The 144,179-nt window shown below is 41.8% G+C and overlaps 4 protein-coding genes across 4 annotated transcripts; 2 read left to right on the top strand and 2 right to left on the bottom strand.

Moving 5' to 3' along the window:
- Positions 1 to 5,785: 5,785 nt before the first annotated feature.
- Positions 5,786 to 95,152, top strand: STK4 (serine/threonine kinase 4). The gene is made up of 11 exons (XM_036902179.2): positions 5,786 to 5,929; positions 10,871 to 10,951; positions 17,031 to 17,159; positions 19,489 to 19,603; positions 23,334 to 23,498; positions 28,117 to 28,284; positions 29,819 to 29,956; positions 42,552 to 42,680; positions 43,262 to 43,448; positions 61,080 to 61,237; positions 91,007 to 95,152. Exons 1-11 carry the CDS (start codon positions 5,895 to 5,897, stop codon positions 91,163 to 91,165), a joined length of 1,464 nt encoding a protein of 487 aa, XP_036758074.1. The 5' UTR covers positions 5,786 to 5,894; the 3' UTR covers positions 91,166 to 95,152.
- Positions 95,153 to 102,102: 6,950 nt separating this feature from the next.
- KCNS1 (potassium voltage-gated channel modifier subfamily S member 1) lies at positions 102,103 to 111,213 on the bottom strand. The gene is made up of 3 exons (XM_057503017.1): positions 110,808 to 111,213; positions 107,593 to 108,635; positions 102,103 to 105,275 (listed from the first exon to the last, which is right to left on the bottom strand). The coding sequence occupies exons 2-3, from the start codon at positions 108,616 to 108,618 to the stop codon at positions 104,805 to 104,807; spliced, it is 1,497 nt and encodes a 498-aa protein (XP_057359000.1). The 5' UTR covers positions 108,619 to 108,635; positions 110,808 to 111,213; the 3' UTR covers positions 102,103 to 104,804.
- A 5,107-nt stretch (positions 111,214 to 116,320) lies between these two features.
- Positions 116,321 to 122,237, bottom strand: WFDC5 (WAP four-disulfide core domain 5). Its single transcript, XM_036902177.2, has 4 exons — positions 121,995 to 122,237; positions 117,306 to 117,443; positions 117,077 to 117,217; positions 116,321 to 116,721 (listed from the first exon to the last, which is right to left on the bottom strand). Exons 1-4 carry the CDS (start codon positions 122,074 to 122,076, stop codon positions 116,717 to 116,719), a joined length of 366 nt encoding a protein of 121 aa, XP_036758072.1. The 5' UTR covers positions 122,077 to 122,237; the 3' UTR covers positions 116,321 to 116,716.
- A 5,335-nt stretch (positions 122,238 to 127,572) lies between these two features.
- Positions 127,573 to 129,215, top strand: PI3 (peptidase inhibitor 3). Its single transcript, XM_036902176.2, has 3 exons — positions 127,573 to 127,732; positions 128,552 to 128,821; positions 129,057 to 129,215. The coding sequence occupies exons 1-2, from the start codon at positions 127,645 to 127,647 to the stop codon at positions 128,818 to 128,820; spliced, it is 357 nt and encodes a 118-aa protein (XP_036758071.2). The 5' UTR covers positions 127,573 to 127,644; the 3' UTR covers position 128,821; positions 129,057 to 129,215.
- Positions 129,216 to 144,179: the final 14,964 nt, after the last annotated feature.

The following is a 144,179-nucleotide window of genomic DNA, read 5'->3' on the forward strand; positions in this document are numbered from 1 at the left end:
CTGATCATTGAGCTGAGACCTAAGGTTTAGGGAATACTGTTCCAGACAGCGGGATAACAAATGCAAAGGCACTGGGGGTGGCAAAAGGCACTTAGTGCTCTTTAGATATTGATTAAGTAAGTGAATGCAGTGATAGATTGATGAAGATCTTTCACTGAGGGCAACTTAAACATACCTTCAGCCTCATCAGATTCACTCTGTGTTCCAGGTAATACTTCTGTTTTTTAAAAAACTGCTTGTTGCTTCTGAGAGGGAGCAAAATAATATGACCTCCAAAATATGCCACTTTGACACGTGGATTATTTTGGACTGAAGGCTCTGAAGACCCCCAGACTCAAGAAAAACTTTGTCCACTCCTTAACTACCTAAAAGAATTTAGATAGGGGAGTATGGCCTGGAAAGAGAGCTATTCACAGAGATAATTTTTTTTTATGTGAAAGGCCTATCTGTGTGACAGGGCAAACATCTAATTATTAAATATCTGCTCTTCTTACTGTCCTGTGAATTAGCCTCCTCCCCTTTGAAGCACCAGGCTCCATCCCATTCCTTAGCTCAGGACAGCAAATAAGCCTCAATTGCCTGACTTGTCCTTGGGTTTCATGTTTTTTAAGGGCCTCTCATTCATATGTAATTAAATTTGTTTTCCTCCTATTAATTAGTCTTACATCAATTTGACCAGCCAAAAGAACTTAGAAGGGTAGAGGAAAGTGTTTTCTTCCCTTACACTACCTGCACACATTAAGCTGTTCCTCTTGCTTCCTAACCTTTTGCTTATGCTTTCCCCTACTGGAATTCTTTTCCGAACACTTTCTCTTGCCTAATCCTGGGGCAGCCTGTAATCAACTCAAAACATCTCCTCTGAAAGTCTTGACTTCTCCTCTACCATAACTCCTGTACTCCTGTTGCTCTCTTATCCTTAACTTACAACTTAGCACTCTGCGATTGTTTTCCTCAGACTATGAGGTCTTTAAAAGCAGAAAGTGGGTCTTATCTTTGTCTCCTCAAGACCTAATAGGATCTGGCACCCCATATGCACTGATAAATATTTGTTGACAAAAACCTGGCCTCTGCCCTCAGGAATTTAGTTATAATTATTTGTGTAAACTCTTAACCAGACTGTAAACTTTCTGGGTGGCTGCTTCATCTGAATCCCTTCAGTGAGACCCAGCACAGGCCCCACACAAGAGGAAAGAATGGACACCTAGTGCAGTGGGGAGGTCAGATGAGGCACCATACTGTAGTCATCTACTCAACCTCCTTTTTTTTCCCCACAAGTCTAAATTTTGCCTGAGATGCTTTTGGCCCAGAAAAATGAATCAGGATTTCTCTAAACCAATCACAGTAGTCTTTATTTTTGTTTGCCAGTGATTGGTCAAGGAGTGATATGACTCCGATCTGACCAATAAGATTATAGGATGCCTGCTAGGTGCTTATGGAAAAGTTTTTCCTCTGAGATGAGAGGTACAGGACTTTGAAATAACGTTTTTTGCTCTCTTTCTGCTTTGGGTACTGTTGGGTTGAAGATATGATACGTGGAGGTATGGTAGTCATTTTGCAACTGTGAGGCAATAAGCTTAAGTATGAAAAGCCAACATGCTGAGAGGGAGGAGAGTGGGGAAGATGAAATTGACAATGTTGAGCCACTGAATCGAGCCCAGAACTGCTGATTGCTAGACTTCTTATTCATAAGCAACAAACGCAATGGTGCCTTAAGCCATTAAGTGCTGACTGTTGAATATATCCTAAATGGTATGCCAGACAAGCACATTTGTGTCAAGTTGAATTTTCCAGAAATGGCCAAAACAATATTTCCAGTCCTCCATACTCATCCAGAACCCTGCCACTACCTCATCAAGAGATGGAGTCTGTGTTGGCTTTCCTTGAAACTGGGCAGGGTTGGTTCACCTCAACAGTGGAAATGGCATCTGTCTTCTAAAGCCAAGCAGTTGGAAGGCACTACAACCTCTTCCTGGCTCTCCTTCAGAAATATAATTTAGAATCCAGCCTTTATTCTGAGGAGGCTCAAAATCAGAGAAGCCTCCTACCCCCAACACGAAGTGACTTCCCATCCAACAGCCAGCACCAACTAGTCAGCCATGTGGGTGAGGCATTTTGGGTATGTATGCCAACTGTGACTTATGCCATGGAGTAGAGATGTGTCTTCCCTGTTGAGCCATGTTCAAATTGTAGATTTATGAGAGAGAAAAATAATACTGTGTTTTATGCCACTAGATTTTGTGGCTATTTCTTTCACAGCAATTGATACCTGGATATCCCATCCTACAGTGTTAACCCAAGGAAAGGGATTTGAAACAAGAATTTAATTCAGGGAATTGTTTTCACAGGTGGTAGAGGAGCCAAGACATCAATAAGGGAAAGTGAAGCAGCCCAAAGGATAACAATAGCAGGAAGTGACTACTATGGCCAGGACTTGAATATAAAAAGGAAATAGTGATAGGAACAAAGTTCAGAGGCTGAAGTAGAGTGGAAGCTGGAACCAAGTCAGGCCTGTGTAGAAGGAGCTGAAGACAAAGTCACTGTTGGATATTCACCAGAGGCAAAGCTGGAAAGAAACGTTGGCTTTGCTCCTACTCCCACTCCGTCTCCCATTAGTGATGGCCGTACCAGCCAAGGTCAGCTGACACGGGAACCTGGGAGGTGAGCCTGCAGGTCAGTCTCCCAGGATTTCTTAGGTATGACATCAAAGAATGATCCACAAAAGAAAAAAAATGATAAATTGGACTTAATAAAAGTTAGAAACTTCTGCTCTTCAAATGACACTGTTAAGAGAGTGAAGACAAACCCCAGAAAATGTTTGTAAATCTCATATCCGATAAAGAACATACATCCAGAGTATTAGAAAACTCTAAAAACTCAGTAATAAGAAAACAACCCACCCAATTTTAAAGCCACAAGACTTGAACAGAGACTTCAAAAAAGAAAATACACAGATAACAAGCACTCGAAAAGATGCTCAGCCTCATTAGTTATTAGGGAATTGCAAATTACAACCACAATGAGATACCATACATACCTATCAGATTGGCTAAAAGTATTAAGACTGATCATACCAAGTGTAGATGAGGATGTAGAGCAATTGGAAGTCTCATACACTTTGGTGGAAATGTAAAATGGTACAATTACCTTGGAAACAGCTTAATACAGTAAACATATATCTTCTATATGACCCAGCTATTTTCTCACCCATGTATTTACCCAAGAGAAATTTAATATATGTATGTATGTCCATACCAAGACTTGTACACAGACGATCCTAACATTTGTATTTTTAATAAACAAAAACAGGAAAATGGCTACTGTTTTAAACCACTGGGCTCTGGGGTGGTTTGTTACATAGTGATAGTTAACTGAAACACTCAACTAACTTCTAGTAATTTTTTGTATCTTTGCATAGCTCACACTCAACCTAGCTCTAGCCACTCATCTCCTACTTTTCCTTATTCAGTCTGCCCCAAACGTGCCAACTTTGCAGCAGCTCTTCCAACACGGACTTTGCCCTTGCTGTCCCTCTTGCTTTGTTTTTTCTTTAAATACTAGTGTGACTTTATTTCAGTCACATCTAGTTTTTGTTGTCTACTTGTTATTACTTCCCCACTTGAATGTAAGATCCAGGTGGGTAGAAACTTTATGTTTTGCTCACTTCCTGGCACCTAGAACTGAGCTTGGCCCACAGCAGATACTCAATATATGTTTACTGAGTGAATGAATGATTGTCTCAGCTTTCTAAGAGCTTTCCTGATCCTACTAGACTTGGTTAGGTTCTCATATTACAGTTTTCTATCTTCATGTATCACTAATTACCTAATAACTATCCCTTCTACACTGTAAACTGCAAAAAAGGTAGGATTCATATGTATCTTGAATATTGTTATGTACCCAGAGCCTAGCAGTGCTGGACACATGGAGCTCTGTAAGCTCTGAATGAATGAATCATGCGTAACCCTGATAATTGGTTCCTTGTCTTAAGTTATTATCATATTTTGGTTGGCTGAGATTTGCTAATTCAAAATTCAGTTTTTCAGTCACACTAGCCATATTTAAAGTGCTCAATAGCCACAACTGTTTTGCATGGCACATAAACAGATCATTTCTGCCATTGCAGAAATTTCTATGGAGCAGTGCTGGACTGGAGATTCTGTTGAAAAAGAGGGCAATCCTCATGTCAGTCTACCTTCTGGAAAAGTCCTAGGAGGGATATAAAGGAAGAATGACAATTGTGTATTGACAAATTGACATTTATTTTAAAAAACATTAAGTATCTACTGCTGAACATAGGGTAAAAAGCAGAGTGTGCTTTGGGAGTACAGAAAAAAAGTTAAAAGGATTTCAGAAGACAGAGGATTAACTGTTACAGGAGAGATTCATCATGGTTTCCTAACTCTGTAGAAACTTTTTTTTTAGTTTTACTTCCTCAGGGCTCTCACTGCCATTTGTATAGATTTGTAATAGAGCAAAGTGGCAAATACAACCTGAATTTTGTGGTGTCAAGATAGTCCTAGGTTAAAATCTTTGCTCTCACTAGTTGTGTATATATAGTAGAGTCTCAGCTTCCTCACCTGTAAATGGGGGATACTAATTCTTACTTCCTGGGGTTGTTTTGAGGATTAAGTCTAGTATTGTGCTTGCACATAGTAGATTCTCAGTAAATATTTTCCTCTTTTGTCAGTGGAATGGCTCCATTACCCAGTTTTGAGCATAAGGGTGCCATACTTAGGGGGCCTTGAAAAGTGGTTGCTCAGTTAAATTTCATAGATGTCATACCTTTGGGAAAAGCAGAACAATTAAAAACAGTGAGAGGTTGCTTTGCGTAAGTTTTCTCATGTAACTTTCTCCATGGGTAAATTGGGTGGAATGTGTCAATTTCTTAATGCTCACCGATGGTGGTGACAACTGAGGCTATCTGAATTGCCATTGCTGGAACTGGAGCTCTTAGTGGATAGGGGGCTCTCTGATGCCCAACCAGAGGGTACACATCTGTGGTTGTCCAGTGTGGTGCAGGCTCTGGAATCAGACTGCCCTGGATTTAAAACCCCAAGTGTATACTTTTGTAGCTATGTGATCTTCTCCTCACGGGCCTTATAAAAGCAGAGTAATAATAGTACTTACCTCACAGGGTTGTTAGGAGTATAAATGACCTAATATTAACAAAGTACTGAAACGGGTCAGCACTGTGTGTCAAATAATAAATACTTAAAATTGGGGATAACGTTACAGCTTGATAAGAGGGTTAAATAAGGATATATGACAGCAACTGCATGACAAGGGCGTAATAAATATTAGCTATTTTTATGCCTACAAATTGTCTCAAAGGTGAAGCTGTTAAGAGAGAGGGTGGGGTGGTTTGCAGGCTGATGCTCTGTGACATCCAAGGAGAGGGGATGCACGGCCCAGCCTCCGTCTGCAACAAGAATTCAACCAGGTAAGAACAGCGGACAACCACAAATAGCTCCAGGAGTCTCTGGAGCAGAACTTAGCTGTTTAAGAATTGACAGTTCTTATCAAGCCGGCGCTTGGCAAGAAACTTCAGTATCTCCGTCTGAGCCTGAGGGATGGGTTCCCGGCCTGGGGTCCCAGTGTCCTGGGCTTACAGAGTCGCAACGAGACAGCGGCCGGGACAGCCCAGAGCCCGGTTGAGGAACCCGCCTGGAGAAGCCTCCTCGGCTCCCGGGTCCGGATGCCTTGGTGCACCACGTGACGCAAGTCCCGTCCCACGTGACTCTGGCCCAGTGCTCGCGGCCCCGCCCCGTTCAGCGGCTCGCGCCGCTTCCGGTAGGGGCGGAAAGCGGAAGTGTGGGAGGGTCTTCGGGGCGGGCTCGGGGAGGTCCCGGGGGAGATGGGGCAGTGAGCGGGTCTGGGCGGCTGCCCGCAGCGACATGGATACGGTCCAGCTGAGGAACCCGCCTCGCCGGTGAGGGGCCACCGGCCGAGGGGAAGGGGGTTGGGCGGGAAAGGCGGGAATGGGAGGAGGGAAGACAGCCGTGTGCGAGCCCCCAGGGGGATGGACCAGCGGGGCGAGGCGACCAGGCTGACGGGGCACCTGCGAGTGCCCCCGCGCCTGGCGGGTGGGCGTCCGGCAGAGGGGAGCATGGGCCTGGGGGATAAACGTGGGGCTGGTTAGGGAGAGCCCGTGCCGTGGGGGGACATCCTGGCGGAAGGGGGGAACCGATGAACGGAGCAGCTGCTGAGGAACGTGGGGACAAGTTAGAAGAGCACCTGCTGAGACCGGGGGCCCTCCGGGGGAAGGCTCTCAAAGGGACTCACTGAGGTAGGCGGCACCCTGCAACGGGATGAGTCCCTGCGAGGAGTCTGTCCAAGGGGTAGGTGGGGAACAAGCAGAGAGGAAGGCTGGTGGACTTGAGGGAAGGGTTTCTCACCTGAGGGGTGCAGTGGGGAGAATCTCTTGAGTGGAAGAGCTTTGCCCCAAGGCTGAAGTTGTGCCAGGAAAGGTTGAAGGTTCAGCAGGAGAGGGCTTCGTGGAGGATGGCATGTACGAAGATGTTCTTGGTAGTGTCCCCACTCAAGGATGATGCTGGCGTCTTTCATTCCTGATGTGGAGTGCCTCCCTAATTTTCCTCATGTCCTTCTCTGCTCTTGAAAGCTGACATTGGAAGGTAGATAAGAAATGAAGATATTTTCAAGATGGGCAAACTGAGACCCAGAAGTTGAGATACGGTCTTGTGTGTTTCCTTCTTTGCTCTAGGTCTGGGTCACTGGACCCAGCTAAACTGTGACCTTTCCAGGCCTTTATTGTTTTGTTGAGCATCAGCTGCAGATCCTGCTGCTACCTGGAATGTTTTTTTTTTAAGTCTAGATCAAGGAGGTTGCTGATCGTAGGAGGTGTGGAACTGCTGGGCTGGTTGCAGTTGTATCACTGCTTTACTCTAGTGGTCTTATGTCACTCTGCCACATCTGGAAAAAAACAGACAGTAGAGAGAGTAATGCTTCTCTGAGATGCAGTGCAGTTAGCTTGTTTCACCCAGACCTCTGACTTCCTGCAGCAGAATGAGCTCTAAAGTAGGAAGTGTTCAGTGTGTGGGAGTGCAGGGTAATGGAGAGGGGAAGGGAAGGGATGGATAGCCTGGGTTGCACACTTGGAGTTTGTTTGAAGTGCACAGACATTGCAAAGGCAAATATCTGGTTAGGGTGGGTTCATAATTCATCCTACTATGGTGTGCTAAGACTGAAATAATGATTATTACACTTGTACAGCACTTCCTGGGTGCCAGACACTATTATCGGTGCTTTTCATGTCTCCTGTTGAGCTGTATGAAAGTGCTGGTATTTGACCATTTTTGACCTATAAAATGATAATTTTGAATGGCTCAAATGAATATTGACTCATTTGATCCAAACAGCAATTCTGTGAGGTGGTTATCTCTCTCTCTGTCTCTCTATTTTACAGGTGATAAAGTAAAGGCATAGAGAGGTTAGTGATTTGCTGGAGGTCCAACAGTAAGTGGCAGAGCTGAGATTTTAAATCCAGGCAGTTTGATCCAAAGTTCATGCTCTTAACTGCCTCCCTCTGATGCCTCTCTGGAAGTAACCCTGTTTCACAGGGCCTTGTGTATGTTAGAAGATTTTACTATAGCACCATAGTGATCCAGTTATAAGTGTACATTGGTTGGTTATATTTATTTATGAAATATGTTCATTTTTCTCTGGGGCTTTGTTTAATTGAAAAGGATTAGTAATCTGAGTTTTGTTTATTCCTTTGCCTTGTGTTGTATAATCTTGGGCAGAAGAGTAAGCTTTTTTTGCTCTTTGGCATACTTATTCCTGTACCTTTCGGATTTAAAAAAATGTATTAAATATGCAGGAGAGAAGCATTGCAGAGGTGAAATATTAAATGGCTGGTGCTTTCCTGCTCATCCTAACTAGGGACTGCCTGATTTGCTGCAGATTAAGTTTATTATCCTTTGTATTAGTTTGTTAGGACTGCCATGTCAATTTCAAAGACTGGGTCACTGAAACAATAAAAATTAATTTTCTCATGGTTCTGGATGCTGGAAGTCTGAGATCAAGGTGTCAGCGGCGCTATTTCTTCAGAGGCCTCTCTCCTTGGCGTGTAGATTGCTGTCTCCTTCCCAAGTCTTCACATGGTCTTCTCTCTGTACCTGTCTGTGTCCCATCTCGTCTTACAAGAACACCAGTCATATTGGATTAGGGCCACATGTAGGACTTCACGTTACTTTACCTCTTTAGAGGCCCTGTCTCCAAATGCAGTCACATTTGGAGGTACTGGGAATTAGGACTGCAACATAGGAATTTTAGCTGGACAGGGGCTGGGGGACACATTAATTTTATCATTTAAAAAACTTAATCAACTTATGTATTTGTTGTAACCCATGTCAAATTCTTTGTGGAAAGAGGGATAGGCATGCATAAATAAAATGAACCTTATAAGAATTCAAAGATGGGAGAAAGAGGTTTGAGAATTAGCCAAACCTGTGAGTAAATACATCATAAACACTAATTTGCATTTGGAAAGATCCAAGTGTTTCTTCAGAGATTCAGATGGCATGTGTTTACAGCAAGGAATAGCAATCCCAATGAAGGAAACGATCTCTCTGTTCATGAGTTTGACATTTGTGTGTGACTAAGTGAAGGATGATAGATTAAAGTCAATGGCTTAAGTAGGAATTCATGATTTAAAAAATGAGTTGCCATTAAGCAGTAGTGTGGTGGAAGATGTAGAGTACATTTCTGGAATGCTGGCCATCCACGTGGCCATCTGACTTAAGAGGGGACCATCCACCCCACGGAATAGGCCAGGCATATTCATTTATGAGCAAGCAATGAAACTACCTAGGACCTGGGGAACGTCCCCTCTGAGAGAGCTAAATTGTCAGAGTCAGCTGTTTCGGTTATAGTGCTGCTTCCAAGAAGACTCATGGTATAAAATGTTATTAAGTCATTCATCAAAAGCTTTTCCACTAGAAATCTTATTTGTTGATAATCCAGTAATACTTTTTATGGCGAAATTCTGTTTTATTTTGAAAACTTGCAGAGATCACTGGTAAAGGTTTATGATTCCCATCATTACATTCATTAATCCATTAGCAAATATTTATTGATCACCTCTGGATTATCAGGCACCAGAGATACAAAGGTCCCTTAATACCAGACCAAAACTAAAAAACCACTTGGATTCTTTTAAAGAAGCATCTGAGCAGTCATACAAAGTTTGTCTATTATCAGAGGCCTGCAGCTGTCTCTGACATGGCAATGGCAGTTTCCTTTGTTATGCTGGGGTCTCTGTAGTAATTGGAAAAGTGTTTTGCCTTTTGTGTAAACCACAGAGTCAACACACATTTGATCTTCCTTTATATAAACTGTTTATAGAACTTTAATTACACTTGAGAAGTGAGGTATTGTCCATTGTTTATAGTTATGAATTCAGTGCTTCTAACTTCTGAGTTCATAGAAATTTCACCTCTGAAATTTAAGGGGAGTTTCACTTCAGCCCTTTTTGTTTTGAAACTGGGAGTGTTTATGATGTCACTGGAATTTAATTTTTAGGACCTTTTCATTTTTAAAGGTCAGTGTGGTTATTTCATTAGTTTTCAAGTCATGGCAAGCAAGCATTGACGTGAAGCAGTTCTCCATTTCTCTAGCATGTAATTTGGTACATTTCTCTAATGTAGTACTGATAAAATTCTATATGATTGTCCTTTTGAGATCAGTGTTTATTGGTAGATACACTTGATGTGTTTGAGAGTTTTTTTTTTTGTCTTCTGGTTTTGCTATTTCCTCTAGAAAGGTACATATTTGTGCATGTGTCTTTATAAGTTCAAGTTTTTTATTGTAAAAATTGGCCTTGTTTTTAGTTTAAACCTTTTTCTTTACAAAGAAATCTCCAGTGTGACTACCGTATTTCACCATTTCCTGAGCTCTCTTTTCTTTGTTGTCCTTTTGTAGTTTCAGGAAGCCATGTGTGGAAGATACATACACACATATTTCTTTGCAAGCTCCTTCCTTAAGCCCATTGATTTTCAGAGGTCTCAATGTTTTAAAAAAATATTGTTATTTATAACCTCCCATGTTTGTTACGGTTGTTGAGCATAGTCAGAAAAATCTGAATTATCTGGAATTTGTAAGCAGCCATATATCTGATTTTAGGACTAGTCAAAGGTACATGACTGCTCATGGGAGAGGCTTCGTGAGACTGAAATTCCCAGCTGCCTAGTTATTTTTCACTTTCAATCATGTCTAAGTGTATACTTTATACTTTCTGTTTCTGTGTTACCTATAGAATCCATGTGTTTTCACAAAATTACCCAAATCTTGCTTTTGGGGAGCAAAATGTCGTCTATGTCTTCCTTGGCCTCCTTTCTTAAGACTGTGTTCCAATTCATAGTTAACCTTACATTAAACATCTTTTCTGAGGAGATTTTTATGCCATTTTAATTCTTGGAATCTCCAGATTTAAATGGATTTTAAAGGCTATATCTAATCTAATTCTTGAGTCCACTTTATAGCATTTCAGTCACATGATGATAGTCTGTTTAAATTCTCTGGTGATGGGGAGCTACGGACTTCTTAGGGCACTCTAAACCATTTTAGAATAACTTATGTTAGAAAATTCTTATACCTGTTGAACTGAAGTCTGTCTTGGTAGCAATTTACCCTGTGGTCCTGATTTTGCTCATCAAGGTGACCCAGGACCCCTATAATACTTCCATAGAACAGTCCTACAGCATCCCGTAAAAGTCTCCTAGCTTGCCATTGGTGTTGTTTACTAGTAAAGACTTTGTAGAGAAATTTCTAAGGTGCTAAATAAATAGTGTATTTTGTGGTCTAGTTGCTACCAAGCAAACAGTATTTCATGGTTTTATTTCTTCATTCACAGGCAGCTGAAAAAGTTGGATGAAGATAGTTTAACTAAGCAACCAGAAGAAGTGTTTGATGTCTTAGAGAAACTTGGAGAAGGGTGAGTGTACAGAATATAGAGGTAGACCAGTAGGATTCAGTCTTTTCTTTCCCACAAACCAGAAGGATATGAACCTTTGTCCTGGCAGTAATTCACAGACCTAAGGAGAAGAATGGCAAATGTTGCATGTTGGCACTATTCTGGGTGGGGTGGGAGGTAAATTTATAGCTTGATATGCCCTTTCCCTTTTCCCCCTAATAACTATTAGAGACAGATTTGGTGATTCCTGGTCTTTGTAACACCAAGGACATCTGTTGTTTTCTCTCTTGTAGAATCCATGGATTATATGATTTTATTTATTTAACAGATAGCACTAATTGGTTTATACTTCATTAAACATTTTTATTAATCAGCCATTTTTATGCACTGTCATAGTTTCTGATCAATAGGCAATAACTGTTGCTTCAATAAAAAAACAATACAATTCAACATTTTAATTAGTGCAGCTTTGTCTAATATAGGAAGTGAACCAAGGACTGTCACTACTTCCACAGTTTCCTAAGAGATCCCAAATCCTGGGCTGGGAACCAGGGGAGTTCTTGAGACACAGGAGTTGTGAATAAGTTTATAAAACACTGGTGAAATGGTATTTAACCATGGAGAGTGGCCGTCATTGATTTTCATGATACAGTAAAGGCTGCAGCATAACTTTTTGTACTTTTCCATATCCTTTTAATTTAAATCCTTTGTGTTTATTTCTTTTTCTGTAATGACCAGGGCATTAAAATATTAGGGATTTTGTTGTTAGTTTTTGAATAGGTAACCAATATGTATGACAGAGTTCAAAAAGCATTAAAGTGTCCATAATGAAAAAAATCTGCCCCTTACCTCTGTCTCTTAGCTACTCAGAAGCAACCAGTGTAGCAGTTTTTTGTGTATCCTTCAGAGTTGGCTTATGCATATGCAAGCAAATAAATTGTGTGTGTGTGTGTGTGTGTGTGTTTAGTCTCTTCGTAGTACTAGTTCAAGAGAAAACCTGAAACACTAACTTTTAAAAATGTCTATTGTCTAATTACTATATGTCTTTAAAATCAGGCTTCTGTGTTGTTGGATTACTGTGGGGTTTAGTGTTATTTATGTCTAATGTAGATCAACTATAATGTTAAACCCAATCCTGGATTATATGGAATAGATTTTCGTGGATCACCTCCCTTGTAAAAAACATTAGTCATCGTCTTTTTGTAAGTTGGAAAAGTACAGTTTGGAATCAAGCAAGAAATCAAGCAGAGAAGGGAAGTAAAAGATGACACCAGCTGTGCTGCTAAAGGACAAGTGTGAGATGAATCCGAGGCTGCAAGTTGGCTTGGCATCATCAAAGGTATGGAAAATAACAGTCCCTCTCCGTCTCTTGTCTGCCATTTTCAGCTTAGGCTTGGTATTCTTGCTATTTTCCTCAAGGAAATGAGCTTATGACCTTTAATCTAACAGTGCTCACAAGTTAGCTTTGAATAAGATAAAGAGTGGTAGGCATAGTTGGCTATGTAACTAACTGGTTTATTTCATTTTTAGTAAAAGTGTGTTATAGTAGTAAGAACAGACTCTGAAGTCAGATAGACATGCATTGAAATCCTTCTTCTACTGTTTATTAATGATAATAAGCAAGCAAGCTTGAGCAAATTGCTTAATATTTTGAAGCTTCACAAGCCTCAGCTATAAAGTGGGCATATTACTGTCCCCCGCATAGGATTATATCAAGTATCACATGAGATAATGGGAGAAAAGTACTTAGCACTTGTTACATAGTAGGTGCCCGGTAAATGTCAACTATTATTATATTTTTAAGTGTATCAGCTGAAGCATTTTTCAGACCTTATCATGTCAAATCAATGTTAAATATTAAGTCTTCAAGTAGGTGTTCTTGAAAGGAGCTCTGTTTGGGTTGGCCGGGTTTGGGGAATGTTGTAAGAAAACTAGACAGAGAATATATCAGGAATATAATGTAAGGAAAAACTAAGCTAATTATGATTATTTTAAATTGTGTTTTAGATCTACTGATGTCTCCATCAAGGAACTTGGAAATTTCCCTATAAAGATGTCACCAGGGAGAAAACAAAGCTTCAGATCTTTCTAATTATCACCATATTGTTCTTTTAAATGATACAGTAGATTTTTGGATTTCTATCATGGCTGAATGAACTGAGCTTCATTTAACAAGCAACATCCTGAAGGAAAACCTTCACTGCACTTACTTTCTAAACACAAGCTGCCGTGCCATCTTTAAATTATTTTGGAAAATGAATGGATTGTGAACTTTCACTGACTTATGCCTTGTGACATGAGCTCTTGCTGAGAGACTGTATTGGATTCTGGAAGTTGCAGTCATTCTGTGTTTTGCACAAATTTTTTGGATCTGTGGCAGAGTAGAACCAGAGCTCTAGACCAGGATGAGTGGCCCACACTTGGGAAGTGTTTTGAATTAGAGCCTGGCACCTTTTTTCCTTCTGTTATACTTAAAGTCTCACACATTGACTCATTTAAGTTTTTTATCAGTGCATAATGACAAAACATCTTGTCCATGGTTTCATAGCTAGTGACTAGTATCATTAAGACTTGTACCTGGTAAATATGGCTCCAGATACTGTCTTACTTTTATTTTGCTGCATTGATCCTTGCCTTGTATGCCTTGGATGAAACAACTACTTTCACTTTCTTTGTTCTCTGCCAGTTAAAATTCGAATCACTGCAGTATTCATTGTAGGGTATCAGGTCTTAAGGGGCTTGCCCATAATTGCTAAAACCTTCTAAATCCTCTTCAGACTACTGTAAGTGCCGTATGTAGAATCATGAATCTTAATTGTTCATATGAGCTAGTGGAGTTTTCTTTACTATCACGATAGCATAGGGAAACAGAGAGAGTGCTCTGGTCAAGATTGTCAAGATTTCTGAGTGAGTACATACAGAGACCTTTCCTTTCCATGCAAGTATATAAGAATAATGAATGAAAATTAATTTTTTAAATATAAGGACACATAGCCAGCTGTCAACTAGGAATAGAAAGGGTATCTGTAATAGTAAGAGGAGGGTAAAGCAGGCACTGTCCTTGTTGGGAGATCACAGGTGGCTTCCAACATGAAATTGTAAGCTGGGACGAGACTCCCCATCTGTGAACTAAGACTGAAGTAAATTTGCCTGATCTCTACTAGGAAGTATCATTTGCCTGTGGCCTGGGGAAAAAGCCAGAGGTACTATTATGACAATAAGAACTCGGCCTGCACTGCATTTGCATATGGTATCTTGAGGGGCAAAAACCCCAAACTCCTAATCCAAGACCTGATTAAATTGTACAGCTTAGATCATTGGGCTGAGGGAACCATGAAACCATCATGACATCACAAAATGCTTATTAAGTTGAGCATTGTATAGAGGAAAATCATTTATTATAAAAGGAAACACATAAAAGAATCCACTGGCTTGTGGTTATCAGCAGACCTAACAAATGGGAGAATCCACATCCAAGGAAATAGAATAATGGAGCAGTCCAAAAAGAGACTTAACGTGTTTGTCTATGATTTTCAAAAAGGTAAAAGGAGAGAATAACATCCTGAAAATAAGGTGACAAGCTTATTAACATGAACAGTTAGCCCCATGAAAAAAAAAGTTGAGAATCTTGACAGTGGAAATTGATTTTAAAAGCCCAGTAAATTGGATAAAGAGTAAACTATGCAAGCTGAAAATAATTTGTGAACTGAAAGATAGAAATGAGACCGATCGCAAAATGCAGGACAGAAAAAGTGTTAGAAACCAAGAAGACAACATGGATTGAGGAGGTCCAATAGGAATTCGAGGAGATATTAAAAGAAATAGAGGGGCAGTAAAGAGAATGCTGAGTATTTTCCACACTTGTGCCTTCAGATTGAAGAAGCTTATGAAGTGCCAAGTAGAGTGACTGCTACTTACAGTAAAATTGTACAGTGTTAAGGATAAAGAGGAAATCTTTAAAGCTACAAAAGGAGAAAGTACCTATGAAAAATTATAATCTGATGATAGCTGGCTTCTCAGCAACAATAGAAACTGGAAAACAGTAGAAGTGCTGAGGGAAAGCTATGGTCAAAGAATTCTATATCCCACAAAACGCACTCCAAAAGTAAAGGTGAAATAAAGACATTGTCACACATATAGGACTTAGTGTATCAGGAATAATTTTGGATGAAAGTAGCAGAATACCTAGCTAACATTTGTTAACCAATAAGGTTGTTTAATAACTAAATGATAATAAATCTGGGGGTGAAAGATTCTAGAGTGGTTAATTGGCTTGATAATGGTTTAGCATTTGTGTGATTCTCATAGTCGCAAGATGGCTGCATTAGTTTCAAGCGTGATGCCTTACATGACAGTAACCAAAGCAGGAAAGGAAGTGCAGGTGAAAATGGGCCTTCTTCTGTGCTTCTCTTATCAGGGAAGAGAGTCCCAGGAACCCTTCAGCAGAATTCTCCTCAAACATAATTGGCCAGAACTAGATCATATGTTTGCTGCTAGTTAAGTCGCTGACAAAGGGAATAGGAATACAGTGACTAGTGTGAACCACCATGATTTATTCCCTGGAATTAAGAATTTGTCACCTAACAAGTCAGGATTATTTTAGCAAGGAAGAAGGACAGTGGTTGGGTCTCCCATGTGGTCAGCAGTTGTCTTTCTCTGGCAAAGAAAAAAGTTGTATGTAACATTTAAGGATCATGATACTAGTTTTGCTAATATAAGGATGGGAGTTTTTTATGTGCTCTGTATAGACTTAAAAAAATTTTTTTTTGTTGCTTTCACATTGAAACAATTTTTTTACTTAAGGTATTATTGATATACTCTTATGAAGGTTTCACATGAAAAAACAATGTGGATACTACATTTACCCATATTATCAAGTCCCCACCCACACCCCATTGCAGTCACTGTCCATCAGCATAGTAAGATGCCACAGATTCACTATTTGCCTTTAAACTGAAACAATTTTTGAGCATCATTTTGGCAGCTAGAACACTGAGCTGCTTTGATATATTAGGTGGCACTGTTATTTTGATCTCTCTTCACCAAGAAAATATGAAGAAACAGGCATGTTTGGGAAAGAAGAAAGGCAGTTTACTTATTATTATTTCACTGACAGATATCCAGGTTTCCAGTGAAAATGTAAAATAATGATGATATCTCATTTGACCATCACTATTGTCTTGTAAACAATTGTACATTTTATGGATTGTCATTTTATTCATATTGTCATTTACAATATTACATATTGTCATTTTAGATGAGAAAATTGAGGCACAAGGTTAACAATATGTCTATAAAAGACAGCTAATATGTACTGATGGCAGGACTCAAATCCCAGGTCTAAATCTAATGTTCTTTTAGCTCCCAAATTGAATGGATCATAAGCTTCGTATTTATTTGATAATATGTTCTTAAGGAGAGCTGCAGTAAAAGGCAAAAAGGATTTGTATGTGTTCTGTTCATGTGACATTAGTATTTGAAGATTCTTAGATTTTTAGTTTCCATAATTTTTTAAGTATTGCAGTAAGAGGAACAAGGACAGAAAGAACTCATGTTACTAGAGTGAACACAGGAAAACAAAGACCTCTCCTTCCACAATATGCCCCAGGGTAGATGTGGAGAGACCATAGGCTTTGTATTCAGACATGCCTGGATTCAGATCCTAGACTGATCACTTATTTATCACTTATGTGACCTTGGGCAAGTCGTGTAACCTCTCTGAGCCTTTTCACATTTACCTGTAAAACAGGGATGATGACCTTGTCTTCATTGTTTTTTAGTAAGATGAACTGAGATGATACAGTTTCTAGCAGACATCAGGCATGCAATGCATGGTAGCTACTCTAATAATTATTATTTAATACTAATGCATTCAGTAAAGTTTTAATGTGAAGTTTTTAAGATGCCATTTTGTGGTAGTTGTCTTAATGACCAGTCTCTTTTCCAAAGTACCTTAGCTCTCTCAGGCTTGCCATTGTGGCTAGTATATATGTATTAAGCACTTAGGGATATAAATTAAAACTGAGTTGCTTGTGTTTTGCCACTTTTTATCTCTTGGTTTGCTTTGACTTTATAGCTGTTCTCCTTCCCCCAATTACAGGTCCTATGGCAGCGTATACAAAGCTATTCATAAAGAGACTGGTCAGATTGTTGCTATTAAACAAGTTCCTGTGGAATCAGACCTGCAGGAGATAATCAAAGAAATCTCCATCATGCAGCAATGTGACAGGTAAAGGCATGTGGTGTGTTTTCAAGAACATGGTTTTGGATTTGCTCTTATTATTTAGTTTGATACCTGGAGATCTAAGTTTACTTGGATATTTTGAAGAAGGGAGAGTTTACTGAAATGTCCTTTTCAGAAAAGAAAATATGTGAAAATGTGTGTGTTTTAGTAGCTGAACTTTTATGGTTTCTATGTTTGCATAGGGTTTTGTTTATTTTTCACTAAGTCTTTTTCAAAACTAGGAAGAAGAGCCAGAAAGGCAGAAGGTAATGCTAGCTTTTTTTTTTTTTCGCTGATAATGATCTCTTTTACTTGCTGATAAGACATTTCTGCAGAGACAACTATGAAGAAATCACTCAAATACTTTTAGTTCTAGAAACCTTAGAATATCAGATCTGTAAAGAAGATATTTATTTATGTTCTACTGTTCTTTCACATTTAAAAAGTATTATTCACTAAGTATAGTTAAGAATTTTATTTTTGAGGAACTAAGATTTGTCAAGTACTGTACGCAGGAAGTCAGGCCAACAGGCAACCGCAGAAAAGCACGTGGTTAGCTCTGAAATTCCGTGACAACGGGGTGGGTCCCTGTGACGAAGCAGGCGTCCTCAGTACCACTCAGATTTGAGAGAAACACAGCTCTAGAGAGCTGGAAGGAGAATGAAAAAGCGTTGCACTTGAGGCTGCATCCATTCCACTGAAGCTCTTGGTCAGCAGATCCATTTAGCACCTCCTCTTCATAAAGCTTCAACATTAAGGCAGGTGGGGCTGCCTACTCAGAAATATTCCCAGGAGCCCTGAAGTCTCAGGGGCTTGTCAATGCAGCCATTTCTCTTCTCCCTCCCTCCCTTTCTTATATTATTTATACTTTTGTGGTTACTTTCTACTAGACAAAACCCCCCATATTTCTCGAATGGATTGACCAGAATAAGGTAGTAGTTTTACTTTTTCTCCTCAGTAAGGTACATTATGGAAGCTCTTTCCAGTTGACAGATTGGGACCTTGCCACTTTTAAGAGACTATACAAAAGCTGTGTTCCAGGGTGTGCAAATTAGTGTGTCTCTAATTAAAAGGAGAGTTATTTTGAAGAGCCCACTCTGTGCTAAGCACTGTAAGGAATAAAAGAAATGGAGATCAGAGTTCTTGTCCTCTGGGCGTTTATAGACTGACTGGACAAGCCAAGCAGATACATGGACAGGGAAGTCTAGCTGACAGTATAAGATAAAATAGAATGCATTCCAACGGTAAGTACCTGACAGTAATTGCCTCAGAGAGACAGTAAATACTATAGGAATTTAGGTAAGGGCGAGCAGATGTGATAATCTATATCTTAAGAGGCTTATTCATACATTTCTTTATTGGTACTGTGTGGGGGTGGGGTGGGGGGTGGGGGTGGGTGGGTGCTGTGTGTGTGTTTTCCTGCTGTCCTTGTCATAAGCATGTTTCCCAAGGATGAAGGGGAATTTGAAATTCTGAGAGTTAATGAGGCTTAGTTGGTTTTACCATCTTTAGTTATTGTGTGACATTATTTAGCACTGATGACCATCTAGCCATTTAAAGCTGGTAGCTCTCAGAGGGCGAATTATTTCATTGTAATGGGATGTTTGATTTTTCTCTGAAATTTCTCGTTTGGTAATTCCAGGTCTGATCTTGAATTTATTTTCTTCACTGTAGGTTATAGTGTGATTTTTCTTCTCTTTTCTTATTACAAAGTACATGTGACTTCTTGGGAAAATGAAAATAAAAAGAAAATAAAATCACTTTCCCTTTGGAGAAGTAATCATTGTTAAAAACTGCTTGGTACATATATTGTTCCATATCTCTTTTTGGAGTTTTACTACACTTAGTGTTGTGTAACCTGTGCTTTTTTTTCTTCCTTTTCTTGGGGAGATAAACAACATACCTTCTCATGTTGTCAAATATTCTTCGTAACATTTTCCATGGAATCGTGGTTATTCCAGGATATAGATAAATCATTATTTCTAAACTCCCTACTGTTGGACATTTAGATGGTATCTAAATTTTCACTGTTACAAATAACACAATGAGGGTAACTACTACTTCCTTTTGAATATTTGTAGTTCTTCTTTTAGGTTGAACTGTAGACCGAGAAATGCTAGGTTAAAAACCCACACATGTTTTGTGCTTTTGTTATGTACTGCCCTCCAGAAAAGTTACATTATATTACTTTCTTATCAGGAAGGTGTTCATTTTAACCTTGAATATGCATAATTGATCTTTTGAGCTGTGAAATTAATTTTCATGCGTTTAACAGCATGAATTAATAGAGATGTTTGAAGGCTGTTCAACTAATTTGTATTGTCTCTCACTCTAGCCCTCATGTAGTCAAATATTATGGCAGTTATTTTAAGAACACAGACTTGTGGATTGTTATGGAGTACTGTGGGGCTGGTTCTGTGTCTGATATCATCCGGTTACGAAATAAAACGGTAAGTTTACCTTCTAGAACAATGCAGGTAGCTAGTTATTGTGTCTTCTTCTTTTCTCTGGCCTTTTTTCATTGTGCACTTTACTAAATATCTAGAGATATGACTGTCAGATTTCCCCTTTTCTATTGTTCTTTCCCCTCTCTGCTTTTTGATGTCTCCTAAAAATGACAGTTTTGACACCAACCTAATCCAGTGAAATCTGGCATGCTTTGCTTATTTCTTACTGGGAAAAAAAATGACTGCCAAAACTTGGTTAAACAATGAATTTTAACTGTTTAAATTTGGATTTTTTTCTTCTACCCACCATGTTCATAGACTATGCTCCTTTACATCCTATTAATCAGCGAATAATGTCTGAGAGATTCTTTGCTCTTCCTGTGATTGCTGCGATAAAAGCTTGGAGTCATGGGTTCTAATTCAGATTCAGTTGCTAAGACTCTTTGCTTACTTATTCAGCAAATATCTCTACAACACTGTTCTAGGCCCTAGGGATCCAGTGGTAAATAAAGCAGCTACAATGTTCTTATGGTAGGACATTTCCTAGCAGGGCAACAAAAAGCCAATTAGTGGTAACTAGAGAAGAAACCCAGATAGTGATTAATTACTATGAAGGAAATGAGTGAGGATCAGTGTAGAGAGTGCTGAGTGGGCTACCTGGGGATAGATGGTTGAGAAAGGTCACTCTGGGAGGTGACATTTGAAAGTTGAATGACGAGACTTTAAGACTTGTAAAAGAACATTCTAGGTAGGGGAATGGCCAGTGCAAAGACCCTGAGGCTAGAATGAATTTGGCATGTTTGAGTGCTAGAAAGAAGACCGCTGTGACTAGAGGGGACTAGGTAGGGGAAGGAGATGAGGTGAGATAGGTGCGCAGGGCTAGGTTGTGTTTGGTATCATAGGCCTGATAGTAAAGTTGAATTTATTCCAAGTACAATAGGAAATCATTGCTGGTTCTAAGCAAGTGAGTGAACAATCTGACTTATGTTTTAAAAACATAACTATGGTTTCTGCATGGACTGTGATTGGATGTGTAGAAGCAGGGGAGATCTTAGCATGTAGGTTTTTTTTGTGGTTTTGTTTTAATAAAAATAGGAATAGTAATACCTATATTAAGTATTTTCATGATCATGAAAATTAATTTAAATATGTGAAAGTGCTTTGTAAATAGTGAGGTGTTTTACAGATTGTAAGGTGGGACTATTTTAAAACTTAGTTATTACTCTTTTTATCCATACATACTAATATATCCTTTTCTTATTTCACATTGTTTAGAGTTCGTGTGTTTGTCTAGTCATACAGCAAGTTCTTAAGCTAGGAATAATGTCCTAACATAAGATATATTTAAAGAAGTCTCAAAACTTGAAAAATTTATTGAATTAAAAATTGGGTTCCAGGACTACTTATATGCAGCATTAAGTTATTTTATTTCAGGTTTTTTAAAATAACCAAAAATTAATTTTGGTGGTGCTTTTGATGTTTTTTTCTGTTTTAATATTAGTTTTTTTATATTTATGTCATTTAAAACCATTCAGTGCTAATCTTTAATTGTTACACATTATTTTACAAAGAACTGTCCAGCATGTTTAGTCACTAGCCACACGTGGTCATTGAAGACTTGGAATTTGGGTAGTCTGAATTGACATGTGCTTGTTATAAAATATCAGACTGTGGAGAATTATTACCAAAAAAGGGACATTAAAAATCTTCAGTTTTTTTGCATATTGATCACATGTTGGAATGATAATATTTTGGATAAATATGGTTAAATAAAATATATCATCAAAAATTAATTTTCCTTGTTTCTTTTTTCTTTTTAAATGTGGCTACTCGAAAATTAAGTGTTATATTTGTAGCTCACATTTTATTTGTCTCGGGGTATGCTACCTTAACTAATAATTAGCTCGGCTGATTAGAGTGAGGAGTCAGTAAGCAAGTCAGGAGCTTTGTTCTCTTTGGCCATAGAAAGTGCCCCACACTCTAGCTTGCAACCTTGCCAATAGTGTTTACTTAAACTTTAGAGGAAGCTCTATTCATTTATTAGCTCTGTGACCTTTGGCACAAATAACTTGTCTGTGCTTCAGCTTCCTTATCTGTAAAATGGTGATGGTAATAATAGTACCTGTCTCATTTGATTTTTACGAAGATTAAATAAGATTACAAAAATCGTGCCCAGCATAGATTAATTACTTAATAATTGTTAGTCATGTTTAATATGGTTAGCATAGTGCCTGGCTCATAATGGATGCTTATTACATATTTGTTGATTGATTGATAGTGTAGTAGTTATTAAACCATGTGTATTCTTACATGCTTTATGTCATTTGATTTTTATGACATTCTTGAAGAAAGATGATATTCCTATTTTATAGATTGAGAAACTGAAACTAGGAGAAGTTTGATAACTTGCTTAAGTCACACAGTTAGAAAGTAGACCCAAGTGTAAAACTAGGTCTTTCTAATCTCAAATCCATATTTTTTGCACCTTAGCACACTTCCTTCTAAATGTGAGTTGTTTGTCATAAGGGGACTGATGGAGAGTTTGTTGATTGATTGAGTTTGTTCAGGAGTGGGCTTGGATCTGCACAAAGTCAACACTGGACTGATCAGATATTTGATGTCAAGCTCCAGCATTCTTGCTTCCATTTATTCATGATTATTCAACAGATATTTTTTCAGGACCTATTATGTGCCAAGCGGCTTTTTTGGTGCCAGGGACACAATAGTAAACAAATCAAAGACATTTTTTAATGGAGCTTATGTTTCTAGTATGGAAGACATCACATAAATAGATATATAAATACTGTGTAATATGTCAGGTAGTGATAATGCCGCTTGACCAATAAGGTAAGATTAAGAGAGAGAGAATGATTTAGGGATGGAGGACCTAGGGAAGGTCTCTCTGATTTTCTGATGAGGTGACATTTAGGCAGACAGTGAAGTAAGGGACCCAAGTTGTACAGAAATCTGGATGAAGAGCATTGCAGAGAAAACATCAGATTGAAAGGCCCAGATGTGGTAATATGTTTAGTGTTCAAGGAACTGCAAAGAAGCCCACATGGCAGAAATAGAATGAACAAGGTGGAAAGTAGTAGAAGATGAAGGTAGCTTGGAGCCAGATCATGTAAGACCTTAATGAGGATTAGCTTTAATTTTGAGTGACTTAGGGAGCCTTTGGAGGGCTTTGAGCAGATCTGGCTTACATTTTAAAAGGTTCATTATGGCAGCTGTGTGGAAAATACATTTAGAGGGTCAAAGGAAGGATATACTGGCAGCTTGGACCGGGGTGATTACAGATATATTTGGGTATAGTAAAGATACAGAAGAGCCACAGGTGACCTCAAGATTTTTGGCTAGAGCAACTGGAAGAATGAAGTTCCCTTTTACTGGGAAGAGTGGAGTAGGTGGGCGGGTGGTAAGGAGAGGGGTAGGATGGCAGTAGAAATAAAGAATTTGATTTTGACATGTTAGGCTTATGATGCTTGCTAGGTATTCAGTTGGAGATGTTGTGTAGGCAGATATATATGAATCTAATATTTGGGGAGAGATCTGGGCTGGAGATAAAACTTCGGGAGTGGTCATCATAGCAATTGTATTTTAAGCTGTCAAATGCTATTCGCAGATTGATATCTCATATTTGTATTCTAGCCAAGGAGCTTGATCTAATTTTTTTTCCTTTTTCAAATGTGTTGATGTAAACTGATTGAATTTTACCTTCTCATTCTTTTTTCAGTTAACAGAAGATGAAATAGCTACAATATTGCAATCAACACTTAAGGGACTAGAATACCTTCATTTTATGAGAAAAATACACCGAGATATCAAGGCAGGAAATATTTTGCTAAATACAGAAGGACATGCAAAACTTGCAGATTTTGGGGTAGCAGGTCAGCTTACAGTAAGTAAAAACATTATGTCTTTCAGTGAGCTTCCAGCCTTGTCCTGAGAAGGAATTCCTTTTATTTATTTTTAAAAAATAATACTTGATTTAACTGTTATTAGTAGAAAGATTACAGAAGTATCAACAGGTTACAAAAGAGCTAGTAAGGTATTTTAGATTCTTGCCTGGGGTACAGGTCCCATAGTTTGGCTTTGCTTAACTTTAATAAAAATCAAAACAAAAACAAGAAGTGATAGAGCAGAAGTTCAAATTCTACTGGGCTTCATATTTATAAAAGGAAAAATTTAATCCAAACTGCTTTCCTTGAATAAGACAAAATGTCGTCTCATTCAACCTCCAGGTAGGTGGCAGTTAGTCTATTGAAAACACTCTCTTCTTCTGGTTCCAGAATGCAGTCTCTTGATTCTCCTACCTCACTGGTGCATGGCAATGAAAAACCCATGTTTTTAAAACAAAGTCTGGAAGTACCTGATTTTGTAAAATGCATAAGTATATATATGTAGGAAAATGGAAATGGTTCTAGACAGGTATATTCTAAAATTTGCTACAGCATTATAGATCAAACAGTTTTCTTGGGTGGTAGAATAAAATATGTAGTTTAGAATTGGTAGTATGTACAGTTTGTATTTTAAATCTGCCTGGAACATGTTAAGGAGTATCATAGGTATTACAATAGTACAAAAATGGCCTTGATGTTAAAAAAAATCAAACTTATTCCATATTGTGATTTCTTTGGGCCCTTCAAAAGATTTTGTTGTTAACATATAAATAACCAAAATGTTATCTAAATTAAAATCTTTTTTTGTTGACATATAGTTGATATACAATATTATGTTGGTTTTAAATATACAACACAGTGGTTCAGCAGTTATCATAGTATTAAATCATCAGCTCCCCTAGTGGAATTACTATCTGTCAGCATAGGAAGATGTTACAGAATCATTGACTATATTCTCCATACTGTACTACCATGATAGACTTATATTATGATTGAGATTTTTGTGCTTCTTTATCCCCCTCACCAGTCACTTCTCAGTGTTAATGAGTCTACTGCTGTTTTGTTCGTTTGGTTTTGTTTTTAGATTACACCAATAAGTGAAGTCATATGGTATTTGTCTTTCTCCACCTGGCTTATTTTACTTAGCATAATACCCTCTATCCATCCATATTGTTGAAAAAGGCTGGATTTCTTTCTTTTTCAAGGCCAAGTAATATTCCATCATATATATGTACCACATCTTCTTTATCCATTCATCTATTGGTGGACACTTTGGTTGCTTCCGTATCTTGGCTATTGTAAATAATGCAGCAATATAAATTACAATCGGAAAACCAAATTGAAAAAAATTATTTTAGATCCTTGCCTGTGGTTGTATATGTAAGATATAATATTGCAGTTAAGAATATCAATTGCATTTAGTAAGAATTTTATTAATTAATGTTTCCCACAGAAAAAAAAAATCCTAAAATTTATATGGAACCACAAAGACCTTGAATAGCCAAAGCAATCCTGAGAAAGAATAAAGCTGGAGGCATAACACTTCCTAATTTCAAATTATATTACAAAGCTCTGAAGTAATCAAAACAGTGTGGTACTGGCATAAAAACAGACACATAGACCAATGAAACAGAAATGAGAGCCCAGAAATACACCCATGCTTATATGGTCAACTAATATTTGATGAGGGAGCCAAAAATACTCAGTAGGGAAAGGATGGTCTCTCCAATAAATGATCTTGGGAAAACTAGAAATTCCTATGGAAAAGAAATTGGACCCCTATTTATACCACTCACAAAGATTAACTCAAAGTGGATTGGACACCAGAATGTAAGACTTGAGACTGAAAAATTCCTAGGAGAAAGTAGGGATAAAGACATTGGTCTTTGGCAATGATTTTTTGGATAAGACACTAAAAGCACAAGCAACAAAAGCAAAAACAAACAAGTGGGACTGTGTTATGATTTTAGTTGGAATTATGGTGAATCATAAATCAGTTTGGAAAATATTGCCATCTGAATGATAGTAAGTATTCTAGTACATGAAAACATAATGTCTTAACATTGATTTAGACCTTCTTAATTTCTCAGCAATTGTTTATAATTTCTAGCTTACAAGTCTTGCACTTACTTGGTTAAATTTATTCCTAAATAGTTTATTCTTTTTGATGCTATTTTAAATGAAATGGCTTTCTGTATTTTCAGGTTGCTCATTGCTAGTATATAGGATTATACTTGATTTTTGTATATTGTATCCTGAAACTTTGCTGAACCAATTTGCTTATTAGTTCTTTTTTTTAAAACAATGAACATGTGTTGTTTTGCTAGAGAAAGAAATGAGGGTTTTTCTTCTTCACTAGAATAAAGTGAAACTATCATGTAAGATATCTGGCTGGTTTGTTCTTTGGGGAAAACCTCCAGTACTACTAGGTTTAGATTCCTTTGGTGCTTCTAAATTTGGATTTCCTCTCTGGTCTTTTGCCGAGAGGCTATAGTCCTTGTCAGCCTTAAGGGAAAAGGTGGTCATGGTGGGCATTGTTTTAGCATTTACCATATACACGCTCACTTCGTGGTCCTGATTCACAGTCCTACCACCCACTGCTGTCTAGAGATCATGGGTTTCATTTTTCAGAGAATATATCTTCATTCTAATATCAGGGCAGGGCAAGGGAAACCCAGAAGTTGCTTGAAGGGAGAGGTGGGTCTAAGCTTCTAAGTGTTTCTTAAAGGGCTTTCAACCAAATCTTGCATTTTTAGTTCCAGTTTCATCCCTCTTCTAGATAGCTGATGCCATCAGTTTCTGAGCCTTTTGGAGAGGTGTTAAAATCAGATCTTTTCTTGGCTTTCCCAGCCAGCTGACTCAGGATTCCATTTTGACGATCTGTTCAGTCAGTTACCACTAATCCATCTACTTTCTAGCTTACAAAAGTTTATGGCTGTGGGTTTTTTTCCCCTTTATTTTTTGTTCTTGTGGATTTATTCCTTAAAAAAAAAAATCCTTCTGCTGTCTTCTTAGCAGATTTTAGAAGGGAGCAAAGTAAAGTGTATTTGTTCAATCTGTCATCTTTACCCAGAAATCTACAATATTATTTCTGATTATTACATGGGTATTTCATTGAATGACTGTACCATGATTTATTCAATTCATCCCCTCCAGTTGGATGTTGGGGGCCCATGTAGGTTGCTTATAGTCTTCCCACCATCATAAACATACACTCTGTAATAAACATCCTTGCAGCTAACCTTTTCAGCATTTCCTTGAGTATATATATCCTTAGGATAGTTCCTTAACATTGGAATCTGGCTCAGAAAAATATGAAATTTTAAGCCTTTTGATGTATATTGTTGAAATGCTTTTAGAAGGAAATAATTTATGCTTCCAACTGCAGTTATAAATCTGTCCATTTTTCCTCATATTTGCCAGTACTGAATGGGCAATAAGTGTGTCTTACCATTTTCATGACAAATAAATTTTTACATTTCATTATTGGCCATTTTTAATTTTGTAATTTTGTAAATTAACTGCTCATCTTATTCGTTAGTTTTTCTAGTCATGTTGGACCTTTTAAAAAAATCTGCTTGTTAGAAAAGATAAACCAAAACTAAAAAAATAAGTTAAAATTATTGATCATTTGTTATATGTATGTTGAAGCATCTTTTCCTAATTTGCTAATTATTTTTTTTAATACAGAAGTTTCCAAATTTTACATAGGGAAATCCATCTACCTTTTTAATGTTATGGTCTCTGCCTTTGATCTCATGGCTTAAAAGTGCTTTTCTGCTACAGCATTGTGTAACTGTTCATCTATATGTTTTTTTAGTAATTTTTGAATTTTGTGTTTTTGTATCTTAATTTTCAACTTATTTGAACTTATTTTGGTGAAAATATAAGGTAGGAATTTAACTGTACAGTTTTACAAATGAACAGCTGATGCCCAGTGCTTTTTCTTTTCATATAATCTGTCCTTTTCTTGCTGATTTGAATGACATTTTAATCATATCTTCAAATTATGTGTGTGTGTGTGTGTGTGTGTGTGTGTGTGTGTGTGTGTGTGTATCATAATGTTTTTCTGGACTTAATATTTTCTATTGCTATGCTGCTGTGCTAATATAACTTAGTAATACAGATCTAGCTGGGTTAGTATACACTCATTATTCTTAATTTTCAAAAAATTTCTAGCTATTCAAACATCTATTTCTAATTGAAATAATCCTTGAAAACAACTCGGACACTACCATTTGAAAACACCCCAGCAAATTTAAAGTTTCAAAGCATAGGAAATGAGTAAGCAGTAAGTTAGTTCCTGTGTTAATTTTTTACATAGGTCTGACAAAGTAAGGTTGATTTAAAAATACTACCTGTCATTTGCTTCTGACTGGCAGAACCCACCTTAAGCCACAGGCATTTCAGAAGGAACATGGATTATGAGGGGAAGTCCTGTTGCATATTTAGTTCTGTTTAAAATCCTTATCTTCCTAAAATGCAGGAACTCTAGGAAGGTTCTCTTTCATTGGAGCCATGCCATTCTGAGGAAGTATACAAGTAGTTATTTGCCCATGTGTGCTATATATCCATATATTATTCTTTATAACCCAGACTAAAATATTGCTATTTTAGGATACCATGGCCAAGCGAAATACAGTGATAGGAACACCATTTTGGATGGCTCCAGAAGTGATTCAAGAAATTGGATACAACTGTGTGGCAGACATCTGGTCTCTGGGAATAACTGCCATAGAAATGGCTGAAGGAAAGCCGCCATATGCCGATATCCATCCAATGAGGGTAAGGAAGTGGACAAAAATTAGTTGGGTGTTTAGTTACTGGTCATCATTAATGAGTTTGTTAAATGACTTCCTTGGTTAGGTACCAAATAATAAATGAATTAATTGTATATAATTGGTAAGTGTCAGTTTAGACTCCAGATGATACACGTAATACTAATTAATTGAAGTGTGATCCACCCTCTCCATTCCAGAGGTTGTGTACTGACAGCCCTCTGGCAGGAATGGGCCATGGGTGTGGTTTGACTTGTGCAGTGTATGTTTTTTAATAGTTTAGATGCTCACATTTTAGCATAGCAGCATGAACTGGAACTGATTAGTAGTCCTGTCCGTTTACAGAGCCTGAGATTTCTACTTTATCAGTCTGCATGATTCCTTATTCACCAAGTAGCACTTACTGTAGTGTTTTCTCTAATGTTTTTCTTACAGTTTTTCTTATAGAGGAAAGCAAACAATTTTTTTGTACCCATGTCACTAACACCCTGCCTGATTCATTTGTTGTCTTTTTCTCTTGCCTGGGCCTTATAGGTATTTACATTTCTAAGTTTTAGTTTGTAGATGCCCAGCCTCTGTTCATCTGGAGGCTCTCTGTAGTCCCCAGTCTCCATCCACTTCTAGAGTATGAAGGGCCCACAGATTCGGTCTCCTTCAAGTGTGACATCCTAAAGGGTTTCAAGGCATTATGCACCCCTGAAGCCCCTCATCACATGTTAGAAGACCTCAACCCTGCCTTCCTCAGGAGCTCCGTGGCCCCCTCCAAACCTCCCAGCCTAGCCCTCCCTCTACTCTTATTAGTTATTCTATTAAACAACTTAACAGTTTTTAAAAAATACTCATGTGCCCAAAGATAAGCTCCTCTCTTTTTTGAGGGGCAGAAGTAGGGAAGGGTTGGAGGATTTACTGGTTATATTTTCAGATTTAAAGAATGTAATTTAATGTGTGATTGTAGAATTTTTTTTTTTAACACTGGTCTTTCATTGGGAACACAGTAAATAATATATATATTTTAAAGCAGTATAATTTAACTGCAGTGTAGTGAGCCAGTTTTTTCTCAAGTGTGTTGAATTGGCTTGGCTTGGAGATTAATGAACCCTTTGATTTTGGGGATTCCTGGGTTTATGATCTCCTTGTAGTCACTGCTTACATCTGGTGATGGTAGGAACTTTCAGGGAGGAGGGAAATTTGACAACTGTGTGATATCCTCAGAAAGTTGATGATCTTCGGTCTTGCCTTTTCACTTTGAAAGGCAATGTGCTGTAGTTGGCAAAATGCAAAAAGAGTTTGGTGGATATTGTGAGTTTTAGGAGACAAGAGTACACTTCAAGGAGGGAGAGGGAAAGAAAAGGGAGTGGAAAAGAGAGAGAGCTGTATCAGGTTCTTTACTTGGCATACTTCCTATTTGAGATTCTTGGTCAATGGATTTCTGTTGCAATTTAAATGGGCTTATTGGCAGATAAGGAAAAAAACATTTTATCAAATGTCAAATTTATTTCTAGTCATATTTTATTGGAGCATCACTTCTTTTTTTTAACTAGGCAATCTTCATGATTCCTACCAACCCTCCTCCTACATTCCGAAGGCCAGAACTGTGGTCAGATAACTTCATGGACTTTGTGAAGCAGTGTCTTATAAAGAGCCCTGAGCAGAGAGCCACAGCCACTCAACTCCTGCAGGTAGGAATCGCCCTGAGAGGCGGCCTGTCTCCATTTCATTCACATGCTGCCCAAAGGATGCAGTTAACCCACTTGGAAATGGTAAAGAAGCATAAGACATTCCTGGCCTCTAGGGAGGTTTGAGTCCAGTTGAGTAGAAAAGACATAGAAAAGAACATTACATCATTGAACGAGATGACAATGTAACAAAATACAGGGCTCTAAGAGAACGGGAATTGACATTAGTGAGCGCCTACTGTGTGCTGGGTGCTTTGCACGTGATGCCATCTCATCATTGCATAAGGCCTGTGCAAGATGAGTATTATTTTAGTTTTACAAATGAGAGGATAGAGGCTTAGGTGAGCTCATTTAGAGTCACTCAGCTGGTAAGCAGCAGAGCTGAGATTAGAACCTAGGTTTTTTTTTATTCCAAAGGAGCTGTACCATCGAGGCTACCCAGTTTTGACAAGGGACTGATGTTAGTGGTAGGCGGTGGTGTAGCTCATGATGGCAGAAGCCCCTTTGGACTGGATACAGGGAATGCTTTCCTGGAGGAGAAAACCTCTGTGCCTGGACCTTGAAGGATGGGTTGGTGGGGTTTGACAGGCAGTGCTTAGTGGTTAGGACTTAGATTCTGGAGTCAGACTGCCCAGGTTTGAATCCTGGCTCCCTGCTGCTCTGGCCTTGGCCAAATACCATAATGTCTCTGTTACTTTAGTTTTCTTATCTATGAAATGGAGAAAAGTACCTGCATATGTTGTGAAGAATAAGTGAAATAGTATGTATAACTTTGAATAATGTATTGCTTTTCTTTTTGTGAGGGCATCTCTCATATTTATTGATTAAATGGTTGTTAACAACAATAAAATTCTGATAGGGGAGTCAATGCTCAATGCACAATCATTAATCCACCCCAAGCCTAATTTTCGTCAGTCTCCAATCTTCTGAAGCATAACGAACAAGTTCTTACATGGAGAACAAATTCTTACATAGTGAATAAGTTACATAGTGAACAGTACAAGGGCAGTCATCACAGAAACTTTCGGTTTTGCTCATGCATTATGAACTATAAACAGTCAGTTCAAATATGAATACTCATTTGATTTTTATACTTGATTTATATGTGGATACCACATTTCTCTCTATATTATTATTATTTTTAATGCTGAAGTGGTAGGTAGATACAAGATAAAGGTAGAAAACGTAGTTTAGTGTTGTAAGAGAGCAAATGTAGATGATCAGGTGTGTGCCTGTAGACTATGTGTTAATCCAAGCTAGACCAGGGCAATAAAACATCCACGTATGCAGAAGATTTATCTCAGAACAGGGGAGGTGAGGTTCTAAGCCTCACCTCTGTTGATTCCCAATTTCTCACCTGATGGCCCCCCTGCAACTGTGCCTGTCTTAGGTTGTTCCTCCCTTGAGGAATCTTACCCGTCTCTGGCTAACCAGTCATCTTCCGGGGCCATACAGGGAAATGTAAAGTTGGTAAGTGAGAGAGAAGCCTTATTGTTTGGAAAGGTTAGCTTTTTACTTCTTTGCATATTTATGCCCTGTGGCTTCTATGCCCAGCATTTGTCTTGAGGTATCTTTACCACTTGGAAGAATTATGATACTCAGTAAATTTGATATGAGGCACAAATTCTATTTAAGGGTTGTAATTAGGAGGGAAGAAGAAAATCTATAGACGTAGCAGGCGGAAAACATGGGAAGATTGATTATTTTTTTGACCTATCTTCTTGTAGAGTAACTTCAGCATGTATAGGTTTTAAACTACTAATTAAATTGCGCACACACATTAACATAATAGGAGTATAGTTACATAACCAAAGCATACCTGTAATTACCAGCCATCTCTAGTGAAACCAAGAAAACCAGTTAGGCACCTTAGGCATTTGTGAAAACTTATCTATGATATGGTGGATATTGTCCAACTGAACTTGAACAGTCTGAGAGAAATCAGACAAATTAAAACAACCCATTCCTGGGGACTGTTCACATCCCATATGTTCTTTTAACAGTAAATAGTCTGTAGTTGTAAGATTTTGGAGCACTACAATTTGCACTTCTCCTAATTCTTGATTGAGTTCCAGCAGTATAGATCCAGTCAAATTTGTTGTTCTACTGTATGCACAGGCCAGCTTAGATATCTCCTTCTTCATTCCCATGGCAAGTCCAGGAACTGGTGGGATGAGTGCATCTACAGCTGTAGCAGTGCGTGGATCTTTGTTGGGGTTTTTTGATGATCATCTTCTGTCATGAGTCTTCCAGAGAGTGCTGATGTTGGAAGTTCTTTTTCATATCGTATCTTAGTTCACTTTCAGGGTAGCCAAATTAGGCTTTGATCCTCTGTATAAACACAAAGAGACCCTTTGCCTACACTTTTATATGCCCTTTATACCCTTGTGTAGAACTCACTGGAGGTCACCACACAGGAACTGCCTTTTTTTTTTTTTTTTTTTTTTGGTATCATTAATCTACACTTACATGACGAATATTATGTTTACTAGGCTCTCCCCTATACCAGGTCCCCCCTATAAACCCCTTTACAGTCACTGTCCATCAGCATAGCAAAATGTTGTAGAATCACTACTTGCCTTTTCTGTGTTGTACAGCCCTCCCTTTTCTCCTACCCCCCCATGCATGCTAATCTTAATATCTGCCTTCTTCTTCCCCCACCTTATCCCTCCCTACCCACCCATCCTCCCCAGTCCCTTTCCCTTTGGTACCTGTTAGTCCATTCTTGAGTTCTGTGATTCTGCTGCTGTTTTGTTCCTTCAGTTTTTCCTTTGTTCTTATATTCCACAGATGAGTGAAATCATTTGGTATTTCTCTTTCTCTGCTTGGCTTGTTTCACTGAGCATAATACCCTCCAGCTCCATCCATGTTGCTACAAATGGTAGGATTTGCCCTTTTCTTATGGCTGAGTAGTATTCCATTGTGTATATGTACCACATCTTCTTTATCCATTCATCTATCAATGGACATTTAGGTTGCTTCCAATTCTTGGCTATTGTAAATAGTGCTGCGAAAAACATAGGGGTGCATCGGTCTTTCTCAAACATGATTGCTGCATTCTTAGGGTAAATTCCTAGGAGTGCAATTCCTGGGTCAAATGGTAAGTCTGTTTTGAGCATTTTGATGTACCTCCATACTGCTTTCCACAATGGTTGAACTAATTTATATTCCCACCAGCAGTGTAGGAGGGTTCCCCTTTCTCCACAGCCTCACCAACATTTGTTGTTGTTTGTCTTTTGGATGGCAGCCATCCTTACTGGTGTGAGGTGATACCTCATTGTAGTTTTAATTTGCATTTCTCTGATAATTAGCGATGTGGAGCATCTTTTCATGTGTCTGTTGGCCATCTGTATTTCTTTTTTGGAGAACTGTCTGTTCAGTTCCTCTGCCCATTTTTTAATTGGGTTATTTGTTTTTTGTTTGTTGAGGCGTGTGAGCTCTTTATATATTCTGGACATCAAGCCTTTATCGGATGTGTCTTTTTCAAATATATTCTCCCATACTGTAGGGTTCCTTTTTGTTCTATTGATGGTGTCTTTTGCTGTACAGAAGCTTTTCAGCTTAATATAGTCCCACTTACTCATTTTTGCTGTTGTTTTCCTTGCCCGGGGAGATATGTTCAAGAAGAGGTCACTCATGTTTATGTCTAAGAGGTTTTTGCCTATGTTTTCTTCCAAGAGTTTAATGATTTCATGACTTACATTCAGGTCTTTGATCCATTTTGAGTTTACTTTTGTATATGGGGTTAGACAATGGTCCAGTTTCATTCTCCTACATGTAGCTGTCCAGTTTTGCCAGCACCATCTGTTGAAGAGACTGTCATTTCGCCATTGTATGTCCATGGCTCCTTTATCGTATATTAATTGACCATATTATGTCTGGGTTAATGTCTGGATTCTCTAGTCTGTTCCATTGGTCTGTGGCTCTGTTCTTGTGCCAGTACCAAATTGTCTTGATTACTATGGCTTTATAGTAGAGCTTGAAGTTGGGGAGTGAGATCCCCCCTACTTTATTCTTCTTTCTCAGGATTGCTTTGGCTATTCGGGGTCTTTGGAGTTTCCATATGAATTTTTGAATTATTTGTTCCAGTTCATTGAAGAATGTTTCTGGTAGTTTCATAGGGATTGCATCAAATCTGTATATTGCTTTGGGCAGGATGACCATTTTGACGATATTAATTCTTCCTAGCCACGAGCATGGGATGCGTTTCCATCTGTTAGTGTCCCCTTTAATTTCTATTAAGATTGACTTGTAGTTTTCAGAGTATAAATCTTTCACTTCTTTGGTTAGGTTTCTTCCTAGGTATTTTATTTTTTTTGATGCAATTGTGAATGGAGTTGTTTTCCTGATTTCTCTTTCTGTTGGTTCATTGTTAGTGTATAGGAAAGCCACAGATTTCTGTGTGTTGATTTTGTATCCTGCAACTTTGCTGTATTCCACTCAGTTCTAGTAGTTTTGGGGTGGAGTCTTTAGGGTTTTTTATGTACAGTATCATGTCATCTGCAAATAGTGACAGCTTAACTTCTTCTTTACCAATCTGGATTCCTTGTATTTTTTTGTTTTGTCTGATTGCCGTGGCTAGGACCTCCAGTACTATGTTAAATAACAGTGGGGAGAGTGGGCATCCCTGTCTAGTTCCCGATCTCAGAGGAAATGCTTTCAGCTTCTCGCTGTTCAATATAATGTTGGCTGTGGGTTTATCATAGATGGCCTTCATTATGTTGAGGTACTTGCCCTCTATTTCCATTTTGCTGAGAGTTTTTATCATGAATGGATGTTGAACTTTGTCAAATGCTTTTTCAGCATCTATGGAGATGATCATGTGGTTTTTGTCTTTCTTTTTGTTGATGTGGTGGATGATGTTGATGGACTTTTGAATGTTGTACCATCCTTGCATCCCTGGGATGAATCCCACTTGGTCATGGTGTATGATCCTTTTGATGTATTTTTGAATTCGGTTTGCTAATATTTTGTTGAGTATTTTTGCATCTACGTTCATCAGGGATATTGGTCTGTAGTTTTCTTTTTTGGTGGGGTCTTTGCCTGGTTTTGGTATTAGGGTGATGTTAGCTTCATAGAATGAGTTTGGGAGTATCCCCTCCTCCTCTATTTTTTGGAAAACTTTAAGGAGAATGGGTATTATGTCTTCCCTGTGTGTCTGATAAAATTCCGAGGTAAATCCATCTCGCCCGGGGGTTTTGTTCTTGGGTAGTTTTTTGATTACTGCTTCAATTTCGTTGCTGGTAATTGGTCTGTTTAGATTTTCTGTTTCTTTCTGGGTCAGTCTTGGAAGGTTGTATTTTTCTAGGAAGTTGTCCATTTCTCCTAGGTTTCCCAGCTTGTTAGCATATAGGTTTTCATAGTATTCTCTAATAATTCTTTGTATTTCTGTGGGGTCCGTCGTGGTGTTTCCTTTCTCGTTTCTGATACTGTTGATTTGTGTTGACTCTCTTTTCTTCTTAATAAGTCTGTCTAGAGGCTTATCTATTTTTATTTTCTTGAAGAACCAGCTCTTGGTTTCATTGACTTTTGCTAGTGTTTTATTCTTCTCAATTTTATTTATTTCTTCTCTGATCTTTATTATGTCTCTCCTTCTGCTGACCTTAGGCCTCATTTGTTCTTCTTTTTCCAATTTCGATAATTGTGACATTAGACCATTCATTTGGGATTGTTCTTCCTTTTTTAAATATGCTTGGATTGCTATGTAGTTTCCTCTTAAGACTGCTTTTGCTGTGTCCCACAGAAGTTGGGGCTTAGTGTTGTTGTTGTTTTTTGTTTCCATATATTGCTGGATCTCCATTTTGATTTGGTCATTGATCCATTGATAATTTAGGAGCGTGTTGTTAAGCCTCCATGTGTTTGTGAGCCTTTTTGCTTTCTTTGTACAGTTTATTTCTAGTTTTATGCCTTTGTGGTCTGAAAAGTTGGTTGGTAGGATTTCAATCTTTTGGAATTTTCTGAGGCTCTTTTTGTGGCCTAGTATGTGGTCTATTCTGGAGAATGTTCCATGTGCACTTGAGAAGAATGTGTATCCTGTTGCTTTTGGATGTAGAGTTCTGTAGATGTCTATTAGGTCCATCTGCTGTACTGTGTTGTTCAGTGCTTCCATGTCCTTACTTATTTTCTGCCTGGTGGATCTATCTTTTGGGGTGAGTGGTGTGTTGAAGTCTCCTAGAATGAATGCATTGCAGTCTATTTCCCCCTTTAGTTCTGTTAGTATTTGTTTCACATATGCTGGTCCTCCTGTGTTGAGTGCATATATATTTAGAATGGTTATATCCTCTTGTTGGACTGAGCCCTTTATCATTATGCAGTGTCCTTCTTTGTCTCTTGTTACTTTCTTTGTTTTGAAGTCTATTTTGTCTGATATTAGTACTGCAACCCCTGCTTTCTTCTCGCTGTTGTTTGCCTGAAATATGTTTTTCCATCCCTTTACTTTTAGTCTGTACATGTCTTTGGGTTTGAGGTGAGTTTCTTGTAAGCAGCATATAGATGGGTCTTGCTTTTTTATCCATTCTATTACTCTGTGTCTTTTGATTGGTGCATTCAGTCCATTAACATTTAGGGTGACTATTGAAAGATATGTACTGATTGCTGTTGCAGGCTTTAAATTCGTGGTTACCAAAGGTTCAAGGTTACCCTCTTTAGTATCTTACTGCCTAACTTAGCTCGCTTATTGAGCTGTTATATACACTGTCTGGAGATTCTTTTCTTCTCTCCCTTCTTATTCCTCCTCCTCCATTCTTCCTATGCTGGGTGTTTTGTTCTGTGCTCTTTTTAGGAGTGCTCCCATCTAGAGCAGTCCCTGTAAGATGTCCTGTAGAGGTGGTTTGTGGGAAGCAAATTCCCTCAGCTTTTGTTTGTCTGGGAATTGTTTAATCCCACCATCATATTTAAATGATAGTCATGCTGGATACAGTATCCTTGGTTCAAGGCCCTTCTGTTTCATTGCATTAAATATATCATGCCATTCTCTTCTGGCCTGTAGGGTTTCTGTTGAGAAGTCTGACATTAGTCTGATGGGTTTTCCTTTATAGGGGACCTTTTTCTCTCTAGCTGCCTTTAAAACTCTTTCCTTGTCCTTGATCTTTGCCATTTTAATTGTTATGTGTCTTGGTGTTGTCCTCCTTGGATCCTTTCTGTTGGGGGTTCTGTGTATTTCCGTGGTCTGTTCGATTATTTCCTCCCCCAGTTTGGGGAAGTTTTCAGCAATTATTTCTTCCAAGATACTTTCCATCTCTTTTCCTCTCCCTTCTTCTTCTGGTACCCCTATAATACGGATATTGTTCCTTTTGGATTGGTCACACAGTTCTCTTAATATTGTTTCATTCCTGTAGATCCTTTTATCTCTCTGTATGTCAGCTTCTATGCGTTCCTGTTCTCTGGTTTCAATTCCATCAATGGCCTCTTGCATCCTATCCATTCTGCTTATAAACCCTTCCAGAGTTTGTTTCATTTCTGTAATCTCCTTTCTGGCATCTGTGATCTCCCTCCGGACTTCATCCCATTTCTCTTGCGTATTTCTCTGCATCTCTGTCAGCATGTTTATGATTCTTATTTTGAATTCTTTTTCAGGAAGACTGGTTAGGTCTGTCTCCTTCTCTGGTGTTGTCTCTGTGATCTTTGTCTGCCTGTAGCTTTGCCTTTTCATGGTGATAGGAATAGTTTGTAGAGCTGGGACGAGTGACGGCTGGAAGGACTTCCTTTCTTGTTGGTTTGTGGCCCTCCTCTCCTGGGAGAACAGCGACCTCTAGTGGCTTGTGCTGGGCAGCTGCGGGCAGACAGGGCTTCTGCTTCCTGCCCGGCTGCTATGGAGCTTATCTCCGCTGTTGCTGTGGGCGTGGCCTGGCTCCGGCAGCTGCTCCAAAGTGCTGGAGTCGGGTTGGAGGGGGAGCTGCCAGGAGGCTATTTATCTCCGTAAGGGACCCCCGTGCTCCCTGCAGTCCAGGGGATTAGGGTGCCCAGAGATCCCCGGATTCCCTACCTCTGGATTAAGTGTCCCGCCCTGCCCCTTTAAGACTTCCAAAAAGCACCCGCCGAAACAAAGCAACAACCACCCACACACACACAAAAAAATTAAATAAATTAAATAAATAAAAAATGGCCGCTTGTTTTTCTTTATTCTCCAGCGCCAGCCTCAGGCATCTGCTCGCCGGTCTTGCTGCCCTGTTTCCCTCGTATTGGGTTCCCTGTCCCTTTAAGACTTCCAAAAAGCGCTCGCCAGAACAAAACAGCAAAAAAAAAAAAAAAAAAATGGCCACTCGCTTTTCTTATGTCCTCTGGCGCCAGGCCTCCGGTACCCTCTCACCGTTCTTTCTGCCCTGTTTCCCTAGTATCCAGGGCCCCCCCGTGCACGCACTGTGTCTGCGCTCTGGTCTGGATGGCTGGGCTGGGTGTTCAGCAGTCCTGGGCTCCGTCTCCCTCCCGCTCTGCCTATTCTTCTCCCGCCGGGAGCTGGGGGGAGGGGCGCTCGGGTCCCGCGGGGCAGGGGCTTGTATCTTACCCCCTTTACGAGGCACTGGGTTCTCGCAGGTGTGGATGTGGTCTGGATGTTGTCCTGTGTCCTCTGGTCTTTATTCTAGGAAAAGTTGTCTTTGTTATATTTTCATAGATATATGTAGTTTTGGGAGGAGATTTCCGCTGCTCTATTCACGCTGCCATCTTGGCTCCACTGAATAATGTATTGTTATATATTAAAGGTGGTATGAAATGGATTTGACAAATGTCTGCTGCTGTTGGGCTAGGCCAGTGGTTCTCAACCATGTCAGAGCCAATGCCCCCTTTTTATAACCAACATAAATATTTTTTATACTCTCATTACTGTTGTAGAATGAACAGTAGTTTAGACATAGTTTTAAAAGAATATATAATGTGTGTGATATAATAAAGATGATAATTTATAATAAAACACGTGTCAGTGTAAGAATGTGCCTGCTTGACTCAGCCTGCAGCTGTAATGAAGTAGTTAAACACTGTACTGGGCATCATGAGGAGTTTAGATTTAAGAGCAGAAAGAACAGAAACCATTCCATTCAAGGAAATGAATGGGTGGACACTAGCATGAAACTGATGTTAAGTAATAGACCAGACTTATTTGTATATGATAAGAGGAGAGAAATGATCTCACAGGCTTTCCAAGCGGAGAGAACAGGAAATACGATATTCTTGCAAATGAGCTGCGTCTTATTTCTAAGTGTGGTAGCAGACATCTTTTCCTGTCTGGATGTGGTATTGGTGAAGGCTTTTTGTACTCTTTTAATTGAAGTATCATTGATATACAATCTTATATTGATTTCAAATATACAGCACTGTGGTTCAACAGTTACCCATAGTATTAAATCCTCACCCCTACTAGTGCATATACTATCTGTCGACATAGGAAGGTGTTATAGAACCATTGGCTATATTCTGCATGCTGTACTACCATCCCCATGATAAGTTTATATTATCATTGAGAATTGTTGTGCCCCTTTATACCCCTCCTTCTCTCCACTCCCCACCCCCAACCCTTCCCCCATGGTAACCACAAGTTACTTCTCAGGGTCTATGAGTCTTATGCTGTTTTGTTCGTTCTGTTTTGCTCATTCTGTTTTGCTTTGTTCTTAGATTCCACAAATAAGTGAAACCATATGGTATTTCTCTTTCTCCATCTGGCTTACTTCACTTAGCATAATACCCTTTAGATCTATCCATGTTGCAAATGGCAGGATTTTTTTTTTATGGCTGAGTAACATTCCGTTGTGTATATATACCACATCTTCTTTATGCATTCGATAGACACTTAGGTTGCTTCCATATCTTGGCTATTGTAAAAATGCAGCAGTAAACATAGGGGTGTATATATCTTTTTGAATCAGGAATTTTTCAAATTACTAGAAGCGGGATTACTGGGTTTTATGGTATTTCTATTTGTAGTTTCTTGAGGAACCTTCATACTGCTTTCCACAGTGCCTACACCAATTTACATTCCCACCAACAGTGTAGAAGCGTTTCCATTTCTCTGCATTCTCACCAACACTTGTTATTTCTTGCCTTTTGCATAGTGGCCATCTTAACTGGTGTGAGGTGATATCTCATTGTAGTTTGATTTGCATTTCCCTAATGGTGGTTAGTGATGTGGGGCATCCTTACATGTGACTGATGGCCATCTGTATTTCTTCTTTGGAGAAATATCTGTTCAGGTCCTCCACCCATTTTTTTTTTTTTTTTTTAAATTTTTTTTATTGAAGGGTAGTTGACAACAGTATTGCATTACATTAGTTTCAGGTGTACAACACAGTGATTCAACATTTATATACATGATAATTCTAGGTACCAGGTATCACCATACCAGGTAGTTACAATATTTTGACTATATTCCTTATGCTATACATTACATCCCGGTTACTTATTTATTTTACAATTGGAAGTGTGTTTATATATATATATATGTATATATATATTTTGTGAGGGCATCTCTCATATTTATTGATCAAATAGTTGTTAACCACAATAAATTTCTGTATAGGGGGGTCAATACTCAATGCACAATCATTAATCCACCCCAAGCCTAATTTTCGTCAGTCTCCAATCTTCTGATGCATAACGAACAAATTCTTACATAGTCAATAAGTTACATGGTGAACAGTGCAAGGGCAGTCATCACAGAAGCTTTCGGTTTTGTTCATGCATTATGAACTATACACAGTCAGTTCAAATATGACTATTCATTTGATTTTTAAACTTGATTTATATGTGGATACCACATTTCTCTATTATTATTATTTTTAATAAAATGCTGAAGTGGTAGGTAGATACGAGATAAAGGTAGAAAACAGAGTTTAGTGTTGTAAGAGAGCAAATGTAGATGATCAGGTGTGTGCCTGTAGACTATGTGTTAATCCGAGCTAGACGAGGGCAATAAACATCCATGTATGCAGAAGATTTCTCTCAGAACATGAGGGGGGAGGTTCTAAGCCTCACCTCTGCTGCTCCCCATTTTCTCACCAGATGGCCCCCTGCGACTGTGCCTGTCTTAGGTTGTTCCTCCCTTGAGGAATCTTACCCGTCTCTGGCTAACCAGTCATCTTCCGGGGCCATACAGGGAAATGTTAAGTTGGTAAGTGAGAGAGAAGCCTTATTGTTTGAAAAGGTTAGCTTTTTACTTCTTTGCATATTTATGCCCTGTGGCTTCTATGCCCAGCACTTGTCTTGAGGTGTCTTTACCACTTGGAAGAATTATGATACTCGGTAAGCTCCACCCATTTTTTTAATTGGGTTATTTGTTTTTTGGGTGTTGAGTTATATGAGTTCTTTATATATTTTGGAGGTTAACCCCTTAACGGATGAATCGTTTATGAATATATTCTCCTGTACTGGAGAGGTGCCTTTTTTGTTCTGTTGATGGTGTCCTTTGCTTTACAGAGGTTTTTAGTTTGATGCAGTCCCACTTGTTCATTTTATTTTGTTTTCCTTGCCTGAGGAGATGTGTCCAGGAAAAAATTGCTCCTGCTTATGTTGGTACTGGTGAAGTTTTATGGAAAAGTTGTCTCCTATATTGTAGTCCACCAGATGTTAAGGCATACTTTCAATCTCTTGAGTACTTACAAAGACCTTAAAAACAATGTCCTTTGATGGTTGGTGAAGAAAAGTAGCCTGCAAAGATAAACACTGGGGTTAATACAAGAATAAGGAAGGAAACAGCAGGCAATCCCCCCAAAAGAATTTCCATATGTAACTTTCACAGCATAGGTTTCTTATCATTGTGCTACACACACAATGAAGATGAAAGATGGTATAAATATTAAAAATGTCAAGGCAATTTTTTAAGTGAAATTCCATAATATCCTATCCTTATACTTCAAATGTCTTTGCTGATCGAATAGTATTTGGGGCCTACATCAGTTATACCTTTGAACTAAAATCCTTCTTACTTATTAATACATATTTAGGAAGTATGTATGTCATTGATGTATATGTATCATCATATGTACATGTATGTGTGTATATATATTGAATAGAAAGAATAAGCCGGATGAGTAAATTATTTGGTGATTTCTGAACAATATCTTTATTCCCTTTAAGCCCCCTCTCTAAAAATCACTGAACATTTTCCTTATCCCTTGAATACGTTTTTCAGTATTATTTAGTAAAGCATGTGTGTATATATGTATATACACTCTGAGACATTGAAAGATAGGCAGAATGGGCCACAGCTCATTGCTGTGCAGGATGGTTCCACTCTTTGCAGCATTGCTGGTAGCCCTGCCTTCTATCCTGTGTCAACTGTGTTCTCCAAACGTTGTGACAACTACAAGCTCCCAACACATTCACAAAACTTCCTCTAGGGGATGGTACCACCCTGCTGAGAATCCCTACATTTGGCAGAGAGAAATGGAGGAGACATTCAGCCAGGCTGAAAAGACAGACAGAGCCTGAACGTGCTTCTGCTCAGTTATAAAGTGAGTGTGGTTTAGCTACTGTCCAAAGCATAAAGAGGAAGATTAGATTAATTGATTGATTCAGCAAATGTTACCAGGTACCCACTGTGTACCTGGCACTATTTTGGCAGGGGTGCCATATAAACTGTCTCCAGTGTCTCCTACTTTTCTTGTTTCAGCACCCATTTGTCAAGAGTGCCAAAGGAGTGTCGATACTGAGGGACTTAATTAACGAAGCCATGGATGTGAAACTGAAACGCCAGGAAGCCCAGCAACGGGAGGTGGACCAGGATGATGACGAGAACTCGGTGAGTGGCAGCATTGCTGTGGCCTTTGGGCACTAATGCTTGTCATTTCACGGTGGCCATGCTGGGTCAGATGCGTAGGAGACACTGGATCAGCCTAGAGCAGAAGTCTCTTGCTCGATTATGTCCTGGCCAAAGCCTTGCTGAATCCATGCTTGTTCTTTTCACAGTGCTTCCTAAGACACTTCCAAGTTTTACTCTTTTGCCCCAATAACATTTATTCAGCTTAACCTCTTATTCAGGAAAGAGAATGCTCAGGTCTGAGACTTGGGTTTTCCATGCCTTTAAGTAGATTTCATACTTACCAGATTCCCTCAGAAACCTAAGATTCCAAGATTGCGCATCTCAGCTCCTTAGATCTGTGTTGCAAAATTATTAAGGAGAGAAGAAGGGGAGGGAGAGGTAGAGGGCCCTGTAGGGTTCTTTGTGCTACTCTCAATGTGGGTACTCTCAGTTCTGTAAGGTAGATTCAGGACCTGAATACATGTCAGACCCAGAAATATTTGCACCAAGATGAGTAATTCAGAAAACTCAAAAAATTTTGGATCATATTAGCCCTAATTTGAGATTTTGTCCATTTACAGGAAGAGGATGAAATGGACTCTGGCACAATGGTTCGAGCAGCAGGTGATGAGATGGGCACTGTCCGAGTAGCCAGCACCATGAGTGACGGAGCCAATACCATGATTGAGCACGATGACACATTGCCGTCACAGCTGGGCACCATGGTGATTAACGCAGAGGACGAGGGAGAGGAGGGGACGATGAAAAGTAAGACTGATTAAATACAGTAACTTCTCAGACAAACCATACACATTCCAGAGAAAACATGTTCTCATGGTCCACAACCAGAGGAGTAAAAACATTAGAGGGTGGTGACGTGGTGGGGGTTTTGGGGAGAAGGAATGCTGGCAAGTGGAGGTAGAAGCCAGAAAGCATCAACAATGAGAGGGACTTACTTTTGAACCCCAGCGGCTGTTCTCTCAGTTCTTTCAGTTCCCCCCTCACCTGTAGGGGCAAGCACTTAACGTTGTTTTGATGACTAATTCAAAGTGTAATGAACTTCTGAGCTGTTTATTGTACTTACCTTCCATCTGTTTTCATGCTACACTGTGTATCTAACCCAAGTTTACCAATACACAGTCAATCTGTTAAGGATGACTGTGCAGATTTAAAAGTCCTTTCAAATCCCTTCTAGTTTGAACCCATCTCTGCTGCTTTTCTTATCCTTTTTGCCTGTGACAAGGCCTAACGCCTGTGCTCAGCTCCTATGGCAGAGTGCCATCCTCTCCTCTCCTCTCCTCTTCAGTTGTCTCCCTTGCCCTTTCTCTGTGTGTTAACAGACAGACAGACTCACAGAGGAAAGAAATTTGGGGATACAAAATGGGAATAATTGAGTTGTACATGTACAATTTAGCCTGAACTTTGCGTAGGTTTAAAGCACCTAAATACATACGACCTTTTCATCATCTTTTTTTTCTCTTCCTTTTTTAGAATTAAAAGGTCCTCCCTTTAAACCAAGGGTTGGCAAACTATGGCCCCCAGGCCAAATCCAGCCACCACCTGTTTTTGGCAGTAAAGTTCTCTTGGAACACAGCCACGTGCATCTATTTACATACCGTCTAGCACTGTTCTTGTGCTGCAGAGGCATGGTTGAGCAGTTGTGACAGAGACCATATGGCCCCCAAAGCCTGAAAAGTTTGCTTCCTGGTCCTTTACAGACACAAAAGGTTCCCTAACCCCTGCTCTAGACCCTCTGCTTTTTTACTGATGAATTCATCTCAGGTACTTTGCTAGGTGCCGAGGATGCAGCAAGGAATGAAGAAACAGTCCTTGCCATGAAAGAACTCATTGTCTAGTGTGGGGGACAGATCATTAATTATAATTCAGTGTATGAAATGAATTCTAAAATAGAGGTAATCTAGGGTGTCGTCAAAGCAGAGTGGGAGAGGACTTAATCTAGGCTGGGGATTACTTAAGACTTCCTGGAGGGAAAAGGCAGGAAGGTTGGCAGTGAGCAGGGTAGGTGAAGATGTTCCAGCAGAGGGAGCAGTGTACGCCAAGTTCTAGGGGCAAGAGGAGGTAGATGAGTCCCGGGGAACTGCCTCCGAGTCTTGTGACCAGAACCAACAGTTCTGGGGCTCTGGCTCTCAGGCAGTTCCCTTTAATTGTTACCTTTCAGATCTGAGTATAATCAACCCTTTGTTTTTTAAAGGAAAAGTTTTGTTTTTTTCTTTTTTCTGTTTTGGGATCAAGTCTCATTATCTGTGTTTGGCTTCTGGTCAGAATTACACAGATGATGAAAGACTAGTAATACTGTTGATAGATGCGTGAATCAGCATAACTTCTCTGGAATGCAGTACGCATCAAGAGTTTAAAAAGTTGAAACCTAAATTCCACCTCAAGGAATCTGGTCCAAGAAAGTAATTGAAGATACAGACAAATTATATTCAGAGTTTTTCTAAACGTGCTGCTTATAATTGTAAAAAAAAAAAAAATCTGGACTAATTAAAATGTTTAGTAGCAGATTAATTGGTCAAATTTTGATACAGCCATAGAATGGAATACTATACAAAAATATTCAAAGTCCTGTTTTTAAAAAAGAAGGAATCAAAATTATAGCATGACCCCAGTTTTACAAAATTAAAGAGATAAACTAACATGTTACTATATGCATAGAAAAAAGACTGAAAAATAACAAGTAAGGCTGGAGGGAAATAAATACTAAAAGTAGTTATTGGTAATGGGATTATAGGTATTTAAAACTTTATTTTCCAAATTATTTTCTAGAGTTATTACCAAGAAAAAAAAAATCCCACCAAAAATATTGCTGATGTCCTAGGTGTCCTGCATATTAGACCTCTGAACTCTGAATTACCTTACAAATTCTTTTTTGCCTCCCTTTTGCCTCTTAACTGTTTTTTATGGTCTTAAAAGTGTATTATTTACAAAGAGTTTATAAAAACATTGTCACTTCCTGCTAGTCTCCTTAAATTCTTATCTTATTCAGTGTTCTTAGGGTGTTTCATCTCCTAAACTCAAGATGGAAACACCCTAGATATATTGTATTTGGTGTTACATAAATCCAGTGTTATACAGTGAATGCTATGTACTAAATTAAGTTTTCTTTGTTTCTTTTTTAAGTAGCCCAGTGTGATTTGTTTTGCAGTAAAGAGCTGCTGATGTGTAGTTCATTTCATTGACTGAGTGTTAATATCTTCTACTTGTTTTGAGGGCTTTAATTATGCAGATGATTATAATCACTGTGTAATATAACTAGGCTGACCCAATATTATGTGTTGTGCATACACATGTTATGGGAAAGCTGTTATTTTTTTATTTAAATAATTAATTTTATTCCAAATATAATTTTCATATTTAAAGCACTAATTAATTCAGTGGGTTGTTTGTTCAGTTTCTAAGCTTGGGTAGTTTTAGCATGTCTAATGAGAAACATGCATTTTTTATTACAGTCATGATGGAAAAAAACATTTAAAAGCCACAACAGTCACAGCTGAGTGACATTAAGTAAACCCAGTTCACCATCTGCTACAAGTCCTATAATTCAGTTTTTGGGCCACAAGTTTGACAGATTTTCCACTTATTTTGAGATCTTTATCCCTTATTGTTTTTTAGGAGTTATTTAAACTTTTCATTATAGAAACCTAAACATATACACAGTTTCACTGAATAATATAATGAACCCAAGGGACCTATCACCCAGGTTTAAATATGATTAACTCACTGCCTATTATATTTCAGGCCCCACAAAAGAAAATGACAAACTGAATTAATTTAAAGCAAATCTCAGACATAATATCATTTCTTCAGAATTTATTTTTAAACAATTGAGAGAGACTGTCTGACCAAACCTAGCTCAGATACTGTCTATTGTGTTGGCTAATTCACTTTCCTTGTATGGACCTCAGTACCCTGATCAGTGAAATTAAAGAATTCTTAAACGTATTTATTTTCCTTGTCCCTTAAAATTCTAATGGTCCACATATTTATAAAAATCATATAACTCATAACTAATACAGAACTGAAGTTTTAACAATGTCTTTATTTTACGGTATCTTTTAGATCAATGTATTATTTTGAATTCCTTTGGTCTAATTTCTGCTGTTTATTGTACCTGCTGTCCCTCATGATGATTTCTTCTTATGCTTTGTAATTTTTGTTTGTGAGCTTATCTTTTATGGGAGGTCTCTTGCTTTCCTTAGGTTGCATAGGTATCCTTGTGGGCCCTAAGGGGTATTTCTCTCCAGTGCAGCCTTTAGATTACTTCTCATTTCTGTAGTGTGCTTGTGGTACACCCAAGGGAATTATATTTCTACAAAGTGGCTCCATCCCTTACAAAGGCAGATGCCACTCTTAAGCCATTTCCTTGAGCTTGTGGGTAGAGTTTGTCTTGGCTTCTATGTTTGCTCTGGGAATTGAGTTCTAGCTCCCCCTTTATAGATGTGTCTTGGCCCTTGTCTTTATCCTGATTCCTGATCCTGTTCCCACATAAGCCTTAAAACTAGTCTCTATTGTTTGGGTTCCTTTCCTGCTTTTGCCATCTGCAGACTTCCCTGCCCTGGTTTTGAGAACTACAGTGTTTTTGTTTCACTTTGTTTTATTTTATAAGTCTTGAATTTCTGTGTGTTCAAAGCAGTGGGTGGGGAATCTCTAGTGCTTCAGCTCATTTAGTCATCTCGACTTGTCTACAGCAATGATGTATCCACATTTTATCTGTAAGGGAAACAGGTTCAGAGAGGTTGTTACTAGCTCATGGTCACATGGCCTAGTAAGTGCTGAAGCTGGGAAGTGAAAGAACTCTAGAGTCTATGCTCTTTCCTTTCTACTGAACTTCTGATTTGTTTTGGAAACCTACCTTTATGTTGATGAGCATTAAATCCACAATATGAAACTCATCAAAATTCACGTTAAGACTGGTGCTGGCCTCTGAGGAGATTCCAAAGATAGGTAACCTTTTATTTTTGATGAGCAATTATTTAATATATATAAATTATTTATTTATTATATTCAACAGTATAGACATTGTAACTGTTAATATATTCATTAATGATTAAGCCCTTAATATATATCAAGTACTATGCTTAATCCTTCAAAAGCATTTAATGTGTCTTAATCATTACAACCATACTGTGTAGTAAATATAGCCACTCCCCATTTTATAGCAGGAGAAACTGAATTGCAAAGAGGTTAAGTAACTTCTAGTGATTACATGATGAGTAATAGAAGAGCCAAGAGTTGAAACCAGGATAAATTTGATTTCAGAGCTCATGCTCTCAGCCATTACATTATTCTGCTCCTCAGAAAAGGCCCCTTATGAGGTTGTTAATGGACAGGACTAAAGCTCATGTAGCATACAGGTATTGGTAAGCCTTGGCCTGCAGTGATACAACTTTTCTTGCTGGTTGTTTAAATAACCAGCTATTCTACATGTTTCCTCAGATTTCCAGAAGTGCAGGGCATCACATAAAAAAAATTACTAATTTTTATTCTAGAGTAACAGGCTCATTAATCTCTTTGAAACAAAATTTTAAAGCATAGTGACATAATTAAGTCAAGGCAACTCTGAAGCTTGTTTGGGGTAAATTACTGTAACAGTATTTTCAAAGGGGGCCTGCTTCTGATGATAGGTTAATAGTGTTGTTATGTCTAAGGGAGTATGTTTTGATTATATATATATATATCTGAATCTACAGTAAAGAATCAAATTGTATTTGGAGGGCAGAGATTGGAGTGGGGGGAGATTCGGTTACTGTCTAAGAGACCTCAAGGTCACCTGTAAGAACGTGCAGGTAAACCACGGCCCACACCACTTTGAAAACCCTTGTCATGATAAAGTGTCAGTTTGAGGATTTTGGAAGACTTCTATTTGTCTATATAAGTGGATATTTTTGTTTTGTTTTGTTCGGTTCGGTTTGGTTTGGTTTTTGGTAAGAACTGTAGAAGAACTTTGTTTGCCCCAGGAACTGAAGGGCGCATTCCTGAAATGACCTGAGAGGTTCTGTGTGAGGAGCACTGTACGTTCTCTGGGCCAGCAGAGGGAGCTCTGGAATAGGTTACGAGTTAAAACTGCCCGGATTTGTGTTCAGAAATCCCCTTTCTATGGTAGGCTTTATTCTAGATCAAGACCATTATTTATTTTTAGATCTATTTTAAGAAACCACAGCAACACTGGAGCAATGTCTTTATTTTATTTAGGTAGGGGATTGGATACCTCATACTTGGAAAAGTTCAAGTAAGACTGAAGTCAGCCAGAATGTCTCAAAATAGTTTAAACTTCTTTCTCATCCCAGACTTCTCAGTAGCCCTTAACCAGAATTGATGTTCTCTTTCTGCAGCATGGTACCATGCATGTAGTTTTGAAGCTATCATCAGCTAAAATGGCCCTAACCAAGTAATTTAGTACATTTGAAAAATAAAATGTGAAGTTCTTGTGCAGAACTGACTTGGGGAAAGTTATTTTATGTATAGTATTAATACTGACAATTTATAGCTTTGTTGCTTAACTTCTTTAGTTTTCATCTAATTTATTTCCATGTTGACTACACACACAAAAATGTAATGTGTTCTTTGGGAACAGCTTTTGCCTTTTTTCCTTTTTTTTTCCCTCTCCCCTGTGGCTTTTGTTAGTGATTTGCAGTACTTCATATTTTGGATGCTAATTTTTTGTCAATTACGTGCATTGAAAATATTTGTAATATTTTACCATGTGGTTTGTGCCTTTAATTTTGCATGACCGTTTCTTAGAAAACAACTTTCATTTTTATGAAGTCATATTTGTCTGAATTTTCTTCTACAGTATGCTTTTTGTGTCTTCTTTAAGAAATTCTTTGCCACCCAGATATCTTAAAAAGGGTCACCTGTATTTTTTTCCTGAAAGTTGTAAAGTTTTACTTTTCACATTTAGGACTTCCTATATCAGGAATTTCTTTTTGTTTATAATGTGAGCTGCAGTCCCTTAATTTTATTTTTTCCACCTGAAAGACTTGCTTTCTCCCTCTGTTTAGGTCTTTGGTCCTTTTAAATTCTCAGGCCTTCCTTGACCAATTTATCTAAATAAATTACCCTTCCCCTTCTTATTTTTCTTTCAACACAGATTACTATTTGAAATTTCTATCATTATTCTTCTATATAAATTTTAGCATCCGTGTATCAAATTTTGTAAAATACCACTGGGATTTTGACTGAATTGCTTTGAATCTATAGATTAACTAGGCACAATTGCCATCTTTATGGTGTTAATTCTTCCCATTCATGAACATAGTTTATCTTTCCATCTGTTTGGTTTATTTCTTTGTCCTTACATGACTTTATAATTTATCCACAAAGATGTTTTAGATCTTTTTGTTAAATCGAATTTTTTTTTGTGGAGGAGGGGTATCATTAATGTACAATTACTTGAACAACATTATGGTCACTAGACTCCCCTAATATCCCCCGCACATACCCCATTACAGTCACTGTCCATCTGTTAAATTGATTTTTATGGATTGTTTTATTCTAATAGGTTTTCTAGAGATTTTTTTTTTAATGAAGACAACCTTATTTTCTGTAAATTATAGTCTTAGTTCTTCCTTTTGATACTTATGTGTTTTTCTGTCTTACTAAGACCTCCAATACAATTGAATAATAGAGGTGGTAGTGGGCAATTTTGTCTTATTCCTCTCCTTAAAGGAAATTCTTCTAATGTAGTTTAGCAGTTAAATGCTTTTGCCTCAAATAAGGAAATGATAGCCACTTAGAATAATATGTACCCTACCTACTAACAATATGACATATGTAAGTTCTCTCTTCTGACTCATTGGCTATGATGTCATGGGTTTTTTTCCTTATTGTATTCCCAAGAAATGCATAGCAGTGTGTTTCCCCCCTCCCCATGGCCAGGTTTATTAGGCCAAAGGGAGGCAGAACCTGGACTACTGACTTAAAAGATTATTTCCACTGACTCAGGCCTTTCAAAATAGTCTCCAAAAACTAGAGGGAGTGAGTGTATGATTTCTGTTTAAAACTTGCAGTTCATTCATATATTACTAATTTTTATTCTAGAGTAACAGGCTCATTAATCTCTTTGAAACAAAATTTTAAAGCATAGTGACATAATTAAGTCAAGGCAACTCTGAAGCTTGTTTGGGGTAAATTACTGTAACAGTATTATGTGGTAAAACCATTATGCATTTATAGTTTCCCAGAAAGTCCCAAGCCTCATGAAGGCACCTATTGTTGCTCATGTTAAAACCAAAGTCCAGGCTCTTGTTGAAATAATTTTATTTCAACACCATCCATCAGATACTAATTTCAGAGCTGCATGAGATGGAAATTCTTGACTCATGGCCTGTTTTCTTTCCACCTGCAGTTGTTTGAAGAGGATTGTTACAACACTGCCTCCCTTGTGTGTTCTCTATCTCATTTTTTCTGACTCAGAGTATTGCATTTGCAAGGACAGTAAATAGGATATAAAGTACCATGGGTATTTTAATGCTTCTTTTTACCGCACTAGCTTTGCTGTCCAATTTCTGATCTCCTACGAATGGTTAAAACTATCATCAGAGACTAAAGTGTCCCTGTGTCCTTGGCACTATCAGTGAGCATCATCTGAGAGTTTCAGATAGCATTAGTGTAGCTATGCATATCAAAGCTAAAACTTGAAAGGTTTTGTTTTCTTAGAAGCGTCTCTCTCTGTAAGAATAAGGGAAAGAAGAAGGAATAGTGGAAAGAACATTAATATTTGAAATCAGTCTTTGGTTTGAAACTTGGCTCAGAATCTTATAAACTTTGTCAGCTTTGGGGAGTTACTTCCTTTTTTGAGCTTTGGTTTCCTAGTCTGAAAAAATGGGACATATAAGTTCCTACTTGGTAGGGTTAAGATGATACAAGATAATCTATGTAAAATACTTGGCATATAAATACTTAAAAATGTAAGCGCTTTAAGAAGTATCTGAGTCTTTTAATGTATGCAAGTGGCTTTTTCATTGAACCTAAAAATTCCTTCAGCCAGGGCTACATTTTGCCTCCTAATTCCTTTTCTCTTGCTAGTTATATTAATGTGTTTTAGTTTTTACTCTTGGTATTGATGGCGTTTTGTACATGTCACCTCTGTCTGAACTCTGGCATGAAAATGGTTGCTCTAAAGTCACTTGTCAGTTTCAGCAATGTTTTAAAAATGTGCGGAGGAGAAGAAGAGTGAGATTGAGAGAGGAAGAGAGTGTATATGCCTCTGTTCCAAATTCCTTGGCTATAAGATGATGGATGTTTTTGAGAATCTGTTAAGTAGCTCAAAATACACGATGTAGATTTTAAAGGAGGCTAGATTTTCGATCCACATGAGCCTTCCTTTGTAAAGTTTCAAAATGTTATCTTAACCCTGTGGAATTTAACCCTGTGGATTTTTTTCTATCCCTGAAAGATAATCACTGTGGATCACTGTGCATTTATCAGAAGATCCCTGCTGGGTGGGATTTACAATAGAAGAGAAGACATCTTGGTCCTTAGATTTTTCTTATAATTGCACAAATAATTCAAGGTTATCCTGCCAGAGTGGAGACCAAATCCTAATTGTTTGTGCAGTTTTCTAATTGTGTCCAGATGTTGGGCTCACTTTTTTCTTTGGAAACCATTAGCATTCTTAGTTCTCTTGACTTGAGCCAAAGAGCACAGACACATAGTGCCTGAAAATTCATTCAAAACACCCTGCCAGACCACATATTAGGATATGAAAGTGCCAGATCTCAGTCTAACTTGGGTGAAGGGCTCAAGGCCTATATTTTTGGGAAGATAAAGTGTTCCATTATAGTTAAATTGGTGAAAGGAAAGCCAAGAATAGCCATGGGGGAAATACATTTTCCAAGAGAGAGAAGTAGCATGATAGTAATGAAAAACAAAGGAAGATGGGTCTCAAAATATATACTTTGACTCTTATGCCTATAAGACAGATAAATCAAGTTTGATCAGTTCGAGGAATATATTTCTCTGGTGCTCTAAGCTGTTCTGACCTGCTTATTCTTGTTCAGCAAGAAATGGAAATACATTTTGATTCCTATAAATGGGTCTATAAAGAAAAAGTAGATGATTCTTCTAAGGGTTTATGTTCTAAAAAGTATCAACTCCAAATCATTTGATTTAATGCCAATGAAGAAGTATTTGTTAGGTAGTTATTACATGTCATTTTGTCTAGTGTATAAAAACCAAATGAGACATTTACTGCTAACCAGGAATTTACAGATTAAAAGAGGGAAGTGACATTTGTCATTATCTAATATTTTTGGAGTGCCTACTGTACTATAACTGTTCTTGCTAATTCCTTATTATGTATGCATTACCCTGGATGCTTCACATAGTGGTATTGGATGTTGACATAACTTAGTTGAGGAGATAGGGCCTCTATATATGAAGGTGATATAATACTGGGCCAGATTCTGGCTAAGAGATACAAAAGAGTGTTAAAGGTTTTGTGAGAAGGAAAGCAAGGACTCAGATATGCAGAAAGGTACAAAGTCAGAAAGGTAGATATATGTATTGGCTGAAATGGGTGTTGACCAGATATTAGAGGAACTTAAATGCCAAAGCAAGAAGTTTGAACTTCATTCTCTTGTTAATGGGGTTACAAAGACATTTGATCAGAAAAGTGATATAACAAAGTGATTTCCTAGAAAAGTCAGTTGGATGACATGGAGCTTGAAAAGACTGCAAAAGATGAGACCAACTGGGAAATTACTGGAATGACCAAGCTATGAACCATTCTTACCTGTGAACCTTTTGCACCTTTTTTAGATGTGCTGCCTCTATTACTCTAGTTAGTAACCCTTTGAAAGCTGATCTCTTTGAATATGGCAACTCATCAGACTTAAAGAACTAGAGCACCACTGCCCAGAAGTTGAGTCAGTTTACACAGAGGCAGTTGCCATAACTGGTTAACTGGAAGAGTTATTCCAGGTGGACTTAAGGAATCTTTTGTGCTCCAAGGAACCATATAACTTAAGATTACAGAAATTCTTAATGGTTTAAAAGAACATTCAAAGGAAAATTAATGTCCACACATATGAACTTGGGTAATAACTTGTGTAATGAAGTGAGTTAATGCATGTAAAGCACTTAGGTGCCTGGTAACAAAAACAAAAACAAAACTACACACATAATAAATGTCAGATACCAACCCTGTGATAAGGCATATTATTCCAAGCTGGAAGAAAACATTTGAGGGATTACACTGAGTTTTTTTCTTGCAAATATTCATGCATGAAACAGAGAAGAAAATGCAAGCTCTCTCCAGTTCTTTAGTTTAAACAGAATTAATTAGTATTAAGGTAGAAAAGAGTTATTGTTGTAGAAAGTAAGGGAAGAGTAGGTTGACCATTGGGTATACTTAATGATAGTCTTAAAAAATGAACATTTAAAATGGAATGGCATAAAGTTTAATGTTTAGTAGATGGTCATTCCAAAGGAAAAGATGGGCTTCGGTTTTGGATCAAGCTCCCTCCCAGTTATGACTCCATTTGCATTGTGTTACAGCTTATACAAATCCAGAAATAAAAGCAAAATAATAGAGAAAGGGGGTCCTTCTGTTTTTTTTTAATTGAGTTACTGATATATAATTCACATACTATATAATTCATCTATCTAAAGTATAATACAAAGGTCTTTCAGATATTTACAGAGTTGTGCAACCATCACCACAATCCAATTTTTAAAAATTTATTTTAAGTTGAGACACAATTCACATATCATAAAATTCACTATTTTAAAGTTACAATTCTGATTTTTTAGTATATCAACAATGTTATGCAACCATAACTACTGTTGAATTCCAGACATTTCCATCACCCTCAAAAGAAACCACAGTCCTGTTAGCAGTTACCTCTCATTACCTACCACCCCCTATTCCCAGAAAACCATTAATCTGCTTTCTGTCTATATAGATTTGCCTATTCTGGATCTTTTATATAAATGGAATAATACACAATGTGGCCTTTGTGTCTGGCTTCTTTCACTTAGTTTAATGTTTTCAAGATCCATCCCCTATCAGTACTTGATTCCTTTTTATGGCTGAATAATATTCCATTGTATGGATATACCCTATTTTGCTTACAATCTGATTTTAGAACATTTTAAACATCCCCCAAAGAAACTTCATTTCTATTAGTAATTACTCACTATCTCACTCCACAGCCCTAGGCTAGGCAACCATTAATCTACTCTCTATCTCTACAGATGTTCCTATTCTGAACATTTCATATAAACAGACTCATAGACTAGATGGTCTTTCATGATTGGCTCCTTTCAGTCCACATAATGTTTTCAGGGTTCATCCATGTTGTATCATGTATCACTATTTCATTCCTTTTTATTGCCAAATAATATTGCACTGTATGGATCTACCACATTTTATTTATCCATTCATAATTGGTGGACATTTGAGTTGTTAGGTCCTTCTGCTTTTACACAGGATTTTTCAAAGGAAATTAAATACAGGATACAGTTGCTTATGAATTCCCCTCTTTGTGGACTTAGATTATCCATTAAGCTCTCCAGATGCTGCTTACAAAGACAAATAGGCCAGTCATAGTAGAGGAATTCATGCATTTCCTGCATGAGATAAAAGAATCAGAGCAAGACGTGGCTATTTTCAAAATTTGACTTTTCTGCTCAGTCCATTCTCCCTATGACTTCAGGTTTCTGGTATTATTTAACTCAAGTCCTCATTTCTGGGGATACATCTGAAAAAAACACCCTAGCTCATCAACAAGAAGCCCACCAGCCAACTGAAGCCTTGGGGACAGCATTGTCTTTAATCAGCTTGGAACGATTTTCTTAACACTTCTTAGTCCTGACAAGCTCTTGTCCAGCACGCTTGATCATCTAGCTCAAGAGTGCTGAAAAAAGTTCCAAGGTAAGGTTACTGGGAAAATTCCATCCCCCAGTTTTTTCAAACTCAACATGAGGCAGTTCTGACATGTCAAGAACTTCCATTTTGATTTTAGAGAATTTGCCTCATGAAATGTAGCTCACCACACTTAGAACCTGATGATGAGGGTTCAAATCCTATCCTTCTTGGTAACTAGTTAATGTAATCCTATGCAAATTCTTGCTTATGAGATGGAAGTATTAATACATACCACAAAAGATTTTGAGGATTAAGTGAAGCAGTACATTGGCTAGCACTTGGTAGGTGGTGCCTCGTAAGTACAGGTCCTCTTCCCGCCAACTTTATTTACATAGTGCTCATGAACTTTGGGTGGGAACATCATGAGAAAGCACCTAGTAAAAAGTAGAAGGGATTCAATAAATGTTAGTTGAATTTGAACTAAGTTCCCAAAGAATGAAACTCTTTGTAGATGCAGGGTTGTGTGTGTATGAGGGATAGACAGACAGGCAGACACGTATCGGTTAGTTTTAGCTGCAGAGCAGACTACCTCCAAACTTAGTGGTCAGCTGGTATTATAGTGGCTGGGACTGGGCAGCTTAGGAGTCCTCGGCTAAGATAATCTGTTGACTAGAGCTTCTGTCCACATGATTCTTGCAGGCTCCCTCAAGTTTATTTATGTGTTATTAGGACACACAAGCACTTTTCAAGTCCTAGCTTGCTGTACATCTGCTATTGTCTTAGTACTAAACAGTGAGAATACCAAGGACTCTGGGAGGAAGTTAGTGTAGCAATTTTGCAAACACCCTATCTGAGATACTAATTATGATAGTAATGCAGCTTTGTTTATTTAGAGTTATTATCAGTCTCCAAAATCAGACTGAGAACAGGTGCTATAATTTAATTACAGTGTTACAGTGATACTAAGGAAATGTTGGTCACCACAGGATTGCTTTCTGCTCCATATAAATGAAATCCATCAGTGAAGCACTCTCACGTACAAAGAACGAATCATTCATTGTGTTGTAGGCAGCTAATTTCCCGAATCACTAAATAGAGGGATCAAAAATACAACTATTTAGTACATGCTGTTTCTTGCCAGTTAAGGTGGCTTCCCCTACCAGTTGATTTAGTCATTTCTTCAGCATTAGTTATATAGACGTTTTTATTACTAGCATCTCTAGTTGACATCTTTATTATAATTTGGGCTAAGGAAAATTTGTTCACTTCTGTCTGTTTAAAAACCAAAAAAAAAACCCCAAAACACCATTAACAGCAACAAAAAGAAACTCAGTCAGAGATAGTCTTGTCATAAGTATTTGTTGAGTCCTAATAACTATTTTTCAGTTTGGTATTAGAGGCTATCCAGTGTCATAATCCCTCTGACGATAAGAACTTCTTTCCAGTGGTTATCAGTAACTAAGCATAAATATGTTTCTATAAGCTCCTGCCAAATCATAGGATCATGGAATTTTCAAAGCTGTAAAGGGACATTACAGTAATGGTTCAGTGGCCTTTTTAATAGATTGGAACCTATGGTTTTCCCAAGATCATATAGTCAGGACAGAATCTAGATCTTTGAATCCCAGGATAGGGATTTTTTTAGTGTATTGTGGTATCTCCAAAATCAACCTCAGCATTTTTGTAATCAGATACATGTAACCATTTAAACTAGTCATTTCACTACAGTTAAATTTCATATAAAAATGTGTGAATTTTACTCCCAGTTTATGTGTGAATATGTGATCAGATCAAAACTTCTCTTTTTACAGAATTCACAGTAGTCTTGGGAACTTTGATTCCTAATAAATATCAGGTATAATCAAGTCCCTGGTATTGATATCAAAAGATGAGAGCAAAGACATCTTAGTTTCTTGCTTGTGACCCTTCTTTGTTGAAAGAGACAAAAAACAGTTGGTGATTTAACTCCAAAAATACTAGGACTCTTTGAATTAGAAAGGGCTATTGTCATCAAATAAGAAGAACTCAAATATGAAGAAAGGAAGTGTTCTCATTTTCTCATCTAAACAGTGATAGAATATAGGCAAATGATTATATTCTAGTTTAACAAACATTCCTTTGATTTTTATGACATGGTTTAGAAGTAGACCACAAAAGTGTTATATTTAGTGTTTCATCCCTGGTTTAACAAGACTTGAATTTCTAAAATTCACCTGTTTTGCAATTGAAAGGGACTAATGAAGCATCATAGAAATATATAGTGCCAATTACACAAGTTTTATTACTGGATATGATGGTTTAAAAAAAAAATAATGTCCTTATGGTCTTTGTAACAATACCATAGGCGAATATATTTAAAATTACCTGTTATTTCCATCCAGAAGTTGCCATTTTCATCGAACTCATTTCAGTCATTTTCTCTGCAGATGTAAAGGTGGATGTATAAACAGACATGAAATGACAGAAGTAATGAAGTGAGGTGGTGCATGGCATATGCAACTTACTTCCCAACATTGAGTGTCTGTTTTCTAAGAAAGAAGACATTCTATTTTGTTACCACAATATAGTTGTCAAGTGGTGATTTTTCTAAAGAAGAGCTTTTCCCTTCTCTCCCGAATCCCCTGCACTTTTAGATTATTACTCTTAATTCATGGATTCTTTTTATTCAGTGTATTCCTTTTGATGCTCAGAGTGTTTCAAAATTTACCACAGGGTGGCTCCTGTACCCTGTTGATATGTCCCTGTCAGTTTTTAAGGACTTGCTTATTTTGGAGAGGCACAAAAACATGTCCCAGGCCCACTTTGTACTTTTCCTGCCCCAGACCTGGAATCAGCTATTTTTCTTAAGAAGTCTTAGTTCCTTTGAATGGGGAATGGTATTTGGAAACCAAGATCTGAGTACCAGGTATGCTCATTTATAACAGGTGTCACTGCTTCAAGACCTTTTAATGAAAAAGGCTTGGAATTTTTCTTTAATCTGGGCTCATGTTAATACTGCCAATTCAAATATTATAACATACCAGGATTCTTCTGTATCTTCCCCTTTTTCATAGTTTGACATTTAGATATTGCCCGATTCCTTTTGTAGGGCTTGAACTATTTTGAATTCCCATTCAGCAACATATGAGAGTGCCTGTGTCCCCACAGTCTTACTAATAGGTAGGGTGTTGTCAAGCTTTTGAATTTTTGCCAATCTGAAATGTAAGAAATTGCATCTCTAAGTAGTTGTGACTTGAATTTCTCCTGTTGTGAGTAAAGCTCAGCTTTTCTTTTTTCATGCTTAAGGAGTAAATGTATATCTTTGTGCATATACTGTCTTTTCAAGTCTTTAAAAAAATTTATGGTATTTGTTACAAATATTTTCTTTCAGTTCATTTGTCTTTGGCTTATGGTATATGTGTACTTATTAATGTTTAAAATTTGTGATGGATTCTTCACAGAAAAGGTTTTTTATATATCCATTTTCTATTGCATCTGTGTTTTTGTCATAGTCAGAAAGCCTTTTTCCACACCCAGGTTTTAAATACATTCACACATGTTTTCTTCTATTTCTACAATTAGGGCTCTTATCCACTGGGAGTTTTGCTGGTTTAAGATATGAGGTGTTTAAGGTATGGATTAAATTAAATCCAACTTAAATCTTTTTCCAAATAGCTATCCAGTTGTTTGGAGAACCAGTTGGCTCTCCAAACAACTGTTTGTTCCTAGACTTCTGTTTTGTTCCTAGACTTTCTATTCTGTTCCACCAATCAGTGTGTCCAGTCAGGATATTTTGTGTAGAAGTACACTGTGTATGTCAGCATTCGGTAGCACTGTACAGGTGCTTGGCTCAAGGAGGTTCTCTAAACACTCCTTTTGTATGCTTAGGATTGTGCATAAACTTACACAGAGTTGATTGTGAGCCATTGTCTTTTCTGGTGGTCCCCAGGGGATGGAACTGATCAAAAGGACTTAGCTTCCTGAATTTTCAGCAAATCCAAAACACTTCCATTTTTACAAGTTTTATTTTGTTGTAGTTCCTTCAGACCTATATTATGAAGTAATACCTTAAATTTAACTTAAAAAACAAAATAAGCATGAAAAGCATTTAACGTATCTAGAACAAACAAAACACACTCACCATGTGATCATTGACTGTTCTTAGTAAATAATTGTTTAATCCCTAATAAATGAGGAGGCAACAGTGAAGTAAGCTATTGGCAGCATCTGGAAGTGGCAAATATGGGATTGGCTGCTGTTGAACTTGGCAATCGTGAAAGTAAGATGACAAATGTCTGAGAGGCAGGCAGGATGCTGGCTTGAAACTGGGCGAGGCAAGTGTCAGGAGATAAGATTACATGGAACAAGGGAATCTAGAGAGAAAGGCTCCTCCCTATCCACTTCTTAAGGCTCTGAACCTTCTGGTCTTTTTTCCTGGTAACTGTGGAAACCCATCTTCATGGGAACCTGCAAAAAAACCTGTATTTCCTAGAATTAGATTAAAATACTCATCACATACACAAAGCTACTTGAGCATGTGAAATAGGTGCATTCAGCTAGCTAGGTTTTTAAGTCATGCCAGGTAAAATTTTTTGTCTTTGTTACTATTTGTGACTAATAACTGCTGTATTCTACTCTGATATGGTAACTGCTGCTAATAACTGCTGATTCTTTTTTGCTGTGTGACTGCTGTCCTGCACAGCTACTGATTGTCTTCTCAGGGATTGTTTGAGACCCAACCTAAGCTCCCTTCTACCAGTCTTACCTGAGCACCCCAGCATGCAAGATCTCTCCATCTTCTGGGTACATCTATGTAATTCCTATAAAATCAGCTCTATTTAATATTTGTCCTTTACTATCTTCATTAAAAAAGTGTTTTAAAAAAGTAAATAAAATCTCTTATAACCCTACTATGAGAGACAAATTCTGTTAACATTTTGGTATATTTTCTTCCAGTGTTGTTTTTTTCTCCCAAGTATATGATTTTTGAGTCAAGATCAGACTGTATCTATAGTATTATATCCTATTTTTTCCCTTCAACTTTATTGTAGACCATTTGTAGATAGTATTTTAAAATTTATATAATATTTCATGGAGTGGGTAGATTGTAATTTATTTGTATTTTCTTTTTCATACGTATTGTTTCTCATTAGTCACCCTACTGTATTACCCCCCCTTCTCAACTCTATTGCCTATAGGAAATATTGTATATATAGATAAATATTTTTGCTTGCTTCTCTGTTTTCAGTTTAGATATTATAGGAACTCTTTGCTATAAGAAACCCCAAAAATATTCCAGTTTAACTCAGTCATTATATCACCTAAGTCTTTCCTCCTAGATTAAGGGTCTCTGGGGAAACATTCGCATGTATTTTGGGGGACCTGAATCCTCTGAAGTCCTATGAGAAGTATTTTGAGTGAGCGTTTGTGCATTTTACTCTAGTTTTCATTAGAGTTTTCAAAGGAGTCCTTATCCAGCAGAAAGACACTGACCAGAGACTGTAGCCCATCTGGACATAGGTCTATTTATTAAACTTACCTGAAATCTAAGTTATTCGTTTTCACCTTTATTTTTAATTGGTTTTCAGGAAGGGATGAGACCATGCAACCTGCAAGACCATCTTTCCTTGAATACTTTGAACAGAAAGAAAAGGAAAATCAGATCAACAGCTTTGGCCAGAGTGTGCCTGGCCCACTGAAGAGCTCTTCTGATTGGAAAGTACCACAGGATGGAGACTATGAGTTCGTAAGTAGTATTAGAAGTAGCTGGTTATGTCTTGTGGGAAAAGTTATTCAAAATATCACACATCCAATTGTGTTGTTTCGCTGAAAGGGCCTGAGCAATTTCTTGTGCAGGTCTTGTTTGCCTCTGACAGCAGCCCCTGGGCTGAGGGCCTCATGCATTTGAGATGACATTTTAACTGATGTTTGAGCATTTCTGGGGCTCCTCCTGATAGTAATTTTTCTCTCTCTTAAAAATCCTTTATTTACTTGCTATTTTTAATTTTTTCAAGTTTGAAATTGTTAATGGTAAAAGAAATATTCAGTCATCAAATGAAGATGCACTGTCGTTTGTAGTTTATTTGAAATTGTGACTTTATATTTAAGACTGGAGGACATTTAATGCTATTTTATAGTGTCTTTGTTCTTTTGCTAATCATCATCCTAATTTTAGGCTCTCAAAAAATCCCCAAATTTTTTGAGGGGATTATTCTGAATTTTTCCCAAGGATAATAAATATTGAATTGTTCAAAAGTTTCGTATGAAAAACTGGGTGTGTTTTTCCTTTCTCTTTGTGGAATGTTCTCCCTCAACCACAGATACTTGTTAATGTTCACAGAGATTTAATGAGTAGAGGCAATAAAAATTTGGGGAAAAAAGCAAGCAGTCTGTATTTCTTTTCCAAATAATTTTAGAGAATATTTTTTTATTCCTAAATTTATCATTTATAATTTTTACATTCTTATTCAGTCATAATTCTGTTGTTGTCTATAAAAGAACTTAGCTTGAGTCTTGAGTTGGGATTCTGAGAGACCTTTCCAGTCCTGGCCTAGAAGAAATGATGTCATTCTTCCATAACATAATTTCTACTGTTGTGGAGTAGCAGGAATGTTATAATTATACAGCTAAGGATGGAGATCTTTTGAGGACCAGAGTGACTCACCTGAGGTTATTTAACTGATTAGTCACTGGACCCATGTTAGAAACCAGCTTCATTTGTTTTGTCATCTCTTCGTTCACTCATTTACTTATTCAGTGTTTGAGTGCCAGTATGTGTTTGATACTTTTCTGGGGATATGGTGTAACGAACAGATTAATGCAAAGTCCTGTATTTACTTGCTATAAACCTTAGGATGTTTCATTCTAGAAGGGGGAAAATAAGGAAGTAAAATATTTAATGTGTCAAATAGTGGTAGTGTTGTAGAAAATATAAAGCAGGGAAGGGAGATTGGCAGGGGAGGGGAAGTAGAGAGAGAGAGTGTGTGTGTATGACTGTGTAGTAATTCTAAATAATAAATTAAGGAAGGTGGCACAGCAGGGATTTGAACCAAAGTAGTTTGGGTGTAGAGTGCATCCTCTTAACCACCTACACTGTATGGCCTCTCTCCGATCTATTCTGGTAAATTTTGTTCATAAAGTGCATATAAAAAGTGCCATAGAAGCCTCGAAGAGAGAGCAATACTCTCAGCAGGAACCCTAGGGAAGGCATTAAGAAGCCTCATTTGAAGTGTATTTTACAAGATGAACAGGAACTGCCCAGCTAGAGGAGGGAGAGGGCATTCTAGGCAGAGAGAGGGAGGTGTGTCTGGAGGCACTGAGAACTGTGGTGTGGCCAGGAAGTACTGAAGAATCGTATTTGGAGCGTAGAAGGTGTGGGGGTGTGCAGAAGGGAGGAGCAGGACTGAGGTGAGCCTTTGGAGCGTAGAAGGTGTGGGGGTGTGCAGAAGGGAGGAGCAGGACTGAGGTGAGCCCTTCAGGTGAAGTAAATTAGTGCCCAGCGTGCCCTTACTTTTTCTGGAAATATTTACTGCTCTTTTAGATTTTTCCTTGGTGTATCAGAGAAAATAAAAATAAATTCCTAATGCAGCACAAAGAGCTAAGCTAATATCCCTCTGAAGTTGTGTGATAATGGGTCCACCAGGATATGAAACCATTGAACTGTTCATTCAGAATTAATTTGATAAAAGTAACAGAACCTGAACGAGATTGATTGTTTGGATTCCCTGGGTAGTTATAAGCCATCCAGAGGGCTTTCTGTGGTAGGGAAGGATAAACATTAGCCCTGAGTTTGCCCCAGGAGGAGAACAGTTTCACCTCTGAGTTCATAAAACTTTATCCTAACCATTCCTTCCTAGATCAGGGCTCCAAGTATGATTGTTAAGTAGAGATTTCTTTGGGTTTTAGAAAGAAGCTTTACTGAATTTGTTGGGAGATAGTCAATTACTCATTTTTTATTAGGTTGCACTTTCTGCTTTTGGCTATATACTTTAGAAATGAGACATTTGGTAGGAAGTGAGAATTATTACCACCTTATTTATAATCTAATAGATACAGTAGCAAAGATGCTTTATTTACTCTTGGTTAAATTAATGCTCTCAAGGATGCATCTTGATGTTTTCTGGCACGCAGGTAGACTACAACTTGAAATTTTATCTGCCATTTTATATAAACAAAAAAAAACACACTCCTAAAACATTCTGTCTTTGAATTTATTGTCCATTTGTTTCAAAATTTGTTAAAGATCAGTGCATATCCTTAAATATCCCAGCCTTCATTGGTAAGATAGAATCTAATGAAGCTCCCTTCACTGAGTCATAACCATCAACAACTCATGACTATACTTGTTTTATTTAATCCTCTACTTCCACTATTCCCCATCCCCGTTGATTATTCTGAAATAAATTACAGGCATAGTTCATTTCTAAATATTTCCACATCTATCTATAAAAGATTAAAAGATCCCCTTAAAAAACATAACTACAATACCTTTATCATGTGTTTAAAAATTAAGAATAATAACTTCAATGCTATAAAGTAATGTTATCCATTTGCAGTTTTCCCCAGTCATCTCATGCTTTTTTTTTTCACAGTTTTTTTGAATTAGGGTCCAAATAAGAGTCATACATTACAGTTGGCTGATATGTCTCTTAAATCACTTTTAATTTATATAGGTACCCCCCTTACCTGCCCTACACACTCACCAACTTGTTGATATTATTGAAGAAACCAGTTGTTGCCTGAATTCTGGATATTGCTGATTACATCTAAATGGTGCTGTTTTATGCTCCTTGAATTTCCTGTAAACTGGTAGTTTGATCTAGAGCAGGGGTTCTCAGGACCCTTCATACTTTTAAACATTATTGAGGACCACGAAGAGCTTTTATTTACGTAGGTTGTATCTGTTGATATTTACTGAATTAGAAATAAAAATTGAGAAATTTTTCAAAATTTCTTAGTTCATTTAAAAATAACAATAAGCCTGTTACACATTAATGTAAAATAACTTTTTTTTAATGGAAAATAACCATATTTCCCCAAACGAAATGAGTGGAAAGAATGGCATTGCTTAATTTTTTCAGATCTGTATGGCTTAATAGAAGACAGATTTCATATCTGCTTTGCATCCAGTCTATCATAATATTGTTTTGGTTGAAGTACATGAAGGAAGTCTTGCCTAAGATAATGTAGTTAGAAAAGGAGAAGTATTTTAATAGCCTTTTCAGATAATTATGGACATTCTTTCACACTATGTTGACACTCAGTAGCTGGTGTTTTCCTAAAGGTTAGTTGCAGTGTGGAATCTGAAACTATCAGTGAATTTTGCCTAAAATTCATTGGTCATTCTTGCCTTTTGAATGGAACTTTTACTCACATATGATTTTATAACACCATTATATTGGTTATTTGGAAAATTCTGGTTCACTGAGTTACACACATCTTCTAAATGTTAGCATATTTCACTGTACAATACTAAGAAAAAGCACATTTCTTGAAATTACCACCAGTCTCCTCAGAAAATTGTGTAAGTATAGTGACACTGTCAAGCTCACAGTGGTGAAATCAAGTTTTCCAAAATTCTGATTTTTGTTTGAAAGTTTGAATTTTATCATTGGTAGCAAACATCTTCAGTTGTTTCCTTGAATTGACAAGCCTCACTTTGTTCAGTTGGCAGAGGATGTCTGTCAAGTGCCCAAGTCTGAATTACCACAGTTTGTCAATTAACCTGAAAAGAGCCTTTTTTTTTTAGCTTTATTGAGAATTCTTGACCCATGACATACGTAAGTTTAAGGCATACAACATGATGATTTCTTACATGTGTATATTGCAAAATGATCACCACAACAAGGTTAGGTAACACCTCCCTCCCCTCACATAACTACCTTTATGTGTGTGGTGATAACTTTTAAAACCTACTCTCGTGTTGTTAATTATAGTCACCCTGTTGTACATTAGATCCACGGAACTTTTTTTATCTATGACTGGAAGTTTGTGCCCTTTGACCAACATCTTCCCATTTTCGCTCCCCACACCCAGGCTTCTGGCCATGGCCATTCTACTCTCTTTTTTTTTTTGAGTTTGTGAAAACAGCCATTTTTTTTTGAAGGATCTCTGCTTACTTTTAGTGGGCAATGGTATTTAGAGACTATAGTCTGGGTACAAGGTGTGCTCACTGTGGTTGGATAATTTTTTCTAGGTCTTTTCAATGGGCAAAACCAGGAAGTATGTTTATCACAAACTTATGAGTTCTTAAGCTATCTCCAGGACTGGTTGAATGCCACAAGTTTTTACTTAACCACATTGATCCTGCATCTGTGACTCCTTCTTTCATGCCAGTGTCTCACTTCCCAGCAGCACCAATGAAATAATTCATTTGCTTTATATCCCACAGTAAATATATCATCCTCGGAATCACAGTACAACACTTCCACCTACAATAATTACTGAAAACAATTTAAGATTTGTATTGCAGTTCTCTTTGTCCAATTAGGCAATGTTCTAGTTTAGATGTACGTATTCTGTATGTTAAAGTCACTTGGAAAAATTTCTGCCTATGTGGTTATGCCAGAAACTCAATATGCAGATTTTTTTGTTTCAGTTGCTTTCTGTTTTATTTATTGCTTTTTATTGATTCACATTATAATTAAACTATATGGTTACAAAGGCAAACCTACAAAACAAAATTATTCATATTTAGTCTCTATCCCTATGTCCTCTATTCTGTTTCTTCCCTCCATTACTGTTACGTTTTGGTTATATATGTACAAATACATGTATGTTTGTACTACAATTTTTAGGTAAACATTAGTGTACTATATACACTTTAACCCAACTTTCTGTTTTCACTTAACTGTATAACCTAGAAATCACTCCATAGCAGCATAGAGAGCAGTATATAGCTACAGTAATAAATAGCAGTGTACGAGATCCATTTTTCCTGATTCTTACTAGTATTCTGTTGTGAGGGTGTACTGTAGTTTATTCAGCCAGTCCTCTCTTGATAGACATTTAAGTTGTTTGTAATAGTTTAAAAGTTGATCACTTCATAAACCCATTCATAAATAGAGAATGCAACTTTTTATAGCCTTTGTATTTTAAGGCTCATGCTTTCAGTTTAAAGAAGCAAGTTTAAATCCTTTAGGCCTGTAAGCTTGTAATTCTTTTTTGTAGTTAATGTGGTTTTTTTGTTTTCTTAGCAGTGATTAATTTATTCAGTTATCTCTCTGCAACAGTCTGGTGCTGTTTATATAAACTGACTAATAATAGCCATATAAACTGGCTAATATAATCATAATACCTGTGTCACAGGAGAGTGAGTAATCCATCTCCTGGCAAACATTGTTACATGCCCCGGGTATCAGAATGTTGTCTGGTTGGTATTAGAAAGTGAAGGAGTCCCTGGAGGCCTGGAATTTCTGCTGTAATTAGAACCTGAAATTTTGTGAATGTGAATCTCATTACAACCAAAGCCATGATTTGGTTCAGTTAACTTAATTTTGCTGAGTCTGAAATCAGAGAGAAAAAGAAAACTCGAAGTTTAGTATTATTTATTCTTCATCAATTGTAAGGTTACAAAAGCTAAACCGTTTTTTAAAATGTAAATTAGTTACTAATCTAGAAAGCAGAGTTTTAAATTTTCAACTAAGGTGAATGTAAATTGTTTTTCTTATTGCTGAATCCACAGCCATGACTTTGAATTGTGATCTTATTCACTTAGACATGCCTTTTTCCACTCTTCTTCCTTTGCGCTGTCAGACACTAATCCAGCCTTTCTTCTCAGCTTCACCTCCTTTTTTTTTCCTTTACATGGACTCCTGACAGTTCAGTAATCTATATTCCTGGGACATGAAACATTGAGAAGACAGGGAAGAGATTTATGTCAATTTTCTCACCCCAGTCTGAAGAAAGAATCTCTGGAATTCTGAAGTAGATTGGCTTTTGTAGCCAAGTGCCTTTGAAAGAAAAGGCAAGATGTGGAACTGTTCTCCTTACTTGAGATGTATCCCTTATATCATTTTCCTCTCCCATCATGACCACATTTACTTAAAAGTCCTGAGGCTTCACCGCTCAAGTGAGGTACAACAGAATTGATTGAGCGTGTTTTGTCTTTGACAACATGTTTACTCTAAGCCCCAATAATTCTGAATGGAAGGCCTGCCTCTCTTCCTTTGTTCCTCTCAGTATTGGAATTTGATGCTGATGTTACTGATATTTTGAGCTGACAGTGTGAGGAAGAAGAGGTGATTCAGAAGATTCAGAGAGATGGCTGGTTAATGGTAATTTACTGTACTGTTATGAGAATAAGACAGCTCATTGTGTGTATTAGTTGTTCAATACATCCAGGTTTTTAGACAGAAAATGTGTTGTATTTAGCATTTATTTAGAAGGCATTATAAAATTGCAGCAAACTTACTATGTTGTAAGGAAATGTATTATGCCTGTATGTGCCTAGGTTAATGCTATTTTAGTTCAGGCACTAAAGATCACTATAGTCAGACTTTTAGGGCTCCAAATATGACTTTACCATCTACTGAGCAGTTTGGGGCCAATTTCTTCTCTCTGTGCCTCAGTTTCCTAATCTGTAAAGTGGAGGTAATACTGGTACCTGTAGGGTAGATTTTGTGTATGAGAATTAAATGTGGTAATACATATAAAGTGCCTTCAACATTTCATGGAGTATATTTTGGTAACCTAAACTCCTTTCCTCGGGGTCTTGCATTGATTTCTACGATACAACCAGAGATACATTCCCAAAGAAAAACGTGCTTCCAAAGAGACTGATTTAAAACTGCTCTACAGAAAGGAATTAAAACTATTACCAGCTGGAAACTGATCACCCGAAATGGTCATGGGTGTAATTTTTAGAATTTCCCAGTGTTGTTTTCTTCTCCTTCTATCTCTATTCCATGTAGTTTTTCTTTCTATTCCCCTGCCATTTCATAGTTTTCAAATCCTGAAACTCTTCACTGCTTCTGTTGCAGTACGCACCTTTTGCCAAGAGATGGCACCCTCTCACTACATGTGTGTGCAGTTCACTGTGTGGAATTTCCTTATGGTAACAGAGAAGTTGCCGGTGTTAACCTTAAAAGTAAAACTATTAGTTATTTTACCAGCAAAAATGGGTTTATTTGGGAATAATAGAGAATTGCAACTCAGGACATGCAAGCTACAGCAAAACCGTAGAGAAATCCGACAAACAAAGCAGAAGAGGGATGTAATTTTATGGAGGAGAAAGTTGGGAGGGGTTGTTTTGAAGGAAAGTACTTCCAAAGCGAGTTCAGGCGATGGCAGTTTCTCATTGGCTGCGCTGCAGGGGTAGTCAATGTCTTATAGGAGATGCAGTTTACGTCTTGTCCCTATTGGGGTCTGTAATTGAAATTTTTCCCATAATTGATGTTAAGTGATACGGCTTCCCCTTCTAGCCTCTTGACTCTATTTTAATGAGGTTTCCCTTCATTAATTTTCACACCAGCTATGTAAAATAAATGATAAAATTACTTCATCAGCCTGGAAGTTAGACATTGCAAGTTTCCTTGAAAACAGGGGTACCTTGTACCATCAATCAGTAGAGTGATTATTAGTTATGTCAGAAGATGGGTGAATGGCCCTGGCTTTGGTTAGAACCTGGATGAGTCACTCTCCAATTTGAGTTTCAGATTTGTGGTTTGTAAAAATTAAGTGTCATACCGCCTGTCCTGTTTTTCCCCTGAGTTAGGGGAAGGATCAAATTGAAATGTAGATTGGGATTATCTGAATCAAGTTTAATTTTAGAACTATGGTGGAATTCTACTAGCAGAGAATTGTAAGACTGTTTATGTTTGTTTTGAGTTCATTGTGTATTAAATATCATTACTTATTATTTTGCTTTTAATTTTACCTTTGTAAAAAAATTTGAACCTTTGAACAGTGATTCAGAGCCAGAAGGCCAAAGAAGCAGTTTAGCCCAGACTTCTGGTCTGCTTCTGTTTGCTGGTGATGGTAATATTATTATCACATTAAATTGAGATGACATTTAATATGGTTAAAGGTGCATTCATATTTTCCTCTTTAATTTGGTGATACTTAAGTAGGAAGGCTGCCTATTAATGTCTCTGGACTTCAGATCCTCAAACTCTAAGAGGGATAAGAAACCTCACCTTGCCTCCTTCATAGGCCTCCTTCATAGAGGAGATGTGTGATAAGAATGCCTAACTTAAGATCTACCCTCCTGACAAACCTTTAAGCATCCAATACAGGATCATTAGCAATAGGAACCATGCATAGAGTAGATCTCTAGGACTTACTCATCTGTATACCTGGAACTTTGTGCCCTTTCATCAAATACCTCCCTGTTTCCTCTTCATCTTGTCTTATTGTAAATTTCACTGGCAGGAACACTTGTTCTCTCAAGGTTGTAGAGTTTGAGAAGAAAATGACAGAAGGAGCACCTACTGAGTATATTTGTGCGTTAGGTCCCTGTAAATGTTTTCTCCCATTTGCCTCCCACAATATCCTTGCACAATAAATTGTATTCCCACTTGTTTGACAGATAGGCTCAAAGACTCTAGGTTCTGTGTTCCATTCATGGCACATGATGAGTACGTCATGAAGTTAGGCTTCAGATCCAGATTTTCTGATGTCAGGACCATTCTTTTTTCAACATCACACACACTTGTCGTGTGAGAAGTGCTGTAAATACACTGTGGGTGAGCATTCATCAACTTCAGGTGTGCAGCTGTTGGCAGTTAGTCAAGCACACAGGTAGTCAGAAAGTGTATTTGATCACGTTGTTTGAAACCATTGTGCATTCTTTGAAAAACTTTCCAATGCTTTTTGTTGTTTTTTTTTTTTGTAATAGCCATTCATCTGTGTGCATAGGAGCTTGTTCATTAGCTTATTAATCTGATTGATGTGAAGTTTAAATTTTTTGTGCCTTCTATCGTGAAATGTCAGTAAGCAAACACTGATTGGAACTGCAGTGTTGGGAATCCCCTAGATCAAAGTTGGAAACAGCACATAAAACATTTAGCAAAGTGCTTGGCATTCCTACTCTATTATTAATATGTTGGTTCCTTTCCAAGTGACAGCTTAGATCTAGTTAAAGAGAGTAGTGGATTGGGATTAGATCTCAGCTCTGACAGTAACTAGCTTTGTGTTCTTAAGCAAGCCACCTGATCTTTCTAGGGCTCTTATTTCTTCATCTGCTAAATGAAGGTGAAATTCAAAAGTCCTCAAGAGCCCTCAAACTCTCCCAATCTTTCTTTGCTAATCTTTAAAATGGAGATAATGCATACTTACTATGGAAGTTATTTGAGCCTGAAAGAGATAGCTTGTGTGAAGCATATAAAAAATGCTCAATATATGTAAGGGTTTTTTCCCTGTATTTTCAATACAAAGGGGGGTGCTTTGGACACTCTAGAGACCAAAGTGAGCACAGGAGGAAGACAGCATACTGACGGAGAGACAAAGGGACCTAGATTCAGTCCTGGCTTCACAGCTTATGAGGTCTGTAATTCTAGGCAAGTCGTGTAACCTAGAATGAAATACTAACATTTATGTTAGGGTTACTGAGAAGATTGAACTAGGAAATGCTTTTAAAGTGCTTAGCAGAGTACCTGACACATAGTAGGCATTCAGTAAGTTTTATTTGCATGTATAATACATAGGTGACAGAGATGAGCTACCAGAGGAGAAGAGGTAAAGATAGTGAGGTGGGCACCCAAAACCAGATGGGAGGCAAGCCCCAAACTTATTTCACAGTTTTGTGGAGGGCCCTGCTGCAGCAGCTCTCACTTCTTAGTTAAATGTTGTTTGCTTTGAAGTTATTTATTTAAAAGCAAAGATGAACTTGATTCTGTTTTGACTTTCTTATCCTGGGGTGTTTTTGGCTTTGTTTACTTATTTATTATTAAGGTATCATTGATACACAATCACATGAGCAACATTGTGATTACTACATCCCCCCTATTATGAAGTCCCCACCACATACCCCATTGCAGTCACTGTCCATCAGCGTAGTAAGATGCTATAGAGTCACTACTTGTCTTCGCTATGCTATACTGCTTTCCCCGTGCCGCCCCCCACATTATGTGTGTCTTAGCCTGGGGTTTAACTGTCAATCATACTGATTCATACAGAACTTTTGTGTTTTCTTTGATCAGACTGCTTCTCTTCTGTGCCTGCTTGGAAGCTTTAAGACCTGGAAAGTTCCCACACTGATGTTCTTTTCAAAACAATTTTAATCTTGAGAATGAAGTTGTTAATATAAAATAGCTCGTGTGTGTTTGAGAGAGACACACACAGACCAACAGAGCCATCTCTGGGAACCGAGTGCTGCTGTTTGTGTAGCTGAGTTCGCACTGCACACAACACTGGGTCAGAAGGTGGCAGCCTGGCGGAAGGGCAAACTCAGCCGCTTTACAGGCCCACCAGTTGCTTCCATTTGCTCTTCGTTTAGCAAAATCATATTAAATACTGTTCTAGGATTTTGTAGCCTTTAGATATGGATATATCTTATATTCCTTTTTTTTAAAACTAGGCTTTTAGAGATCACTGTAGATTCACATGCAGTTGTCAGAAATAATACTTACAGATCCGTGCGCTCCTTACCTGATTTACCGAATGGCAGCATCTTGGCAAATGGTAGTAAAGCGTCACAACCAGGATGCTGGCATTCATACATCAGAGAAAGAACCTTTCTGTCCCACAAAGACCCTTCCTCTTGCTTGGCTTTTATAGGCATCCTCCCACCCCATTTCCCAGCTCTAGGCAACCACTAATCTTTTCATTTGCTCTATCTGTTTTGGAGTTTAAAATTTTTTGAGAGAGTGGTGTTTAAATGAAGTAAAGTCAGGAAATTTGCTGTCCTCTCCCAAGTGCTTTTATTCCCATAAGACCAAGCATAAAGTTGTTTCAGACATTGGGAAGAAACATACCATTCCAGATTTGGGTGGGTGACTTCCAGTGTGGAAGTGCTACTGAGGCTGTAATTATAAACTCCAACAAACGTTCTAGGGTTAATTTAAACCAGTTACTGGGATGAATTACGGTCTTGTGATAAAAATACCATATTCTATCTGCCACATTATCTGCAGCAACTCTCCTCTGTGCCAGCTTGGTTAGTGACAGATGCCTGCCCAGAAGTTTATCATCAAAGGAAGGTTTAACGGTGGCACTGTGAATTCAGCACTCGGTGTGAGCGTCTTAAGAAACAGTGCTTGAGTCCTAGCATTTGATCTCTAGGTGGAGTTTCGTGTACAGTTGCACAGAAAGTTCATGCTTTCGCCTTTGTTCATTCTCTCCATCTGTCCTCCTAACTGTTTTGTTCTTATGGAAATGAAGATTCCTCCAGGAAAGCCTAGTCCTTATTCCCTGACTACTGGCCTTCCAGCCCATGACTCTGCATTCCCTTCCCCTCACCCTCTGGTCTGTACCTGGGCCTATTAAGCAGGGCTGGATGGCTGTGGCCTCGAGGACTGCCCAGTGTTAGATGCCTCGGAAGGCTCTGTCCAAGGCCGACAATGTGTGGTGCTGGTCAGTGAGCTCTTATGGAGCTCCTCCAATGTGATAGAAAGATGAGCCCTCAGCTTTCTCAGAAAGGGGCTCCTCCCGGGCTGGTCTCAAAGACACAGGGCAGCGTGGCTTATCCCATGGCTGTGGGTTACACAGCCCACCCCGGCGGGATGTGGAGGCCAGGGAGGAGAGCCAGTTTGGCCAAAGTACCAAGGTATGTAAAAACATACCGTTTTTACAGTTTGAGTTACTGCCATGGGTGTGGGCTCTCCGTACCACCTCCTGTTAAGCTTATTTTTACTGCCTGTGCCAACTCCTGAAAACATTTGCATTTGTGACCTCTCATTTAACTTGTCTCCAAATCAGGGAAATTTAGGCCGCCTCCAGATTTTTAATAATAAACATTACTTTAATGAAAGTCTTTACATGATGTGTATGTCCTTAGAATTAATTCCTGCAAATAGAATGCTTGGATCAAACTGTTTATAAATTTGAAATTGTGATACATATTGTCATATTTCCCTATTGTTTTTTTGTGTCTGAATTGCCAGTTTGTGTTTTTTATCTAATTACTAATGGAATCCTCATTTTCCTTACTGATTTCAAAGAGTTCTTCATAGATCAAGTAAAGTTATGAACCTTTTAATATGTATGCTAAAGATATTTTCCCAGTTTTTAAAAACTATATCTACTGTCTAGCTCTCCAGATAATTTTGATTTTTATGTATTTTGATTTAGCAGCTTTTCCTTTGTGGTTTCTAGAATTTTATGCCACGTTTAGAAGTTTTCCACATCTCAAGATTATGAAAATATTAACCTTTTGTTTAGAATGTGTATGTTTTTTTCTTTTTCAATATTTATTCCATCTGGAATTTGTCTTGGTGTAAAGATTGGCAGTCCAGCTTTGTATTTTTCTATACAGTTAGCCAATTTTCCTAATAACTAACATTTTAAATATACATGATGGATTTGGAATTACCAAATCTTGATGGCTTCTAGTATCTAAAAGTGGCTTGTTCCTATAGATAGAAATTTTCCACATAAAACTCTGAGTTTCATTATTTTTCTGCTTTTAAACGTCTCGAAAGGAGCTGTGAACAGAACCACATATTTGTTTTGGCATTAACTTTAATGCATCTCAAACAGGCTGATTCTACAGAATTTGATCCAGAGTACTTCTATGTCTTGATACCTCTTTGCCAAGACAAATTACTTCTAACCAAAGGCTTTCAGTGCTGGAACGAAAAAAGAGCCAGGGGGTCCTCCTAGCAGGTAGCACATTATATAATTTGGCATCAAGTACAAGGCTTTTAATTTTTCTCATAAATCTCTTTCTATTCTGTAGCCTCCAGTGGTCAGTGCCTCTTGTTGCTGGGGACTTTTGGAGGGGGCACAAATTGTCCAAGTCATAATAATTGTATCTTTAAAATGCCTTTATTTTATCTTGGCAGTTTGATGACTAGATATCAGAAGTCTCTCTTTGACAGTGATTCCTGGCTTTCTCTCGGATTGTAGAATTTAGCTGTAGTGAATTTGTTGTGCTGGTGTATTTTCACCTGCAATGATGTGTCAGTCTATCGAATAAATTCTCTTTGTAGCTCTAATTAGAGGTGCTTTTATTTCTTCTAGTTGGAAAGTCAGCTTGCATATCTTAGTATCTTGGCAGATTCCTCTTTTGTAGTCACAGTTATCTAAATAATTATAATGTCTTTTAAAGTAGATCTGACCATTGATGCTTGCTTTTAGGTCAAGCTTGCAGGCAGGGAGGCAGATTCTGCCGTTGTGGTTGATAGACAGTATATGTCGCGGTTAAAACCACCAGAGCCATTTTGTTGGGCTTCCATCCCATCTTCTACACCTCTTATGTCACCTGGCTAACTCTCAACTTCTTTACCTGCCAAATACAGGTACGTCACACCTGTCCCATAGGGCTCTTGTGCATGTCATAATGCATGTAAAACACACAGGACAGTGCCTTTCTGCAGTCAGCATTTAATCGTTATTTTTCTTCTTTAGTGTTGGTTTGCTCTTCCAGGATACTGCAATGCTATTTTTTTCCCTTTTAAAAAAGAATACTTGCCCAATTGGAGAAATTTAGAAATTGAAGATAAGTTTAGAGAAGAAAAGTTCTCCTATAGTTCCACTATCCCCAGCAATACTCACAGTTTACATTTTAACATATTTGCCTTCAGTTTTTTCATACTTCCATATTGTTGTACACAGCTGAGGTCACTCTGTACGTGTAATATGGTATCTTGGTTTGTTTTCACTTAACATCTTAAACATGTTCTCATATCACTGAAAATCTTTTAAGATCATCACTTTTGATGTTTACATAGTAATAGTCCATCACATTGTATTATTAGTTTGATAGACTTAGTCATTCTCTTTTTATTTGGCCTGTAGTATTTGGAACTTTTTTGTCTGAAGCGAAGTGGCTTGTAGATGCTTCTTAGTAAGCCAGGCTTTCTTCTTGTCAGTGGCAGGTTTGGGAGTTGAGGCTTCATGTTTGCTTTTGTTGTTCTGTCTCCTGAGTGTGAACCATGCCAGGATTTTAAACATCAGACTCTGTGCTCTCAAGTCTCTTACCTTTCTCTTCTGGATTGTCTCCATGCTTGTTTGCTTTTTAACCTTTTCTTGATGGATTTCTTTCCATAATCCTGTGCTGGAAGAAAGATGAATGGAGGCCATGGTTAGTGTGTTGGTCTCCAGCCCTACAGAGCCATCCGCATGCCAGGACAAACACCAGTTGCATATGAATTGCTCTTTACTGAGGTAAGCATATGGAGCAGTTCCTGGTGAGCAGATTATCCTAAACTGTTCTCGAAAAGGTACCCCATTTTTGTTTCAGACTTCTTATTCTTCCATAGAGCCAGGTTTAAAGTATGTTAATTAAGGCTGAATTCATTTGTACTTGGGAATATAATGAGCTCCTGTATTTTTTACTTTCAGAAAGCCCGCCAAGAGCAGCAGTCTGAAAAAGAAATACGTATCCAAAATTGCTAGGGAAACCTGTTTAGCTGTTCTTTCTGAGAAACCACATGGCAAATGAATGTCGTCTTTGTCTCAGCCACAGCAGCCTGCTGTGCTAGGGAATCATGCTTGGTGATCTGAGCTTAGTTTTTAACTCAGTCATTGAAATGGCACTGAGAGGAAGACCTACGTGCTGGTGGATTGCCCCTCGGGAGGTCGCTGAAAACTGTATCAGTCTATGTGAGCCTGACACCGGTTTTCCTTTCCTTTGTTGGGTTCTGAGACTGCTGATCCATGGCTGCCTGGCAGCTTTCTTCTTTAATGTTCATTCTTCACGGCTAGTTATCTCTCTGCTCTTAAAATATAGGAGGATTATTTTTATTTCAACCACATGATGAGCCAGAGTCCAGATTACAGGTTTTGTGAGTTTTCGTAGTGGCAGGATGAATAGTGACAAGTAATTTAGAGCTAGGTGGTGTAGAACAGAGATTTACCTGGATCCTAAGACATGGCAAATAGTGTCTTAGCATTTTCGGCCCTAGGCAGGGCTGTCTGAAGTCACTGCCATGAGGCTTCACTGGAAGTATAGGTGACCAGTGGCATATATCTTGAATTCCTAGAAGCCATTGTCTCTCAATACATGATTCCTACACCGTGTCCATCAGAGCATGTTGGGTTTTACGAACAGAAAGGACCTCAGGGAGCATGTTTTCAGCTCCTTATTTCCAGCTAGAGACGTCATCAATGTTTTCTTGACCAGTTCTGGTAATTTCAGAGAAGAAGGGGGGATTCTGCAATGGGGAAGACATCTGTACCATTGCTTAAAAGCTCGACCTGAAGATACTGTGTATTTTGATTTCAGTCAAAATTTGTCCCCAGGGAAACTAATATGTATGGGCTTAATTTGATTATTTCTCCCAGAGATTTGACAGAAGATGACTGGGATTGTCTGGCTTTTCCTTTACAGATGGAGAAAGCCAGTCTCTTGCCTTTAACCACTTAGTATTATGGTGACTTGACTTGAGCAAACCTTGGCAGCCTTATGCTAACTCATTGCTACCGAGGTATTCTCTGTGCCGTGTGCTTCATGGTGTCTTTACACTTCATCCTCTCTATAATGAAGTTTATGAATGTGAAGGCACTTGGCCAATTGTAGATGTTGGGTGATGTTTCATTTAAAGTACAGACCAGGGTCAGACAGAACCAGGTTCCGTTTTGGTCTCTGCCCTCTGCTGGCTGTGTAACCTCAGACAAATTATGTAATTCTACAAACCTCAAATTCCCTATCTGTAGACTCGGGTTAATAATTAAAGCTGTAAGATTTAATGACAGTCAAGTGGAATAATACAGGAAAAGGGCTTAATGTAGTGACCAGCTAATAATAGTTAATGAATGTTGAAGAAATGCTGGCTAATATTATTGTTATTACCGCAATAATTATTATGCAATGAGGTCCTTAAATCCTGTTCTTTCACCAAGGCAGCACAGGCTGGGCTTCTGCATACCCGGTGTCCTGCCTTTCTATGTTTCCTTGATTTAGTGGGAATAGCAATGTTAGCATGATAAGAAGGTGGGTGGGTGTACCAACACTATTTCTGGCCCCTGGACGGTTCCTCTTCTTTCATAGAAAGATGTTTTGGGGAGTTATCTCAGTAGTCTGCCTTGTTGCCAGAACTGGGAATTGGGAGTTTTTAACTTTTTTTTCCCTGTTTATAGGGGGAGCCCCTTTGCTCAGTAATGTCATGAGTATATCTATTTTTACAAGATTGGTTCATCTTCTGTGGCGCTATCACTGAAGTATACATTTTTAACAACTCAGCTCATCCTACTTTATCCTGGTGGTGCAGATTGCTTAGTACATGGTCTTTTTGGTCTTATTCCAGATAAATCTTGTTTTTTTCTCCTAAAACATCTTGATTTCACATAAGCTTAAATTTTTTTTGGCATTAAGTTTTAGGTTTAAAATTTTTTCAGTTTCTGTAGTTCTAGTTTGCTTTTCATTCCTAGTATTTGTTTCTTTTTTCTCTTTTCTTTCCTTTATTTTTAAATCAAACTTTACCAGAGATTTTCCAGTTTTTTAGTTATTTGAAAAAAACAGCTTTTGGCTTTATTGATCCTTTTACCATTGAGCATTAGCACTGAATTCATGAATTTATGTTCCCTACCTTTATCTACTTTCTATGGGTTTATTCTGGGTATTTGTTTTTCCTTCAGGTGGACAATTGAGCTTATTTTTAGTCATCTCTCTTTTCTAATATATGCATGTAAGGCCATAAATTCCCTGTATTACTTTTACCTACCTTCCACAATTTTTGATGTGTAGTATTTTGTTTTGTAAAATCAGATTTAGTAAGGTTTAATTTATATACCATAAAATTTGCTCCTTGTAAGTGTAGTTTGATGAGTTTTGACAAATGTGTAGTCATGTAAACACCACCATAATCAAAACAAAACATTTCCATCACCCCCAAAAGTTCCCTCATGCCCTTTTTTGTCCCAATAGTTTTGTCTTTTCTGTGATCCTCTGAATGGACTCTTAACAGCATATAGACTTTACTGGGGCACGTTGTTTTGAGATTCATCCAGGTTGTTGAATGTGTATGGAATCATTCCTTTTGATAGCTGAGTAGTTTCAGCTGTACAAATAAGCCACAACTTATCTCTTCATCACTGATATAATTTTCAGTGGGAGTAAATGAGAGTATTTTTATTCTGCACTTGGGCTGCAAATAAAAATACTTGACTATTCTGGATTTGAAACTGGGCATTTTTTGAATTTAATTTTTATTTGGGGTTTGGCATCTTGGACATTTTTCCATTAGTAAGTAGGCACATGCTCGTGGGTACTCAGGTCACCTTTCCTCACTGTAGCAGTCTGGATCCATTCAGGAGATGGAAACCACACAGTAGGTTAAACACAGGGAGTTTAATACTAGGAGTTATAATCTGTGATAAGAGAGTAATGATAAGATCTAGGAAAAGCTTACGTGCTTCCCTAGGGCTGAAGGAGCATACCCAGTGAGGGACAAACCACCAGGGGTTTCAGACCTCAGGAGAGAAGGTAGGATTCATCCCAAGGCATAGCAGAGGAGTTCACTGATCAGGCTAGACCAAAGCTAGCCCAGAGGCTCTGGGCAAACCATGGGCTACCCTCTGGAGTGCAGAGGAGGAGCAGGTGATCAGCAGTCAGTGACATGGATGTGCACTGCAGGTCTGGATGCCAACCTTCAATGCCTGCGAGCCATGTGGACGATCTAGTGTCCGTATCAGCAGGACTGCTGAAAGATTATGGCCTGGCCGAGGCCTGCGGAGAAACCAGGTTCTGGGATGTGGCTGGGCTACGTTTCACCCACTGTCCTCACATCCACACTTCTGGCCCTTGTGCCAGACACTGAGGACAGCTTCCTCCTCCCTGCACTGCCCCTCCAAACTCTGCTGAGGATGCTCAAGGTCACACACAATTTAAAGGAGAAGTGCCTGTGTTTAGCACAGAGAAGGGTGCATTCAAAGCTGAGAGACAATGACTTGGTAACTGATATACTCTCCCTGTTCTTTTCAAGACCCCAGGTTGGAGGCAGTTTCTTTCTTGATGATGCTTGCTCAGTATAGAAAACATTTAGGATGCAAATTTTAAAGAACAGTTTCATACCAGAGAAGCTCAGTGTTTTTAACTCTGAACTTGGATGAGCATGCCAGTAGGAATATGATGATCATCCGTTCTAAACCAAAAAACCAGGGCACATGGTCTTTACAAAGAATTTTTTCTGGTTTGTGAATTTATACACATTTGAAAATTATTACTATGGCATACATAAATTAAATCACATTTTATGACTGCCCTTGCACTGTTCACCATGTAAGAACTTGTTTGTTATGCTTTAGAAGATTGGAGATTGTTGAGAATTAGGCTTGGGGTTGATTAATGATTGTGCATTGAGTCCCCTATACAGAATTTTATTGTTGTTAACAACCATCTGATCAATAAATATGAGAGATGTCCTCTCAAAAAAATTAATTAATTAATTAAATCACATTTGATTATCCGTAAACACTTGTTGAAAAGAATAAAGGACTATATCAAAGTACCTAGGACTTACATATTAATGCTTTTACAGAATAAGGAATTAAATCATCTTTTTTAGACAGGCTTAAATCAGACAAAAAATAAAAAGATAAAAATTCCCATTTAGCAGTTGTGTGGTTTTGGCAGAATCAAAAGTCTTATGTGGACACACACATACCCCTCTTAGACCTAACTATGTTTTTGATACTGTGGAGGGTTCAGCTTCTAAGACTTGATGGCCATTACAGAAAGATTCTGACATGCCTTGCAGATAGAATTGTCTGCTTTTGTTGCAAAATTCTTTTTGGTTATTTAGGTTGCAAATCTCCGACCGTTCATGACATGGAGTGTCCAACAATAGGACTTAAGGGGTTTCATATACTTACCAGAAATTGAGTCTATTCACTTACAAGTTTTCCCACTTGAAGAAAGCCCAAATTGTAAAAAGTTAGGCCTGCAAAGTAGCTTGTAAACATTTTATTGTTTTAGTGTGATAAAACTGCATCCTATTTAATCTGAAGATATAACATATTTGATAGAGGTAGTCACATATCAAGGAAAGTGACATCAACTTGTATTTTACTCTCAGATTTTGCTTGGGATTCTTTGGGCTTCCTTTTGGCAAGATGACAGAGGGAAAGACTGACCTTTTTGTTATCTTGGAAATTTCCAACCCAAGAAATTATACAGAGGGAAAGCTTGCCGGGATTCTTATGTGGTTAGCTAGCTCTTTCCCTGAATTATTAAACTACATTAAAACAGTAGCTTGATGCAGCTGGTGTTTTAGGTTTTCTTATCCTCTGAAAGATTAATATCCCCTTGAGAATGAGGATACTTTTGATGTCCCCCTTTAGTGCCTCAGATATCAGGAGCATCATATTCTGCTCTATTCTTGTATTTTACCTTTGTTAAACATCTACAATTCTCTAGGAGGTTGAATTGTTCTAGGAGGTTATGTATTTGCTAACTTCCCAAAAGTTTTCCTCTCATTGTTTGGCTTCCTTAAATGTGAAATTTATAAACCAATTTAGAGCTACACTTAAATGGAAGTTTTCTTAAAGAGCAATCCTAAGCAATGAAGACTAGAATGAATTTTTATGTCCATTTTCCCTTGTAACTTTACTGCAGTCATGACACTGGATTAGCTGTCCATTTTGATTTTGGCATGCATGAGTCAAGCTGGAGTAACTGACATAACTTTATATAAAAAATATATGTTTTTAGGCTAATTTATTGATTACATCTTTTTCAAAGCTTCTGAAAAGCCCAGTGTCTTACTAGTAATGGAGGGAACCCAATACAAAGTATCATTTTCAAATAAAGGCTTAAATATTAAGGATATATTTCTTTATTAAATATTTATTGAAAACTCTTTTCTGCTGGCTTGACTCCTGGAAACAGATTTAATTCCTCCTCGTAAATAACTCCCACTTCGGTGAAAAGAAAAGGTAGCGCGGGAGAGAGATGAGTGGCGGCCGGGGCTGGGCGAGAAGGCTGAATGGGCATTGCCTAAACTGAAGACGGGATTATATTCAGCAGGAACTTCGAGTAGCTCTTAGTAATATTGACAGGTGAACTCCTAGGTCCTTTCATTTACTTAACCTAATTTTATTAGTTCCCTGCATCTCAAGTGTGATAGTTACTCAAAATAGCAAAGTTTGCATTTCATTTTTTAAAATTCAGCAATTCAGATTTTTCCCTGAATAAGAGTGAACTCCCCTTGTTTGTACTATGAATGTATAAAAAGATAAGGTCTCTCTCTCAGAGTCTGTGACCACAGGGTTTCTTCCGTCTCTTGACTCTCGTAGCACATGATGCCTTAATGTGGAATTGGCTTGTCTCGGGCTTTGCGATCAGACAGGCTAGGGTTTATATCCTCTTATATACTTAATGACTCTGGGGCTATGTACAAATTCCTGAAACTCTTTAAGCCTCAGTTCCCACCTCTGTAAAATGGGATACTACTACTTATTTCATGGACTGTTCTGAGGATTACACGAGGTAATACATGTGAAGTGCTGAGCACAATGCCTAGCACATGGCACTCAGTTTAAAGTTGCTGTCATTACTGTTAGCAGTCATTAGGCACTTAGCAATGCCTCAGATATAGCTTGTTTTCGGACTTATCTAACCTCATTTACCTCCACTTACAGTGTGAAGGGGTCCTACCATATGCTTCCTGTCCCATACACACCCTTACTTATTCACACACCCCCATCATCCCTACTCCTGCCCAGTCCAAGCCTAGCACAAATGTCTGACACGGCACAGTACTCACTACATCTTTATAATTAAAATAAAGATACAGTGCCAAATAGGAGCAATGCAGGCTGCCTTGAGATCCATTATTTTTTTGTGTTTGGAGTATGGAAGTTCCTTTGGGTTCTTGCTGCGGAAAGCCAGAGTCAATGGTGGTAGGAAAAAAATCTGGGTTTGGTCAGAATCTTATTACCTTTGGCCAAAAACTACTATAAAGCTCACAGAATTAAAACAAAACAACAACGAAAAGCAGGTGCATTGTGAATTTCAGTTAAGTTGTAAAAGTTCCTGCTTAGCAGACCTGGAGTAAATTCTAAGCATGCAGAAGTATTACTTAGCAAATTAATTTTGTCATGTAAATTTAAGGGTGATTTTCAATAAATCACAAAAAACTAACAATCTTCAAGTCATATACTTTATATTAATAAATCCCCATTATTTAAAGAAAAAGAACCTTATTTTTGTCTTTTTGTTTATAACATTCATCAGATCATCTCCTTCATATGCACACATGCACACACACACTATGTGCTGAGCCCCCTCTCTGGGCGGCAGGCTCTCTGGATGCAGTCTTGGGGTGGTTTGAGGCCAATCTTCAGAGCTCTCGTCATTACATCACCATGCCTGCTTGGAGCCAGATTTCTTTGTCTTACCCAGGCTTAAGATCTGCATCCATTCCAGTCTGCTCAGTAAATATTTTATATACATGCAGTCATGTTTTCTTTGGTTGAAATTCTGATAAGGTTCCATGTATTGATTTGAAGTAATAAGCTCAAAATGGGATTCAAGTAATTGTTAATTGCTAACAGTTTTGCAGCTTTTCTTCCTTACTGGACAAGCTTTAGGAAGATTTTGTTAAAGGAATGATGGAAGCAAAATTGGAATGACCATAATTTGAGTCGGAGGAAATCTCTCATTAAAATTCTTACAAGATCCACTTAAGGAACAAGATCTTTTCGAATTGAGTGGCCCTGTGCTTACTGAATCCACACAAGTAACAATTAGATTGTCAGCTTCCTTGCTTCTCTGCCTGTCTTCTCACTTACCTGCTGAGCTAGTACCGCATCACCTGAGAATCTTACCTTCCAGAGTCACCTCGCCTTAGTCTAGAATCCACTCCTTGATTCAGACAAGGTCACATTGAGAAAGAGGAAGAATCTTTGGTGCAACTAAGTCAATACCCTAGATGTCTTTTTTGTTTTTTCCATTTTATTTTATTTTTTGATATCATTAATATACAATTATATGAGCAACATTGTGGTTACTACATTCCCACCATTATCAAGTCCCCACCACATACCCCATTACAGTCACTGTCCATCAGCGTAGTAAGATGCTATAGAGTCACTACTTGTCTTCTCTGGGCTATACTGCCTTCCCCGTGCCCACCCCCCCTACATTATGTGTGCTATTCGTAATGTCCCTTTTTTCCCTTCTCCCACCCTTCCTCCCCAGTCCCTTTCCCTTTGGTAACTGTTAGTCCATTCTTGGGTTCTGTGAGTCTGCTGCTGTTTTGTTCCTTCAGTTTTTCCTTTGTTCTTATACTCCACAGATGAGTGAAATCATTTGATACTTGTCTTTCTCCACGTAGCTTATTTCACTAAGTATAATACCCTCTAGCTCCATCCGTGTTGTTGCAAATAGTAGGATTTGTTTTCTTCTTATGGCTGAATAATATTCCATTGTGTATATGTACCACATCTTCTTTATCCATTCATCTACTGATGGACACTTAGGTCCCTAGAAGTCTTTTGACTGACTTTTGTATCTTTTCTCTGTTGCACATCAGCTAACCTTCTAGCAGCTGCTGTTGAAGGCATGGAATGGCATACTGGTGGCTTCATTAGACTTTGAAGCTTCGATCAAGCTCCCTTTTCATCTTGCTAAATTCCAAAGGCGTGTTCTTTCCTCATTCTTGGCCACAATAAAACATTGCATATGACAGGGCATCAGCTTGACTCAGCTGTCCAGAAGAAGGGATGATGTAGAATTGTGAGTGCCCAAGTACAGTATGCACAGAATCGAGCTTGTCCTTAAGAGCTTTGGCAGGTCTCCCTTTGATGTTTTTTTAAGGACATATCATGACGCTATCTGCACAATAGACTGCAGAAGTAAGAGTTCCTAGGAGCAGAGGAGCAGAACTTGGAAATACAACCTGTATCTAAACCTTGGGTATTCACTGTCTACTGAGGGCCTTGTTGCCAAGGCAGGATGAAGCTCTGCTATACGTTGCAGTGTGTTTAGTTTAGTTTGACTCTGCTGATTCAAGATAGACTGCTTGTCACTTGTGGTGAAACATCAGCCAGATGTCCTCAATTGTTCTTCAGGCCAGTTGTGCAACTGACACTGACATGGTGTAATTGAGAATATCAGAGTTGCTGGGCTATTGGAGAATAAATCAATTCCCATCAGCCTTCTGTATTCATATTAACGCTGGGAACCTTAGGATTTTGCTATGGTCTTGCCCAGAGGAAACATGCCAGATTTGGGGTTTCTCACAGAGTTCACTAGGATGTGTGTGTGTGTGTGTGTGTGTGTTCTGTACCATATTGTGAGCTCCTCAAGCTCAGTTCTTATAGCAACAGCAGCTATTTATACTACTCACGATTTCCTCCATTTTCCAAAAAAGGATTTAAGGTGGTAGCTCCCACCTACTACACTTTCTGTGTGCACCAGATACTGTGTTATATACTTTGTCAACCCCACAACTTCCCTTGTAGGGTAAATACTGTTGTCCCCCATTGGAAAATGCAGAAAGTGAGGTGCAGATGAGAGGACTTGCCCAGGGGCATCCAGCTCCCAAGAGCAGAGCTCCCACAAAATCCAGGTGCATCCAACTCAAAGCTGGTGCCCTTGCCCCTAAGCCTGGCTGCTTCCCCAGCAGATACTACCTTTTACATTCCTTTAGCCCGTGAGTGTTCCTGGCCTAGTAGAGCTGCCATCAAGTTGGTTGATTCTATCTGAATCATGTTCTGCAACCTTGAATTGCACCACTGCCCCTCAGCAGCAGCGTGGGCAGAGTAGGCACCGGTGTCTGCACAGGAGGACAGGCAGCGAGGTAAGCTGCAGCATCCCCATTTTCCAGGCGAGGAGACCAAATCCCGGAGAGGGCAAGTAACCCGCCTAAGCCCATCACCACTGGCAGTGGCATTTTTGAATGTGAGGACCATCTGACATATTTAGTATCAACTAAATTCACGTTTCTTCCAGTCTTACCACATTTTTCACGAACACAGGCCTATTTCCAGAAACCCTTCAGGTAGTGGGTACAGTCTCCTCCAATTCCTTGCTGTATCACTTTGGGCAAATTACTTGCCCAATCATATGCCTGTTGACCACATTTATAAAAGGAGGACATTAATAATACCTACTTTACATGGATTAAATGAAAAAGTGCAGACAAAATGCTTAGCTCAGTGCTGAACATATGGCATGTGCTCAAATATTTAACGTATCTTTTCTGTGTCTGTGTGTGGAATCCAGCAGTAAATAAGACAGCATTGTATCCTGCAGAAACAGGGTGAGGCTGAATTTTGCACAAAAATTGACTACTTTAGGGTACAACACATTCCCAGAGACCACATCTTTTAAGAGAACTCTCATCTGTATGTACATGGTTGCCTCTACTTGCTCAGACACCCTTTGACAGGCGTCCACCATCCGAGTGGGTTAAAGGCAGGAGAGTGAAGTCCGGGTGCTCATTAGACACTAGCGAGTGAGTGCAGCTGCACAGCATCGGTACCGCCTGTCGGACTCTGAAGGAGCCTGTCCTTTTCCATTCACCCAAGACTGACGTGTTGATTAGCATCCAAGTGGTCAGGGAATTCTGAACAACCATAATCAAGAGGCTCATTTTCATTTACCTTTCCTGCTGTGACCTCTCCCAGGAAGACAGCCAAAAATCCCTGTGCTCAGGCTGTTCTCTTCAGCATAACCCACCCTCTGGCCTTAGCATTCATTGTGTCTTGTTCGGAAGGATCATGTCGTGTTCTTTTGACTATCTCATTCTTCCCAAAGTGTATTTCTTGTAGTGGAAGGTCTTCTTTGTCTGAATAAAAAATGAAAATGGACATGCCCTTTAAAGATGATTAAGCCAGAACTGGAGACCTGCTGCTTATCCGTCAATATAAGACATAGAAACTTTAATCAAGTGAGCAGAGCCAGCCTTCAATTTCAAAAGACTGTAGAGAGGAAAATAAGCTCCCTTAGAACTGAGGGCAGGACTCACTCTTTACTCCACACTGAGTCATTCCAGCACCTCACCCAGAGCCTTTTACATGCAGTGGTGCTCAGGGGAAGCTTGCCGCCCCATCCCCCTGGATTTCAGTGGCCTCCATTATTGTTTGACTGGAAATGAAGGGCAGTTTATTCATTCCGTCAGCCAGTATTATGCTTGGCATGGTGAACAAGACCAAGTCCCTGCCCCCGTAGAACTTCCGTCCTAGTAAGGATGGCTTACAGGGTAACCGTGACAGGGGATTGGATTGGATTGTTTTGAGGGAAATAAACTAGGTGCTGAGATAGAGAATAATGGAGAGGAGGTGACCGTTCTAGGTAAGATAGAGGCTTGCTCAAATTCTCTGAGGAGGTGACCGCTGCACTAAGGCCTGAACTGGGGACAAGCCATCCAGGCAGAAGGATCAGAAATCACACACTTGAGACCAGAATAAGAGTGACCTGTTTGAGGAAATCATGGCTAGAGGGTCCTGAGAGAGAGGAGAGCAGTAAGTAATGAAGTTGGAGGGGACAGTGGGGCCAGAGGTGTAGGGCCTCTGTAGCCCGGGTGAGTTGTTGGACTTTATTCTGGGTGTTGTAGATAGTAGAAGGGCAATTCATTTCTGTATTTTTAATTATATTTGTCACTGTGAGGTGATGGTGGTCTGAACTGAGGGGTTGGAGGTGGAGATAGAAAAAAGTGCTTGGATTTCAGTTACACCAGTATTCCAGAGACTAGATGGAAGGATGCCATGTGGGCAGGGGGTGGTGAGGGAAGGAGAAGCATCGGGGATGATTTGGGACACCAGGGAGGATGGTGGTGCCGTTCTGGAGATGGGAAGATGGGAAGTAAGGAGAAGAGGTTTGGGGATGAGGGAGGGGTGGGCCACAAGAGTCCTGTTTGGGATGTGTTATAGCGCATATTTCTTCAAGATACCCTGTTGGATGTGGTGTGGATGTGTGAGTCTGGAGTTCAGAGGAGAATTCTGCTCTGGAAATGGAAGTGTGGGAGTCACAGTATAGAAAGGATGTTTAAATTCCAGGGGATAGAGGTGATACTAAACGGTGATTACCCTACTTTGCTCCTTCAGAATGCTGGTTGGAGCAAAACTGTAGAAGTGCAGTTATTTTACTGCAAGATCTCCATTTGAAATTTATTCATGCCGCCAAGGGCCAGGAAGGTGAAATGCTACGCTTGGCGCCATAAAACCATTCTCTGAGCTTGTTTTCAGAAAATCCATATCTGGATGGTGTGAGCAGTCATTAGCAGTGACCGGCAGGCTGTGTTCTCATAGGTCAGGTGTAACTTAGCCCCAGAGCCCTTGGACAAGTCTGTTAGTCTGAAGGAGGCAGAGGTAAAGCAAGGGTGCTTGTTCCTGCCCCCAGATTGGAGTCAAGGGCAAAAAAGCCACACAGAAATTGGAAACCTAGAAGAAGCTTTGACCAGAGATCAGCAATTATGGTGAGAATTTGGCTGCCAGGAAAACAAGAAGGAAGATGAAGAATTATCAAACTTGAGGACTTTTAAGAAACACCTGAGTGGCTTCTGTAGCATGCACAGTCCTGTGCCTTGCCGCCTAGGGATCTGATCTAGTAGCTCTAAGTTGGAGCCCAATACTCTATTTTTAATATGTGATTCTGATGCAGGTGACCCTTGTCACTTTGAGAAACACTGATTTTGAAAATCAACCTCTGAGATCATCTAGGCAGCCCTTTCCCAAAAATAGGGAAACAGGCTCAGGGTGGAGACAGGGCTTGCCTGAAGTTGTAGAACAAGTTGGAAAGCCAGTGCAGGTCTACTGACTTTCCTTCCTTCATCTTGCAGTTGACTCTCAATCCTACTGGATGGGGGAAAGTGAGTCTCCCCTCCCAATTCCTGACTCCCCTTCCTTCACGGTGCTGTTTCTTTTCTTTTCATATCATCATCTAATGTAAGAATAATTTACTAAATTACTGTGTTAATTGTCAGTTGTCTGTCTTGCCTCACTAAAATGTAAGCTTCACAAGGGCAATGATTTTTGGTTTTGGTTTTTTGGGGGTTTTTTCACTGATATATCCTATGTGTCTTGGACAGTGTCTGGCCTGCAGTAGGTGTTCAGTGACTATTTGATAAATGGATGGATGGATAGATGAATGAAAAATATTTTGTTAAACTATACATGAGTTAATAGGCATTTTCAGGAAGTGCCAGCCCTTAGGCATTGTTAACCTAAAATAGAGTAGAATATTTTCTTTTTCACTTGTTTGATTCTGGCTTGAATTGGAGGTTATAGGAACAGCTTATTTATGGAGATTAATTAATTAGAGAAATCCCAATAGTACTAATAATAATGGTAATATTAAAAACAATAAGTTATTAATAACAACTGTGATAATTACCACTTCTGGAATGCTGACTATCTGCCACATACCTACTACATGATGTTCCGAGCTAAGAATGTCACACCCATTAATTCCTCAAATTCTCATCCCATCCCAAGAATGAAGGAACTAGTATTGTCTGTTTTTCAGAGGAGGAAACTGAGACTTAAAGAGGTAAGCTGTTTGTCCAGAGTTGCATAAACAGTAAAGATTTAGGATCCTAAAGATTCTAAAGATCAAATTCTTAACTATCAGTAACAATTCAGTATTAGGTTTGGGGTGTTCTGTCTTTGGAGAAGGAATAGAAAAAGTGAAACATGAGACGAGCATCACTGTTTGGGGTGTCCTAGGCCAAGAATACCAACCTCCTGCCTAGTATAAAACCACAGACAGGGAAACAAGATGCATTTTTTTCAGCCCAGCTTTACAGCATCACACACAGCCTCCAGTCTTTCGATTCTCACTTGACAAAGAACCCTTCATCTTGAGCTACTGGGTGAGGCTTTTCTCACTTCTCAGACCACTACCCTGAAGCTGGCCAAGGAAAATTCCTGTGGTGACAGGCCACTAAACCATTTCTGGGGAGGCACTGTAGCACTTTGCACTCACACCCCACCCTCTAAAGGAAGGGTGGACAGAAAGAGGCTCATGCAGCCCCCTTCCTGTACCACTTCCCTGTCAGGGCCTCAGGAAGGGGCTGAGGGAGATGATGATTCTATAAATCTCTCCTGAAACTTGAGAGAGCCCTTGAGTTCTTGAAACACTGTACCTATTAAACTGGTTGTGAGCTCACAGAATTAATCACCACCTGCTATGGGTAATGTCAGCAGTCATTCCCACCCCTGCCAGCCAGGATGGCCTGGGTTTGACTGAGCGAACACTCCATACATACAGCAACAAGGCCACTTGCCCGACAGCTGCAGGCACAGGTTGGACACCAGCACACTGCTGGACTCTGGTAGAGAGAGGGTTGTTACTCGCACTGCCATCTTCAAGCACATGGTGCACCTGGCACTATGATAAACAACGCCATGATCTCATTTAATTCTTAAAATAATCATGATGAGGAATTGCTGTCCCACTTCTGCAGTGAGGAAGGCCCAGAGATGGCAACTCGCCTGAGTCTCAAAGCATTTGCAAGAGGCAGAGCCATGTTTTAAACACAGGGTGAGTTGGTTGTAAAACCTGTGCTTCACTGGTCTGCTTTTTGTGACAGTGGTTAAGAGCACGGACTGGAGCCACAGTGCCCAGGTTTGAATCTTGACGTCCCTTACTGGCTGGGAGGCAGTGGGCAAATTACTTAGCCACCCTCTTCCTTGGCCTGTTCATCTGTAACATGGGGGTAACATACTCAAATAATAGAGTCGTTTTGAGGAATAAAGCACTTAGTGTCTGTGCATAGAAAGCACTAACTAAGTAAGTGCTAGCCATTATTATTAATTTTTATACCAAGTTCTGTTTTTTTCTCTAGATGATGAAACTTAATCTCCTAAATTTCAAGGTTTCTCCAACTCTTCCCCGCCCCACCCAAGGGTTGTATCTATATTCCCAAGATATTTATGTAGATAATCCATATAAAGTGCTTAGAGTGTGGTACGTGACACATGCTTATCCCCTAGTAAGTGTTAGTCATGATTAGTGTGATGTTGCCAAGACATTGAGGATTGGAAGGCAGGGTTGGGGCAGCATCTGATACTCAGTCAGCACCCATCTTCCCCAGTGTGGTTTCTAGAAGGGGACATGGTTACCATCTAAGTGCCCATCTCATGGGCAGGACAGGAACCAGGAGGCAACCATTATTTTGCATAGAACAAATTACTGTTCTTTTAATGCCCTAACAGTGAATCCATGTGTAATTATTTTAAAAGATAAGGGAGATGGAAGTATCACCCATTAAGTGCCTGATTGAGGCACAGTAAACAAAAAAGATTAGTACTTAGAACTCTTCCAGGGATAAATTTTCTCAGAAAAGCTTGGTGTGGTGTGCCATTCATTTGAATGAACGTCACTTTCCAACCAAACGTGGTCTGAGCACACTGCCCTCGGTTTCTCCCTTCCTGCGGGTGTCTGGAGAGGCAGGGCTTCGCCGCCGCTTTGCTGCGAATCTTGCCGATCTGGGCTTTGTCGTGACTGGACTTTCCACTTCTGTTCTAGCTGAAGAGCTGGACAGTGGAAGACCTTCAGAAGAGGCTCTTGGCCCTCGACCCCATGATGGAGCAGGAGATTGAAGAGATCCGGCAGAAGTACCAGTCGAAGCGGCAGCCCATCCTGGACGCCATTGAGGCCAAGAAGCGGCGGCAGCAGAACTTCTGAGCGGGGCTGTGGGGGGCCCTGCCTCCGCACCCGGCCTCCGGTGGACTGCAGATTGCTTGCCACTCAAGTTCGGCAGCCACCGCTCCTGCCCCTCTTTTCCCCACAGCACCTTTGTGAACTCAGGAACATGCGCCAGCAGGAAGGGCTGCCTTGACAGTCAGTGTGCCATCTTGAGGTATTTAAATTGGCCAGGCATATTATTTCAAAGGATTTTTATTGGCTCTGTTAAACCCAGAGTTTTAAAACCCCAGGAGCAGAGAATCCTCGTTGAGTGACAGCTTGGAAAGTTTTATATAATGTCTTTTGTTTTCCTTCTCCCAATAGCTTTCAATTGTTCTTTCTGAAAGACTTTTAAAAAATATATAAATATGCACTATATATATAAATTATAACGAGATACGCCACTCAGTGTGGTGGCATCTCTGTACAGGTACAGTTTTAAACGGTTTGCCTCTTTTCTGTAAGATTATGGTACTGTGGAACACGAGGGCAGGGGCCACAGTGACGCTGTTGGTGTCCCTGTACTCCCAGGAGCCAGCCTCACCCTTTCACAGGGCTGCATTCAAAGATGAGGGGTGGGCCAGTTCTTTGACCATGGTTTCAGCTTTGAGTGGGTCATTCCCGGCTTCTAGAGCTACTGTGATGTCCAAGGGAAAGTGTGAGAGCTTGCGTTTACTTTTTGAGTCCCAGGAGAAGCCTGGCACCCTCTCTGCAAATTGGCCTTTGTGGTTTCAATGCCTTCCATCCTTGTCCACTCTCCCAACTGCCTACAGTCCCAGCACAGATACTGCCTAGTGCCTTAAGAGGAGACGTGATCCAGTGAGGGGCGGGCCCACCAAGAACTCTCAGCAAACATGGGGCTGTATGTGTTGCACAAAAGGGAAAGGGTTTTCCAAGTTCTCCTTGTTCATGTGAAGATCACACCTGCGGCATTTTGCTCCACTTTCCTTACAGAGAAGGGGAAGAGGGCATTTCTTTTGTGATCCACATTCAAATATGTAACTTTTATTTTTATTTTACTGTGAAGGGGTCTGGAAAGGATATGTGAATATCAGACTAAGGTTTGTTCTCCAGGAGGCTCAACCCAGACACACAGACTGTCAGAGGTAGAAGGGACCATCAGCATCATCTGGTCTGACTGAGGCTTAGAAAGGGGAAGTGACATGGCCAAAATCACGGAGCAAGTCAGTCAGAGCTGGAGCTAGACCTCAGGGCTCCTTACTCCCAGGCCACTGAATCAGGCAGCCGCTTCATCAAGGGAAGAAACTTGTGTCTGTTTTTGTTAAGTTGTTCCAGGGAACCCTGCTGATGGAAGCCTGCTCTTGCTTTGTCTCTTCATTGGGTGACTGCCTACGAAGGGATTCCCAAGGGGAGCCAGATCATTCCATATCAGCCATGCCAGGAGTTCTGCATTGTCTGCCAGATAGCAGACAAGCATCATGCCCACAGATTTAGGGCCACAAGCATATTAGAGGCTTTCCACAACACAGCACTGAGCCATTTATCTTCAGGGCTGGCTCAAGGCCACATGTCATTTAGTCACACAGCAAAGAGTAGGCAGTTGGGAAATGCAAATATCTTTTTATTTTCTAATATTTCTTCCCCTTAGACAGGGGAGCTATGACTTAGGGGGCACCTAAGGATACTGTAATTTGACTCCATAATTGCCTTTTCTTCCCAAACCTGGGAATCAGTGGAAAGGCAGGGAATAATCCCCTTCTGTGGCCAGGTTCTGTCCTTTGCAATTAAAGCAAGTTTTTTTTTTAATGCAAGAGGCAGTTTGGCTTGGCCAGTTAAGCAGCTATGTGGCAGACACAGAGAATGGAGGACAGTTTGAGAATCCTGCTAGAATAATAAATGGCAGCTAGCATTTGTTGACCACTTACTATAGCCAGGCACTGAGCTAGGTGGGCTCTTTATGTATGTCAGCTCCAAAGTCCACAATAACTCCATGAGTTAAGTACTTTTCTCCAATTCATAGATGAAGGAACAGGTTCAAAGAGAAAAAAGTTCTTTCCCAAGGCAATACAACTAGTAAGTGGTAGAATCAGGATTCTTAGCATCACCATATGGGACCAGTATTTACAGGAAAAAGCAAAGTCACAAGTCTTAAAATGAAGTTACCACCTTTTCTTGCATAGACTAAATAATTCTAACTGGTATTTTTAGGTTGGGAAACAACTGAATTAGTAGTTAAGTCTAACAGTCAAGCGAGTTTTAAAGATCAAAACATAGAGCATGCATTCCCCCACACCATCTGCTCTGCTAATTCACAGGCCTGCCTCCATCTCTTTCATTTTTAAAAGGGATGTTGCACTTGGCCAGACAGAGGGGGAATGCCCATTTTCTCCCTTCCTAAACTAGATCCAAGTAAAAGAAGGTTCAGTTTTTCCCCATAAATATTCTTGGGTCATGAATCTTGATCTGGAGTTTATTTTGTTTCAAGCATGTGTGCACCCTACATGCTGGGCCAACAAAGACATTGCTCACCAGTCTAGCTAGTCAGAGCCCTTTGACCAGAAGTCAGTTTCTTTTGAATCAGATAAATTTCCTGCATTTGTTGGATTTGTTTTCCAGTTCCAGAAAGGTAGGTAGACAAGCAAGTCCTGGTCATTTTTTTCACTGAATACTAATAAGTTCAAGAAAGATCAGGTTGCTTTCATTAAGCCCTGAGGTTCAGTCGTTGCTTGAGAATTTTTGACTCAAGCTTCCAGGGAACTCTGAGCCTCTCACTTGTTTTCTCCAACTGAGAAACAATGACCCACACATAATTTTAAAATATTTTTAAAAATCTCAAATTCTCTAGGAATATCTTAAATGCTTTCTCATCAGCAATTTGGAAGCAAATTTCAATTTTTCTTTTTCCTTTGTTCCTTCTCCCAACTACCAATTGGATGGATGGATGAATGAATGTTTGGCTTGCTAGATGAATAGATGGATGGATAGACAGAACTCTAACAACTTAACAATAGCCTTGACTCCTTGAAACTGTAGATTTTCATCTAGGAAACATTTATTTGCATCTGCCAGATGTCAGAAACTTTATTAAAGACCAAAACATAGAGCATGCATTCCCCCACACCATCTGCTATGGATTTAAAATTCCATAGCTTTTACCAATATCAGGAATGAGGGAAGTGACATCATTATAGATCCTACAGATGTTAAAAGGCTAGTTACAATATTGTGAACAATATTGCAAATAAATTCAACAACTTAAGTAAAATGGACGAATTCCCTGAAAGATACAAACTACCAAAGCTCACACAAAAAGAAATAGATACTCCACATAGCCCTATATCTATTAAAACTTAATCACTCTGGGAGATACAGGTATTATTGTCTTCATTTTACAGATAAGGAAACTGAGGCTCAGAGAGGTAAAGTTTGTTGCTTAAGATCATATAGCTAGAATATGGCAGAGCTAGGATTCAAATCCAGGTCTTCTGATTCTTATTCCAGTGCCCTTTCTAGCATACCGTGTTGCCTCTAAAGACTGAAGCTCCTTATTTACTGGAAAATTGTTCCTACCCTGTCCACACCCTCCCATTCCACCCTTTCTTAAGCACTGTGTTTATGTCTTCATCAGGAATGGTCATTATATTTGGAATCCATGTTCTTTTTTGTGTCTGGAAAAAAATCTCTTCCACCAGCTTGCACTTGGACCAACTTAGAAAAAAATAAGCTTAAAAAATGCTGTTGCAAATGTACAACTTAAAAATGTGAAGTTTGTCGCTTTAACTTTTTGTAACAAAAATTAGTAACACTGGCTTAAGTGCTGACTTGAAATGCTATTTTATAAAGTTTTGGTGTAAATAATCCTTAGAGGTCAGCAGTTTGTATATGTATGAAATATAGCTTCCTCCATTGCTTTTTTTTTTTTTGAGATGCTTCCTATGTGCTTTTATGTTAAAATTGTTGTTCTCCCTTCTTCCTGCTTCCTACACCTTGTCACCTTTGTTTTAAATAAACGTCCTTTGGACCACAGACTACCCTCTTTTTAAAAATAAGTTCATCTGTAGCCTGGGTAGTGGTATAATTGTGAACCTTAGGGACACTGACTCTGTTCTAGACAAAGCCAGGGAAGAGGTAGGTAAGTAGGGAGTGAACTTCTGTTGGACACCTGTGTGCAGGTAGTGAGCTAGTTGTATATAGATGTAAGTAAATGTAAACAGAAGTATATAAAGATAAACCAGCTTGGGGGTCGTTCAAGCACACACCACCACAAATACTCTGGTAGAAGGAAGTACATGGACACACGTACTTGGAGGGAATGACAGTCAGTTCTGCTGGGGTGTCCACGAAGCTTTTCTGGAGGAGGCAATATATCCTGGACTTAAAAAAATGAGGGAAATATGGCCAGGTCCTGAAAGGATGACTAAGAAGTGAGGGAGGGAAGGCATCCTGGGCGGAGCACCAGCCTAGAAAGGGTCTGGTGGGAGATCCTGGGTGTAGGGTTGTCTTGGAATCCCCCCTCCTTCTCTGTTGCGGCATGAAGCCAGGCCAGGCACGGCCCAGCATTCAGAGGGGACCGGCAGGGTCCTGCCCCTGTGTAGCCCACCCTTATCCAGAAATAATTCCCTAGCCTGACCCTGGTTCTCTTAGTCTTAAGAATTTATTCCACAGCAAGGAGGGCACAGAGTTAATAGCAAAAAGTAAATTCAGGTCTCTTACAGTCAAACTGCTTTACAGTATCTGAAGAGTTTTAATTATTTGTGTAATTGTCATGCTGTTCTACCAACCTTTCTGGGAGTGGGGGTGATGTATGTTTGGTGTTGCCTAATTTACCCACCTCACTCCCTGAAATACTCAGCTCACCTTCCTTACTGTTGCCAGAGTGACAACAGGTGTTCCCTTGGTTAGACTGAAAACCTATGGTCAGAAGGAGAGATGAATTAAATTCACATTCACTGAGCAGTTATATGCTGGACACAATGCAGAGCCTTTTAGATTATTTCATTTTTGATCACAGACTCAGGTATATAGTCCTACACCCTTTCTACAGACACGTGATTCTCATAGCATGCAGTACTGTGCACCATCCACTAGGAAGTGTTAATGTTTTCAGAGCGGTTTTGCTGTGATGACGAATGCAGGGCCCTATCAGCATGTAATGTCCAGAGGCAGTGATGTTGGGTGTCCTGCAGTGCATTCTGGGACAGTCCTGCACAATAAAAAGTTGTCCTGCAGCCCATACCACATTCAGATATCCCACTGGATATTCATGTTGGTGAGAGATTTGTTTATAAACACTCCATGCTAAACTAACCCATTTGCATCGAAACACAAAATACTTTGTATAAGGTGTTGCCATTAATTTTCCAAGAATGAACTGTGTAGAATGGAGAGACCCTTGTAGTTTGGAGCTTCACCAAAAGTGGTTTCCATTTCAGAAAACCACATCTGAAGTGGCAACAGTGACTGTGATATTTGAGTCATTAGGGCAAGACAAAAGACAACATACCAAGATTGGTTTAGATTTGTAACTTTCATGTTCATCGTGATTCTGTGTAACATGTAAAGAAATAAATGAAATTTCAGAGACTGAGAGGTGTGTGTGTGTGTGTGTGTGTGTGTGTGTGTGTGTGTGTGTGTGTAGGCAGCTTTATTATAGAGTGATCTCAGCAGGCCTCTAAAGAGGTGACTTGAAGGGAGACCGGAATGATAAGGAGTCGGCCAGGTGGGATAAATGACTGGTAGCGCCCCGTCCACAGGAAGGGGTTTGGGCGTTACTCCTGATGCGATGAGAGCAGCTGAGGGAAACTGCCCGGCCCTGTGCAACGAGAGGGGGCTGGGGGCTGACTCTTCGCCTACGAGCCGTTGTCTCAGCCAGCGTCCTGCTGTGGCAGATGACACAATGGGGCCCAAGGTGTGGTCGTGTCGAGTTTAGATTCAAACCCTGATTTCTTTACCACACTGCTCATTCTGAGACCCCCAACTGTGGCCTCAGGTACAAGAGCGTGTCTGTTTTATGATCTGTACACATGCAAACTACCTCCCTAACACCCTCAGCTTTACCGTTCTCAAGGAAAATGTGCTCTGGTGGAGTCTGCTGGGTTCTAGTTCCTTCCTATTCTTTTTTGGGGGTTAATACTTAATATTTATTATACTGGGCATTTTCACATAGTTTCTCACTTAAGCTTGACATAAACACTCTGAGGTGTAGGTGTTATTAGGTCAAGGCAAATAAAGTAAAAGGCTCAGAAAGGCAAAGAGACTCAGCCAAGATCACATAGCTCCCAAGTAACAGATTCAAGCCCAAGTCTGTCTGGCCTCAGGATGCATATTCTACCCTCTGTACCACGTGGTATTGCTCATATTCTCCCATCATATTCAAGTAAGTGTAATAGTTCCCTGCCTGTGAATGAAGCCTGCAGGGCAGAGACTGCAGCAAGGAGGGACCTGGTGACGTCTGGGTCCACCTATATTTAAGCCACGTTGCTGGGTTTGTGTCACTAGTAACTGAAAGATTTCTTGCCAATCTCAGAATGGAAGAGAAGATGAGGGAGGGCTTTTGATACCAGTGCAGTTGGAAGTTGGAGGTTAGCCCTGAGATGTGCTTTCTGGAGATCAACAAGTCCAATCCAAGGTCATGCAGCTGGTTACGTGGCAGGGCCAATATCTGAGCCCAGGTCTGACTGAGAGGAAGGTGTGTGCAGTGCCTCCTCTTGGATGCATGGGTTTCTTGAGGGTTCTGAACCTAGGCCTTTGAACAAGATTAAGCACCGGTCTACACCTGCCCTGTCCTTTCCTAGCAGACAAGATTCTGAAAGACACTGTCCCTTTCATCTCAAAGACTCCAGCCTGAAGAGGTTAGCCTCTCAACTTGCTAACCTTCCAGGAGAATTCTTTCCATATTTGGACACAGGGTCCGGCTGGCTTGTAGTTACCAAGGACCATCCCAGGCAGCACCCAAGGGCTGTGTCCAGAGCTTGAGAGAAGAAACTCATAACAGGACCCATACTTCAAAGCTACTTCCTTCAGTGGAGCCTGGGGAGTTAAGTTTGTCAAACAAAGTGACAATAGTGGGATACGGTGCCCAGTGAGTCCAGTCCAGTGTTAGGAAGCCTGAGTTTGAATCCCTGATACGCTAATTTTTGACTGTCTGACTATGGGCCAGTTTCCTCATCTGTCCGATGATGATAATACTATTTTATTATTGTGGCTGTTGTCGTGGAGGTTTGTTGTAAGAAGGCTATGAGATAATGGATGTGAAATCACTGTGTAAACTGCAGAGTGCCAGAGATGAGTGAAGGGTGGTTTTTATTGTTCGTTGGTAGGTCATTTTCACATATTTAGCGATGGTCCGTAAGTATCATGGGGGCATGAGTCAGGGCTTTTTACGCCAGGGCTACAGAATATCTTGGGGGTTGTTTTGCTTTGGTTTGTTCTGTTGGTTGTACAAATCAAGTAAGACTTTAGTGGTCACCTTTGATTTCGCTTGAGATCTTGCCTCATTCAGAGCCTGCTGAAAATTACAATGGGCCTTTCCGCTTAATTTCCAAGGGTTAAATGCCAACACCTGGCCTCCCACACCTCTGCATGTTCTCTCTCCTCCACCATCAGGGACCCCATTTCACGTTGCAGCCCCTCCACCCACTTCACTCTTCACATCTCAACCTTATGAATAAACCAGATTCCCTTCCACCCCCATTTTCCAATATGAACATCCTGCTTGGCCCTTATTTGAGCTAAAAAGCTCTTCTCTACACAAAGGAGCTTGGGCATGACCTTGCTGTGTGGGCTGCAGCCCTGGAGCCCACCAGACCATGGGATGCAGTAGCAAAGGGCTGTTTTCCTTTCTTGATGTCATTTGACTGCTGAGGATGTGGTTCTCAGAGAAAGGATCGCTTCTTGTCACAGTTCACCTTTCAGGAGGTGAGGAATGCCCAGGCTATGGGGTAGAATTTTTGTTTGTAATGGCACAGAATAATGTAAAGGGGATGTCAACGAAGCGAGCCCAGTTATAATGGGGGACAGGGGATGGACACAATGAGATGGAGACCATTTCTGTGCCATGATGAAAGAGCCCCTTAGGACTTGCTGTAGGGCTGAGATGTCCAAAACCAAAGCTGGCAGTTGACCACACAGGTTACTGAATTCACAGCCCTGCTGCACTTGGATGAAGTTAGGCACTGCTAGAAAGCGTGGGCTGGGCCAGTGGGATGGCCATATGAGAGGATGTAGGTGACATCCATCGCAATCTGAAACAGTGGTTGGAAGCAGCCCCCCTACCCTTGTTAGAGAAATCTTCCAAGTTCCTGCTTGCCCCACCCCCTGAAGGCTGCTTGCTGGAAGGCGAATTTAGTTTGGGCCTAGGGGGTAAAAACAGACTGAGTAGGAGAGAATCTTGGACCCACACAGAGTTTCAGAAACTTGTTCATTGATGCCATCAGAAATGTTTGTGGGAATGGATTTTTGTGGTGCCTGATGAAGAGCAGGTGGGATGTTGGACCAGGCTGATCTTGTCAATGTGGATGCCTGTACCGGGGCTTCTGCTGCTCTGGGATATTAGCTCCAAGGGGCCGGCTGAGCTCTAGCAACTGATGGGTTGGTTAATGCAAACTTGGACCCAAATGCCGGCCCACATGCAATGGAATGTAAAGGCCCCAAATCCCTTGGCATCATGTAGATGAAGGGATTCAAAGATTTCTGAAGACAGGGATGCTGGATTGGATCTATTTTGTGCCTCCTTCCCACAAATGCCTCTAACGGTGACCTTCAGTGAACCCAAAACACTTTGCCCTTGCTTTAGATGGGGAGTCTGGATGAGGACTGCTGGGTGGAAGGGCTGCAGTCGGAAATGGGTTCTCTGATCTCAGGGAGAGAGAGCATGCAGAGGTGTGGGAGGTCAGGTGTTGGCATTTAACCCTCAGAAATTAAGTGGGAAGGCTTATCATAATATTCAGCAGGTAAGATCTTATGCAGGAGGGCCCTAAAAGCTAAATCAAAGGCAACCGCTGAAGTCTTATTTGATCTGTATGACCAAAAAAATAAACCAAAGCAAAACAACCCCCCAACACATTCTGTAGTCCTGGCGTAAAAAGCCGACTCAGACCACATTGGTGGTTACAGACCATCACTTAGCATGAAGGCTTGACATCGTTTATTGTTCTAAAGCCCTTTGAATGAAAGACTCAGTCTTTGCACTGGAGGAAGGACCCTGCTGTGCTACTACATGAGTGTCATATGAACATCTCTCTTGCCTTTTCCAAAAGGACTTGTGGCCGTTTACCAGGGTAACTGGGCGCTGAGGGAAGGGGAAAACTTTGGATGAAGACTGAGCTACTACCAATTTCCTGGGTCCGAAAGTACCACTACAGGCCCTCCCATCATGTGAAAATGAGCGTTTTGACCTTTGTCTATGTCGGGGGAGGTTTAGCGGGATCCCAAAGCTATCCTGTATCTCTGGTTTCTGAGTAATAGTTGCAAAAGATCCCCACATTGGCTCCCTGACCCATGGAAGCCATTACAACATAAAAGGCCAATAGAATCCAATTGAGCAACTGTTTGGAAACAGAAAACTCAACAGCAGTACCACATCTTTGGGGATGCTGTGGAGACCAGTGCTTTCAGCAAAGACCCTGCAGGGCAATGGATCCTATCAGAACACCATCAGTTTCCTGTTTGGCTGGTGCAAAATTAGATGGGTCTTAGAAAAATTACAGCAGATTATTTAAATCAAGTAGCAATTCCAATTTTAACGGCTGTGTTAGATGCTTGCTCCTTATTACACATATACATGGAGCAACTATGCATCTAATGGATTCATTCTGTTTCCCAAGAAACAAAACCACTGGAAGCATTTTGCTATTAGCCAGAAAGGGTAAAGGCTTTCCTTTACTGTTCCATTCAGGGGTGCCTTAGTTCGTCCACTATGCCAGTGAGACTTTGATTCCCTGATCATCCCTCTTCCACAAGACATCAAACTGATCCACTAACTACATCCATATAGATAACATTAATCCAAATGAACCACATAATAGGGTCTGGAGAGAAAAAAGTGTATTTTGGTTCTATACGAGACAGTTTCCTTGTATTAGAAACATTTATAAAACTGTGACTGGGAAGGTGTCAGTGTATGGCGGGCTGGGCAGCCAAGGGTTGGAATGTCGTGGACACCTGCTATTTTTGCCTATGACATCCCTCCCCTCTGTGTTGGTGACAGCACATGCCCTTTGGGTAACTATCTTTCTTCCATCCCACATGGGCTGTGTAGGTGTTAATCCAGGCACCCTGCCCTCTATCCCCACCAAGGGAGAGACATAGGACGCAAGCTAGGCAACCTCCCTCCTGGGATTGGAGTTGTGAGCAGAATGGCACAGGGGGGAGAGGTGACTGCAGGCAGATCACCTGGATGACAGGACCCGAAACAGAGGGCTCATGGGTCCTGGTGCTGAGGTCCTTAGAGCTCCCCTCATTCCTGTTTCTGAAGGCCTGGTCAGTCAGCTTTTCCTTTGATTTGGTGAACTTCACCAATACTGTTCTGTAGTGGGCATAGGTGATCCCAAGGATATGTCCACATCCTAACCTATGGAACCTGTAAATGTTTCCTTATTTGGAAAAAGAGTCTTTTTTACATATGATCAAGTTAAGGATCTCAAGATGAGATCAGCTTGGATTATCCAGGTGGGCCCTGAATGCCATCACAAGTGTCCTTATGAGACAGGCATTGGGAGATTGGACACGTGCAGAGAAGGCAATGTGATGACAGAGACAGAGATTGGAGTGATGTGGCCACAGGCCAAGGAATGCCAGCAGCCAACAGAAGCTAGAAAGAGGCAAGGAGATGATTCTCCCCTAGAGCCTCCGGAGGGAGTGTGGCCCTGAGGACACCTTGACTTTGGACGTCTAGCCTCCACGGCTGTGAGAGAATAAATCTATGTTGTTTTAAGCCATCAAGTTTCTGGTAATTTGTTACGGCAGCTACAAGAATATACTTTCCAATAAATTTATTTTTTTTCATACAATAGCCAGTTTCTGTTGTTTACAACCAAAGAATTATAATTGTAACAGTTGTTCATCACTTTAATTATTTATGCTAATGAATTGACATTTCTGACCAAGTTAGTTCCAGCTGGGTCCTGTCACTTATAACCTGTGCCAAATCCAAGAGTGAAAACACAGAACATGGATTCTGAGTCCATGTATCGACCACCGTCCCTGGGCACCCAGAAAGCATGCCAGGCAGCCACCTCCTTACAGGGTCCGGGGCCCGGCCTCTTTATTTGCATGATGGTTTCCACTGACACGTGCGAGTGGGAGTAAGCTGCTGCTTTTCCGCCAGGACCACAGGGAACCTCACGAGGGACACAGGCCAGGGGGCTCTCCCCGAGCTTTCCCCACACTGGCTTTAGGGACTTGTCTGTGGGGTCAGAAAGTCTGGAAGCTGGCTCCTTCATAGGTTCAGGAAGATCATAAGGGTAGTTAGTGCATGCAGCCCTCCTGGTTTCCACGCTCCGACCTGGGAGAGCTGGGCCTCGATGTTACGAGGTGAGGGTGCAGAAAGGCTGGTGACTTCGTGAGCAGCCCCTTAGCTTGGCTCCAGTCTTGCTCCATTTGGAGATGCAGAATCCACCCACATGTCGGGGCCAACTAGGTGCCAGGCCCTGTGTATGACACAAGGCCTCTGCCCACACCGTTCCCTCAGCTTGGGAGACTTGTCTGTAGGGTTGCCCACTTAGTTATTGATCCCCGTGATGGCAAGTTAAGTCGTCACTTGCTCAGGAGTCTTCTCTGACCTTGGTCAACAGTTCCTGCTACATTACACACACTCAGAGTGCCCTGTACTTAGCAGAGCTCATATTACATATTTATGATAATTGGATTAAAATCCATCTCCCCCACTTGTCTGTATATTTTGTCTCCACTCTATCTCCTGACCTAACAGGCAGTTAATAAATTGGAAGCTGGGGGTGAAGTAAGCCTGAGCAGTGGGGGTGCTAACTCAGTAATGTCCATTCGGGGGGTGTACAGGGGGCACTGTGGGCACTGGAGAGTGTGTGCCTCACCCAAAGGCACTGGAATTAAAAGAAAAAAAACTAAAAATACTGTTCAGCTTGACAAAACATGCCTGCAGGCCACACATGAAGCCCCGGCTTATGACCCCTCTAGAAGATATCTGTTGAATGAGTGAGTGAAGAATTGACATGGAAATCATTGTAAAAGCCTCAAAAAGCAAGGAGGAAGAGGGAGGCAGAACTGAAGGACCCCCTTTTCAGTCTTGTCTACACCCACTTGATGGCCAGGGTTCCCTCTGGCTATTTCCTCTCTCTCCCAAATACTTGGCACACAGTAGGCTGTACACATTGGTTGATTCATTCAACATTTACTAAATACCTGCTCCTCACCAAGTCCAGTTCAACCAGACAATGAGTTCCATTTTGAAGCTCAGTGTGGTGGCACAGACGGAGCCAGAGCCAGGCAGTGACAGTGTAGTGATGGGCGTTCCAGCAACAGTGTATGTAAGGGGACCCTTTGCTCCCAACTTTCTCAGCAAGTAGAGGAGGATTCAGCAGGTGAATAGGATAGGCATGTACCCAGCAAGGATGAGGGGGCTGGAGCTGGCCAAAAGGGACAGGAGTCCCACGGTTTTGCCTGGACAGTAACTCAAAGTAGGGTTGGAGGTCTGCATGGTGGACAGAAGGAAACTGCCAAGGTCATACTGAGGGGATGCAGGGGGCACAGGTGTCCATGCATGGTAGCTCCTTGCCACCAATATTTCAGAGCCTAGCTGGCTTTCACCAGTGCCTCCCCTGCCCCATTTGTCTTTCATCTTCCCCTGGGGCACAGACTGTGGCCATTTTACAGATGGGCTGAAATCCAGAGATGGGGCAGGGACATCACATGGGGCAGGACATTCACACATCAGGCCCTAACTCATCTGGGTCTAGACCTCAGGCCGCAGGACAGGGCCTCTCAGATTCTCTGTGTCTCTAGCCAGCCCTGGGAGGAAGCAAATCTTGCACATCAGCGAAGGAGGCAGAGCCCTCATCCTTCCCCTCAGACCTCATCTTTGAGAGCTGACTCTTGTTGGAATCTGCTGGAAAAGACCACGGGGGGTCCAGGCCTCTTACATCTGATCCACCGCCCAGTCCTTTCCCTAGCTCTGGCAGAGGATTCTAACCCTTTGGGTCAATCTGGGGATCCACAAATCCTCTAAAACCACACGCAAACTCGAGTGGAACATAGGTCTTGGCAGACCAACAAACCTGGATTCCAGACTTGGCCTCACCACTTCTAGTTGTGTGGGCAAATCATTGTACCTCACTGAGCCTCAGTTTCCTTATCTGTGAAATGGGGATAATTCTCATCCTCCAACACAGGGCCAGATGTGATCTGGCTTAAAGACAATTGCTAGCATCCTTTAGACTTCTCTGGCTCATGCCTGCCTCGTGGATGGGTGGGAGGTTTGTTTATAAAGGTCTCTGGGTTGCTCTCCAGGCTCACAGAATCTAGGGTAACACTATCCTGGTGCTGAGTCTTTGGAGGAAGGCATTCAGGCTCGGGGTGCCACTTCTCAGGCCCCGGTGAGCCATCCTGAGGCCATGCTGCCATGAAGAATGTAAGCAGGGGAGGCATCTCTGCTCTGCATCAGCTGACTGTACAGATGTGGGAAGGTGGACCTGGAGCCTTGGTTTTAATAAATCTGAGAGCTTGGAGGCCTACTGGGGTCCTGGGACTCCAGATCTGCAGACCTTGCCTCCTGGGAGGTCTCACGGGATGTCTCCAGAGACGACTCCGACACCCCATCAATGCTGCTCAGCAAGTCCTCAAATTCCCGGTGGTGGCTGTTGCGCACGGCGGCCTCCAGAGCCTTCTGGCGTCGGTAGAAATGGGAGAACTTGTTGAAGATGATGGTGATGGGGAGCGCTACCACCAGGATGCCCCCCAAGATGCAGCCCGAGGCTGCCAGCTTGCCAGTCACTGTCACCGGCACTACGTCTCCGTAGCCCACGGTGGTCATGCTCACTGTGCCCCACCACCAGCAGGCTGGGATGGTGTCAAAGCCCACGTCCTTTTCCTTCTCAGCTGTGTAGGCCACGCCGGAGAACACAGACACACCCACGGCCAGGTACAGCAGTAAGATGCCCACCTCACGGTAGCTGTGCTGGAAGACAATGTGGGAAGCCAAGTCAGCTGGTGCACTTATAGACCTAGAATTGGGCATGTGGAGAAACTGCTGCCCAGCGGGTAGAAGGTACAATTCCTAAGACACAGAGCAAGGGAGAGCTGCTACCAAGACCCAGGTCCCCTGACTCCAAACTGAGACCTTTCAGCTACCACAGGCAGCAAAGCATCCTGGGACTGAACACGTACATTTCTGTTGTCCAAGGTGCCCACTAAACCACAGCTGTTTCTTTTAATGGAGTGGGTAGGGCATGGATTGCGCCAGGCAGTTAATGAAAAGCTTGTGATTTTTACGTGGTTGCAAAACCAGAGAGAACCATTGTTTATATCCTACAAAGCAAAGAGTTGGTTTCATGTACTTTTACTCAACTATCACATTTCTAACAAGTCTAAAAATAAATCTCAAGGAAGCTGAGAGGATATATGTTCCCCAGACCACCCACTGAATGCATTTGCCTATGAGTGTGTATATTTGCTTTACCCCTGAGGCCAAGCCCTAGGGCAGTGGTTCTCAAAAAGGGCAGTTCTGCCCCCCATTTGGCAATGTCTGGTGACATTTTTGGTTGTCACACTGGGACAGATGTGCTACTGGCATCTAGTGGGTGGAGGCCAGAGATGCTGCTTAATATCATGCAGTGTGCAGGACGGCCACTCCCATCCACACAACAAAGAATTATCTGGCCCCATTTGTCAATAGTGCCAAGGCTGAGAACCCCTAGTCTAGAACAGGGCGTCCCAAACTGTCATGTGTGCAGGAATCATGTCAGGATCTTGTTTAAAAGGAAGACCCCACTTGAGTAGCGTTGGGGTAGGGCCAGAGATTCTTCATTTCTATCAAGCTTCCAGTGATGAGACAGCTGCTGCTGGCCAGGGCCTCCCTCTGAGCAGCAAGGCTGTCATCTGTAGTCATACACCTGTGTTGGGGACCGTGACAGCCTCCACCACTACTCTTCTCCTTCCTTGCAGAAAAGCTGGTGGTATCACTCCCTGCATGGAGGAGGCAAAACACAGTTCTGGGTGGAGGGATCTTCCCTGGAGAGACACTGAGTTTGGGCATCTGGCTAATGGAGCTCCCTGTACATGCCCATTGCCTTAGCCTTCTGCCCAGGTCACCCTGCCTGCACCCAGTGACCTGGTTGCGCTACCTCAAAGGCATGAAAAGGGCTTTACTAAGCCATGAGTGGAAGGGATCTCTTGGCACCTTCCAGGCATCCTCAGCTTGGACAAAGCTTTAGGAGCTTTAGGAGGAAGAGCAGGAGGTGCTGGAGTCAGGCACAGCTGGGTTCTCCTCTGGGCTCTGCCACTGACTTGCTGAGGACCCCTTGACAAGTCCTGTCACCTGTTGGAGGGAGCCTCAGTTTCCACATCTGCAAAGTGGTGACAATAATTCTTGCCCCTGCTTAAATCCCTCACCAACTCCTATTTTCTCAGGATAAAGTCCAAACTCCTGGGCCAAGCGTTCATGGCCCCATCAGCACCTGCCCCACGCACCTCTTCACCCTCACCCACTGGCTCCTCCTCCCTCCACGTCCCCTCCCTTTCAGCGTGTTCTTGCTCCAGGCCTTTGTCCAAGCTGTTCACATTTCCTCCCTCCCCAAACCAGATAGATATCACCCCTTGAAGATACGCTTGCTAGGGCAACAATTCAACCCCAGCACAGGGCCTGGCACCAGTTGGATGCTCAATAAATTGCAACCAGGCTTTAAAAAGCCAACCCTCCAACCTCAGGTTGTTCATCTACGGGAAGGGAATAAAATAATAGCATCTTCTTGAGGAAGTTGTCCTGAGGAAGAAATCGATAATGGATGTGAAACTGGCACAGAATTAGCACTCAGGAAGTGTTAGCTCTGGGGCTTTTGCTAGACTTGGCCTATTAAGGGTGACCTATGATATCGGTGCCCCCTGATAATGCCAGAAGAAGGGATCAGAGGGCAAGCCAGTTAGGTTGCTTTGCATATTTTGTGCTGTGTATTATTTGATGTTTGACAGATAAATCAAAAGTGACCTTTTCTTTTTTTTTTCTTTTTTGAAAATAAAGACAAGCAAAACTCTGCCTCAGTTTTCAGCTTTCACCCAGAGGGAAGAGCCCTTACAGGACGGTTGGGAAGATCAGACTGGGTGTGAAATGGGCACCTAGCACCCTGCTCTGTGTCTCGCCCAAAGGACGTCATCTCAGTTTGCTGGGCGCCTGGACACCCCAGGCGGGCAGGTTCACCTGCTAAGCTGCCCCATGGTTACACCCGCCTCCGCCCCGCCCCCCCATGCCCTGTGCCACAGCCAAGCCGCAGAGGCCCTACCTTGAGCGTGGCGCCCAGCGAGCGCAGGCCGGTGGAGTGGCGTGCCAGCTTGAGGACACGGAAGATGCGCATGAGGCGGAACACTTGTACCACTTTGCCCAGGTCGCCAAGCTCCTCGCCGCCTGTGCCGACCCGGTCGCCAAGCGCCATGCCTGCCAGCAGTGTGAGGTAGAAGGGCAGTACCGACACGATGTCAATGAGGTTGAGAGGGTGGCAAAAGAAGTTGCGCGCGCTGGGTGCCAGCAGGAGGCGCGATGATACCTCGAAGCTGAACCAGGCGATACAGAAGTACTCCAAGTGCCTCAGCACCGGGTCGTCCCGCATGCCTGCTGCGCTGCGGCCAGCGGCCACTGCAGCCACGGCGGCAGCCGCCTCGCGGGCCTGGTACTCGGGCAGGCTGTGGATGCACATGGCGGCGATGGAGGCGAGCACCACGCCGATGGAGACGCAGCTGAAGAGCTTGCTGGGCAGCGAGTAGCCCGGGTTCTCCATAGTGAGCCAGAGGCGGCGGCGCAGGCGGCCGCAGCGCGCACCACTGTAGCGCGCCAGCTCGCGCTGCACGTCGGAGATCTCGTCAGGGCACGGGTCCGTGCTGCTTGGGGCGTCGCTGTCCTCGTCCCAGGCGCGCGGCCGCGTCACCCGCCGCTCCAGGTAGCGCGCGCGGCAGCACGTGGCCAGCGCGCTCTCGCCCAGGCCCCAGTAGTCGGCCTCCTGGCCGAAGGCGAAGACGCACAGCTCGTCGAGCACGTGCAGGCGGCCCGTGCGGTAGAAGTGCAGCAGGCCCAGGAAGAAGCCCGGGTGCCTGTCGAAGTAGAACTCGCGCGCCGCAGCGTCGTAGTCGTCGCACAGGCGCCGCGCCTGCTCCTCGGACGCCGCTGCCTGCAGGCGGCCCAGCCGCATGCCCGGGAAGCGCGCCACGGCGCGTGCGCTCAGCCGCCGCCGCACGCCGCCCACGTTCACGCGCAGCACCTCGTCGCTTCGCCGCCAAGGGACACGGCCACCGGGCCCCGGGGACTCGCTCACCATGGCTTCAGTGCGCTCGCCTGCGGACACGGTAGGGGCACGCTGAGGAGGGTCCCCGGACTTCCCTTCCAGGAAGACCGGTTTAAACCCTCCTCTGGGGGTGTTGGGCGCGCTGTGTGAAGCGTCTGGTATGCAGTAGGCGCCCAGTGTGTGTCAAGTGCTCTCCGGACTGAAGAGTCCGGCTTGGGTTTGAATATCCCTCACTCCCCAACCGGACGTCTTTGGCTCAATTACTGAGCCTTCTCACCCCTATTGCAGCTGCATAAAACAAATGCTGAGATCTACCTTGGAGGGTTATGCATGGCAGATGTCCTGGCACCTGGTGGATGCTTACATAGGATGTCTCCCTTTCCCAAATTTGGATTTCGGTATACCAGAGGCTTACTGTGGAATCTTGGACACGCCAGCGCTCTGAACCTGTTTCCTCTGTAAAACGTGGGTAGTGATGCTTACTACCTAGAGTTGTTGGGAGAATCCACTTAGACCAGTAGTTCTTGAAGTGTTGTTCCCTGGAAGAGCAGCACCAGCATCAGCTGGGCATTCACAGATGCAAATTCTCAGGCAGCTCTAGACTTGCTGAATCAGAACTCTGGGGACCGGGTCCAGCAGTCTGTGTTTTAACAAGCCTGGAGGGTGATTCTGATGTACTGTCAAGTCTGAGAGGCCTAATTGGCTTAGGCCATTTAAAGCATCTGTAGAATCATTCAAACTGAACTTTGGCTCTCTCGTGTGACCACAGGCAAGTCATGTCACCTCCCTGAGATGTCAAGTGGAGATAAAAATATCTACCTCCAAGTATGGATAAAAAGATTAAATGATCTATTGTCTTTGTCGGGTCTGGCTGGGTTTAACAAATCATCCACCTGTTTCCCTCTGCTGGAGCCAGGCAAACGTGGTTTATGTCCACCCCTGATGCACCTGGGCCTTTCTTCAGGTGTCAGTGTCCCGCACAAAGCACAATGCAGGCAACAGCACCTGTCCCCAAGAAGACTGGGAGATTGAAGTAGCTCAGATTCAAAAACAGTCTTAGCTGATTCTCAGGAAATGTTACATCCATCCACTGGCCACTCTCTCCAAGCTGTGCTGGAATTGAGGGCCAGCGACTCACCTCCTGACCCTTGTAATCCCATCTGCACTGTGGGTTCAGTAATGTCTGCTTTCTAGAGTGGATTGGGGAAATTTAGTGTACATCAAGCGCTGGCCCCATACCTGGCAGGAAGCTGGGTGGGGTGCCCTTCACTTACTTAGCTGTGCTTGGCGTTAAGTAGGTCGGGGTTGTGTCCTTAGCTCTGTCACTTGTGTGACCTTGAGCCAGTCTCCTCCCACTCTGGCCTTTGACTCTTCTCTATGGAATGGGGATAATAGCACTTCAGGTGAAAGGCTTTTGTGAGTATACATGCAAAGCCACCGGAACACAGTAGCTGTTTAATAAATGTTAATTCCTTGCATGTCCTCCCTCTGGTCAGACCTGGGTTCAAATTCTGAGTCTGCCACTAACTGTTGACCTAGAGTGGATCCATTCTGTGCTTTAGCCCCACACCCATCAACTGGGAAACATCAAGGGTTGAGAGATTAGACTTAAATGAGATAAGATGTTTATTGGCAACGTGTGCCTGGCACATAATTCATTCACGACAAATACAGGTGTGATGCAGCTCCACGCCCACATCCTCCACCTGGGCTTGGAATCAGAAGATGAAGTTTCTAATCCAGTTCCCCTACCCATTGGCTGCATAACCCTGATCAACTCCCTTTCTCTTTCTGGAATTCACCTTCTTGCACTATAACGTGGGACAATTCAACAACCCTCCCTGAAAAGAATTTGTAAATATCAGTAAGGTTAAGTGATTTGCTCAAAATTACCCTGCTAGTCCGTGGCACAGTTCAGGTTGGAAACTAGGAGTCTTGATTCCAAATTCTGCCCAGACATTTATTTTGGGCACCTACCATGTGCTGGTCCCTTTGCTGGGCTCCATGTACACCTCACTCGATTTAACCTACACCAACCCTGTGGGGGAGGTTTTCTAATACCATTTTACAGAAGAGGAAACAGGACCAACTCATCTAGCGCCCTCCTTGGGAGGGCTCACGGAGGGCACCAGGCACCCAGGGCAGCCCCGCCTCCTCCTCTCGCAGACCCCTCCGCCTCCCAGCCACGTCCCGGTCCCCCACCCGAGGGGGAGATCCCCTACCTGTCCCAGCTCCTCCAGGAAGCCCGCCGGGGCGTCTGTCCCTGAAGGCGCCGAGGCTGGGGAGACACTGGCCGCTCCTGGCTCCTCTGTGTCCCCTCTGACCCGCGGAGGCTCGCTGCCGCGGGAGGCCCCGGGCCGTCCTTCTCGTCTTCCTCCTGCCCCCAGCTGAGGCAGCATCGATCACTGCCGGGGAGGGAGGGAGGGAGGCCACGGGAAGCCGGAGGCAGTGGTTTCTATTCCTGACTCGGCGGGGGGTGGTGCTGGAGACTGGGCCCAAGCTCCGGGCTTCCCCCACGTCAGGGCCCAGGGAAGACGAGTCATTTAGGGGACGCGGGTTTCCTAAGAGGGATTTCAGCCTGAGCTTCTCTGAGGAAAGCAGAGCCACAGTAATAATAGCTCCCTGTTATTCTTGACACAAACTTGGCAGGGACGGGGTCTGTGTTCCCCATTTTACAGATGAGGCTCAGTCAGCTGCTGAGGGCACTTAGCTATGAGCTGTGACCTGGGATTGGAACTCTTGTCTACCAGGACTGCTGGCAGGGGACCTGCCTAGGGAGTGGGAGCAGGTGGCCCAGCCCTGTGATTCCAGGCCCTGCCTGAACCCCAGCTCTTCCCCTGTGGACTGTGGGGCCTGAAACTGATCATTTTGCTCCCCACCCCAAGTGGGTTGTGAACCAACTGCAGGAGGACTGTGCCAAAGAGCTTTGTCAAGGTTGTGTGATCCACAAGCACTTATGGAGTGCCTACTGTGTGCCTGGTTGGAGAGAGGTGCTGGAGACCAGGTCCTGGATAAAAGAAAGATTCTTTCTTTTGCAAATGTTAGTTGTTATTAATAATAATAGATAATCAACACTTATTGAGCACTTGCCTTGTACCGAGTATTCTACAGACCTCATCTCATTTAAGCTGCAATATATCTGTGGAGTGCATGCTGTTGCAATCTCACAGATAAGAAATGTAAGCCTTTGAGAGGTGAGGTACCTTGCCCAAGGTGACTTCCCTATGACACACTCACAGGTTCGACCTACACCGAAAGAGGAGATTATATAAGGGCAAGAGTCACTGAAAAATCATCTTAGAATTCAGTGTACTACATCCATCTACAGTAAATCTCTAGTAGCTACCGTATCAGACAGCACAGCTCTAAGCTGCGCCACTTCAGTTCTTCCCTCAAAGTAGGAAGTTAGAGCAGGAAGATGCTTAGCAGTCATCTTGCTTGACCCCCTCATTTTGCCAAGAAGGAAACGGAGGCAAATGCACAGAGAAGCAGACCTCCCATTTCCTGGCCTAGCACTCTGACTTCAGTGCCCCCACAACTCAGAGGTCTTCCCCTGGCATTGAAGCGATAGTTTCCAAAAAGAGAAAAGACAGACCTGTTTCCCAAGGGCAGAAGAGAATGGAACCAAGATCTGGTTTCTTCCCCAGATCATGTGGGAGGTAAATGAGTGTTGTGTGAATTCATGAGTGACAGGAGTGGGAAGAGGGGCAATATGGGCCTTGGGGGCTAAAGGAGCATGCAAACCCATTATATGTCATGAATGGGCTGTCCCCCAAATTCTCCTTCAGTCTCTAGCCAGAAATGGCCATGTGATCCCATGAGGTTTTACCCTACGGAGTAAGCCTGATGTTGCATAAAGTACAGAAATTTTTGTAATTAAGTAGACTGGGTGTGGTGGCTGGCTTCTAGAATGTCTCCCAATGATGTCTGCCTCCTGGTATTCATGCCTTGTGTAATCCCTTCCCATTGTGTGTGGAGTTACTGATATGCTTCTATTGAACAGAATATGGCACAGGTGACAGAATATTGTACCTGGTATTGGGTAACCTCAGATCGTGAACTTGCTGGCTCTGATGAAGCAAGCTGCCATGCTGGAAAGGCAAGGAAATGAGGGCAACTTCCGGCCGACAACCAGCTGGGAACTGAGGAAGTCAGTCCGGCTACCCTCCAGAAACTGGAATTCTGCTAAAAGTCACATGAACTTGAAAGTGGGTCCTTCTCCATTCAAGGCTCAGATGAGCCCCCAGCCCTGGCCAACACCTTGATTTCAGCCTTGTGAGAACCCTGAAGCTGAGGAGCCAGCTAATCTATGCCTGGATTCTTGACCCAAAGAAGCTGTTAGATAATAGATGTGTGTTGTTTCAAGCTACTGCATGTGTGGTAACTTGTTATGCAATAATAGATAACTAAGCACTGGGTTAGGAATCCTGCCTTACCATTAAATCGCTGTGGGACCATGAGCCAAGCAATGTCTTCTTTTATTTTATTCTTACCTTCCTTAGCTGTAAAATGGGGACAAAATCTACCTTTCAGGACAAGTACATGTTGTTCCCTCTTCATGAACAACTCTCCCTGTCTTTTCTTTACCTGGGACATTTGACTTTTGACCAACACTGGTTTGAACGGTGTGGGCCCATTTATACACAGAATTTTTTTCTCAAAAAATATATGTACAGGAAAATTTTTTGGAGATTTCCAACAATTTGAAAAAATATTTTCTTTAGCTTACTTTATTGTAGGAATATATATAACATGTTATACATATTATATGTTGCTATATATACATGTTATACATATACCAAGTATGTTTTAATCAACTGTTAATGTTCCTAAGGCTTCCAGTCAACAGTAGGCTATTAGTATTTGTTTTGGGGAGTCAGAAGTTATACATGGATTTTTGACTGTGCAGGGGACTGGTGCCCCTAACCCCTGCATTGTTCAAGGGTGAACCGTGTATCAGTTAGGATTTAATGTAGCTGCAAGAGCAGAAACTGAGCCATAGTGGCTTCATTGGAGAGGAGTTGCCTATTTTCAGCAGTCCAAGGCTGGTGCAGCTGCCCACGAAGGGCACTGAAGGCCTGGGCTCCTCGTCACTTACTCTTCAGTCTTCCTGTGGGGCTCTCTCCTTGTGGCAGATGGTGTCAGCACTTTGCCCATATCCCCTCGGGTCCCCTTCTTTACCACTTGAAGGAAAGGGTACGCTTTCCCTCCTGAGAACTGGGATTTCCATCTCTGCTGGAGTCTGCCATGCCCACACACAGGGCGAGTCTGAAATGCTGGGAATTAATGTCCCCCAACCTATTGTTATAAACTGATGACTGAGGAGTACAGAAGCATAAATGCTCCAGCAACCTTACCCCACAGGGTCAACTCTGAAGAATCACTTATATTTGTCTCTGGAAGACTTTACTTGATGTCACACCCTTACTGGCCTCCTTCCTTTCCTGATACTCATACTTCTTCACTCCCATACCCATTTTTCCTGGAAGCATTTCCAAGACAACACTATCCTATGAATCTTAAAGATGTGCTTCTGGGGAACCCACCTAACACAATCTTCAGTTACCAGAGAGCTGTTCTAATTGCAGCAGCCATGTTCCAGGAAGGATGAAGGGTGAGTGGATAACAGCAAAAGGCTGCATCTGTCTCATTTGTTAGGACAACAACAGTTTTTCTGGGAAACCCCTCCTAGGGAAACTTCCCCTAACTTCTGATTGCCCAGTCCGGCATCAGATGGCCATCTCCAGCTGCAAGGGAGCCTAGAGAGGCTAAATATTTGTTTAATTTACCTTAAAAAGTTGAACTATAATGTTCTTATTGTAAATCTTAAATTCAGCTGAATTAAGTTTTCACAAATTTATGTGTCCATGGGACTGCTACCCAGGTCAACATACAGAATGTCCCCAGCACCCCAGTAGCCATACTTATTGGGGGCACCCAACAAGTATGTAAGTTTTCACATCAGACTACTTGGAGCTGTAGTCTCTATCTCAGCTCTATTGCTTATAAGATGTTCAATTTGGCCAAATTAACCTTTATCGTGCCTCAGTTTCCTCATATGTGAAATGGGGAAAAATAAAACCTACATAGTAAAGCTGTGTGGAATTAATGAGATTATGTGTAAAGTAGTTAATTTAAATTAAAATTTAATGGCACAGGGTAAGTGCCCCATAATTTTAGCTGTTACTGATTGTATTAATACCTAAGGAGGAAATAATACGGTTTCATCCTGGTTACTTCACCTCTTAACTGGATAAGTCACTTATTTTAGAGCCACTGTTTCTTCATGTCAAATGGGAATAACAATTCCCACATTTCTCGGGGTTTTAGGATGGATGAATGAAACAAAGCTTTAAAGTGTGTGGCATAGAGTGAGCATTTGCTGAAAAGTAGCAATCTATCTGTTAGATAAGCTCTTACTGCTATAAATTTGTAACAGCAACTCCTAAATCTCACCAGCTTCCTATCACAAACATTTATTTCCCTCTTGCAAGTTTAAGGACTGGCTGGGACAGCTGCCCCAGGTGTCTTTCATCCTGAGACCAGTGGCTTCTGGACCAGCTCTTGTCACGCAGAGGACAGAAGCTCCAAGAAGTTTCATGCCTTGAAACTGGCACTTGCGCCCACATCCCATTAGCCAAAACAAGTCTGAGGTCCAGGCCCCAAATCACTGAGCGAGGGATGTATACTCTCCCCCTGGGAAGCCATGGGAAGGGTGGGGAGAAAAGAAGAAATCGGGGCAGGCAGTACAATGTTCTGTATTATTCGTGTTAACCTCCTGAGCTGATAGATGGGGAAACAGAGGCTCAGAAAGAGGAAGGGAAATTCCAAGCTCAGAGGAAGTCAGTGACCCCCAGATTGTTTTCCTTCTCTCCCAGGCCTGCCCTTGTAGCCATATAATTCACATTTGCTGCTTTCGAGTTCAGGCACTGAATCCCACGAGAAAGGCTATGGCAATGAGGAAGGAAGTAAAATTCTTTCCATCTTCCAACAGGGCAAAGAGAAGCCTGGAAGGTGACTCACCTCTGACCACACTGCCAGGTCAAGGGAACAAGGGAAGTAGACCCATGATTCCCAACTTCACCTCCAAGGCTGGCCACCCAGCCCCAGAGTCTACCAGGGCACAAGAGGAGGCCCAGCACATAAAGCAGGCAGCTGTCTGCCTGCCTCGTACCCTTCCTCAAAGCAAGTCCTGGGTAAATGGGACAGTCAGGAATCTGGCTGCCTGGGTCCAGGAATGTCCCTTGCGGTGGCTGGCTGTCATTCCCTCATTAATCCCCCCTCCCCCCATTAGGCCCTGAATACAGACCAGGCCCTTGAGAAATTAAGGCAAATAAAGTACCACCCAATGGTGGAGACAGACCCTCCCATAAATAATGGCATCCCAGCTGTTCAAGCAACATTTCCCAAAATGTGGAGCAATTTGAGACGACCTGAGGGGTTACCTGGATGCAGCATCATACAATGTTGAATCTGACATGATTCAGTTGAGTGGAACTCAGCTGTTTTCACAGTACTTGCATTTATAATTTCATAATCTCTGTGGCAAGTGTTCCTGCTTATCCAATTTATAGTAGTGGTTTCAAGTTTTTCCTTTGAAATAAATTTATTTATATACAAAAGTGAGTCCATTGGAAGACAAACATTGGATAAATAGTAGGACAGGAAATACACAGCTGTCATGATGCTATTCTGCAGGTATGGTGCAAACAGTGGTGGGAGTATTTAAATAGACTTGTGTTTGGAACATACATTCTGGGTGGGTGGGCTGCCTGGGGGAGGGCCCAGGACTCCAAAGAGGGTCCCCCTGAATTAGGCATTTTAGGTGGAAGAAACACCTGTACAGAGAGATATGAAAGTAGGTGTTAGGAAGGGCAAGAAGCTCAGTGTGGCAGTGGACAGGGCGATAGGAGTCCTTTGAGGTTTGGGTATGGACCTTGGGCCCAGGAGGAGAAACCAGGGCTGGATGGGCTGTAGGGGAAGTGACCGCAGATGAGGATTTTTCGGAGGGTTGGAACTGCAGCAGGCAGAAGTGGTACTGTCTGGGTGGCAGGTCCTGGGCTCCCCATCACCATGTCTTCCTGCTGGGAATCCCACCCCGATGCTTGGAGCCATGGATCCGAAACCAGAATCAGCCTAAGGAGAGAGAAGAAAGGATGAATCTCCTCCCCTAATAGGGCTCTGGATTCTGGGCTATGTGCCAACCCAGACTCCATCATCTCAGCGCTGGGGTCCACTAAGGGCAGGGCTCCCCACCCTCCTTACTGCAAGGGCAAACTGCAGCTCACCTGTGGTCCAGGTGACACAGCAGGTTCAGTAAGAGACCCATTCCTCCATCTTCCTAACAGGACCCTCCCACCCCATCCACTTCCCAGTTCTGGCCACGGGAGGCCCAGGGGAAGACGGGCTGTTAAGCTTGATGACCTGGAAGGAGATCTGAGCTGGGGCTCAGAGAGGGGAAGACCCCGGCTGGGGCGTGGGGGAGCCGTACCTCTGGTAGGGTTTCTGCAGTCCCGGCCACAGGCGCTGAGGCAGCATCGTTTGGTGCCAGAGCAGTCTGCATCCTTGTGGCACAGATGCTGCACAGGGCTGAGGCAGCGCAGTCGGTCCTGGGGGCAGCTGCCCTGCTTCACTGCAACACAGGGCCTTGGTGAGCCCTGCCTGTGCCTGGCCTGGGCCATGGGGCGTGGGCACTCAGCAGGGCGGCGAGGGGCACCTACCTGAGACCTTGTGGACACACTGGCGGAAGCAAGCGTGGTAGCAGCACTTCATCTTTAATGGACACTGGCTGTCGTCCACACACTGATCGGGCGCCACTAAGCAGGGCCCATCATCCGGCGGGCAGGCCCCAGGTTTCTCTGTAAGAGAGCCCCCCCAAGTCGTGCAGAGTGACATCATAGGCGCTGACCTGGTGAGTTCCCCACCCCTTTCTCGCCTGCCCTTTGGCAAGTTATTTATTTACTGATTTTTCGGGTGGACTTGCTTTTATTTATTTATTTCTCACGTAACATTTTTATTGAGTGTAATTGACAAATGTTATATTCATGTTACATGTACAGCTTAGTGATGTCACATTTGTGTATGTCGCGAAATGATCACTGCAGTAGGTCTAGTTCACATCTGTCACCACACATGGTTACACATTTTTTGTGTGCGATGAGGACTTTTAAGATCTACTCTCAGCAACTTTCAAATATACCGTACAGTATTATTAACTAGTCGCCATGGGGTACATCGCATTCCCAGGCCTTACTTATTTTATAACTGGGAGTCTGTACCTTTTGACCCCTGTCACCCATTTCACTCACCCCCAACCCCATGCCTTTGTCAACCACCAGTCTGTTCTCTGTATCTGTGGAAGTGAGGTCATGTGGTATTTGTCTTTCTGTTTGACTGATTTCACTTAGTGTAATGCTCTGAAGGACCATCCTTCTTGTTGCACATAGCTGGCAAGTTCTTGTTGACTGCAAGCCTCAGTTTTCTGTCTGTGAAATGGGAAGCTGAACTCCTTCCTCTCAGGGGTGGTTTGAGACTCAGAAGACATACACGCTAGGAAAAAGCACAGTGCAAAATCTCCTCCTGAGCCAGCAACGCTGTGGCTGCTCTGGGCCCTGCCGGCTCTCTGGTCTCATCTGCTGCAGTCCTCGCATGTGGGGGCTCCTGACCCACTGCACGCCGCTGCTCTTTGAGGTGCCTGCTGCTGCTGTGCCCTGGGCCTGGAGCTCTCTCCTACACCCGTCGGTCCCGTTTCAGCTGGAACACCACCTCCTCAGCAGGCCTTACTTCTCTGACTGCACATTAACCAGGTCAGCCCCCACCCCACCCCTACACACTCCCAAAGGACCTTCCCTTCAGAGTTTGTGAATCTGCATCTATTTATCTGCTTCTCCCACTTGGCTGGAGGCTATGAGACTGGACCCCCTGCCTGCTTTGCTCACCATCAGGCTGAAGGACAGCCCTTGGTGCAAAACACTAGAGGCTCATTGCCTATTTGAGAGAAAGGGTTTTAAAGGGAGATCCGGCATCACAGGTGTGCGCGCTGCTGCCAGCCTGCCACACGGTCACACAGGCCAGTCGGCCACACCTCCATGGTGCTCGCCGCTGTGCAAGCGGCACTGTTTCAGGGGCCTCTGTCAACTAGGCCTTAGAGGTGGTCCTCTGAGGGGCTCTAGGGCGTCCTATATCAGAGCTTGCCTAGACCCTCTTCTCATTAGGATTTCGGGCCGCTTCTAGATGTGACGCAGAAGGCTTCCTCAGTATGGTCCTCCATTTAGAGGGAAAGGCCTGAGAGGGGCAGTGATTGCCCAGACGCACAACAGTTCTGAGCCCTCGTCTCCCAGGGCAGTGCTCCTGCCGACCTCCACGTGCCTCTGCTCTGGCCGCCACTGAACCCTGGGTGTGGGGACTGGTCCTGGCCTTCACTTCAGTCTCTCATCTGAGAAAAGGTTCAGGAGCCCCCAGCGGCAGCTGGAACCAGTACTGGGACCTTGTGCCCAGCTTTCCCCTCCATCCCTGTTCTGATGCTGGCCGCACAGCACACATAGTAGGCACCTTGCCCGCACAGTACTTGCTCAAAGTCAGTTTCAGTTGTTTGATGGGGTTGGCTTGCACTGAAATGCTGTCCCCTGCTGGGGAAAGAGCAGCTTAGCCTGTGAGGAAGCCCCCTACTCTGATAAGCCCCTCCCCAGGCTGGGCATGAGAGGGGCCCCGGGAGACTCTGGGGTCAGAGTGCAGTCCTGGCCTGAGATGCTCAGGCCTTAAGGAGGGGAGCTGCCTGAACTCAAAGTGGGGTGGAGCAGAGCAGGTCAGCTCAGAGCCAGGAGAGCTTCTGGGAGGAGGGGCTGGGAGCTGAGCCTTGAGGACAGGAAGAGGGGATGAGAACAGACATTTCAAGGGGAGAGTTGTGGCAGCAACAGTGTGGTGGTGGGAAGAGAAACCTAGGGTGTGCAGGGCAGTGCAAGAGGGCCTGGTGGGTTATCTGCCCATCCCAACCTGCCGTCCAGAGCCAGGTTCACCGCTCATAGTGCATGTCACACACACACACACCAACAGCCGTATGGGACGTGCATGTCTCACGGATATGTAGACTCAGAGAACAAGAGAACCATTCCCAGATAGAGTCAAATATATATATTGATACACACAGACATGGACGCTTATAAACACTCAAATGTGCAAACACAAACTTAGATGTATACACAGAGTTATCTGTGGGCTTAACCATATGAAGTTGCTGATACTCAATTTTTTTTGTCTATAAGAGTAGCAATTTCATACAGTTTGATCTATCTATATATATATATATATGTGTGTGTGTGTGTGTGTACACACAGACGCACACATCCAGACCTATACAAGATAGTTATATATATGTATGAACACAGATAGTCATACATGTACATATGAATTGGGACATATATACATAGTGAAATGTACAGGCCTACTGTCATATATGCATGCCTACACATGTAAATATACATACACAGAAATTATGCACACTCTCAGACACTGTCATATATATAAATGTATATTATATGTATGAGTATGAACAGAGATATAAATATGCATACATCATACACACACAATTCTATGCACAGAGCTACATAGACATAGGTTATTCACTAATACAATATGACCACTGAAAACATTTGTTAGGTACTTAGTATTTAAAAGGGACTGTGCCAACCTCTTTATATCAGAGGCACCCAGACATAGATTTGAGTGTGTGTTGTGGGGGGTTGTATAAACAGAGGTCCTTGGGCCTCCACAGGCAATAAACCAAATTTCCCTCCCCTCAGCTCTGTCACTTTCCTCCATTGCCTGAAATTCTGCTGACAGCCAGACAGATGTCTCCCAGGAGAGAATTAGGGACAGTTGGGGGTGGAGGTGTATGTGAACTGGGTGGGAGAGCAGCCGTACCACTGGGCCACGAGAGGCTCCAAGCAGGCACCAGCTCCCACCTCTGGGCAGCTCGGCTGGGTATGGGGGGTGTTCTCTTCCTGTGCCCCCAGCAGTTCCTGAGTCACCCACTTAGGCTGCACTTACTGTGTGCCAGGTCCTACTCCTCAGGACACCATTTACTCCTGAGAAAGAGGCATGAAACCTCATTTTACAAGTTGGGAGGGTGAATCTTCCTGATTCCAAAGACCTGCACTCAAATGCCACCCTTGACTCTAACTCAGAGTCAGTCTTTGGCCTAAGTCAAGTGGTATCCCATTGAGCCCTGGTTTCCCCATCTGCAAAATGGGGATAAAAATCGTCCTGATCCCACAGCATCTCAATGAGGAGGAATGTGGTGATGGCGTATGAATCACAGCCAGCACAGAGTCTCGCCTCGGAGCTTGCCAGCATCCTTGCCTCCTCAGTCCGCAGGTCTCTGAGTACTCTCCTCCCCAAAACAGCTCATGCCTCAGAGGAGAGCCCTGCCTCTCAGGAGGGCGTATGTTAGGCTGGAGGGGCAGAGAGGATGCAGGGAACTGCTCCCCTGTGGAGGAAGGGACCTGTCCCCATTACTGTCACCTCCCCTCAAGGAAGGGCCCGGGCTTCACAGACGTATGTAGGTCAAAGTGTTCCAGCCTTAGAATGGGATGGAGGCAGAGGCCTCGCCCAGGTGGGGAGGCACCTGTCTAGCCACTCCAGCAGCCCAGCTTCCCTGGCCTTGTGGAGGAGGTGGGGGAGAAGAGAAGGTAGAGCTTCCTCCCCACAGATCCCAGGTCCCAGAAGCCACACTTGCTCCTCAATTCCGGAGTCCCTTCCACAGACTGGGCTGGCGGGGAGGGAGGAACTGAGGACAGCCACAGAGGGGCCGGGGCCAGACCAGGCCTGGGCTTCTTGGCCACAGAAGATGACAGAAAGGGCCTCTTCTCCCGGGAGACATCTGCCTGGCTGTCAGCAGTGGAGGAAAGTGGCAAGTTGAGGGGAGGGACGCCTTGGTTTTTCTTCCTGCCACACAGACTCACAGATCCAGCCACCTCCGTGGAGACAGGGAAGAGCAGGGACTGGCCGGTTCGCTCCCCCCCCCAGAGGGACAAGACATGTGACCCCTCACATACAGGCACATGGGCTCAGGCACACACATCTGCCTAAGTCAGACCTAAGTATACATGTGCGGACAGATTGACGCAGAGGAGCCACCACACGGGTGCACGTGTACGCGGAGTCAGGTGCACACACTCCCACACGCCGACACGCAGACAGGCTCAGACAAGCACTCAGAAACTGGCAGCAAGACATTTACAGCACAGACACAGGCCCAAGAACAGGCACAGATGTACAAACAAAACACTGGCTGCTGGAAGCACTAAGAAGCAGGCTTCCATTGCCCCACACACACAGGCACTGCATTTCTGTCTCCCCCAAACCCTACTCTCCCCACAGATGGGAACCACCTGGCCCCTTCCCAAACTCACCTCCCTTCCTCGTGCCCGAGGCAGCAGGCAGCTGGATCCCCAGAGCCAGGAGGGCCACCAAGAGGAAACTCTGGGCCGTCATGTTTCTGCTGCCAGCACCAAATAAGGTCAGGCCCAGGGGCCTCTAAATTACCACCTGCGGCCCCAGAGAGACTAGAGCGGTTGGGTAAGGGGAGGAAGGAGAGAAGGTGGACAGAGTGACACCTGTCTGCCTTGTTCTGACCCCACCTGCTGCCCAAGAGCCTCAGAGCAAGGGTGTTTGTGCAAGAATGGAGATGGGTGGGGACTGGTTCTGGGTGTTGGGGATTAGGATCCAGTTCTGCCCGTATTGCTGACTTGGGCTGTGATCTTGGGCAAGTCTTCTCCCTCTTCGGACCTCGGTTTTTCTCATTTGTGTAAACGGTGAAGATTGTTGAGTCTGATACTCCTTTTCCTGGCTCTCTAAGATCTTGAAGCCCCAGCAACGACTCAGGCAGGGGATCATAGTCAGCCGTAAATGGCAAGGAGGGGCTTGCAGAGTTCTGGATGTCTAGGAAGTATTTGGCTTAGGGTCAGAGCTCCCTGCTGGAGAAGGCTGGCCCAGGCTGTGGCCATCAGCAAGGCCAGCCCTGGCCTCTCCTTTTGGGTTCCCGTGGATGGAGGCAGAGAGCTCCCCACCTTTGGTGAGATCACCTCTAGAGGCACCTGGTAGAACTGCCCTCCATGTGGGGCTGGCCCAGCGGTCTGGTGGATGGAGCACAGGTATTGGTACACCAAGGTGGCTGGTCACAGCAGATCTAGGTGGCTTCTAGGACCCCTTTCCTGGACTAACAGATCATGAGCAAAAGATCATCTTAGCCAAGACCCCATCTTAATTTTCACATCATTTGGCTCCTTCCTGCATTGGGTGTTAGAGGCAGCTGGGGTTCCTGGTCCTAAGGAGCCCCAAATAGAAACCCCACTAACCATAATACCTTATCAGGACTGGAGAAGATCAAGGCCATCCTCTCCACCCTCCCATTTGAGAAATGAGGAAACTGTAGGTCAGATACAGTAGGAGGCTGGCTCGAGGATGCACAATTAATTGCCAACTAGCTGGGACTTATGTCATTGCCTCCCCAGGATCCCCATTCAGTTCCTGGGCCTAGGAAACAAGGCATTACCTCATCTGACTCTGAGAAAGGAAGAGGATATTCCAGTCCAGGACAACTCTCACAAACAGGAAGTTCTTCTTGGGCTTAACTTGAATCACTCATGCTGTCTTCTAAGCTCTCAGGAGAAGAAGGACCTTATATTCTATGAGCTGATGTTACTTTTGAAATTCTAGTATCCTGTTGGTAACTTCATTTAGGAGAATTTTATGAGAACTTTGCTTCTTTATCTTTCATATTTCCCATAGATGAACATTAGCTCTAGAGGCTTGATGAGGTTCAAGGTCAACTGTCATGTCAAGTTCAGGTGTCAGGAACACTTCACAGGTGATGCTGTGGGCTTCATATCACATCACCTCAGGAGGAACTAGGGTTTCACCAACCCACTTTTAGTGTGGTAAAAATAGGTTAATGCATTTTAGGTGGTGTCTGCAAATACTTCCACTGTAGAAGCATGTTTTCCTACTTATAAGAGCAAATAGACTGTGGGGTGATAATATGGCACCCAGTCAACTATCCGATCTCAGATTCCCACCTAATGATTTTTGGTGGATGATCATCACTTGAATCAATGATTTCATTGAGGGCTGCAAAAACCCATTGGATTTTTATTGTGATAATATTTAAGGCATAAAGATGTTGGCCAAGATGGCCATCTTTATCTTGTGGAGGCTCCCTGTTTAAGAAGAGCATATCTTTGAAAGATATTTTTTTATTGTGGAAAATTTCAGTCTATTTTTTCGGATCTTTTTAAAAATGCCATTTAGTGAAGTTTTATAGTTTTTTATTTTTCAGGAAAACTGTACATTTCTAGATGCATTTCTTTGTCGGTATTGTATGTATTTTGATAATGTTGAATAGGGATTTTTTTTTTACTACTAGGTTTTCTAACTAGTTGTTGCTAGTATTTAATAATATGAATTACTTTTGGCCAGAGAATTCTTGTAATTATTTAACCTTTCTCTCAGCTATATGTTTGCAGAACTGGGAAAAATAGTGCCACCTAGAAGGTTAGTAGAGTTACTGAGACAGTGCATATGCTGTATTTGGTACAGAGCCTGAGACATAGATAATGTTAACAGTAGGAATCACAGTTGCCACTTATGGTACCTTTTAATTTGCCAGGCCTGGAGGTCAGGCACTGGTCCTGACTTGGACCGGAAGCTGCCCTGCTGTCAAAGTTCTAGCCCAGCCCAGCTTGCCTCCTTCCCTCTGGCCTGGAGAAAGGGAAGGGGTGGGGCCAAGGGACGGGCTTGTGTCTTCTTGGAGGGGCAAGAAGAGGCATCGACTCCTTGTTTGCCCACCCCCACTCTTCAGCCTCAGCTTCCCACCTCTACTCACCACAGGGAACCAACCCCCAAAAAGTTCAATCAAAAAAGTCAACTTCAGAGAAAGACAAGTGCTATGGAATTTCACTTATATGTGGAATCTAAACAAACAAACAAAAAACCCCCCATCAAATCATGGAATAAGAGATCAGGCTAATGGTTACCATGGGAGCGATTGGAGGAAGGTGGTCAAAAGGCATGAATTTCCAGTGATGAAATAAATATTTATTCCTAAGGATGTAACATACAGCAGGGTGACTAGTTAACACTGTAGGAAAGCAGATGCTAAGAGTTCTTATAAGGAGAATTTTTTTTCTTTTTATTGTTTCTCTATGAGAGTGTTAATTAAACAAGCTTTACCCTGTTGTCTTTTAAGATTTGCTACTCATTTCTCCTTTTTAAAAATAGGCTTTTTGTATGATTTGTGTGATTTCCATATTTCTTTCTTATTTTTAAAATTAGTTGGTTTTTCACGGGACTAGCTGTTGGAAGGAGTATCTTTTAGCTCAAGGGCTCCCTCCTCTGCTGCTACAGTAACAGGCAGTTTGCTACATAGATTTTTTCTGATTCTTAGGCACTAGTTTGAAACATCGGCCATTGCGGCTTAGACACATTGCTCCAGCAGTTCAAGATGATACCCTCTCTCATAAATACACCTTCTCTCCCTGATGCAATTTCTTTTTCTTTTCTCTCTACATCTCCCAGTCCTTCTGTCCTACTTTTCTTGGCCACATGTAGCATGGTTTGTAATAGCAAAAGATTGGAAACAACCCAAGAGTGCAGCATGTGGGTTTATAGAAAGCTAAGGTAGTCCATAAATGATTTATTGGGAATCTTTAAAATACACACACACACACACACACACACACACACACACACACACACACACATGAAATCAACAGTCAACCGAAGGAATAGAACATTACCAATAACCCAAAACTTAAGCCAACCCAAGTGCATCTCACCCATCCAAAATAGTTCTTCCCTTACTTCCAGAGTTAACCACTAACTATCCTGAATGTCATTTTTATAGTCTCCTCATTTTTATTTATCTCTTTTTGAGTTTTACAATACAACCTATTATTACTCTTGGTTTTGAGACTTATAACAAGCATATAACTCTAAATATTTTCTTTCAAGACTTAACATTTTTCATTCAACATCATTTAAATGAGAGTCACATTGTGACTGTATTTATATTTATAAATGTTATAAATATATTTACATATAAATATAAATGGCTATATTTCTGTATTTACAATTGAATGATGTCTAATTATATTAATACACCTTAACATATTAATCCTTTTTTTTTTATTGGTGTTAGTGGTAATGTGGGGTGTTTCCAGTGTTTCATTATTAGAAATAGTACTTTTTTGAACACTTCTGTGGATGCATCCTGGTAAACTTAGTCTTAAGTATATACTTAGGAGTATAATTGCTGGCTTATAGATTGTGCACATGTTTAACTTCACTAGCATGATTCCAGACTGATTTTAAACTAGATCGCACCAGGGTGGACTCTTACTAGTACTGCGTGAGAGTTTCTTTTCTCTACAAATCAGTGAGAAAAAGATACACGACCTAATGTAAAAATGGGCAAGGTAGCAGAGAATCCAGGAAAGTAGTTACCTCTGGGGAGGAGGGAGATGGGAGCAATTGGAGAGGAGCACGGATCAATAGGGCACATACACAGGAAATATTCTCCTTCACCTGGCAGCTGAATACGCACTGCCCATTTCAGTAATATTCTGGAACGAATATAGGTATGTTCCGCACACTTTTTTGTTTGTGTGATTTATTTGGCAATGAGCATTTTTTAAGTGGCCCAGACTCGAACTTGCTGACATTTGTTTCTATCTCCCTAATGTTTCAACATTGGTAGGCATGCGGTCTGAGTCCCAAGAGACAAAGGAGGCAGATTGAATGAACCTGTTTTCTATTCAGTAGTTAGTCAGCTTTCTTTGCTCACTCTGAACTCAGCTACATCACTTCCGCAATTCAGGTTCTGTCTGTGGCACACCCAGCTTTTGGGTATCAATTTGTATTACTCTCGACTTTGGTAGCCATGACAAAAGGCTAACTCAGGCTAGCTTAGGCAGAAAGCCAATTTATTGGGTCATAACCCAACCGTGGGAAGGGTGTGGGAAGAGCTGGTCTCAGGGTAAAGGGGAATGAAGGACTGGCTGGACCATCAGAATTCTCTTGCCCTCTTTTCTCTGCTTCTCTCAGTGTATTAGATTCATTTCTAACACCTTTACCCAAAGGAGAGACTCCCCCCCTCTGCTCAGTGTCCATTTGTACAAAGGGCTTCAGTAGGCCTAAGACGCAGCCGCCAGGACACACACACACCCCACCCGCCACCCAGGACCGGCACCAGGCTTTCGTGATCAGCCTTCCCCATGGGACTCCTAAGTTGATGGTACAAAAAAGGAAGAGTTCTTCAGAAGAAACAGAGCTGTTCTAAGGAGGAAAGCGTCTGTATATATACGTATATAAAGCTTATGTATATATGCTGTAGATGTCCACCTTGTGGGTTTCTCTCTTTCACTGCTGTTGCGAGGGCATCACCCATGCTCCCTCCTGCCTTCCTGCTGCACCTCAGGGACCACGTGTGATACAACAAAGGCAGCGGTCAGGCCCTAGACTTTCAAGGCAGATTTGTTTTTGAGAGTTTTTCTGGGGGATAGGGGAGGAGGAAAAGAGAAGGAAAGAAGAGCCCAGCTTGATTCTGGGAGGGACACCCTGTTAGGGCAGGTCTGCTGGGCCCTGCAGGGGCAGAGGCGAGAGAGCACCCTGGCTCTCCGGTCAGAGCCCCAGACCCGCCGCTGACTCGCCGAGTGGCCTGGGTTGGTTCCTCCTCTGGGCTTCATATTCTGCCTGGATATGAAGGATGTGATGGTGTTGCTGCTGCAGGCCAGCCCGCCTGCTTCTCTGTGAGCAGATGGGACAGCTGCCAAGGTGTTCAGGGGAAATGCAGCACAACCTCTGTTACTTCTCCGTTTGACTAACCATCCGGGGAAAGCCCCAAGGTCCCTCCCAGGATGGGGGTGAATGTTTCCTGGTAAAACTAAGTAAATGTAGGTCTTGTCCCTGTAAAACCACAGACCCGCCCCTGCCCCCGGGCCAAGCTGGGCTGCATAAAACTGGGGTTGGCCTCGGCGGCGCCTAGCCTTACGCCTTCCTGACAGCATGAGGCCCAGCAGCTCCCTGGTCCTGGGGCTGTCCCTCCTGGGTGTCGTCTTTGTGACTCTGGTGGCACAGGCAGCTGTCACAGGAGGTGAGCGGACATGTGGCCTGCTGGGACTGGCTGGGTTGAGGGGAGGCTGTCAGGGGCAGCCTGTGGCATGGCAGAGCTGGGGCCCACGCTTCAGCCTAAACAGCAGCTTGCACCGTGCTCAGAGAGGGAGGGAAGTTGCCCAGCGGACTTCGTCCCGGAACCAAGAGATCAGGATTGTTGAGAAAGAGGCACTGTTGCCTAGGGTGTGGGTACCTGTGCAGACCGGGCAGTGAAGTGAGGAGGCCAGGAATCTGGGTCATGGGCGTGGGGCCTGCTCTCTGCCTGTCTGCCCCATAAAAGCACCTGAGTAACCAGCCCTTTACAAGGAGGTTATGAACCAACAGGTCCACAGAAACCATGTAGTTTGAAGACCCCCCTTTCCTCGGGACGTCACGGAGCCGTAGGGAGGGCTGGCGAGTGTGCAGGCAAGCGCCAGAGTAGGATGGAGCCTGGAGCCTGGGTCTCCTGCTGTGTATCTTGGGGCTCTTTTCCCTCCACTAGGTTTCCTCAGAGATGACCGTGTGTCCCTTCACCCCTGGGAGTCACTCTAGCCTGGCATGGCTCCTGATAGCCCAGGACTTGGAATGGAGGGAGGGGGAGGAAACATACACCTGAGGGAATGGTGGTCCTGTGGACATGTTCCCCAAAGCCCAGGGCAGCCTTCCAAGAGCAAAGACCTGAGCTAGCCCTGGCAACCCTCCCCATCTCAGGTCATGGTTTGGGACCCTGCAGGGAACAGTGGCTGGACCCACAAGAAGGACTGGATAGTTGAAGCAGGCACACCGGGTCTAAACGTGGGCGCTTTGCTTCTTTCAACAGTTCCTTCTAAAGGCCAAGACACCGGCAGCAACCACGTTCTGGTCACAGGACAAGATGCGTTTACAAGCCGAGATCCCGTCAAAGACCAAGGTCGACGGGAAGTCTCCATTAGGTCTCCAGTCTCCACTAAGCCAGGCTCCTGCCCCAACATTCTGATCCGCTGTGCCATGCTAAATCCCCCCAACAGGTGTCAGAGTGACGCTGAGTGCCCAGGGGCCAAGAAATGTTGTGTGGGCCCCTGTGGGCTGGCCTGCTTGCACCCCCAATGAGGTGAGACCAGGGAGGAGGAGGTGACCCTGAGGGCACAGAGAAGGCCAAGCGCTGGGGAAAGAACCCAGGTCGGTGGGAGAGAGGATACAGGGAGGTGATGGAGAGACTGACCGGGTCTTGGAGGCTATCACCCGGATCCCACAAAGGGTGGCCCGTGGACTCGATCCTGCCTCCCACTGCCTCTGAGTGCGCCGACCCGCTGAGCCGTGTCTCTGCCTGTCTTCTCTCCTGCCAGGTGGAGCGTGTTTTTGCTGCACCTGTGACGCCTCCAGGGCCATAAGCCCTGGTCCCAGTGGCACTCCCCCCTGCCACACTGCTCATTCTCCCTCTCACCCAGCGTGCCCAGCCTGGCCTGCTGGTCTCATCGAATTTCCAATAAATACCACTTCTGCTCTGTTGGCTTCTGGCTCCTATGACTTCTGGGCCCCTGGACGATCCTGGGAGATGGTGTGGAGCTGGGACTCCCTCTTTCCCCGTGGAGAGGGAGGATGCATGGGAGCTGCTCCTGGTGTGTGAAGTCAGCAGGGACAGGAACAAGAAACCCATTGGTCTTAGTATTAGACATCCAGTGACAGTCACAGGAGCTGGAGTCTCCGTTTCACCAGGAAATGGAAGTTGGAAACTTTGCCTTTGGCCTCAGGCCAGGGAAATAGAAGACAAAATGTTGCGTGAACTGGAGGCCATTTCTTTTCCTTTCCGACTGGTCCCAGTCCTGGTCTGGCTATTGTCAGCCCTGCCAGTGTGACCACCCAGTCCTGGTTGCTAAACCTGGAGCTCCCTCCTTCTTTTCCTTTAATGTCTCCCTGGGATTTCTATCTTCCGAAGAAGACTTAGAAGGACAGAGGCTGGCAACCCCTGCCGTGAAGCATGTCACCTGGGGGTGCCCGAGCTGCCCCATTAGCACACCATCCCTTTGGGCCAGCCGCTGTCCTTGGGCAGCTTTCTATTGTAAGAAGTGAATGAGGAGGCAAGACACACCAAGTCCTGGACCTTTAGTGTGAGCAGTGTTCTGGGAGACACCCAAGATGGTCAAGGGGCAGACTCGAGTGGTGAAGCGCCTGGAGGCATGGGGCAAGCACCCTTGAATGACCTCAGGGCTCTGCTGTTGGCCCACCTGCCCCTCTGCCTTTACTCAGGGAAGTTCAGGGAAGGTCAGAGCTGCAGGACAAGGACCATTCTGCATGGGGCTGAGAGAGCTCAGACATGGCGTTCAGGGCACCTGAGTTCTAGCCCCAGCTTAGCCTCCCCACTTGCTGGGAGACCTCAGACAAATCTCTTTCCCTCTCTGAGTCTCAGTTGTCTATTCAATCTGAGGGGCTTGGATGTAATTGTTCTGGAAGTACAGTCTAGCCCTGATGTTCTGGCCCTGAACACTCTGTGTGTGTGTTGTGAGTGGAGGCAGGGGCAGAAGCTTGGGTTAGAGAACAGAGAGCACAGTGCCCCTTAGCCCCTTCCAGAAGCCCACAGGCCGGGGCTTTCCCCTTGTGCAGGGGATTGGCTGCACTGTGCTAGAGCCGTAATACCAGGGAACTTGGAGACAGGTGAGAGCAGTGCCTGGGCTTCTGGCCTAATGCAAAACACACCATTGGCGGTAAAAATACTTTATGCATTTAGTGTTTTCTCTATTCCAAGTTCTATACTAAGAATATTATCCGTATGTCTTATTTATTATTCTTAAGAAACCTCTCAGATGCATATTCTACACATGCCTGTAATTTTTTAACAGTGAAACCATTAGAGTTCAGGAACAGCACAAAGTCACACTAAGTTATGATTAAATCCTATTTTTATTGTAAACTAGCAATAACCAGAAAATGGAACAGAAAAAAATATCCCACCTATAATATCAACAGAATTATAACATTCCACAAATAAAACTTACAAGAGACAGATAGAATGTTAAAAATGAAATCTAAGCAATTGTCCGTGTGACACATGAAAAAGACTTGAATAATAAAGAATGTGCTTCTGAATGGAGACATTCTATATGGTGAAGGTATTATTTATTTGTTCTATTTTGTCTCTTTCCACAGCTCTACTGAAATAAATTGGCATGTAACATTAAGCTTAAGGTGTGTGATGTGATGATTTGATACACTTGCATACTGTAAAATGTTTATCACAATAAGGATAGTTAACACATTCTACACTCACATGATTACCATTTTTTTAAATGGTAATCACAAGATTACCATTTATAAAGTTCTACTTTCACAGCAACTTTCCAAGATACAACAAAATATTGTTAGCTATAGTCAGCATGTCGTATATCAGATCCCCAGGATGTATTCGTCCTAAAGCTGGGAATTTGTATCCTTTGACCAACATCTCCCCATTTCCTCCACCCTCAGCCCCTAGCTACCAGCATTCTACTCTGTGTCTATGGGTTTGATGATTTTAGATTCAATGTAAGTGAAATCATGCAGTGTTTGACTTTCTCTGTCTGACTTATTTCATTTAATATATTGCCCTTAAGGTCCATCCATGGTGTCAAAAGTGCAGAAATTCTTTTTTATGTAGCTGAATACTATTCCATTATATACATGCACCACATTTTCTTCATCCGTTCATATTGATGGACACTTGGTTTTTTCCATTTCTTGGCTATTGTGAATGTTGCGGCAATGACCGTGGGGTGCAGATATCTTTGCTAAATAGCGCTTTGAGCTCCTTTGGTTATATGCCGAGAGGCAGGAGTGCCGGACCGTATGGGAGTTCTACCTTTAATTTTTTAGGATCCTCATGCTGTTTTCTATAGTGGCTGCACCAATTTACATTTCCACCAACAGTGCACAAGGGTTCCCTTCTTTTCACATTCTTGCCTGTATTTATCTCTTTTTGTTTTTGAGAGTAGTCATTCAGAGGTGATGTCTCACTGTGATTTTAATTTGTATTTCCCTGATGATTAGTGATGTGGAGCATCTTTTCCTGTGCCTGTTGGCTATTTGTGCATCTCTTTGGAAAACTGTCCACTGTCCACTTTCCAGTTGGATTCTTTGGATTCCTTTTTTACTGCTCAATTTATCCATTAAGTGTAACGTATTCTAAACCCCATTTTTGGAGAGTGGTGAGAATAGTGGTGGTTACTCAAGGAACTCTAAACACTGTACATAAGTTCATATAGAAAGATAAATTCCTGTGGATGCCCATGGAAACATGAAAATGATGATTAATTTGAGGGGTCTCAGTTCTCCCTACCAAGCAATGGGAGCTGCTGGTACTAAGAACTACAGGCTTGTCTGAGGAGTGCTGGGGCCAGGCCAGGGCCAGAAACCCACATCCTCATAAAGAGGTATGAGACCCAGCATGTTGCACTTTGCTGCCCCCCACAGCCTCCCTGGTGATTCTGGCACCTGATTGAACAATGACCCCTTCAGGGCATAAGGACACCAAAAAGACTGTAGATAGATGTACTTTCCCCTTTTGCTTGATCCCAACTTCAAAGGCCTTTGGGGAGAAGTGCCTTTCCCAGTTTCACTCAGCAAATCAGAGCTGGTTGCATATCGTCCAGACCAGTGTTCCAGCCGTCTCCCATCATTCTATGGAACTGGCTGATTTGATCAAATTATTTCAAGTGCAAGTTTCTCTGATGCCAAGAGATGCCTGAGCATTTATCTTCTGATCCCTGGAGCTGCTGTTATTTTCCAATCATTTTTCATTTCAAGGGAAATTATTTATTCAAATAAATAGGGGTTTACAGCATGATGAGGGACTCATCTGGGGAGACATGACCTTGGACCAAGTATACAGTGGTTTTATCCCCATTTTCACTAATTCAGCCCATCTGGGAGACTGTAAGCAGGCAGAGCAAAGAGCCTTTCCATCCCCAGTCAGACTCCAGACTCATATTCCTTTCAGGTACCCTCTCATCTTGATTCCCTACTGAATGCCAGAAGCAGGCAATACTGTTATCCCCCAGACCTCTGTGCCAATCCCCTTAGGCTTAGAGATGCTCTGCACTCTCTCTGAACCTCAGTAACACCATCTATAGAAGAGAAGGCCAGAACATGTGGGTGTTCCTGAGCCTTTTTCTCTGAAAATCCAAACCACCTAGAGCTCAATATGGGCAGATCTGACCATGGGAGTAACTCTGAGCAGGAAGTCAGAAGGATGTTAAGAAGGAGAGGATTTGTGACTTCCAGGCATTATAAGGTCACAAAAAATGCCATTTGAGCAATTCACAGTGTCTTGGTGGGAATAACAGACAATAAAAACATTCAGTGTCCATGGGAAGACTCACATTCCTGCATCCTACTTCCACAAACCCTGAGCTCCCCTCTGAAGGTGGGAGACCCCAGCCCTTTATGGTCATCCTGAGGCAGAACAATAGAGCAGTTGCTGCAAAGGTTAGGGGGAGCTCCAGGCACTTGTATGTGCTACTGAGAATAGGGACAGGGGGACTCTCATGAGTGTCATCACTCTCAGGGCCCCAGTGATCGGAGGCAAAACATGGACCCCGTGTTTATCAGCTCTTGGCAGTTTTACTGCTTAACAGCCTTCCATCTAGGGTCAAACAAGACAGTACACTCTGAGATCATCATGAACCACCTCTTCATGATGGAAAACCTGAGGCCCAGAGAGGAGGATGAAGGGCTTCCTAAGTCACAGAATGCTTCTAGCAACGTTGGGTCCAAGGCTGAGATGGTCAAGATGTCAAGATGACTTCCTGACAAGGTCACATGGATGGTTTCCTGTGATGAGGACCCTGAAGGGTGGTCCACAGGATGAGACTGTCATTCTTGAGTGATGGAACAGTGCAAGGTAATGCATCGATGGAATGTCAATCAGGGAAGATGGTGTGGATGGAAGCAGTTTGGCTAAGATGATCTTCCGCAAATTTGTCAGGTCAGCTCTTCTCAGTGGGGTGTTCAGTTCCCACTCTCTTTCTTTTCAGTTATCTCCCTGTGTTTTTAAATATGATCTCATAACATTCAGAACAATGGCTGTGGTGGAATTTCTCAGCCTCTTTCATTGTGGAAGGGACTAGTGGAGGCTTTAAAGACAATCTCTCCAGGTCCTTCATTTTCGGTTGAGAGAACTAAGGCCCAAGAAGGGGAAGAATGTGTACAAAGTGCAGATGAATTCAATATGCTTCAGGAAAATGGAATGGAGACAAAATGACTTTTACATTTGTGTTTAATGATCAATGAGATGGTATCTTCATACTGATTGGGATGTTAACATTTTCCCCCTATGAACCCCCTTTTCATGCCCTTTGCTCTCTATTTTTTGGGCTCTTCTGATTATTCTTATTGCTTTGTAAGAACTTTTCTTATATAAAGAAAATCCACCACTTGCTGTCATACAATTAATATTTATTTTTCTGATTTGCTGTTAAGTTTTACTTAAGTTATACAACATTTTCCCCTTATAAATGGTTTCCATTTTCATACCATCCAGTTTTTATTATTCTTAGAAAAATATTCCCCAGCTGAGTACCCAAAATAGATATATATTCACCAGACTTCTGGGGTAAATGGTTTCCTGGTGTCCTTATAAATTTAAATCTTGAACTGATTCTTGCACAGCTATAGAATTTGACAATAAGAACAATAAAACCACATACACCTCATGACTTCAATAGGACCAGAAGACATAAAATAATAAAAAGTTTAAATTACCTTTACTGAAAAAATTCCTGATCTTCAAAAAGCTTGCCTCTACCTTTGTCAAAAGGAAAGGTGGGGTCCAGGAATATGTGTAGAGAAGAGAAGAGAAGACTGGAGAGAGCTTACGATTGACTAGAATCATCCTCAGAAAGAAGACACCTCCATTAAGTGTGAAAATTCCAGAAAAATTTCACAGAGGATCATGGAGTCCTGTGTACTAGTGCACTCACTGTGCCATTGCTTATGTCTTACGTTTGTATTACATTTGTGATAGTGAAGCAATGTGGATACATTATGATCAACTGAAGTCTGTACTTTATTCATATTGCCTTAATTTTTATCTAATGTTCTTTTTCTTTTCCAGGATCCCATCTAGGATATCACATTACATAACTGTCAGGAGTCTCTAGGCACCCCTTGGCTGTGACGGTTTCTCAGACTTCCCATGTTTTGATGACCTTACCGTTTTGAGGAGTACTGGTTAGTATTTTGCATTCTGTTCCTCAGTTGGGTATGTCTGATATTTTTCTCATGGTTAGACTTGGGTTATGGGTTTTTTGGAGGAAGACCACAGAGGGGAAGTATTTTCCTCATCAGATCATATCAAGGGTACATACACTGTGAAGTTGACTTATCACTGATGATGTTGACCTTGATCACTAGGCTGAGGTTGGGTCTGTCAAGCTTCTGTAATTAAAGTTACCTTTTTTTCTCCCTCTTTCCATATTTTTCTCTTAGGGAGGAAGACACTATGCATATGCCACACCAGAGATACTCTTTGAAGGGAAGAAGCTCTACCTATTGTTTGGAATTAATCTGTATGAGAGATGTGTCTAATCAGCCTTGTTTAGTCACTGAACTATTTATTGGTTAGTGTGGACACATGGGTATTTTATATTTGGGGTTTATTTTGTTTTACTGCTCAGACTGTCAGAAGGACACTTGTAATGTTACCAACCACAATTCACAGTAAAGATGTGCATTGTAAGTATGTAAGTCCCATAGACACAAATCCCACTCCCCTTTATAAAGAAGTAGGTGCGTGCTATGCAAGGAGACGTAGATGGAAGCACATCAACAATAGAATTTAATGCCCTGTCAGCCTCCTGCTCCCTTAGGGCCCTGATCTGCAAAATATGGCTCATGGGATCATGAAGATTCAGGCTCAGGCACATTATGACGGTGTGTGTGTCCAGGCAGGGTGATCACAGCCAGAACCACACCTCAACAACTGTGTGACGTGGACACTTCTGCTGCAGCCCAGGACACGCACCCTGGCCTCTAGGGCCCTGAATCAGTGCTGCTGTGGACATTACTGCGCTGCCCTGGGAAAGAATGTCCTTCGTCCCTGCTGCTTTGGGTCCCTCAGGGGACATCTAAATGCCAGGGGTAACTGGATTTCCTGAGTGTTATTGTAGTGCAGCCCTAGGTCTCAGGGCTGAATGAAAGTGACCCTGATTTGTTCAGTTTCTGCAGTGGGAGGCTGGCTCTCTTGTCAATACACCAATATAGACTCGAAAGGGAGGTGCCTAAATATAAGAGAATGGAATTCCACATCATGGGCAATCAACAAACATAAGCATCCCCTACACTGTGGATTTGTACAGGGCTCCAAACTCCCCCATGAAACTCCAGGGGCTCTTTATATTGGCAGTTATAAAGGGAATGCCTAAATGTTGCCACCTCTGAAACAGAAGGCCATGCTCCCTAGACACCATGGAAACGTCCCTAGGAAAGTGTCTTCTCACATTGGGCCTGACAGCAAGAAACCCCTGTTAGCAGTTGCTCCATCAGCAGGAATTTATTTCACCAGGTCACTTTGGCCCACATCCACTGTTCTGCCCCTATTTGAACTGCAGGTTACAATCTCATCTGTCTACACTAGATGATCCTTGGTCTTCCATGGTCTGTGGCCTAGTGTTGTAGTGGGGACACTGATTCTTCAATAATACCCGCCCAGTCTTGTACTCCCAAATCTCAAAAAAGCACACCCCTGCTGCCTCTGGACAGGTCGATGTCCCATCTTGTCCATGTTGCCAAGGCCTTGAACATCCCTTCAGTCCCTCTCCCTGAAAGTGAGATGCTGCAACCACTGGGAGCCGGAATAAATTCTCACTTCCTCCTTTCTGTGCCTGCTTCTTACTCTCCCTTGTCCTCAGGCCCAGTACAGGGTCTGGGCAAGTGCTGCACGAAGCCCAACACATAGGTGGAGGCTGCAAAGAAGACAGGGAGAGTGGGTCCAAACTTTCCATCGTCTGTGGGGCACAAGGGCTCCACCTCCCACTCCCAGGCTGACCTGCTTCCTAATTATAGGAACAGCGTTTGTGTGCTTAGAAGTCAAGACAGTTGTCTAAGCCATTCTTTCCCATCGTGAGCACCAGAGCACCGCTATGCATCCTCCCATTCGTCTGTGTCCAGCCCCAGCTTCTGCCCTTTAGTTTAACCAGCGGTACAAAGGGGATGGAGCGACAAGGCTTCCCAGGCCTTCCGGCTGGCATACTCTAACCACTTACTACCCCAGAAAGGCATTTTCAGCTCTGGGCATCGTGGTGAGGAGAGAGCAGGAATGATGGGAGAGATGAGACGTTCTGGGGCAGCCCAATAGAAGGGAAACTATCCAGACTAGTTGGGGTGCCCAGGTGGGCAGTGCAGTTAGAAAATATATTGTTAATTGAGAACACTTTAGCTGCTACCATGTCCTCCCCTCACGTGGTGAGCTTCTTGCTGAGATGAAACCCTCCTGTCATATCTGCAGGCTCTGTGTGCACCCTAGGAGTTGAACAGCCAGGGTTGTAGATAATGTTAGGACATTCTTTGGCCGCTTCTCAGGTTCTCCTTGTCCAGAACCTCCGCGGATGAGGAGACTCGGTTCTAGCTGGCCATGTGCATCTGCCCCCAGGAGTCCAGCATGACAGAGTGAGGCAGTGTCCAGCTCTGCCTCTCAGCTCGTCACAGACGCCCTGAACCTCCACCTCCCGTCGAATTTAGAGTTGGAAGTCCCCTTTGACATAATCCAGGCACACTCATCTCGCAGATGGGAAAGTGGAAGTTAGGGGTGCCATCAGAGTTCACTAGGAGTCAAGGACAGAGCTGGGCTGGGAACCCAAGAACTCCAGGGCAATAGCATGACTTACACCAAAATGTAGCATCAAAGACAATGTAGATTTGGGGAGAAGATGAGAATTCAACTACAAACTAACGCTCCACAAAATGCCAAGTCAGCCATTTTCACAAGACACTCCGCGTCGTTTTGGTGTTCTCGCAATGATCTCACTATTCTCCTGCCGATTGACTGACTCTTCACCAGTTGGAGACCTTTGCTTAGACTCTGGGAGTCTTTCTCAAACAAGAAAGGTCCTAAGAGATCAAGCCATGCATTGTACAGCAACCAGTAAGACAGGGACCAGTAGCAGCTGGAATTGACCCAAATCAGCAGTGGGTTAACCACTCTCACAGGCAAAAAACACCCAAAAGAATCGTGTTTGTTTCTAACCCACATTTCTATAACTATGGACAGATTTTATTTAATTTCATATACATATAATCCACTTTGCATTGCGTTTTTGTAAACCACAAATTCATTTTTCTATTAGTCATCAGTTTTCTTTATTGCATTGAAAAAGGTCTTTCAACATAAAAACAATATATATTCCCATCATATGTATTTACTCATATTTTTTCTATTTCTAATTGTTTTTCTTAGTGTGTGATTGATTTTTTTCCTATAAAAGTTTTTATTTGTATGTGGTTAAATATAAGTTGACTTTCAGAAAATCATCTCCGTATTAGTATTACACAAAACTTCAGTTAGGTTTTCTTTGCATATTTTTATAGTTCAGTTTTTCTTTTTAAATCTTTGATCACCTAAACTTATTTTGATATAATGGGTTGGACAGAAATCCAGTGTTTCTCCCTGAATTGCTGACGATCTGTCTCAATGTCATTGACTGACCTAGCTACCATTTCTCTCATGAAGTGGTATTCTGCCTTTATCCTTTATAAATTCCCATACGTTTTGAGTTTCTCTTTTCTCCAATTGATATGTGTATGTATTCCTTCACTATTACTATATGTTCTAATGATGCTGATATATCTTTATGACAGTTTGATGGCTTTAAGCTGTGTCATTGGGCTCATTGTGGCAATCATTTCAGTGTATACAAATACTGAATCATTATGTTATATACCTGAGGCAAATATGTTACATATAAATGTAATAAATGAAATAAATTCCAATAAAATGAAATAAATTCCTCACAGCATCTAGCACAGAGGGAAAAACATGTCATTGAGTAACTCCTTCTCTCATGAAAATTTATCATCAATATGTTCCTGGAAAATCTCAAATGCTTACTTTACCAGGTACTATTTGGAATAATTTTAAGCCACGTACAAGCCCCAACTATTGGTTATTTCATTGTGAACTATATAGTCTAAGAAACATTGTATCTGCTTTTGTGAATGGGGTCTTCCTTTTGACTATGTTTTCTCGCTGGTTGTTGTTATAGGAATGTTATTTGATCTGTGGCATACAGTACCCTATTATTTGGAATGGCCTTGAGAGCATTAGAAAAGCAGGGCCGTTCCAGAAGCCTTTCTCTCCAGGGTAGATTGCACAAAGTATCAAAAGCGTAATAAAATAAGACAAAGAGCCTTTAAAAATAGACTTTGAAAACTTTCAGACAATTCTGTGGAATGCATTTACAGATGAAATAGAATGAGATTTGTTCTGACTCCTCATAAATAGGCTTCTACTTGAAATAGGGCACTTACCAGGAAAAAGCAGATTACCGTGGGAAATTACCATTAAGGGATTTCAAACACGTTCCTGAATATGTTTACTGGGACAGTCTTTAGACAGTCTCCATGCACTTCTGAGGCTCAGTGGTGAAAAACAAAAAAAACAAAACCCAAACATACAAAGAAGGATATTGGCATTAATGGGCTTCTATGAGCTCCCCTGACTATGATTTCCTTGATTCTACAAACACCACTGCCTTGTTAGTGGACTCTTCATTTTGAGAGATGAAAGAAAAAAGAGATGAAGGGTCTGGAACTACAAAAAATACAAAGTCAAAACATTTTTTGAAAGGTTGAATTTATCCAGAGAAGATAGCTGAAGCGTTTAGTGGGCTTGTTAAAGAGAGAAGTCACAAAATCTGTTTTTCTTGAGGGAAGCCACAAAATTGGTTATTCTTGAGGGACAACTCACCTGACACCACCCTCCATCAGACCTCGAGTTCACCAGCACTACATAGTTTTTGCTGAGTCAAGGAACCCAGACATTCTCTCTCCAGGCTCTTTATGCACCCAGAGGTAGAGCAGTGAGCATCCCTGATAACTTGAGCACACTCGAGCTGCTTTCCAGGACCTTGCAGACTCTGTTCTAGCCAACCATGTGTGCCTGTCCCCGGGAGTCCAGCATGTCAAGGGGCTTGGACAGGCACCAAGTTTTTGCAGTTTATAACAGATGCCCTGATCCACAACTTTACATTTAGTTTGGAGTTGGAATCCCTTTTGACATGATCCAGAAAATGGCCTTTATCTTACAGAAGGGAAAAGTGTTTAGGAGTCAAGAGCAAAGCTGGGAATGGGCACTACTATTCTGATTTCAAATCATTTTTCTTTCCATAGGATGTAGACCAAGGCAGGAGGATTTCAAAACCTTTTGAAAATGACTATTAACAGCATAAGGTTATAGAGTAGCAATTCCAGACCAATACAAGCCAAAGTGTGGAATTAAAATAAATGCATCAATTGCAACATTGTTTATAATTGCAAAATTTTGGAAACAACCTAAATGGTCACACATAGGAGACTAACTGTATTAATGATAATGATGGTATAGCTATACAACAAAGTACTACTGCTACTAAAAGGAATGGGGACAACATTTGCACCTATCTAGTTACCTTTACTGATGTTCTTTATTTCTTTTTATGGCTTTGAATTACTGTGTAGTGTTTTCTTATTTCTCCTCCAGGACTCCATGTAGTATTTCTTGTAGGCCATGTCCAGTAATGATGAAATCCTTCTGTTTTTGTTTTTCCAGGAGTGTCTTAATTTTTCCTTCATTTTTGAAGGGTAGTTTTGCTGGACATAGAATTCTTGGAGACCAACACTACTTCAAATACAAGTGGCAGAGAGGGTGGGCTTTGCTGTACTAGCTGAACCAGATGATGACACTAATGAGTGCCCCTGTCAGCCATCCTGCTCCTGTGTGTGTTAATGTGGAGTTTGTACTTTCTCCCAACCATTTCATCCTCCACAGTCTTAAGGAATTTTCTACATGAGCTTTCCAACTATGATTTTCTCATCTTGTTACTCTATGTTAAATCATCTGGACCTAGCACTTAGTGGGCCTAGAGCAGGAGTTTTTGGATGCTTTCTACACAACAACTTTCTACACTTGTTTCATGGTATTTGTACAGTTTAGCTTTTCTACCTATTAAAATAACTAAGGTAATTAATTTTGTTACATTCCTTATGTTGTTGAATAGTTTTGTATAAAATGGAGCAAAACACCTTAAAATTCCCCTCTTCTGTTCTTTGAGCGTATTACTTTCCCATTCTCATATCAAATTTTATGCATTTTAATATTTTTCTTGGTTTTTCCAGGAGGATCTTTCTTTTCCCCATCAAGATACCATACCAAGAATTTACTCACCACTCATACCATTTTTCTGCTTTCTAAATTATAGCTTATTTTCATTTTTATCAATATATTCTTTTTCATCTTGAAATACTTCTTTTCAAGTTTCATTGAATTCTATTCTGTGTGTATAGTCTTATGTAATTTTTAGTTTGCAATTTCCCGGCTTGTTTTTCCAAATCTTCAGTCTCTTTATCTGATCTTTTGCACACAGAATTAGACAAGGGTTTTGTTCTTTGATCCACAAATAAGATCAGTGCTGTCAGAAACTTTCTTCTACTATCAGCATGGAATGGAGTGGTTTCTGGTATTTTCTCAAGGGAGTTGTGGGAAGGAATGTGGAGGTATGTAGGGCACAATAGTCAATTATAGTTTAGGAAAATTTCATCGTAATCTGCTGTGGCCTGTGCCCTAAGGAAATATTGCCTTTCAGGTGATATTATGACCCTTGGGAAAACAGATAACCATAGTAGGAGCTCAGAGTGAAATCATTTAGCTCACAAATCTTGTGTTTGATAATTTAGTAATTTTTTAATCTACGTTCTTTATGTAAAAACTTGGTTGGTCTTTCTTTTTTATCCCTTACATAAAGCATTCCCTACAGGCAGATTAGGATTTTAAGAGAGAATTATTAGAAATATGTTTTCAAGCTGTCCTTCCTCCACAACTACCCTCTATGGTGTTCTGAATGCATATATGGTCATTATTGGAATACTCACACTTCTCCTGTGGTCTGTCCACATGCCACTCTTCAAGGTCAAGGTAAAGGTGTGTTCTCTGTACCATTCAGGACCTTTTCACATTTGCAGAAAACTTCACTTCTCTAATAGGGTAGAAATAACTCTCTGTACATCCGATCTCAATATATTAATAAATTCATGAAATGTTTGGCAAATATTCCTCATAGTCTATTGGGCTGTAGATGTTTACTATTTACACAGAAAGTTAACTTATTTAAACTCAATTTTGTTGTTTAGGTAGATTTAACAAAAAGAATCCAATAAGGAAACCAACACTTGTACTTCTTTATCCAGTAGTCATTCCTAGCACCATTAAAACATGTTAAATTCCTTCCATCCTTTGGAAATGTCTCTGGAGCTCAGTGCACCGTCCAGATACACCCCCAACTCTTGCTGCTCAACTCAAGTCTAATTCAGACTTCCTGAATAGGTTACATCTGTTCTGTCCTCCAACTGACAGCTGTATTCATCTTCTCTAATTGAAGTTGCTAGCAGTACCTGAAGTCAGTAAAGTACCGGGCTCATGTCAGTCTTTATCATGATGAACTTCATAGCCAGTTTTGTAATTGGTGCATACCATTTATTTCTTGAAATCTTCTTTTTTTGGCTTCCATTAAGTTGCATTATCTTCACTGTCTTTGTGTATAACTGTTTTGTCTCAGGTAAAACAAAGTTATCTCAAGCTCATTTTGAAACAAGAAGTACAGGGTTATATCTGTGATGGAGTTTTTAAATTATGGCATCATTGAAGGACTCATAGAACGTAGAATTTGAAGGCTTGTTCAGCCACTGATTAATTTTGCAGCCTGAAGTGGGTCTCTTCCCTTCTCTGGACTGAATTTCTTCTGTAAATCATGGTCTTCTTAGCATCATGGTCTCTACTTGATAAAGATTTGCTCGCGCTTATAAAGGGAAGACAAAGGCTTCTGAAATCTGCTGCGACGGGCGGGGTTTAAATTGTTCCAGATACACAGCGAGAAGAGTGGGGTTTGTCAAACCTGATGAATGCCCTGGGGAAGACGAGTGCCTCCAAACCCACTCCATAAGGCAGGAATTAGTAAGGGATCGGGAAAGAGGGAGCAGGTGCGCCGTCCCAGCAGCTCTGCCCCCGAGGCCATTACAATGCCACTTCCGGGCGCGACGTGAGAGGAAACGGCTGTTTCTTTCCGGTCAGGTCAAGGCCCTCCGACCTTGGGCCCTGGGGCCGAGAGCTCCCCCTGCTGGCGTGCCCGGCCGGAGCCCATGTAAACGGCGCCCGCGCGCCTCCTGCGCGCTGGGTAGGGTAATGGAGCTGAGCGCCTGTGTCGGCCCCTCCCTGATCCTCCTGATCCTCCTGCCCCTCTGCCCGCGCACGGCGCAGCCCGGACAGCGGAATGGCCCTCGGGGGGCGCGGCGGGGCGTGGCCGGGGTGGGGAGCGTTTCCCCGGAGGAGCTCACGGGCGCGTCCCCGCTCACCCGGTGGCATTTTTCCTCAGCTGTAAAGAAACCCGGATACTGCCCCGAGTTGTTCCTTCCCTGCCCTTTCACCCTGTTCCCCCTGTGCCGGCGCGATAGAGGTTGCACGGGGGCCAAGAAGTGTTGCTTTTTCAATTGCAGGAGGCAGCGTGTGGAGCCGTGGTCGAGTCTGGACTGAGGTGAGAAGGCCGCCCCTGCGGGTCTTGACATTGCCCCGGAAACGTCCCCGAAGCGCCAGGTGTCCCCGAGGTTGCTGAGCGCTGTCAGTGCCCTGGGAAATCACGGAGAGCAGAGCTTTAAATTGGGATCTGCACTGAAATTTGGATCAAGGACAGTAGAGAGGCCCGACAGACCCGCTTTCTCAGCGCACAATTCATTTCCTGTAGTGGGCATCACGGTGCTCTCCAAGCTCCTCAGCTGTTAACGGGATTTTTATTATGACTATGTTCAAGTGCCATTGTTTTTCTTACAGTTTATAATAATGAATCACTTTCCTCTTCACAATTGTTGAGGTAAGGGATTATACAATTGCAATTCCATAGGAAACCTGCCTATAGAATTCCCAATCCCCAGGCAACCCATCTCTGTGCCCTTGGGAGCAGAACATCCAGCAGATTTCAGACCAGTGTTCTGGGGACCCAGTCCATGTCCCCTGCACTGTGGGCACCCTCCCAGATCTCGGATTCTCTCTTCTTTCCCCAGGGAGAAACTCCTTGCTAACCAGGCCTGAGAAGACACTGATACTATAGACTCAGATGTGGATAATTGATCTTCAATTCTTCTAGGCTCTCTTCAGTCCCAAGACTTCATTTTATCAAGAGTTAAGTGAAAGGAAAGGAGCGACACACAGCAGCAATTCACCGGAGAATTCCGCTTTATTAGGGAAAGGTGCTGGGTTATAT

Source organism: Manis pentadactyla, chromosome 5, assembly GCF_030020395.1.
Source record: "Manis pentadactyla isolate mManPen7 chromosome 5, mManPen7.hap1, whole genome shotgun sequence".
NCBI classification, from domain to species: Eukaryota; Metazoa; Chordata; class Mammalia; order Pholidota; family Manidae; genus Manis; species Manis pentadactyla.

Coding starts and splice junctions, on each gene's coding strand:
- PI3 (XM_036902176.2), top strand. CDS start 127,645: ATGAGGCCCAGCAGCTCCCTGGTCCTGGGGCTGTCCCTCCTGGGTGTC. Junction 127,733..128,551: donor ACAGGCAGCTGTCACAGGAG/GTGAGCGGACAT, acceptor TTCTTTCAACAG/TTCCTTCTAAAGGCCAAGAC.
- STK4 (XM_036902179.2), top strand. CDS start 5,895: ATGGATACGGTCCAGCTGAGGAACCCGCCTCGCCG. Junction 28,285..29,818: donor CCGATATCCATCCAATGAGG/GTAAGGAAGTGG, acceptor TTTTTTAACTAG/GCAATCTTCATGATTCCTAC. Junction 61,238..91,006: donor AGGATGGAGACTATGAGTTC/GTAAGTAGTATT, acceptor CTTCTGTTCTAG/CTGAAGAGCTGGACAGTGGA.
- WFDC5 (XM_036902177.2), bottom strand. CDS start 122,076: ATGACGGCCCAGAGTTTCCTCTTGGTGGCCCTCCTGGCTCTGGGGATC. Junction 117,444..121,994: donor CTCGGGCACGAGGAAGGGAG/GTGAGTTTGGGA, acceptor GCTCTCTTACAG/AGAAACCTGGGGCCTGCCCG. Junction 117,218..117,305: donor GTGTGTCCACAAGGTCTCAG/GTAGGTGCCCCT, acceptor CCTGTGTTGCAG/TGAAGCAGGGCAGCTGCCCC.
- KCNS1 (XM_057503017.1), bottom strand. CDS start 108,618: ATGGTGAGCGAGTCCCCGGGGCCCGGTGGCCGTGTCCCTTGGCGGCGA. Junction 105,276..107,592: donor CGCTGGGCGCCACGCTCAAG/GTAGGGCCTCTG, acceptor ATTGTCTTCCAG/CACAGCTACCGTGAGGTGGG.